The following is a 144179-nucleotide window of genomic DNA, read 5'->3' as shown; positions in this document are numbered from 1 at the left end:
CCTTGTGATGAAACACATCCAAAGGGCAGGCATACCCTATAAACAGAAAATTCCAGATGGTATAACAGAAGCATGGTTGGTTTCGGTGTAATTGTAAAGGAGACCATGCCAGAGATATTGTAAGCTCTTGTCCTCTGCTAACTGAGCAAAGAGGCACCTTTTAAAAATGGTGGTTCTTTTTCTAGAGCGGGGGGGGGGGAGCAACTGGCGTGAGGCAACTTCCTGTGATGAGAGCCACCAGCAGAGGGGAGATCTCGCCTGGGGCTTCCTGGCTCGCCACTCAACCCCTACAGTCTCCTCCATCTAGAGAGCTCACAAGCCTGGCCGTGGTCCCCTCTCTGAGCAGCAGCCAGATCTCCACTCCCTCAGTTCTCCAGTGCATGAGCATCTAGGCAAAGCAAGCCCAGCTTCACCAGGGGCCGTCCAGGCCATCTACTTCACCCAGGAAGAATGGCCGGGCTTTGTGGCAAGAGAGTGGAGGGCGTGAACTTCTGGTTCTATGGACGCGGCTGTGCATTCTCCCTCCACACTTTGCACCCCAAGCACAGGCCCCTAGAATCATCTGCATCATTCACACACATCACACACACTCTGAGTTGGCTGGAAACAGCTTCCCAGTCTCTTCAAGAGGTCTGAAACCCCTCCAACATCTATTGTTCAAATAATACAAGTGCAGCATATCATTGAAGGCAATCAGGGAAATGGTAATTAACACAGCAGGCCTGAAAACCGGAGGATTTTCTCTAGAGGGGCAGGATGGTGGGAGGGAAACAGGCTGTCTTGAAGAGCAACGCAGTATGGGAGAGAACTTTCTTTTTAAAACTGAAGATGCACTTTTTTGCCACTTTACTACTCCTCTTCCTAATTAGTAATTATGAATTCCTGCTTTTCTTTCCATGCATACTCTCTCTGCCCTTTGCCCACCCTCCCTTCTGCCAGATTGCTTTTGAAATCTACCTAAATCCAAACACCCTTTCCTTCCCTCTTTCACTCCCCTCATAAATGCAACATTTCAAGTGTTTCTGTGATTTTTTGGGTCACTTCCAAAATCTTTAATGTTTACAGGACTGGAAGGGCTCTGAAGTAGAGAGGAGGTAGGAATGAGTAGTGGTTAGAGAGTTAAACTAAGACTGGGGAGACTCGGGTTCAAATCCCCATTCAGCCCTGAAGCTCACTGGGTGACGTTTGCACAGTAACTTGTCTCTTAGCCTAACCTACCTAATAGGGTTGTTGTGAAGGTAAAAATAACCAGATACACTGCCCTGAGCTCTTTGGAGGACATTTATTTATATATGCATAAATAAAGTCCATAGAGCCTAAGTGCTGCGGCATGATATTCCATATCTGCATACCCCAACACGTTTGTTGAACCATCCCATGATAGCATATTTACTTTGGGTACATGTGTTTAGGGCTGAATTAAAAAGAAAGGTGCATTTTGCAAAAAAAAAAAAAAAAAAAAAGTCCCCCCCAGACATGGCCATTAAGAGTAATGGCAAGAAGCTTTGTCCTCACTCTGATATGGCTTTGTGAAGTTGTCATGTAATGAATGCTGATGGGCTTGCACAGTCATTGTTAAAGATTTTATGCTCAGTGCTTTTGAACAAGAGCTGGAAAGATGTCAAGGAAGCTTAGAGAAACTTTGTAGGAGGAACGTGTGTTAGCAAGGTGCAAAGTGATACTAAGGAAGAGGCCCTCGGAAATTATTTTCAGTCCTCTGGACTGAAAGCAGGAGTGGTTGTTTCCCTGAGAAACAGGGCTGAAGTGTCAATAACTGTGACCTATCTTAGAATCTGGACCCGAGCTTGAATCAGTCACAAGGTTAAAATGTATCTCCATCTTATGGTAAAGTAAGGCATCATGAGCAGAACCACTGAGGACTTCAGCAAAGTGATGTGGGGCCACCAGCACAGGAAGCAACCTTATACTGAGTCAGACCCTTCGTCCATCTAGCTCAATATTGTCTACCCTGACTGTCAGCAGCTTCTCCAAGGTTGCAGGCAGGCGTCTTTTCCAGCTCAACCTGGAGAGGCTGCTGCCAGGGATTGAACCTGGGACCTTCTGCATGCCAAGCAGAGGCTCTGCCACTGAGCTGCAGCCCCATCCCAAGGTAAACTCTCCCCACGCCCACCCATGACACCTCGTTCGTGGCTGGGCATCTCAGGATACAATAAACCACCTTTGCAGGAGGCACTTTCTGAAACCAATTCCCCCAGAAGGAACACTTGATGTCAGCTCCCTTTCCTGTCCCCCCACCGCCCCACTCCCTTTCCCAGTCCTTTTGTCTTCTTTGTCTCAAAGATGTGATCGGTGCGACTTTTTCTCGACTCAACCTGTGTTATTTTGGTCTCATTCCCTCTGAGATGCTGCTCACTACAAGGGCTTTTTTGTGTGTGTGACACCTTTTATGTTGAACAGCAGCTTCAGTCTGACAATCCTGATTAAGGTATCTTTCCTGGTTAGTGCTATTTAACATGTCTGAGGGAACAACTCTAAAGAGGCTGAGTTTGTCTCCCTTTTCGTTTTAGGCTATGCTCCAGGCCCACACATTTGGGCCACCGGGGCCACCTCAGGGGATTTGGGGCCATGTCTACCCCACGAGAGAAGGAAAATAAGCAAAAGCCTTGTTGCACTTAAACAGCTTTATCTATGTTCTCACCTTTATCCCCACACCAAAATAATGGGGGTAACACAGAGTCATTTTTGCTCAAGTCATATTTCCAACTGCCTCCCCATCATGACTGGTGCAGAAAGTACAACTCCCAGGAGGATATATAACATACAAATATGGACCCACAGCAAAACGTTGCAGTATATTCTTGATGTGCATGTGTTACCTGAACCTGTGCCTGAGCATGGTGAATGTTTTAGGCACCTTTCCCCCACTAAGGAACAGAAGGTGTTGTGACCATGTAGAGGGAATATCCTTCAAGGAGACATTTCATGCTCTTTTTAAAAAGTTCTCCTTCCCCAACCTCATCACCAAAAAGTTCAATTAAATTTTTTATAGCTTTGCCCAGCTGCTTGTCTGTTAACTGCACTCTGAGTCCTTGAACATTCTATCCCATATACTTACATGGAGACAGTTTCAGTGTTCCTTCTAACAGGGATTTCCAGGTGCTTTTGACTACAACTGCCATAATCCCCAGCTATAATGGCTTTTGCTTGGGGATTCTGGGAGTTGTAGTCAAAAACATATGGGCATCTTCATTAGATGGAGGGAACACTGGACAGTTTATTGAGGGGCTATCCCCTTGGGGTTTTTTCCCTTCAGATTTTTAGTAACAATGATGTATCTGCATGTCACCTCTGAAACATCTCTCTCTCACACAGGTGCTCTGGTTACCCATCCATAAGGACCATAATGTTTCCAGCTCTTTTGGAAATAAATACAAGATAGTCACATGGTACTTTATTTACACAGGTGCCAACATTATGAACTGAGAAATTACTCTTGGAAAACTGATCCCCTTCCCTTAGCTCTCACCAAGAAATCTCATAATTACTGAACCATTTCTGAATTGAGCCAAGGGGAGTTTGCCCATCATGAGTTACTGCAGAAAAGCAATAACTTGTGCAGTAGAAGGGTGCACAAATCATATTCTGCTACTGAATCATGCTTGCAGAATTGATTTGGGTGATTTATGTGCCATTTTGAGGCCCATTTTTCTGGGGAGAACTGGTCTACCAATTGGGGTCAGCAGGGAGACCAGCCCTCCGCTGCAGACTTCGCATCTCTGCACGCTACGGAGGACTTGTCTACCAGGTAGACGAGTCCTCCAAGATGGGCTGACGTGCTAAGTTTGGAGCCTAAGGCTGGTCTACCCGCCAACCCCAACTGGTACACCAGTTCTCCCCAGAAAAAAAGCACCATTTTGAGATCCATTCTTCCTGCTCTTCCCTGAAAAACAGGCGGGGTGATTCGCTTCAACCCTGAATTGGGTCCTTTATTTTATTTATTTATTTATTTATTTATTCATTCATTCATTCATTCATTCATTCTATTTCCATACCACCCTTCCAAAAATGGCTCAGGGCGGTTTACACAGAGAAATAATAAATAAATAAATGGATCCCTGTCCCTAAAGAGCTCACAATCTAAAAAGAAACACAAGATAGACACCAGCAACAGTCACTGGAGGGATACTGTGCTGGGGGTGGAGAGGGCCAGTTACTCTCCCCCTGCTAAATAAAGAGCATCACCACCTTAAAAGGTGCCTCTTTGCCAAGTTAGCAGGGGTTAGGGTCATTTTGAGGGTGATTTGATATCAAAACACCAACTCTCCCCATATTCAACCTGAATTGATTCAACATCGAATCGAATTGCACATGTCTAGTCTGCAGGCAGGATGGAAATGGACGTTTAGAGAGAAACAATATTTCAGAAACAACTTTTAAAGGGAAAACCTGACTTGCATTTCAATGTAAGTTTGAAATTATACAAAATCTCATTTTGGTTATATTCTTTTTTTCTCCCCATTGATTTTGTTTTGCTTAAAATACATAAAAAGAGGAGGACCAAGAGAATTATAGAGCACTCAGATTTTTGCCAGAAACTCAGATGTTTATGAGTTTCTTATTCCATGCACAAAGTGCATTGGCGTGATTCTCAGCTTAGTCAGATGCATAAATTCAGTGCCAAAATGAATGTGCAGGCGGTGTTTTGAGTTGAGACTGAGCATCACAAACTCAGAAGCTGCCAGCATTAAAGGAAACCCCGCTGATGTAAGTGCATCATTGCCACTACACTGTGAAAACCACTCAGGCAGGTGTGCTGTAACTGCAGGGGTGGGGAGCAGGCCTGATAGTGATCCAGCCAAGCTCTGTGAATTATTTAAGGAAAATTCCACTCACTCGAGGCACAGGTTGCTTCGGAACAGTTTGCCTCTCATGGAGGTACTTTGCTGTAGTTTCATCAGGGGAAATCTGATGCCGCGGGACATCCAGAGTGCAGCCTCTTAACCTCCTGACCCCCAAATGCACTGCAGAGTTGGTCTTACACTCCAGGATCGCTTAATGGTAGGCAACATTGTGCTTCTTTCCCTGGGTGATATTAAAGAGGTAGTTGCCCCAGGCAAGGCAGGTAGAGTAATTCCATTGGGCCAATTCCACTGGGCCAGGGTTTTCTTTTCTTTCCAACAAAAACCACCACAAGAGGCGAGTGAAATGCACCTCGTCTACCTCTTTCTAGCTGCCATGGTGAGAGAATTACAAGGTAGGTCACCAGGACTGGAGGAGGAGTCCTGGGAAGATCCCTCCTCCTCCCATGGGTGAAGCAGGACTTCTTGAACACTTCCCTCACTTGACGATCAGGCTGGCACTGTCCCACTCCAGTCCCACCCGCTGCTGGCGGTTCCTTGTGTTGCTTCTGAATCCCTGGAGATTTGGGAATTGACAGGGAAACAAAGGCACTGTGGGGAAGAAGCGATCTGAGCACCCTCCTGTGTATGCAAAGTTTGTATTTTGACCCCACAATCATGAGTGGAGGCTTCACTTTATATTTCCTACCACGGAAAATGGGAAACTCTTGCTGTGAATAAACCCCAACCCAAAAGCCAATTCTAAAGCTTTGCCTCATTTACACATTTGTACAAAAGCTTATTAGGTATCTTGAAACAAAGCAAGCATGTAAAATTTTAAAAAGAGAATAAACCTGCAGCAAACAAAGTACAATGCTTAATGATATAATGAGGCTTCATTAGCGCGCTGCTTACTCAGTGTGATTACAGATTCACAAAGATCCTCGTCACTCCACACATTTTCATCAAGTGACATTTATATTAAATTTGATATTATTTCTTTTATTTGTTCAGAACACGTAAACAAAAACCTCCCCCTTCTGCATTCTTTTGAGCACATTTGTCTCTAGGGCTGATATTTTTCTCTCAATCTCTCCTGGCAGGACTCCTGTGTCCTTGACAGGCAGATATTCAACAGATTAAACTTTCCTTTGCTGCATTTTCATATTGGCGAAAGCAGAGCTGGTCTTATGGTAGCAAGGATGAATTCTCCTCTTTGTTGAGTAGGGTCCGCCCTGCATTTGAATGGGAGACTACATGTGAGCACTCTAAGTTATTCGCCTCAGGGGATGGAGCCACTCTGGAAAGAGCATCTGCATGCCTGCATGCAGAAATTTCCAAGTTCCCTCCCTGGCAGCATCTCCAAGAGAGGTCTGAGAGAGATTCCTGCCTGCAACCTTGGAGGAGCTGCTGCCAGTCTGGGTAGACAGTACTGAGCTAGCTGGACCAATGGTCTGACTCAGTATATGGAAGCTTCCTATGTTCCTATGCTTGTTCTGTGCAAGAGTGACTCTAGAACAATTAGTTTGAGGGAGGGAAGACCAAGGGTGATGAAGACGATCATTGGGCAAGCAAGGATTTTGCTAGATATTTTTATTGTCATAGGAAGCAGGAGGTAGACACAGTACTGTAGGGAAAGCAAATCTCTATACTTGAGTCCAAATATATACACCCTGAATGGACCAGGACATGCATTTCTCTCTCTCTCTCTCTCTATATATAGTGGTTCGATGAACCTGTGTGTGTTCGATCTGGGGTTGGGCCAAACTGGGGTTTGGCATCAAACTGGCATCAAACCAGTTAGGATTTGAACCAGTTTGCACACCCCTACCCAAAATTTGTGGGCCTGGCTCATGGACTATTTAGTGCCCACTTCTCCCTCACCAGATTCTCAGCCAGGGATCAAACCATTGCCTTCCCCTTCAGTCCTGGGCAGGGCCGTTCCCATTCAGGGCTGTTCCACTTCAGTGTGACTGATGTAATTTATTCATCTGAGGCTGCCTCACGAGGTATTTGCTAGCTGTTAATTTCCGCCTGCCTCGTCACCATTCGCTTTGCAAGTTTCTACAAACATGAAACGAAAAGGAAGAGGAGTGTCAGGGAGGGTCGTTGTTACTGGGAATGAGCACCGAGGTCCCTGCGAATTATTTCTGCAAGCTCCACCGCAGCTTTGTGGAAACACAGGAAGTTGACTCTCCACCTCAAAGAGAAACTCGGCTCAATGCAGCTATGGAAAGCATTTGTTCCAAGTTGGAAAGAGTAGGAGGACCCTAATTTGGATTTCAGTCCACACACCAACTACTTGTTGCAACTCTTTTTGACCCTGTGCTCTTGCTCTCTGCAAGGTCATCCCTGCTGTGTCTCAATGCACTGGGGTCCTTGGAATTAAAGGAGTTCCTCCCCTGGTAGCAACAGACGAACATAATCTCTGTTTAGGTCTGCAAACTGAGCACACAGGTGATCAAGGCAGCAGTGGGCTCCATTGCAGAAATCAAGAGCTGGGTCCTCTGAGAATCGAAAGAGCTATCCCAGCATGCATTGTGCATTGTCGTATACTGGAGGGGTGGGGTATAAATGTTTTAAAGAAATACATAAATTAAATGAGTATACAGGCAGCCTTCATTACATCATCAGCTCTCCTCTGATTGGCCACAAAGGGTCAAGAGGTGAGCCCAGTCCTACTGAAGGCATTAGATGCAAAGGATTATTGAGTGAGCTTTGCAGAGTGGCACATTAATGATTCCATTGTCAACATGGCTGCTGCTTCTTGAGACCTGCCGCCAAAGGCAAATGCAGCCAGATGACCAGGACGCTGTGGAAGGAGTGCTCATGTTCCATCCTCCCCGGGTAAAGGGCTGGGTAGAAGGTCTGGGTTACCCAGATTTGAGCAAGGTGGGTTGAAGGGATTCCCGTGGGCTCACATGACCACAAATCCCTGGGTATACTGCCTTCTGCCCTCTTTTTCATGATCGTGAGAATAGGTTGTTCACACAATAATAGGCTCATTCACACTAGCATCCTAATCAACTTCAGGAGCTGTGTGTGCTCCCATTTTCTGATTGGGCAGCAATCATCTGCTAGCCTCCCGCTGGGTAAGAGCGCTTTGCTTCCTGCCTCATTCAGCAGCTGGGCAGGACAGAGCCCTCCATCCATATTTGGAGTCTGAAATATTACAGCCACGTATATTCAAATTCTGCTCGGAAGTTTCTCATTCAAAAATTGTAATAGCATAATTGGGGGTGAAAGATGGATTTTTAGTATTTCTGAACATTTGTTTCAGCTTTGGATATTGTGATGGGCCCAGAGGACAAGCAGTCATCTTTGCAGCGTGTAGGACTTGATCTAGTTACCATGCTGTAATGCAAAACTGAGGATGCTCATGGAATCAGCTGCTGTCAGATTTTAGGCCTGTTCACACAGTCATTTGAATCTAGGTTTAATGTGACTTACTGACACTAAAGCGATTGTGTGAACCCAGGCCAAGGCTAGAATCTCAGACCAGAAGCCCCCTTGGCCTGGGTTCACACAATCACTTCAGTGTCAGTAAGCCACATTAAATCTAGATTCAAATGACTGTGTGAACAGGCCTACTCTCTCAGATGCCGGGTTCTCTGCTATTGTACATGTTATTCAAACTATATTAGCCATTTGTTATTGTTTCAGTGGTGTCTTTCTGGAATATTGCAAACCAGCAGCATTCCTGCTTTCTTTTCTGCACTTTCCCCATTGAACATACATCTAAAGTGGATTAAAACATGAAAAGAAGCTCCCCATCCCAAGAGACACCTGAAATCATGTTTTTAAAATGTATTTTTGTTTGCACAATTTTGCCATTTCTTTTACAATAAAGATACACTTATTTGTATAATAGACTCTAAAAAAACTGAGAATGGTGTTTTTTAATGTATAAAATGTGGCTGGGAATGCCCTCCCCCTCCACCTAGTTTTCCCACAGGAGCACAGATTGTGGTGGATGGTTGCTTTTTAGAAAAATCACTGTTGTGAGGGCTTATGCACAAAATCCATTGCTGACATTCTGAAGTCTGGAATTCCTGCTGGAATTAAAATAGAACAGTCCTCAAGGGACATCAGAATGTCAGAATAATAATGGAGTAGAACTGAGGGAATCCACTCATCCTTAATCTAAGCCATCACCCTTGAGACAACGACCTCAATTGCTTTTGGGTGCTTCTGTTTGACACCCATCCGTGGCAGCGAGACTCGTGTGTGGGAGGACATGCTGGTGGATTGTGCCCAAATATTGTAAGAAATGGGCAGCCATTGGCAATGAAAAGTGCAATTCTTGCTTTCAGAATAATCTGTCTTCATTTGAGAACATCTAAACACCCACTTCTCTCTGTGTTGGCAAATGACATTTTAATTCCATCAAAAAATTGCAGAAGAATAAAGGGAAAGCTACACCGTCTGGAAAATGCAACTGAAGAAGCAACATCACTTCCCCCCTCCCCATAAACAGCAAACTTTGTTTTCTGATCACTTTCTTTCCAGTCGCTACTCCAGAATTCCAACATGATTCCTATAAAAAGCTGTGAAGACGACTTGGGATTAGTTATCGTGTAACATTCTGCAGGTGACAAAAGGAGCTTGTGAGAGGAGCTGGCTCCTGTTTTGACTCCCAATCACATATACAGGATATTCTATTCACCCCAGTAAATCTGTCTCCAAAGAAAGCCATTCATATTTACCGGGGAAAGCAGACAGAAAGGGGCTTCTTTTCAGATGGCGTCAAGAGGAGCTTGGTGGCCTTACATCTTGCAGTGGCTGTAATGGGAGCAATGGTGGTGTCCCGACTCCCGGCTCAAAGGAGAGGTGTGTTTGTTTCAGAGGTGGAGAGGTGGACTGTACAGCTAAGGTTGCCCTCCCAGACAACTGGTGGGGCAGAGCGGCTAAGAGGGTGAGCTGGCATCAAAGCTCACTTGGGCCAAAGGAAGTATTATCTGGATGCTAGGTCATCCGGGTATCCTGCCAGGCAGCATTGGAGCTGGTTGGTCCAAAAGGATCTGTGCCAAGCTGCCATCAGGTGACAAGATGGCTGCTTCCAGAGAATCCACCCAGCTCACGACCAGATGCAGAGTCAGAGAGCAAGGGAAGGTCAGTACACAGGACGTCATTGTAGCCAGCTAGAGTCAACCAAGTCCAATCAGCTGCTCCCCTGTGATTCTAGATCAGGAACACCATAGGGAAGAAGGTCAAGTTCTCAGTTAGAACATAAAAAAGCCCTGCTGGATCATGCCCAAGGTGGCCTCTCTAGTCCAGCATCCTGTTTCTCAGAGTGGCCAGCCACATGCCTTGGGGAAGCCCACGGGCAAGGCAGGCCCTCTCTCCTGCTGTTGCTCCCCTGCACCTGGGATTCAGAACAGGTTTCTGCCTGGAGTGAGAATGAACACTTCTGGTTCAAGACCCAATATAGGTGATGGCTTGGATCTTATATGGACTGGACACCTTGCAAATATAGCCAGTGTACTTCCCAGTGTTCTGAAGAGGTGGTGCATTGTTTTTTCCTTCCTAAACTGTGTTCTTGTGCCATCATCCTGGAGCGAAGTGCTGGACAGGCCACCTTGGGATGCTCCAGTTCAGCTGCAGGCAGGTGCTCACATGTGGTAGTCACCCATCCAAATGCAAAGCAGGCCAGACCCTGCTTAGTAAAGGGGACAAGTCCTGCTTGCTACCACAGTTTTCTCAAAGGGATGGCAAAGGAGACAAATGCAACAGCACCCTAGAAATAGCCAGTTTATTAAAGGGCAGCCTTGCACCATACATTTTGTCTTCTCTCATTTTATTGCATGGGCCAAGACAGGGTGGTGTTTCTGTCATTGCCAATGCCAGTAAAATCCATGATGATAATCTCAATGAAAAAGCAATTACTGGGCATAAGCTGGAGTGACATTTTGTCAAAAATGTCACTGGGAGGTTGAACTGGCAGGATTGGCACAGAACCCCTGGAGAAACTCTGGAAATGCCAAAGCCCTTGCAAGCAGTTCTTGGAGCTGATGATGGCATCTCCTGCATGCAAAAGATGAAGGCATCTTCAAGTAGACATTGACATGGCAGATGGCTCTGGGTCCTTTGGAAGTTTGCTGGAGTCCAGCTGCAGGAGCTTCTGGGTGCACCTGAGTCCATATGGACTTCGTGCCAACATGAATGGGAGTTTGTAAAGCTGCACCATTTTGAGAACTGTTTTCTCGTACAAAGTCAAAGAAAGAAGCAGTGAGATTTGGCTGTCTGTTTCTGGAAGGACCGTGAAGGCTTTTTAGAAATCTAAGGCCCAGTGGTATGATTGTTGATGATGGGATTGTGTTCTCAGAATCCTAAACTGGGTTGAGGAGGCTCAATTTGTGGATGTGTTCTTGCAAATATCAAGGGAGGAGGAGGAGGAGGAGGAGAGAGGACAGCTGAGTAGGATGATTTTGTCCACCCTCCACAAAATGCTGGAGACAGAATGCCTTCATCTCTTGCCTGTGGGCTTCCCAGGGGCATCCGGTGGGCCACTGTGGGAAAGAGCATGCTGGACTAGATAGACCTTGGGCCTGATCCAGCAGGGCTGTTCTTATGTGTGTTGGCCGTGCTGATTCTATCCACCTCCCATCTCCCACATGTTCACTCTCCCCATCTCCTACCTTGAGCTTTGCAAAAACCTGGCCGCTGATTGGGGTCATGGCTTTCCTCCAACCATTTTAGGGTCATGAGAATAGCCCCAGTGTCTGGCATCATGGTTATGCACTGAGAAAGGGCATTGTCGGGATGGCTACCTTCATCTCTTTCTCTAACCCTTCCTAACCAGGAAAAGAGGCACCTTACGTTTAGCAGGGTGAGAGCAACTGTTCCTCTCCAAGCCAGCATGGCATCCTTTCCAGTGGCTGTTGCTGGCATTTCTCGCATATTCATTGTTTTGTTGTGAACCCTTTGGGGACAAGGAACAAGCATCTCATTCCATCAGCTATGTATACAGCTTAGAGAATTGTTGTTGTAAAGCAGTATATACACAGACCCCAAACTGTTGAACTGAACCAGCTTGAAGTCAAACCAGTTGGGTTCTGAACTTGTTTGCACACCTCTAGGAACCACTAGGAAGTGGTGTGGCTCCCTTTCGCTCCCTCCACCCCTGGTTTCAGTTTCTGATAGTTGTGAGGATCAACATAAGCATGTCCACCACTCTGGGCTCCTGGAGGAAGAGCAAGATGTAAACGTAAACATAAACAAAAAATAAACTGGCAGGCCCATTGGGATTGCAAAACAGTATACTGATGTTGTACATAAAATAAAACAGTGCAAATATTCCTGCTGATGAGGTATGCTCTGGACCACCCTCCCATGGAGTCTCTGTCAATAGAAGCTGGACCACCACCCAGTGCCAGACTTAGAGGACAAGTCATGCTGTTTCTGGCAACCCTGTAAAAGAGCCCTCCGGCTTGTCCCCACCGGAGTGCATGGCATCCATTCCCTTTTAGGGGAGTTAGTACACTGGCACACTCTGGATCAGACAGAGGTTAAACCGGCTCCATGCCTCTGCTGTTTCCAGCCGATAAGACATCAGCTATCCTTCTCTCAAAAGGCCTGTCCTTCAATCTGCATAACTTCATCTGCATTTCCATTTCTTGGCCACACAGGAGTGTGAGGGGAAGTCGGGATCTAGCTTTTTGGTTGAGATTCCTCCCATCTAAGGTGATCTACCAGAACACACCAGAAAGCAAAGGACGACCAAAGTCAAAAGAGCTTTAAACATCGACTGAAATGTGAATCCGGAAAAACAACAACAGCCCCACCAAGATAACACGGATAACCCTTGGGGCAAAGCATCATAGAGGTCTCATTAGGAATGGACGCTTTGCATTTGTTTATTTGCATGCTGTCCATCTGTGCGCTCTTGGAATCTTATTCCCCTCAAGCCTTCTGCTTTGCTCTATTTGGTGTTGTTTGCTTTACTGGCTTCTGGCCTCCTCCTCGCTTCCCTTCGTTGAGAGCGAGCTGTTGCCGCTGTCTTGGCACCATGCCTGCCTGTATTATCACTGAAGAATGCTGCACAACTGCATCTCCAGGTTCCATAATTATCATGAAATAACCCATGTTATTTTAGCAGCGACAACATGGTAACTTCAAGGTAAATCTGTCAAAGGCAGCGGTAATTACACAGTAACTCATTTTAATGCATTTGCATTACAAGCGATAATGGCGCTGATAACTTGTCTCGCCAACCATATGTAGGCCCCGGGAATCTATATGGATCGCACACAGAACACAACACAGGCAAAGATACAGCCACTGCTTTTGTTAGGTGACCTGAGAAATGAGCTACACTCTTTTCGTTAGCAATGTAACAGTCAGTGATTTTACAAGCCAAGATTTGGGCTGCACAGAATGTTCATATGTTTAGTTTTCCGTGTTGAGAAGTACATATTCCATGGGGCATCCCCCACCATTGAACCATGTTGGAAAATGGAAGCACTTTTCAGTTTAGCATTCAAGTCATTTGGAGGGTTGTTAATAGAACTCTTAATAGCCCTATGGATGGTGTTTGAGACAGCTGGGGTACTCGCGGCCACCTGGGGAAACGGATGCTCCTTGTGGTGTTTGACAAGCTCTAGACCCCGAGAGATGGAAAAGAGGTACAGACACACACCCATTCATACAACCTTGCATACCCAGGTCAGAGGCTGTACCCAGGCATATATGGTCATGCGAACGGGGTGACAATGCAGCCAGATGGACTAATGGTCTGGCAGAGTATAAGGCAGCTTCCTATGTCCCTATGTAACTCCACAGCAGGGACGTAGCAAGGTTGGAGTGGGCCCAGAGACAAGATTTTAAAATGCCACCCCCCCAACTAAAGCTCAGCTCATGAAGTAAAGAAATCTTAAATGAGGCTGAATAGTGGAAAATGCAAGTCATTTAATGGTACTAGAGAAAGACCTGCTGTTCTGGGAGCTCCAGGTCTTAACACTCACATCAGTTTCGGAGGATGAATACAACTGAAGGGAGCCCGGGCGGGTGCGCGGCTGGGGGAGTCAGTCATGTGACTTGCCTCGGGGGGGGAGGCAGTGGGCCCCTAGACAACTGTCTCCCCTTGCCCTATTATAGTTACTCCCCTTCTCCAGGGCCCACCTATCACTCTTCAGTGGTTACCAATCTCTACCCCAAGTTTGGAAGGACAGCGCTGCAGCCTTTCTCCATCGAAGAGAAGGGAGCAGGTTTTGGAATGTGTGGCTGGGAGTATCCTCAGTGTCCTGGTATGTGAGATCTTGCTTGCTTGTTTCTCCCTTTAGGGGCTGTGCCTCCCGCCTCACATCCTCTCACAATGGGGATGGGCTCCATCTCCCACCCTCTTAGGTGAGTGGATGGAACCTTCTGAATGTGCTGTTGATATCAACAGAAGAGGCAACTCAAGGGGAAATACGCCAGCGTGCAAGTCGAATGCTGCTGAGAGCTGGCAGGACAGAGGCAGTAAATGATACATGGGATTAATAGAATGTTGATGAGAAATTTGAAGATGAGGTTCAGGGAATTAGCTAGAGAAGCAGGCTGATCTTTTATGACATAACTAATTACGCAGGCAATAAAAAGACATTACATTGATTAATTGCTTTGACTGCTTGGTGGGAGGGTTGGTGTGCCAAGCTGAACGTGGGGTTTGGTATGATGCAAGATAGGCACACTGGCCAGGCTAAAATGAAAAGTGAGACATGCTGTCCCTCCCTAGGAGACTTGAGGAGAATATGCCCCCCTCCAATATTGTATGAAATTTCCCAGGGGGGAGAATATGGGGCATTGGAATTCTGAGCCATTCTACTTAACTTTCAAGTATTCTCCAAAATTCTCATGACAGTCTTTTACCTCAGCACAGCTGCAGACTTTCCAGGAATGACATTTTCCCTCCCAGCAAGACCCTTGCTCAGGAGTAGCAAATAAAGTAAAAAACCATAGCAGCCACCACTGAGGGGGGACAGAAACAACAGAGTCTTCTGGGATCATTGCTTGCTTTTGATAAAAGGGCAAGAGAACCATTCCACAAGTGGCTGATATAATCTGTTTAATCTTATAGCCATGTCTCTGACTCTACACATGCTCAGGAACTGCGGACACACTTAGATAGATTCATACACACTGGATTGGGGTCCAACACTTAGCACATGCTCAGAGTGTACCGTACAAATAATTCAGTAAGAGGCCTCATGGAATGAAAGGAGAGACATGAGGGGGTGGGGGGGGGGGGGTGGTGGAAGATGTACAGAATACCATCCCTCAACGTCTTGACAAACATTTTCCAGAAAATGTTAAAAATCAGGTTAAATTTTTTAAAATGTGTTCCCACCCACCCCTGTGCTTGAAATGCATCAGGGAATGACTCAATAAAGAATCTATCAGTACTCACTGAGCATTGTTAGGAATCACCCCCCCACCACGCCACACTTTGGTCAGCCCTCCCAACAATTCCTCTGTCCAGTTAGATTGGATTGAATCCAACATTTTTTTGCCATGCACAGATCTATCTATCTATCTATCTATCTATCTATCTATCTATCTATCTATCTATCTATCTATCTATCTATCTACCTATCCTTTAACAACTCAATTAGCCCCCTGCCCACTTCCTGCTTCTATCTGAAGTCAAACTGTGGAAACAATCCCTTGGCAATCCCTTCTTCACTGCAAGCCTCCACCAGTGCCTTATTCCAGGCCAGGAAAGAAGGTGTTCTAGCCATCAACAGATTCACTTGGTCTGCAGTAAGTAGTTTTTTATCTGTGCTGCAGCAGAGGTGAAGAGATTAAACAAGCTAGTTTGCTCCCGACCAGATAAGATAGGAATCCAGCATTATCATTTTCTCTGATTACTATCTTGTGCAGGTAATTATACTTCTCCTTTGCACATAATTAAAGCAAAGGTTGATTTCCATTCATTCTTCACAGTGGTAAAATTATCAAGTTACTTCTCAACTAATTATTTTCTGTGGCATAGCAGTGTAGCAGATCCCTGTCACATCCCATTTAGCAAACACAAAATAACTCCGAATAAGACTTCTCACAGTCTGGAACTTTTATGATATTAATTTGTAAGGGGAAAAATCTTTAGATGCTTGCAAACCCAGTTGCAAATTAATTTCTGTGAAAGGCTCAAATTGGCATATTTTAAAATCTCATTCTCAATCATTTGTATTTTAAGCTTCCCTTATTTTTATTTAATTTATTCAAAGTTAGTTTAATTTGTTCATATCCACGACATGCTTGCATATATATGGTTTCAAGTCTTGAAACATCTCAGGACAAGCCAAGAGAAGCATATTATAAGAATGAATCCTCTCTTTGCTTCTGGTAGTTATGTTTAATGACTTATTGGGAGCTGAGGTCTCTCAGATCTCAGGTGAAAATAAATCAAAAGAAAATGTATTGAGTGTAATTTTCACAGTAGTTTTATGGTCATTGGACCAGGTGGCTCAAAGATCATAGCCCTTTTCAAATATCCAAAAAATAAATTAAAAGGATGGTGTAGTTGTGTACAGCACCCTGAAAGCATGTCCAGATGTTCTCCTCTGGTGCTGAAGGGCTGAGGTGCATCCTCCTCCAGGTGCTCTCCACACTTCCAGCATTGGTTGGAAGAGGCCAGCGCTGGAAGCATGATGGTGACAGTCTGGCATAGTGGTACTAGTGGTGGCTTGTGTCCAAGTGGGCTTCTACACTTTCTCCCCTGTGGTTGCCTTCCACGCCCAAGACCACTGCTGCTGCTGCTTCTGGCCTTCACAGCCTCATTCACAGCGTGGTATAATGAGGCTGTGAGGTGTGTCCGGCGGGGGCCCCCAGCAGCCTTAGCGGCTCCGACGTTCCCTCGGCAGTCAAGGCCAGAGAGAGCCCAGGTGGGACAGGTGACTGAGTGGAGTAGCCCAATGAGCGGCCAGCCGAGATGCTGCAAGACCAAGGAGCCAGGCTAGAGGGAAGGGCGGGGCAAGTGAGGGAGGGGGCAGCAGCAGACCGAGGCACAGCTGAGGGGGATAAAGGTGAGAGCAGCCTGATATGGCAGGGCGGAGGTCCAATCAGTGGGGGCGGGGGATGCATCCGTTGTCAGGAGCGATTGAAGGCAGGCTCGGCCAGTGATGAGGGGCAGTTGGAGGGCGAGTGGTAGAGGCCTCCGGTGAGAGGCTGCCACCGTGACCTCGAGGAGGACTCAAGTGAAGCAAACCCCCTCCCCTCAAAAACTCCTGAGGGAGATGAGAGGGAGAAGAACAACAAGAGAACGGCCGTGGAGAGACCAGGGTCATGACAACGTGGCTATATCACATGGTGGCTGACTTGTTGCCCTTTGCCAGCCATGGTGAATGGCATAGAGGGCAGTGGCCAGTGGGTGGGCCGGAGGCAGAGGCTGGTGAATGGCGGGGCCTGCAGTGGCTTCAACCCCTGAGGGGCCCCCGGTGGCCCCTGTTCTCCAGGGGTCCAGTCATCTTCTTGGAGCACAGCTGCTGAATTCAAGATCTGCCCCTGCAGCCTGGCCTGCCCATCATAGGAACGGCCGCCATCAGACGCCTCTCATTTGCCCCTTTGGACCGGTGCTCCAAGCACAGCAGCATGAGGCTTCTTGGTGGATCAGCACCAGGGTGGGGCTTGTCAATGAGCTCTGGGGATGCTGGACATGAGCACTTGCATGACTGAAGAGAGCCCAAATCTACAGCATATTTGCCTGGATACATTGTTCAGATCTACCCAGGGCCACTGAATGAAGCTGACTGGCCCTAGATACGTGGCAGGCAAAGGAGAGAACTTCTCCAAACCATGCATTATTCATTTGGGGAGTGCCATGCAATGCTCCAAGATGTGGGCATCATGACAGGCTTCGGTGTCTTTAAAAAGGATTTAGACAAATCCAGGTACGACAGACCCATCCATAGCCAAATGGAGCCTCCCTGTATCCCCCGCCTAGCGGGGTAAGGAAGCACCTTTTTATTATCTTAATTTTATTGACTACATTTATATCCCACTCTTCCTCCAAAGAGCTCAGAGTGGTGTACATGGTTATGTTTATCCACAGAACAACTCTGTGAGGTAGGTGAGGCTGAGAGAGAAGCAACTGGGCCAGAGACACCCGGCGAATTTCATGGCTGAAAGGTGATCTGAGCTTGGGTCTCCCCAGTCCTATTCCATCACTCTAACCACTGCACCTTTCAAAGTAGTGACTCTCTTCTCTTTAGCATGGATGGAGCAACTGCCACGTTCCAACCCAGCATAGTACAGGCAGTCTGGTAAGAACTGATATGGGGAATTATTCAGGTCCAGTTCTAGACCAGAGCCTGCAACTTTATAGGGCCTGGTGAAACCCCACTGGCTCCTTGAGTTACGTGACTAAAATGCACCACCTTCATTGGCCATTGTTGGCACCCAAGTGCAGTGCCATGAGTGCATAGTAGACCAGTGAGCAGAACAGGTCTATCAGCAATCAATCAATCAATCAATCAATCACAACAACAAAATTTCAAATCCTGCATAAGTGAATTTCAGTTAACACAAGCAAATCTTGACTTCTTTAGAAACCATCTGCCTGGATCAGCAAGAACACATACACCACTGACAGCAATACCATCAACCCTGAAAGCATATCGACCATAAAATCTACCGTCTTTAATCTGGACATAATTATTTGATTAGTTTATTGATTAATGCCTGGATTAATATATTGATTACCCCCACTTCATGCTGGGAATGCTACATTTTTCACCAACCACAATTTTAACCCCGTCCACATAGGTGAAGATCCTCAGAAGCCGACGGGAGCAACTCGGAACAGATGCCATTCAGTTTACATTTTAATTGAAGTCAAACTTTGCTTTGATTAGATCAGTTCTAAATGAACTAATCAAACTTGCCAAAACTAATCAAAGTTGAAGTTTGACTTTCAGTAAAATGCATTGTGAATTAATCCGTCAATGTTAATTGCAGTTCCCCAAAGGATGTGCTTCCCAGAATCCACTGATGGCCATGATTGCAGAGTGACATGTTGACGCTCAAGTCAGGCTCCCATCTCCCTGCTCACTTCAAGTCTAGGTTCAGAGTCTGGGCATTGTTGGGCACCTGCCAAGACCCAGCGCCGATCAGCAGAGCCCTGAGACTTCAGGATTCTAACCCCTTATGTGTACGTCCAGTCCTAGTTTTGTCTAGGTGTCTGGTCTACACACACACACACACACACACACACACACACACACACACACACACACTCAGTAGTTTCATTTCTGGCCTATAGACATTCAGATTGTAGGCTGGAGATCACTTTTTTAAAAAGTTGCCTCTGTGTGAAGAAATTTGTTTTCCTTGCAAGTAGAAAGCTAGTAGAGCAGGGAGTAGACTGTTTTACCCGGATGTATCAGGCTTTATTTATAACCTAGGAGGCTTCTCCCGATGCCCAGGCTGTGTTCCCTTTGGCGGGTCACCCTCCCTCCTTCAACAATGGCAAAATTGACAGTGGCTGCTGCTGGTTAATAGGGATGGAAGGGAACTGGACCCTTCGGTTACCCAACTGGCCAGTGCTTGCAGGGTATTTGCCTTCCTCCTAGCAAAATGTCTTGCCTCCAGTTGCTGTTCTGTTCTGTTCTTTCTCCCCACTTGCTTGTCACATCTTGTTCCTAAATGTTGGAGTATCAGGTAGGAATCATAGCAAAAGGAGGCAGCAGTGGTAACCCCCCCCCCATTCCCCTATCCTTCCCATGAAGAGCCCCTTCCAAGGGGTTTGACGTGGTGCAAGGGGCTGTACACTCGTGGGGCTGCCTTGCTGTCGTCCTCACCGCAGGCTGGGGACTTTAGGATGACCGGGCTCTGCAGTGGCCTTTGGTGGCATCCGCTGCACCAGAATCACCATGGGCAGACGGGCTGTCCGTTTGCTTGGGGCTTCTGCCCTCACAGTTGCCAGCTTCTCATCAGCCTGCGGGTCACTTGCCTTTCCTCCACCTGCCCTGATCCAGGCCCCACTGCAGGCACAATAAAATGCAAAGACATTATTGAAACAAAGATAAAAGCAGGAAGCCAGCAGGTAAAGTTGCCCTTGGCCACAGGAACAACAGAGGCTGCCTTATACGGAGTCAGACCGTGGGTCCATCTAGCTCAGTATTGTCCACACCGACTGGCAGGCAGTGGTTCTCGCAGGTTTCAGGCTCGGAGGTTTCACGCCCAGCCCTACCTGGAGATGCTGCTGCTGCCATGGATGAACCTGGGACCTTCTGCCTGCAAAGCAGATGCTCTGCCACTGAGCTTTGTTCCCACCCCATGAGGGGAATATCTTACAGCAGACAGCACTCATCTGTAGTCACCCATCCAAATGCAAATCAGGGAGGACCCTGCTTAGCAAGGGGATCATTCATGCTCCCTCCTGAAAGGCCAACTCTCCTTTTCAAGAGCCATGAGAGTCTTTTCCACAATAACCTGTGTCACATTTAAGGTATCACAGGACTCCTTTTTTATTCTTATCTGGTAGACCTTGGAATTCTGCATAGAAACGACCTATTCCTACATCCCTGATGCCGTTCATTCATTGCCTTTGGGCCTCACCTCATGCTTTTTCTCTCTCTCTGGGTGTGTGCAGTGAAATATATTCATCATGTCTGCTCTTTTAGAAGAACACTTTTTGTGTCTGATGCAGCGGACCCCAGCCAGGACCAAGAGTCACAATACCACGATGAGTCTTGTAAGCTGCCTCTTTTCTGGACTCGCACTTGTGTTCATATTTGCCATCCTGGATGATGGCTCAAAACTTCCATCCTATTTAAGGGGAAGCAGGGAAAGGCGGGGGGGACGGATTCTTCACTTTGTTTTAGAAAATAATCTCTTGGAAAATTAACTTCTCTCCAGTGTGTTTGGGACCTGGCATTACCAATTGCTTTTATTAATGCTTGAACTAATCTTTTCTTTGTGCACACCATGAGCCATCGCTGATGTGAATGACTCTGCTCTCAGGAAAACAATCGTGGGTGGAAGAGAAGTGAAAAAGCCAGGATGTGTGCATTTCACATCTGTGAGCAAATTCATCTTTTTTAATTTTGCTAAAAATAGATGATCTAAACAAATGCATGGATGGCGTTTCCCCACCCTCACCCCGCCAGCTTCCCTATAGGGTCGACGTTACTCTCAATGTACAGCTGCAAGAAAGACCTTCTGAGGGCAAGTCCAAAGCAGCAAAATCCCCGCCAGCAATGCAGCCCTGAGATACTACTGGTGCATGGGCTGAGTGCTCGGTGCGAATGCAAGTGGTCAGTGTTTAGCAGCCCCAAACAACAGCAGTCTTCAAGAGAAATCATCTCCAGCAAAGTTGCTGACAGCTTGCATGGAGCAAATATAACTTTCCCCCCTTCAATGTGACAATTGATAATTGCTGTGATAATCAGGAGAGATATTAGCCCTCTTCACCAGTTACCCTCTGCCTTCATTTTGAATGCAGGGAGGGAGAATGGGAATGTCCTGGTCTGCCCTGCCCCACCCCCCAGGGGAGCCCGCCCGCTGCCCAACCCCTCCCCTGGTGTCTCTGTGTTCATTTGCAAAGAGTTGTGGTGAATATGGGGAATTCGGATCCATGATTTCAATGCGGGGGTTCTAAATCCCAAGGAAGGACTCTCCCTGCATTGGACACCGCCCTCTGCAGATCAGCACTGAATGTGGGGGTGTCCAGAGACGATGGCCAGCTGGCACACGGAGAGGGTCCTCGCTATACGGCACGGCCTTGTCGGGCCTGGACAAGCATTGGGTTGTGGTTACACTATCATTAGCGTACAAGTCGACATGATGAGCAGCATGCCTGCCTCTTCTGACCCAGTCATGCCCAAATGTCGGCTGCCTCCGGACCGCTTGCTTCGCCACCACGCTGCCTCTACTGCCTGCTGGCTTGCTCCACACCCACCCCTCGCCAAATGGGGCCTTCCTGCTTTCGTTGGGCCGGGGAGCCTGCTGGAAATGGAAGGCCCCCATATGTGTCCTGGTGGAGACTCCTTTTCAGCAGGCTTCCAGGCCTGACAGAAGCAGGGCAGATCCAGGAGACCAGGCCAGGGGGCAGTGGGCAGTGGGCAGCAGGAGCCTCGCTGAGGTGTCACCATGGGTGAGTTGGGGAGCTGTGCCTCCAAGGGGAGCTGCAGCACCACAGTGGGTGGGGGGAGGCCACCTATGTGCCCTCTCTGACCTCACGACGCCACTGGCCCATACAATTCAATGGGCCTTCGGTCTAATTGGGCTGGACTTTCGATGAACCCAGCCGGGCTGTTCTTCCGGGTGGAAGTGAGCAGTGCATGGCTTAAAGTCAAAGCAGTTGGGTTTGGTACCAATACACAACAGGGCATGCTTGGCATTGACTTCCCGATGATGCTTGGCTGGATATTCTGAAAATCTAATCAGGTGTTTTAACTACAGAAGTTGGATGGCTCTGGAGATGGGTGAACAGTTGTCCTGGGGGGGGGGCTTTAGGAACTCACCTTGCGGCATGAAATGCCAATCTCCTGCAGCAGGATCGAGCCACCTGGTCTCGGTGCAGACAGCCACCTTCCTTCCAAGCGAAAGCTCTTCTCAACAAGTCCCCGCGCTTGATCCAAGCTGCTGCCGCCGGCTTTTGAAGCATTCTCTCATGGCAGGGGCGGGCTGCCTGGGAGAAGACAATGTGGAGGAGCTCATCCTGCTGTTCTTTGAGCCATTCATTTCTCGGCCCTCTCTTTAGATCAAGCGTCGAGGCGCACGGTGGTTTCAGACAAAGCGGAGGACTGGAGAAGGGGCACGCAAGGAACAGTGTGCAACTCCGGCTCTTTCCTCTCGCTCCCCACTAGTGACAAAAGGCAGCGACTCCTCTCCTCTGTCAGTGAGCAAAATGGCCGAGCTCGGCTGCTCCGAATAAAGGATTCGTGGGCCAGGAAGCAATTTCTGACAACCAGCCTGTCAGGCTCCACTTCTGATCAAGCACCTTGTTCTCCGAAAAGCAGATCTCCGCCCAGCTTTTTCCCACAGGTGATCAGATCCCCCCTCGTTTCTGTCTGCCTTTGTTCCATTGAGTCATTCTGCTCCTTATGGCGCTGCTGCTGCTGCTGCTGAGAGCAATGGGCCGAGGGAGGCGAGATGCCAAAGGCTGCCTTGCCCCAGGGCCCTGGTGAGGGACAGCCCACTTCCCAAACCAAACTGTGCAAGGGGCTGCAAGTGGGGCAGGGGACAGGGAGGGAGGTCCCCCCTCCTTCGTGTGCCTCTTGCAGGAGTGAAAGGAGAGGCAGAGCTCCTTGCAAAGCTGGCCAGGGTCAAATGGCTTCCCAAGAGCTGTCCTGGTGGCCCAACCATCTGCTGTCTGGGGTATCTACCTCACTTTGCCTCATGACGCTGCCCACTGGGCCAGGGAGCCTAGTGTTGTCTACACAGGGGGGTAGCGCTACCCCAGGCTTTCAGAAAGAGAGGGCCCTCGCCCAGCCCTGCTGAGAGATGCTGCTGCCTGCCGGGGACTGCACCTGGGAGCTACTGCATGCTGAGCAGAGGCTCTCCCTGGGAGTTACAGTTTTATTAGCTAAAAGAGGATGGATCTTGACAAGCATTGCTGTGATTTCCTTGAAAAAAACTTTTCCTAACAATTATTTAAGATGCTTCAAAGGACCTGGGGGAGAAGGAACGTGTCTCTCTCTTTGGTGTTGCAACTATGATCTCTCTCTCTTTTTTAAGTTTTTCAAAAGCTTGGCAAGGCACTCTTCAATCATGCCCAGGAAACCTCTGAACTCAGAGGTATGAACTCAGAGGCAGTTTGCTCTCTATTTTAATCACAAGACCATTTAGAAATCTTTCCTGCGCATTCACGAAAGCATGAACACTCCCTGTGCTCAGAAGGCCAAAAGCCACAGCTATTAGTGTGACATTCTGGTCTGCTTGCCTCCCCCCCTCCCTTTAACTACCTTTTAAAATGCAATTTGATATTAGTGTGGAGGGGCTTTTTGTTTTCTTTCGTGAAGCCTGGCCTGGCAGCCTTCGGAGTGCTTGATGCATCCTTCCTTCCAGTTATGAGATCCAGTGTGAACTTTCTAGCATGTCATAGCACTGAATAATAATAATAATAATAAACCAGGTTGGCGATGGTTGGGTGTTGCTTCCTTTTGGACCTGCTTTGCTTGAAATTAGCATCAATTAGCCTCTATTAGAACAAGGTGAACCCAGAATGGAAAGTTGCAGGGAGTAGGTCACAGAGGGATCACAGCTCAACAGGACAGTAGCAAGCAAGAAAGGGGCAAGGGGCACACACACACACACACACACACACACACACACACACACACACACACACACATATTACAGCTATGAGATTGGCTACATCTATTACTGGCTCACATCCACACTAAGCAGTCTTTTCAATATTCAATGGGAGTACTCATGAATACTTGAGTACTCCATCTCATATCTGTAATATTTAAATTTATGCACACACACACACACACACACACAATCTCTGTGTGGTACCTGAGCTGAAGGTTCATGACAGAAGCAGCAGAGGTCGTTCTCATGACCAGGCGGGACAGGTGGCGAGGGGGGGGGAGGGAAGGCTGCAGCAGCCCGCCTTCCCCACAGACACTCTCCGAGGACTGTCTGAGCACACAGACCACGTGCCCAGATGGTCCGCTGCCGCCCCAGGGAGCGTGGAAGCATGGCCTTCTGGACATGTCGCCCCAGCCCTGGAATTCCCACAATGCATTGTTTGAGTGTGCAGAGCACTGCGGGATTCCCCCTAGTCATGGGCGGACGCCCGTCAGTGTTTCAGCACCAGCTGTGGCGCTGGCAGGCAGCCAGGGAAATGTGGAGCCATCGTGAAGGGCGTGCTCTCTCCCTTGACCTGGTTTAGCAGGCGCGCTCCCTAGATGGGTTTGCTGCCAAGGTGCCTCCAGGAGCTGCGTGCCTCCCGGCTGTTCTCACGGGCAGCCACGCCCAGGCTGCGCTTCCTTAGCCTGGTCTAGCCTGCTCGTGATGACAGCTTTGCACACTTGTTTTTAAAAAGGTTGGGGAGCCCCGTTGGAGAGGATTAAGCATCACCTGCCATTCTGAAGCCCAGATCAGCGGCTTGCTAACACAATGCCATCGACTAGCAGCAAGAAGGAGAAGGCGTTTTTGGAAAAAGTGTCTTTAAAGTGGAGAGTGGGGGTGCCATGCATTCCTTGCTTATGGCAGACCTTTACACAAAATATGGGCGTCTGGATAGCTGAAAGGAGCCTTTGCTTGATCCAGTCCCATTGCTATATCAGTAATAGTTTTGGAGGAGCCTTCCCAAGTTGACGTTGCATAATAAATGCCCCTGCTCACATGGTGCTAGCTTGTCAGAAGGATAATATTTGTGTATTTGCAATACCACATTAAATAATTCATGCAAACAGTGTTCCTGCTGGCTGTCACTATATTAACACCCCATTCATTCCTAGCATTGTTCTGACAACCTATTAACATGGAGTTTGCCAGCAGGAGCCTAATCTATTGCTTCAAGTCCTCCTTGTTGCCTTCACAAATCTCTCCCTCTCACTACACAATATGGTCCATTGTACAGAAAAATGATTCAGCAAGGCAGCACATACATCACTCTAAAAATCACTCCATTGGTGGCATGGCTGGATGCAGTATGCCATTTCTACACTTCAACGTCCAGGGAAAGAAACAGGAACCTGCCAAGAGCCATGAAAGCAGCAATGGTGTAACGTGGAGGATGTGGATGCGGACAGATGTGGAGAAGCCACCTGAGAAAATTATCCAAGGTTTCTCCTTGAGAGGAACCCTGAAATTATCTTCCTATGTCAGTTTCTCCAATTTCTGTTCCCAACCTTGGGGGAGAGGAGTAGAAATCCCTGGTTCCCATGTCCAGGACATCTACTGTCTTTTGGTCTATGCCAGAAGTTCTCAAACTTGGGTCCTCAGATGTTGTTGGCTTACAGCTCCCATCATCGCACATCTTTTGCCATTGTGGATGATGGACATTCTAGTCAAATAACACCTGGGGACAGAAGCCCGCGACTCCTGATCCTAAGTTGAAGGCCCCTTGGTGGGCTTCCTGGTTGAGTGGACTTGCCGGCCTCACCAAACCGGCTCTGCCCAGAAGCGGCTGAACTGCAGTTCTTGTCATTCCAAGCCGGTTGCCATTGTGGCTGGGAAGGATGGGAGTTGTTGTGCAACATCATCTATTGCCACCAACTGGCAATGCAGGTGAGGTGAGGATAAATGGCACAAAAAGCTAGCAAAGATAATTGCCCAGGATTTGTAGTGCATGGAAATGCTGAGATTTAACCTGTGTTAATAGAAACCGTGCACATTTTTGTCAGGCTGATAGGACTTTCTGAATAATTGGGGTGCAGGGGATGAGTGAAAGAGGCTTCTTTGCACAATGGAGGCCTTCTTACGCTAGTGCCAGACAATAGGACTGTATTGTCCAATGCCTCTTCCAGTCTGGTGAATGGGGGAGTGGAAGGGGGAGCAGGGGACACTTGGGAGGGCCGGATGCAGGCTGGCTACCCTTGGAGCCATCCCTTGTTTACCTCTGAGAGCCCCGTTTGCGGAATCACCCAGTGGAGTCTTCAAGCCTTGCTACCCTTTGGAGTCATCTCTGAGTGGAATCAGCAGCAAAGGCTCAACGGCAGACATTCCAAAGCCTTGGCAGTCTGTGCTGCTCTCCCCACCCCAGGTCTCGCCGAGTTCAGAGTTGGAACCGGTGCTCCTTGGCATCCTTCTTCTGCCTTTCTGGCCGCTTTCCAATAGCCCAGCAGGTCGACTTGCATCCGCTGTGTCTCGTAAGAGCACCGCTAACCTTGATCAGCTTTAATATTCTTCCACTTGTTTCCAAACAAGTTGTTGCTATGAGGGATGCCACCTGGCCTGTTGTAAACCAGTGTGCCCTGCTTTGAAAAGCGAGCGAGCGAGAGAACTACCCAGCTGTTTTGTTTTCTAAGCTCTACCACAACACAAGGAAACAGGAAGCTTTGCATTAGCGACAGATACTGAGGATGTGTCTGTAGTGTCGTTCAGAGGAACAGGGCGGCAGGCAGGACAAGCAAAGGGCCCAACAGTCAGATGCATCCCGCCCCATCCGTGGAGATCGCCCCAAGCCCTGCGCTCTACCAGGCCCCAGGGCCGGGCTCAGTCGCTCCTGCACTCCCAGTCAGCCACCAGCTCAGTCTGTGCGAACTGGGTACTAAATGGGAGCCCTGCAGTGGAGAGGGGCGTAGGGGTGTGCTTTGGCAAAGCTGCTGGGATGCACCAAAAGAAGCTCCTCCCACCAAGGGGGTGGGCGCAGCTCAGCACTTCGGGGTGGGTGTGTGCATGGGGGGGGGAGGGCGCTAGAAGAGAAGCGGGCACATGGACCGACTTGAGGATGGGAAGGCGCGCTCGACAAATACGGGGTGCCTTGTGTGGGACCTTGATGAGGAACTGGAAGGGTCTGGCTCATGTGGTGCTGGGTCGTGCAGTTGCCCCACTCTCCTTGCTGGGATGAGGAGGGAGGTGACTGAACTCTGTAGTGCTGCCTGCACTACTGGAGGGCGGAGGGTGAGGAGTGGCAGCCAAGGAGGAGTGTGGCTCAGTGGGAGGGCCACTCACCCCCAGCCTCGCACCCGCTTGGGTGCAGCTCCTCTTGTTACATGATACACCTACAGTATGACCACTGTCCTGCATGTATACATCCCTGAAATCCGAGCTTCAGGAAGAGAGCTAGTGTGGGGTAATGGACTAGGACCGAGTTCAGGTCCCCATTCAGCCATGAAACACACTGCGTGACTTTTGGCCAGACAATCGTCTCTCGGCCTAACCTACCTCACAGGGTTGTTGTTGTGAGGATAAACATACGCCTGTACATCGCTGTCACTCCTAGGAGGAAGAGTGGGATACAAATGTAAAAATAAAACAGACAGACAGACAGCATTGGAGGCCCTTGTGTGTCTGCTGGAAAGCCCCACACTTTCCAGTGGCCATGTCCTTGGCCATGTTGCCCTCACCAGATATATTCAGAAGCTCACTGAGACAGAGAAGAATTAGTGATGAACTGAAGGATTAGGCCTTGTGCAGTGGCCATTGTGGAACCTGGGGTGGATTGTGGGTTGCATTCTCAAATCATCGTTGCATTCCAGGGAGTTTGGTTAACATCAGTTTGCCTTTTGAAAGAGGACCAAATGGAATGGAGGCACTCAGGAGGTTGCCTTCTGCTGAGCCACACCTTTGGCCCATCTTCTAGCTCACGGGTGTCTACACTGACTGGCCGCAGCTCTCCCTAGTTGCAGGCAGGCGTCTCTCCCGGCCCTACCTGGAGATGCTGCAGGGATTGAGCCAGGGACTGCCTACATGCAAAGCAGATGCTCTACCACTGAGCCACATCCCGGCGGCTCTCCCTACTGCCGCCAGCCTCATGACCCCATGCCTCGACTGCCCCAGCAATTCCACCGGTTTGCATCGAATCCTCAAAGGCATGCCCGAGGTTCCGCACAAGGGGCATTCGGAAGGTCAGTAGGGACTGCCTCGTGGGACCTCAATTTTCATGGGTGTCTCTCTGCAAGAGGCACACAGATTAAAGATGCAGAAGATCCAGAGGGATGTTTCTTCTGCATGGAGGCTGAGGGTGTTCAGTCCATGTGGTGGGTAGATATCATGGAAGATAGTGAGGGCTGCTCTAGCACAGGAGGAGGAGGAGGAGGAGGAGGAGGAGGAGGAGGAGGAGGAGGAGGGCCTTTGGATCTGCCTCTTTGCACAACGACAAGGGCCTCCCCCTCCTCCTCCGCCTTGTTATATTGGTGCACAGTCATTTCAGAAGGCCGGGAGTGCAAGGCTAACTGGAATCGGGGCCTCTCTTTCTGCCCTGTTTGCCTGAGCCTGCAGAGCTAGTGCTGGGACCAGAAGCAAAAGGCTGCTAATGAAAACCTGTATTGACTACTGAGCAGCTGTGCGATTGAAAGCCGTAAGTCATGACGCCCCTTCCATTCAGTGCCTAAATCATAACTGTCGCCAGCAGAGAAAGATGCAACTCTGACTCGTCCTCGCTCCCAGCATGCTGTTAGCCTCTTAATAATCTTAGGGCTCAGTCGGAGCCCCCCTGCTCAGTGTGTTACGCACATGCTCACTTCTGTTTTTCCTAGGCATTGATGGTATGAAGCAGGACATTAAAAACATCTCGGAGAGAGAGAGAGAGAGAGAGAGAGAGAGACTCTTTCTCTCTTGCATACTTCTCTGAAAAAAGTGAGCTATGGGGCCATAGCTCCGTGGAAGAGTGTCCCAGGTTCACTCCCTGGCGGCATCTAAATATGAATATAAGTATTCATTGTTGTGGTCATCATCTCCAGCTTGGGCTGGGAGAGACTCCTGCTTGATACCTTGGAGAGCTACTGCCATTGACTGTAGCCAATCCTGAGCTAGATGGGCCAAGGATCTGACTCAGGCAGCTTCCTATCTTCCTAACCACCATTAAAAAACCAAAAACAAAAACTGGCACTGCTCCAATGCCATTAACGCAGCCTGGCATTGCACACATTAAGCAGGTGAAGACGTTTGTGACAGAGAGAGAAATTGCCAGGGGGGACCTCCCTTGCCCAATGCACGGGTGCCAGCCTGCAGTGAAAGGCACTGAAACAGGACCAGTTGAAAAAGAGTCAACCCTTTACAGAAAGGTGACCGAATCCCTTCTACTACCTTTCTTCTTATTATTTTCCACAGCCCTTGCTCACACAATCAGAGGCAAAACAAAGACTGTGAAAGGAGGAAAGCAAGGACTTAAGGAGAGAAAAAAGAGAGTTTCTAAGCATGTTTCCCTCCCTCGTGGCATTTTGGTCCCAAGAGATCATCGATTCTTCCTTCGAGATGATCCACATGGATCTTTTAAACAGCCGCCTGGTTCTTGTGCCTGCCTCCCTCCCCCTCTCCTGCTTGCCTCCTCCCTGTCCTAATTTCCTTCCTTATTTCTTGGTAATTGTATTCAAAACTCTCTCTTTGTTCTTTGTTTGCTAACCTCCACTTCTGTTTTTTTCCCCCAGTCAGCTTATCTCTTCCTTAGTCCTTTTGATTAAAGTTCTCAATTCATTTAGTATCTTTCTGTTTCTCTGCAGTCTCTCTAAAGTAAGAGCTGTAATGCACTGCGGGAAATACGTGTATTTACTTCGCGGTGCTCACAGCCAAGGAAGCTTTCAAACGGACTTCTGAGCTGCATAATACACTGGGGGAGGGAGAAAACCGCCACTTTCGGAGGCCTGTGGAGCTCCGTTTTACTCATCCCCATTCTCTTCTGACAATGGCAACAGCTTCCCTTCCTTTGCCTTGTGAGAGCCTTTAGAACTCAGGTCTGCTTCTGCTGGGTCTCTTTTGTGGTAATCAGGGGAACCGTCAAGGCGCCTCACTTCAGGGTGGCCCCTTCTCAGGATGGGAAAGAGGGTCCTGGCCAGAACGGTGGCTTGCCCCGCGTGAGAAGCCTTTCTCCACCTCATGTCATATGAGGCTGGTTTCTTGCAGCTCAGCTGGAAATGGAGAGTTTCAGATTGGCTTGTAGTTCTGCTGTGACTTCACTCCATCAAGCAAACACGAAAATGCAACACAAAATGCATCAGAGGTTGTTGCTGAGCTGTTCGGCCTCAGGGAGGCAGAGAGAGGGAATTGGGTTCACTGTGAGCCTCCTTGCTGCCCTGCTCTTCCTCAACTCTAATCCCCCTGACCTCCTTTGGCCTGTTGGGAGTGGTGAGATGCCCTTGCCCTGCTCTGCTTCTCTTATTAAGGCCAGACAAGACCCCACCTCTTCTTGCTGCGCCTGGCCCTCCCTCCCTGCTTCCTCCCTGATTTCCGTCCCACCTTGCCCGGTTAAAATGTGTCTTCCCCGCTTGCTCTCCAGCTGTGCTGCTGCCTGCAGGCCTCTTGATGCCTTCTCCAGAGTCCAGGACTAGGAAGTATTCCTCTGCTCCTTCTCCTGTTGGCTGTCGCTATGGCCTCATCACACATTTCGTTCAACACATGTACAATCCGTGTATAGTGTCCACATATACAGATCTGTACATACGTACAGTTCTTCACAGATTAGGGCTGTTCACACAACCCTAAACAGGGCCAGAGGAGCACCCAGCTAGGGTAAGAGAGGCACTCCTGATCAGTGGGCGTGTGTTTGCAAAGATCAAGGTAGGAGGAGGAGAGGGCAACTGTGTGAGAGCCGGGAAGGACGGGTGCCTCCAACCCACACTCTGTCCCCGGCATTTGATCGAGGATGGCTGCCCTACTCACTGAAGCTGCCCTACTCAGCCCCAGCTCCCACATGATCATTCTCCCCTCCTCTGACCTCGTTGACTGTTGACTGGCTCTCCTGCCCTGACTGGGCATCCCTCCGACCCTGTTTGGGGTCTTGTCAACAGCCCTATTAGGCTTGAATTATCTACATTAGTGCAATTTCTATTTACACCTGGGACCTGTACCCAGGTTCCCTTTGAAAGTGAATGCATGTATAGTCACAAAGACAATGTGTACAGACAGGCGGCCCTTTCATGAGGCAAGGTGAGGCACCACCTCAGGTGGTGGGCTTTTGGGGTGCCAGCAGAGTGGCAGAATCCCCCCTAATTGCCAGTGGAGCAGCTCTTTGGGACTATCCTGAGCCTTCACGGAGGGTGAATTAATAAACAAAGCTTCCAATGCTGGTCACATGGGCAATCCTGGCCAGTCAGGGATCATTCTAACAATTGGAATTATCCCTTCACATCCTGCTTGTGTGACCCTACAAAGTCACCAAAAGGAGGGCCCCATGTCTCTATAGATTTGCTATGAGTCTTACTAGGGAATACAGAGATCTAATCCTGGAGTATGATGTCCTTCCAGCAATACCTGCAGAAGTCTTCTGTGGCAGTGCACTCAGTAGGCTCCTGTTTATGCAGCATTAATGAATTTATTTTGTCCAATATTTGTGTGTGAAGTAATATCCAGGCCAGGTATGGGCATCTGTGTTCCCCTTACGGGAGAAAGCCTTGCTATTTCATCTGTGCATTATTTTTCATTCCGCATCCCAAGATCCCCATGGCATATTTGTGCCCCTGAAGTCTGGCAGGGTTTGATGGTACAAGCTGGTAGATCTGAGATCCTAATTATGCAAAAATAAATATATAAATCAAAATCAAAATTAAAAGCAGAGAGAAGACGATGCAATGCTTACTTTCCATGAGGACTCAGTTTGTTCAGACATTGGGATATACAGGCTGATCTTAAACATGTTTACTTTTAAGTATGTGCCATGGATTTTTGTGGGTCTTATTTAAATGTTCAGAGGAGGGATGATTGAGGGAGCTTGCTTACCCTTCTTGCAGGTCCAGGCAAGCAAAGGCAACACACACCCGGCAGGTCATTGCAACTCCTCCCTCACTGTCCATGTGGCTTGGATCTCCAGAGGAACTCGCCCTGCTCCTGCCCTGACCTGTACACAGCCCAGTGAAGCTCCCACGCAATGCTCCCTTGTTCCTGCCTGTGAGTGTCCGGGCCTCTGTGAGTCTCCGAAGATTGCTGGCCAAGAATAAAGACAGAGCTGAGGCATCTGGCTCCACCCACTAAGCGGATCAATGCTTCTCTTTATTGGAAAGCTCCACCCACTCTGTGCCATGTATTAGAGACAGGGTCGTGGGCCAACAAATCAGCCAGAAGTTGCACACAATCTCACACAAAAGCCCCTCACACACCCACAAAAAGTAAGACACTACCCATAGTGAAAGGGAGCTGCCCACAAACTCAACATTGTTTTCCTTCATCAGTCACACCCCAGACTCCCTGGCTCCTCTGGTGTCCCGGGTCATCCCATGAAACTGAGCGTGAGGACATTTAGGACTGACAAAAGGAAGGGCGTAGACAAATTCATGGAGGACAGAGCTATCAGTGGCAACAAGTCTTGGTGGTTATAGGCTACCTCCAGGCTCAGAGGCAAGTTGACTCTGAATACCAGTTGCAAGGGAGCAACAGCGGGAGAGGGGGCCTGCCTTCACCATCTCCTGGTGGTGAGGCTTCTCAAGGAGGGGCCCCTGTGGGAAACAAGGTGCAGGGCTTGGGCCTGATCCAGCAGGGCTGCTCTTATGTTTGCCTCCTGTTCACTACTCTCTGGTCTCACATTCTCAGAATAGCCTTGAATCACTGCCCTCCGTAGTCAACAGAAGCACCAGGGGTTTTCATCAACCGCTATGGACCAGGGAAACAATACCTGCAAGAGTTAAAGCCGTGATTATGGACACTGACTCTAAAAGAACAGCCAAATCTTCCTCCTCACGGACTGGTGAGCTGCACTTCCTCGTCTTTCTCTCTTTGTCGGCTCCTGAATTATGATCCATTGTACTGCATATCACTCAGCAAATTCACAGGTGTAATAAAAAGAACTAGACCGTTTCCCTGAGCTGATGGAATGATGGAAGGGGAGAGTCCCCCCTCCCCCCCAATGAGAATACCAGCATGAAGTTTCCGCTCCTTCAGCCTTTCCAAGGCGGACTGCGCTGTCTTCCTCTTTTGTGTCTGTTTACATTGTGAACAGTGGCGGCCGTGACTTATTCATCATGTTTGCCGGTTGCAAAATCATTTTTAATCTTTCATATTCATATTGATCGGCTTGTTCACTAGGGTGGTGCACAGGGGCCTGGATGTACATATGCATATTCATTAGCATGTTACTAATTAAAAATGTGTTTCATTAAACTTGTTTTTAAAAGGAAGATAAGGGGGGGGGGTTTGAGCATGTTGAATAAGGTACCCCAAGGCTATGAAGCTACTTCCACAGTAGAGTTGTTCTAACTAGCATGGGCAGCGAGAGCGGGAAACAGAACTGTTGCTCCCTGCAAAGCTGGAAACAAGCTCCAAGTAAAGGAGCTTGCAGGTACTGTGTAGATTACTCACTATTGTGATCTATTGTAAGCTATTGTGAAGATTATTCACTATGATGATTCAAAGGGCTACACTCAGTCGTCCCCGTGGCTGCCTTTCAGTCACGAGGATTTTGTGTGTGCAGAAGATCTTTAGATGGAGTTTCATAAGCTCATAGAAATATATAGACTACCCTCCAGTGTGGTGTATCTTGGCTTAATATCTTGGGTTAAAGAATGATGCAGTCTGGGGACTACATCGGAACACAGGAAGCTGCCTTCTACTGAGTCAGACCCTGGTCCATCGAGCTCAGCATTGTCTACACTGACTGGCAGCAGCTCTCCAAAGTTTCAGGCAGGAGATGGTCTACTGAGTTAAGGCCCCTTCCCCGAAGGGGAATATCTTTCAATGCACATATGTAGTCACCCATCCAAACCCAAACCAAGGGGACAAGTCACACTCACTACCACAAGATAAGTTCTCCCCTCAAACTCAATGGTCATCTTTGCTGCTTGGCTGAGACCAGGCAAGACAACGGCAACCAGAAGGGCCATGAACCCTCAAGGGTCCCTTGGTTGCTCTTGGCCCAGAGCAATCAGCCAATGGCATCGAGGCTGAGCCAATAAGCAAAGGAGAGCAGAGAAGATAAATGTGGCCATCATGGTTGACCTTTCACTACCAATAATACTAACTGAACTCACATGGTTGCTGTTTGAGGTGTGTGAGAGTGCTGTTTGATAATGCAATGTTTAGAGCTCTTGCTAAAAAGAAAATAATTAACAATAACGGTGTAGAGAGCCATACTAGAATGGGAAACTAACTGCTATTTTTCATAAATGCCATTCTGGAAACAGTGAAGGATTTTCCTCCATGTGTTACAACTGAAGTCACATTTGGATGTTCTTAATGGCTTGTGGAATACTACTTCCCATTCAAGATTTGAGATTAAATTTTTATGACTTTTTCATCAAAGTTTAACCATATTTCTGGAATGGGTAATTTGTGTTTTCATTATTTCCATAGGCTATTTATTCTGTGCTTTGTACTTTGAAATATTAATGATTTGCTGTTTGTGTTTATTTTCCATCCCTTCTTTAATCCATCTGAATTTGTGCTCGTTTTAAAAGTTCTGTTAAAGTTATTTAATTATAGCCAGTCTTGCCTTATTAGGATAGAAATAATAAATCTGAAAAACCTTGACAGACCTTTATTTAGCTCTAATTTTACTCTGGGAAATGCTCCCACGATGTTGTGAAGGCATCTCTGACACTTTGCCATGTATCATAGATGAGAAATGACAGCCAACAATGTGCAGCATCTTTCCAGGCAATGAGCAGGGTGGCTAAATGTAGATCAGACCTCAATATTTTGCCGAGTGAGCTTTTAAGTGAATATGAGGGGTGCTTCTCAGGCATTCCCATATCAGAGGAATTTTGAAGGAGATCAAAACTGTTTCAATAAGACTAGCAACATTTGAGTGGGTGGTTGTGCATGCAAGAGCTCTCCGTCTGAATCTCCAGGTTATAAAAACCTATAATAACATCATCAGGAAATGGCACAGCCCCCGTAAATGCCTGCCTAGAGGCAATATTGGGCTGGATGAGGGATAACAGACTGAAGTTGAATCCAAACAAGATGGAGGTACTGTCTGTAGGGGGTCGGGATCCAAGAGATGGTTTAGAATTTTTTATACTAGGCAGTACATAAATTCTACTACTACTACTACTACTACTACTATTTCTTGTTTACACAGTCAGACAGGTTTTATTGACTGGTTTGTTTTATCCAGACATTGAGTCGTCCTTCCTCTTCCTCTTCCTAATAATAATAATAATAATAATAAAATAAATAAAATATCTCTAGTGCTGGGTGGAGAAAGACTGTCGCTTGAGACCCTGTAGAGCTGCTTGGGAATTCAAAAGTCAAAAGGTTTCAAAAGAGAAACGTCAGGCTTTCTTTTTTCAGATTCGACTTCTTCTAAAACAGTTTTAAATCTGACAGGTGATCTCATTATAATGGGGGTCGGACCCACTTCTACCAGATTTGGGGCTGGAGCAACGGCCTAGGCTGCTGTGCTGGAGTCCTGGGTGGCCTCCGTCTCTCTAGCTCAGCAGCAGTGAGCTGTCCATGGTCCTGTTCTCCCCTGGCCTGCACACCTGCCGAGCTTCACCAGCCAGTCTCCTTGCAAGTGATGAGTATGGCCTGTGTATTTATAGTTATTCAATCCATTGGATAAAGGCAAAGTTGTGCCATCGAGTCGGTGTCGAGTCCTGGCGCCCACAGAGCCCTGTGGTTTTCTTTGGTAGAACACAGGAGGGGTTGACCATTGCCTTCTCCCGGCATGCAGTATAAGATGATGCCTTTCAGCATCTTCCTGTATCTCTGCTGCCGGATATAGGTGTTTACCATAGTCCATTGAATAGTGGTAGCCAAATAATTAATTTTAGGGGTTGTTAATTTGAATTAATTCTAATTTCATTATATTCTCAGTTGACAGACCAGGTTTCACATGGGTTGTAAAAAGATTCTCTCCCCCACTCACACTAGGGCGGTTGCTTCTTTGTCAGAGAACTGTCCTCTGATTTAATATAGTGGACCAAGTCAATTACCTTTGATTTTTGTTGGTTTGGGAGAAGACCAAATTTGGCTGATTAGGAGAGGCAGCTTAAAACTGGAGGAAGAGGCTCTTTTGCCAGATGGCTTATGAGACTTAGCATATTTTTTTTCTGAGGCGGAGGGAGGTTCCTTGCCCTCCATCCAGGTAATACAGCCCAAATTAGTTTATTTTGGAACTGTGTACATAGTAAAAGTATACAGTAAGGACAATTCTATTTCTTTTGTGTTTACTTCTTCTCTCTGCCTTGCAAGGAACCTGTTTGTTCGTTAATAATTGAGACATATGTGAGTAACTGATCGATTGTGTGTGTGTGTGTGTGTGTGTGTGTGTTGTTCAAGGAGGGAAATAGCTCTCTTAGGTCTTTGTTTTACCATTTTGCCTCTTTATTCTTTGATCCAATGAATACTTCCAGCATGCCATATTAAGCATGTTATAAACTGCAGACCTTGGGACTTTTCTACCATGCCCAAATTTCTCCCCACACCCACCCTCTTTTCTGTTTTGCTTAATATCCAGTTTGAAGAATTCTGCGACTACTGCGACTTATATATTGCTTTTCAACAAAAAGTTCACAAAGCAGGTTACATGGATAATAAGGAGAAGACTCAAAAGCTTGAATTCTCTAGAATCTCATAGCACTTTGTGGTATGTTTGTTGACACTAATATAGGCATCACCCCATTTTGGCTTCTGGGTGTTTGACTTCAGTGACAAAGCTCTTATCTTGGGGAGACATTGCCCTGATGGGAAACTGACGTGGTTTTAACTCAGGCCTGCAAGGTGTGGAGATCTACCCAGCCAAATGCAGCATACTAGTCAGGCATGGTTTCCAACCAGGGGCTTGATTCCCCCCTCCCCATTTCTTCAGTCCCAGCAGGAAGCAAAAATGAGAGCTATTAAGCCTATGGCAGGCTCCCATATTTCACTGATCAGCTTTGTTCTGCTTCTGTTGTGTAGGCTTTCTCTAACTATTCCAAAGTGACCCTGACCTGAATCTTAAGTCCAGATTATTCCTAATCAAGGTATATAGTTGCATTTGAAGGGTGGTGCGCTATATTCCATGACCGTGCTCCAGAGCATGCTTCAGCCTTTGTCAGAGGATATAAAATATAGAAGTGTGATCCAGCCAAAGCGAAGCATTTTAAAGTCCAGTGGATTTCAGTTGAAAAGTTAAGCACATACTCAGCTCTGCAATTGAAATAAATGAGGCTCAAAAGTGCCTAACTTTAGCTGAATTGTATTTTATATCGAAGCAGACGACTTTCTTCTGGTGGTTTTGGCTCCTGTTCTTCTCTTCCTATAGAAAGCTTGGCATGAAAAATAGTATCAGCCAACATTAGATCTAGAAGGGACCTTGGAGGCCTTTTAGTCCATCCTAGTACTCAGTGCAGGATGAAAGCACTACAAAATCACACAGAGCGATGGCTTCCCAGCCTCTTTCCAGCTAAGGAGAGCCCCCCATTGCGTGGGGCAGACTGTTCCACTCTCTAGCCGCACTTGGAGTTGGGAAATTCTTCCTAATGCCTAGCCTGAATCTGCTCCCTTGCCATTTCCCCCAGGAGCTATAGAGAAGAAGTCCACATTTGCTTCTTTGTGACCGCCAGTCAGATATTTGAAGATCTTGGCCTTCTCTTCTAGGTAAACAGACCCAGTTCCTTGAGCTGTTCTTCACAAGACTTGGTTTCCAGCTCATGAGGAGCTCCAAATGGTTACCCATCCAGACCTATCCCTGCTTTGCTGCTAGCCATTCTCTGGATTCATGGGGTGCTCCTCCCTGCCTCAAATTCAGTTTAGAGATTCAGACACGATGACATTAAGATGGATGACCCAGTCAGTTCTACCCATGCAACAGGGGTGACTCCAAGAGGCAAAAACCCCCCAAATGCTCCCAGCTCCCCCTTTTGCTCCCTCATCCACCAGACTGGAACTTTATAGCAAAGTGTCAGACAATACGGTAATAGCGTATTATGGTCCTGTGGCCTGAATTAATTATTTTAAAAGGCCTCCATTGTTTAAAGAAGCTTCACTCACTCACTCCTCTACCCCAGGGAGACAGGGGACTCCTCCAGCCTCCCAGAAACAGACCAGCCCCTTTGCATTGTGTGAGACCATGTGCTCAGGGGGATGTAGGGTCAGCTCTAGTTCTCCCCCCGCCCCAGTCTTTCCTGTCACATGGTCTTGGATAGGACCGGAAAATGAGTCTGGGAAGCAAGTTGGAAGGTTTGGCCTAATCCCCAAAGACACCATTTCTAAGAGAAATCTGGCCCATCTTCTGAATAAATTTTAAAATGTCAAGCAACCTCCATTAACAAGGTAAATAAACTAACAACGCCAATTACTTTACCTCTATAAGTATTGGATGTATTGAAAAATCCTCACTCCCCCAATCCTGTCCTCTGCCACCCCTTTTCTTCTGCAGACTAGTTGTTCTAGAGTCACCCCTGCTATGCAACTCTCCCCGCTCCCCCAATTGTGGTTTGGATCTGGGAGACACAGAGTTTACTCTATTAACCCCTTGAGTGTCAAATCAGTTTGGGGACGTAGAGGCATTTGTACTCTCCACCTCTTGATCCCGCCCCCTCCCGAACACTAAAGCACGCTAAAGTTGTAGTAAAAATGCCATTTTGATAGATGATGGATGTGCACTGAACAAATGCAGGGCAGAAATGGGGTTATAAAAGGAAAATATAATTTCCTGGGCTCGTATTCTCTTGGCTTCCTTGCCTCTCTCTCTAGAGTTATATAAGCTACCCAGCTTGTAGAAGACTAACTGATGCCTGCATTAATTTTTATTATTTATACAAATAGGCTTCTGTACAAGGAAGGGGAAAAACATAAATGCCACTGGCAGTGGACAGGATCATATTAAATGGTGTAGGAATAGTAAGGTGTCCTGCTTAGGTCCTAGAACATAAGAAATTTGATTACTCTTATAATTATCCCAGCTTGTAAGATTGCTACATGCATTGATGGCAGTGATAAAATTACTCAGCCCTTTTCAAAATCCAGCAAGTGTGTTTGTCGCGGTGACCTTCTCTCTCAGTGACTTCTTCGATGGACTGCAATGAAAGAGTGCTCTGCGTTTGCTTTTATTGGCCTTAAATTTACAGCCTTTTAGTCTCAGTGAATGAATACCTGATCCTGAATTATGGGGGTGGTGATGGGAAAAGGGAGAGAGAGAGATGAAAGAGAGAGGAGAAAGATGGATCCGTCCAAACCAGACCTAAATCAAAGCGTGTTTTTACAGTTTGCCACTATGGTTCTTAGTTTAGCAAGAACATAGCACTCAGATGGAAGACTGTGGTTCACTCACTTCAGAATGAGGATATGGAACTTTCAAGACATGTTGGTAGTCTTATGGAGATTGAACATGCTCAGGTTGAAACACACATACACCCCTTCCCAGGTTAAAAATATCTGAGGCCATTTCCCAAATGCGCCTAGCTCTGTCCAGACGTTATGGAGACTTCTGCAGAGCAGTGGTGTCATCACAAATCCAGAAGTGTAGGTGCTCTCTGTGACAGTCCCCATAGCCATGCCCACTCCAACAGCCACACCCCCATGGCCTCATATCCCATTTAGACAGATGGAATAATTCAGGGGGTTTCTGTTACAAGAAGTCAAGGATCGTGTGCCAATCCCACAGAGCTTGAACCTCATGTGGTGGTTCACCCAGAAGGACAGTCTGGATAGTCAACCACAGAGGGTGGAGGAAACAGTAGACAGAAGAATGGTAATAAAACCCATTGTAGTCTGATATAGTGAGGCTCTACACACTATCCTTGTGTAGAGCCTGGGAGGGTTCTGTGGGAGAGCAGGCTTAGCTCGCTCTCCCAGCAGACGAGCAGCTGCTTGTTGCTGGACAGCCGGATCGGCCGTCCACATGACTACCAGTTCCGTCATGGAGCCGGTAGGGGCTGCAGGGATTGAAGGCCGCCCAGCCTCTGGAGGTCCCAGGATGCCCCGTGCGAGTGCAGGGCCTCCTGGTGGAGGTCTCCTCATGAGTCGCCATGGCGCGGAGCTGCACCATGGCAACGCGTGACTGGGAAAACGGAGGTAGCGGAGCACTCACTCTGCGAACCCCATTCAAGGGGAGGGCTTCTTTGGCAGGCTAGCTGCCAGAGAACCACCGGGCTCGCCCACAAGCCTGGTGGTTCTCCCATTGTGAGAATCGCCTCCGTATTTGAGAGAATGCCTTCTCCATTAAGAGCCCCGCTGCCTATGGAGATCAGCCAGGGAGGCCTGTTTGCAGTCACCATTGGCTCGTCTTGTGGCTCTCGGAAACAGGCCTTCTGCATTGCTGCCTTGAAGCGTTGTCTGTGCTCCCTTGGTCTGTGCAACAAGCTCTTTCTGTATATGTGTGCCCCCCCCCCGAACCACAAATCTGCCATCTTAAGAAAGAAACTGGAGCAACCTGTAGCCAGACATCTCAACTCAGGCAACCATCGTCTCACTGATATGGAAGTATTTCTTATTTAGTAGTGTACACCTCATGAGATGTTGGACACATGAGAATATATATATTCTCGAATATATATATTCTCGAATATATATATTCTCGAATATATATATTCTCGAATATATATATATATATATATATATATATATATATATGTATGTATGTATTATCCTTGAAGATCAATCCATGAGGTGTGGGCGTCTTGAGTCATATATATATATATATATATATATATATATATATATATATATATATGACTCAAGATCCTCACACCTCATGGATTGATCTTCGAGGATAATACATAATTGTCAACATCTGTCTGTCATTCCTTTCTTGTCATTTGCTCAGGAACTCTGCAAATATAGCCTTCTAAACTGCCACCTTGTGAGCTGTATGTGCTCACACAACCTTTTGTTTCAATCCATCTGTTGCTGATGAAGGCATATGCTGAAATGTTCAACTAAAATTTGGTTTCATCTATTTCTATTGTCAGTCATATTTTTGTACAACGCACACCATCAATAGAGGCATAGAAATGGGGGACAACAGGAAGGGCAAACTATTCAACTGGGGGGTGCATGCCCCCGCACCCTCTGGCAACATGACTAGCACCCAAAACAGTCAGAATGTCTTTATAAATCTCCCACTGTTGGAGGTCAGGTGGGTCATGGCTAGAGATATGGGAGGAGAGCTGGTCTGGTGGTAGCAAGCATGAGCTGTCCCCTTCGCTAAGCAGGGTCCATCCTGATTGCATATGAATGGGAGACTTGATGTGTGAGCACTGGAAGATATTCCCCACAGGGGATGGAGCCAACTCTGGAAAGAGCAGAAGGTTCCAAGTTCCTTCCTCCCTGGCAGCATCTCCAAGAGAAGGTTATGAGGTAGACTCCTGCCTGCCACCTTGGAGAAGCCGCTGCCAGTCTGTGTAGACAATCCTGAGCTAGATGGACCAAGGGTCTGACTCAGTATATGGCAGCGTCCTGTGTTCCTAAGGCCTTTACTGTGCTGGCACACTGGCTGTGGAATTCTTTCTCCAATTCTGGAATTAATTTTAGAATTTTTCCTGGTTACACTGGAATTTGGGAATAATAGAATGCATGGCAAAAGAGAGCCGAGAAATGCTAGACGAGTGGAGCATGGGAAATTCACGTGTCCCTCTGTGTGTAGTGCTTTCAGGGGCTCTTGGAGTGGGGTCAGCCTGTCCCGTGTTGCTGCCTTTCCAGTCTGCTGGCCCAGAAAGGGTTACCCTTTGCATCTGTGCCAGCACAAGCCTCTTTGCATGCCCTCTCTGCTCTGCATATCTATAGGACCAGGGTGTAAGTGATTTTGGCATTCCTGGAACAGAGTGTTCATCTGCTTAACCTTCCACTTTCTGAAAAGAGCTCCCACGGCCAACAGCCATCCCACCGCCGGCTGTTAACTGTCAGATCATATCAGAGAAATGGGATTAAATTTGGTCAGAAGATGCCCAAGGAAGGCCTGCAAATCAATGGAAGAAACATGCGAATAGTGCAGAATAGTGCTTCCAAGCACTGAGAAAAGAAGTGATTCTATGTTGTCTTCAGCCTGTACCCATCTTGCAGATTGGATTTATCTATTTTTGCAAAGCTGCACTCATGCTGGCAGGTGATAATACAGTCAACACACAGAGAGACCTCTCTGTCTGTAACAAGGGCTCAGCCAAAACTACTTATCCCATTTCATGTTCTTTTTTGTGAGTGTCAGAAAGGGTCTCCCATTCCCAGTGATTTTTCGCCCTTGTTTGAAACACACTTGTGTTGTTTTGATGCTGTTCTTCTCAGGACTGCTTTTCCTTCTTCTCTGTCCTCACATCCATCAGCAAATTCTGCCCACACGGCTGTGTCTTCCTGTTGCCTGTTGCTTTGCTGATCACATGAAGTATTGCTAAGGTGATACTTGGGAGCAAAATGGGATGGTGGGGTAAAATCTCCCCCCCCCCAACCACAACAGTGCCACCAATTCACTCCTTCTGTGGCTGATTGCAAACTTCAGCATCCAGAGGGCAACACATACAAGGCTTGCTCACACAATCATTTGAATCTAGGTTGAATGTGGGTTACCAGCATGGACATGATTGTGTTAACCCATGGCAAGGTGGCTTATGACCCGAAATTCCTGCCTTGGCATGGATCTATACAACCACACATTAAACCTAGATTCAAATGACTGTGTGAAACAGGTCTACTGTCATGCAAAGCTGCCACACCTTGGCCTGGTTCACACAGTCATTTGAATCTAAGTTTAATGTGAGTTACAGACATTGGCCTGATGATTGTGTGTGATGGCTCCTGTATCCGTTGCCATCATTGATCTTCAATAGCACTTCATCTGCTTTTGAACTACAACTCCCATCACTTCCACCCACAATTTATTGCTCAGTACTGCCCAGGAGTGACTAAGGACGGCTTAATTTCAACAGGACTACTTAGGAGGAATTTAGTCTGGCTCTCAGCCAGCATTTTGCAGAATGTTGCAGACTTTTTTGTTTTTGTTTAAATGGAACTCTAGCTGGGGATCCCAATCCATCTCATATTGCCAAGCCGGAGGGGTGTGCACAAAACCGGGTTGCCTGGTTCAGTTTGCGTCTGGACCAGACTCGAACTGGATTGGGCATGTTTGGTTTTGCCACCTCCCATACCCACCTGGTCTGGTCTGGTCTGGGGGGATCTCTCTCTCTCTCTCTCTCTCTCTCTCTCTCTCTCTCGCTCTCGCTCTCGCTCACCCCCTCTGGGGAGCTTCTCCAAGGCCATGGGGGGAGGTCCTCCGGAGGGTCCTGTTGACCTCCGTTAATGCCCAAATCACCTGGTTTGGGTGGTCTTCGGACCATGCAGATGCCCATTGGGCATGCCCGGCAGCTTCCAAAATGGCCACCGCCACAAGGGTAAGGCCTGGGATGGGCTAAAGACTGCCTGAATCAGGCAATTTGGGCATTAACAGAGGCTAGTGGGGAGGAGGTGGAATCTCTGGAGATCCCCCCATGGACTCAGAGAAGCCCCCTGGAGGGTGTGAGTAAATTTAAATTTTGTTTGGGGAAAACTTAACCCACCCCACCCTACCCCACCCCAAATTGGCCGGGGGTTTGGTTTGATATTGAAACAAAACAAGGGGTGGGGTTTGGTCGGACCGAACCAGCTCAGTGTCAAACAGGTTTGGAAATGAACCTGTTTGCAGATCCCTACCAAGCCGTGCTGTCCTTACATGAGCCATCTCTGAAGACATTTAAAACCCCACTGAACAGGAGATGCTGATTTGCTTCTCTGATGTTTCCTGGACTGGACTTAATACAATTGTCTCTAATGTGGCCTTTTCTGAGCCTTCATTAGCAGAATGCCAAGTACATTCTAAAACCTACCATGATTACCGTGCTTTACTATGTCTGAAGACAGAGACGCCACCTTCACGCTATTGTCTCGACCACCCTGGCATTCACAGCAATAGCCCCCTGGATTTCAAAAATCCTAGTTGGGCCCTGTGGAGTCGGTTTGGGGGTGGGACGTTTCCAGTCCTTGGAGCTGATGATGAAGTTTGGTGAAAAGGCACCCTCAGCCTTACCCTGAGGAGGCCTGCAAACTGCAGCTTGTAGGCTACAGCCTCACTCCCTCCTGTCTCCATTCTAACTACAGGATGCTATAAGCTAGAACACTTAGTCAGGGGGAGCAGTTGACCTTCTGCGGTAAAGTGCAGAGTTGGCGGTTTAGGAAGAGTATGAGGAAGCTCCAGGAGAGAGAGAGAATGCTTAATGCTCACATAAACCTTCCAGCGTTGGGATGCCCAGCCAACTTATTCTTTTAATTGACATTTTAATGTCTTTTAAGCACAGCAGAATGGTTGATTCAAAAGGCTTCCCCTCACCCCACACAACAATAAGAAAAAACAAACAAAGAAGAGATGCACGAAAGAAAGAAGGGGGAAAGGTGACCTGAAGGGCAAAATAGACGTGATGTGTGTGGGGGTGGCGGGGTGGGGGGCATAGGGCAGTGGAAGAGCATTTCCAGGTAGGGCTGGGGAAAGCGCTTGCCTGAAACCTTGGTGAACTGCTGCCAGTCAGTGCAGACAATGCTGAGGAAGACGTACCAAGCATCTGACTCAGAAGAAGGCAGCTCCTGTGTTCCCATGTCTAAATCACTCCATACTTAAAGTTACTTTAAAAGTTACTTTTAAAGGTCTGTTTAAGGCAAGCTCCTTTTTGAATAGAAAAACAGTGCTAGAATGGTTTTCAGTAGCTTGGGAAGGGAACCCTCAGGTTCAAGTGAGTTTGGGGGCTCAGGTTTGATGAAACTGGGGTCTCTCCCAACACAACCTGGAGATGCTGCCAGGGATTGAACTTCAGGTCTTCTGCATGCAAAGCAGATGTTCTTCCACTGAGCTACAGCCCCATCCCCTCAGAGGAAAATCTTGGAGCACACATGTAGTTTCCCATCCAAATGCAAACCAAGGCAGACATGGCTTAGCAAAGGGGGAAATTCTTGCTCACTTTCACAAGACCAGCTCTCCTTCCCAGTGTTCATGCAGAGACAAGCAAATATTCAGCTAAAATGTGATGATCTTCTCATTCACACAGGTGACTTCTCATAGTCACCTTTTTTCTACTCTACGAAGCCCCACACATCATACCCTTACCTTCTGGAAGGTTCTTGTAGAGCCTTGATCATTTGGGCTGCCCTCTTCTGAGCTTTTTCCAGTTCTGTGATATCCTTTTTGAGATATGGTGACCAGTGTGAAGGAAGATTATATAGGAAGCATCCTGCCCTCCTCTTCTTGACATCCCAGAGTGCCCGGCTGATCAGAATAACCTTTGTTAACTCCAAAGCATTCATCAGTAGCACGGGAAATCTCTGAACATCTCTTTCAGAGCATTCTTGGGTGGGAAAGCATGCATAACACTGTTTGTTTGTTTGTTTGTTTGTTTGTTTTAAATGGAGGCATTTTGCTTTAAAACAATGTTTGGCTCAGTTTATATATAATCAGCGATATAGGAAGGTGCTGAAAGGCATAATCTCATACTGCGCAGGAGAAGGCAATGGTCAACCCCTCCTGGATTCTACCAAAGGCAACCACAGGAAGGCTCTGTGGGCGCCAGGAGTCGACACCGACTCGACGGCACAACCTTTCCTTTCCTTTAACTCTGTCAAAATGTTTTAGCGCCCCTGATCACCTGAGAACACAGGAGCATCATTTGACATATTTTTGAGACGTATTCTTGGTGGTGGTTGTTTTCTCCCTGCCCCCCCCATCCTTTTGGTCTTTTTGTGATTACTTATTTATGGCATTGGGACAAGAGACGAAATGCATTTTTAGTTAGTTCTAGAGGTGTTTAAAAAATAAAATAAAAATCATCCACTGCTCTACTGCATGACTCTTCTTTTCTGGTGAGTTTCCTGCATAACTTATGAGACGCCTAGAGGATTGCCAAAAAGGTCCAAAAGCTCATGCACATTTTCTCCTTCATACATGATTTATTTGCAAGTATCATCAGGTTCATTAGCAACCTGGTTCAGAACCCAAGGAAGGCAAGAGAGGAGAAACTAACTCACTTCAGTGTCTGCAGAGACAAATGAGGAACATTTTTTCTCTGCAGTATAGTGCACTGGCCCTTGAACCCTTGAGGAGCCTTCGTGGGGAACATAAGAAGAGCCTTGCTGGATCAGGCCCGTGGCCCATTTAGTCCAGCAGCCTGTTTCCCACAGTGGCCCACCAGTGGCATCCAGGATGTCCCCAAGCAGGAGATGAAGGCATAAGCTATGCTCTTTCTCCTGCCATTGCTCCTCTGCAACTGACACTCAGAAGCATCCTGCTTTTGAGCCTGGAGGTAACCTACAGTCTTTAGGACAGTATCCCTGTCCTCCATGAATTGGTCTAAGCCCAGCTTAAAGCCATCCAAGCTGGTGGCCATCACCACATCCTGTGGCAGAGAATTCCACAGATTAAGTATGTGCCATGTGAAAAAGTATTTATTTACTTACTTACTAACTTACTTATTACATTTTTATACCATCCAAAGACTCTGGGTGTTGCACAACAAGTAAAAAACAAAACAAAACACCATTTAAAACAAACTGCTTAAGAATATAAAAACAAATTTAAAACAATTCAGAACTATTTTAAACCAATTAAAATATTTAATAACAATTTAAAAGCATTGGAAGGCCTGACCAAACAAGTAAGTTTTGGGGGCTCTCTTTAGTTATGCACTTATTTATTTGTGAAGGCCAACAACGAGCCCACACTACAGAAATCTGCCGGGAGTGCATTCCATAAACCCGGAGTAGCTTCAGCTTCATGTTGCCACCAGACGTACTGGTAACTGGAGATAGACCTCTTCAGATGACCTCAATGTGTGATGGGGATCAGACAGAAGAAGGTGCCCTCTAAGGCACTTCCTTTTGTTGGTCCTAAATTTCCTGGCCTTCAGTTTCATGGGATGGTCCCGGGTTCCAGTGCTGTGAGAGATGGAGAAAAATTATCTCCATCCACTCCTCCCACACCATGCATAATTTTATAAACCTCTACCATGTCTCCCCATAGTCACCTTTTTTCTATACTAAGAAGCCCCAGATATCATAGCCTTACCTTCTAAGGAAGGTGTTGTAGGGCCTTGACCATTTGGGTTGCCCTCTTCTGCACTTTCCCCAGTTATATAATATCCTTTTTGAGATATAGTGACCAGCTTGAAGGAAGATTATATAGGACCTAAATGAAGTCTCTGTTATCCCAGATTCTCAGTTCTTTACATTATACATTCGTATTCCTATTCGTCGTCGTCTTCGTATTTGCGGGCATCCTGACTAATGAGGCATGGGCACTCCTAACACCAGCACCATGCAGCATTAGCCCTTGCCTTAGCTGCCACACTTTCTGAAGCCTGGGTGCTCATTTACCAGAGTGCCAATACTTTTAGGAGCACACTGGGCAAAGCACGGCACTGTGAGGATATTCCTCTTCGGCTAAAGCTTCACACAGGCACAGTAAAACATTACTCAAAGAGCTGCACTCAGGGTCAATGGGAGCAGGAACATAGGAACATCGGAAGCTGCCATATACCGAGACAGACCTTTGGTCCATCTGGCTCAGTATTGTCTATGTCACAGACTGGCAGCAGCTTCTCCATGGCTGCAGGCAGGAGTCTCTCTCCGCCCTCTCCTGGAGAAGCTGCCAGGGAGGGAACTTGGGACCTTCTGCTCTTACAGAGCTCACACTTCTATTCTCCCATTCAAATGCAACCAGGGCAGACCCTGCTTAGCTAAGGGGACAAGTTATCCTTGCTACCATAAGACCAGCTTCCCTCTCCTCTCCTCAGCCACTGGCCCCCAGGTCTTCATGTGAAGAACGCTGATTTAGACTCTCCCCTGGTCATCTGCGCACCTGATCTAGGTGCCATCACCCTCCTTTCTGGCTATCTGTCTTTTCAGGCAATGCCACCTTCTCCCACTGTGTGCTTTACGGTGCAGGGCTACAGTCTCCCTCCCTCCCTGAGGTCTGAAATCATATATACTTTTAAAAGAGGCACTAAAATGCAGCCAGAAGAGAAGCACAAACAGACACACAGGCACACACACATTTCGTTCAGAAAGCAAACAGCTCCCAAAGAGAATTTTATGTAGTTCTTGCTGCATCCACTGTGAAATATACACACAGGGATCAACAGGCATAATTTAAGAAAGCTCTCAGGCTGGTGCTGAAATGGAGGGTTTAGTCAAGTTTCTGTACAAGGGGGTGACATTTGCTCTGCAGAAGCAAAGCATTCCCTGATGGGGTTTTAAACTGGTTTACCTGCCGCAGCCGCTCCCAAGGAACGCTGGGGACTGTGTTTTTGTGGGAGGGCAGAGACTTCGCTGCTGGCAAGCACTCACTCACCTCCTTGCAGAACTGGTTTTCCAGAATGGTTCCAGCCTAAATTGGGGGATTAGAACTGGGGCAGGACTCTTCCAGGGGCGGAGCCACCATTGTGTGAACGGGTTCAAAGAACCTGGGCCGCCAATGAAAAAGGCCACCGAAGCCCACACAGGGGCATGGATCAGGCTCTGGAAGAGCCCTGAGCAAACACTCCTCTGCCCACATCCAGGCTCCAGAGAGCCCCAAGCGAGCTTTCCCCCATCCATGTCAGGCAGCGCGGAGCTTTCTCTGCAAGCAGCTCTAGAACATGCCTGCACGGCATCAGGTCTGGGACCTGGATCCAGCCCGTGGGGCCCACAGGTGGGACTATCCTGTCACAGCAGCAGGAGCTCTAAGAGTCCTTGGCTTGCAGTGCAGTCAGCTGCTCGAGACCAGATCCGCCCACCCTGGGCTGGAGCCCACTCACGCCATTCCTCTTTCCCCCTGATTCCAACTCTCTGTCCCCTCACTTTCATAACATTAATTTTAATGTAATAATTAATGTGCTGAAAAGTGACCTTGCCCCCGCCCCCCCCACACACCATACAAATGGCCATGCTGCATGTACGATGGAGAAAGGGCCAGAAGAGCCTGAAAACAGGCCCAAATGGTGCTTAGAAGGCCAGGGGAGGCTGTCTGGCTGGGGGAGGGGGAGGGAAATGGGGTTCAGCTCAACCTTGAGCCGAACTGGTTTGATGGTGAACTGGCTTGACCTCGAGCTGGTTTGCACCTCCCTATTATAAACCTCTATCATGTCTCCACTTAGTCGCCTTTTTTCTAAACGAAAAAGCCCCAGCTGTTCTTGCCTTGCCTTGCCCTGCCTTGCCGGGAAGGTGCTCCAGGCCACTTGGCTGTCCTCTTCTTCATCTTCAGTTTCCCAACCCCGCAACACTGTTGCCTGTACCAGAGATTCCCAGATGTTGTTGACGGCAACTCCCAGCATTGGTGCCGTGGCCTTGGGCTGGGGATTTGGGGGATGGGCATCAGATTGACATCTCAGGATCCCTCTTGCAGCAACAGTTCCCCCACCAGGTTCCCACTCAGATCTTAAGCTGTCTTGAACTGCATTTCCACACATGGTGGTGGAACAGGCAAAGGAACACCTTTGGGGGCAATCTGGAGTGGCAGAAGCTCGTGGAAGGAGCAAGTATTAAGAGGCCCTTGGCTGTTCTTCTGTTCAAGCCAGCAGCCCCCTTCACCTGCTTTTCATAAAAAGGTGTCCCTCCTCTCCTACGTAATGTCTGCTTTGGCCCTGAGAATAATTGCCTCCTAGCTCAAAAACAAGGTTCCTTTCAATGGTAGGTGGTGCTTTAGTTTCCTCAAACAACCGCAATTTCTCAGGCTCTTCCCACAGTTAGCGTCTGCTGCTGCTCGGAGCATTAAATGGGCTTCCATACTGTGTTCATTATGATAAGGACATTGTAAATGAAGTGATAGCTTATAGTAACAAATAGCACCTGACATCCAGCGCTATCTATCCATCCTGTAATGTGAAACAGATGCTGAAGTCCACACCCCTGATGAGTTCATTAGCGCAAGAGAGAGGAGAGAAACACACACACAACTTCCAAGTGTTTGGAACATAATAGGGCTAGAATGGAGATATTTATTTGCATGCCGCCTAGCCACGGAGAAGTTAATGATGCCAAACCAGCTGATAAATGTGGGGCAGTCATGTCATAATTGACCTACAAGGGGATCAGGTGGCCAGCAGATGGTCAGCCGACCCCCCAGCAGCTTTATGTGACCCCAAAGAAGCATCCTGTGGGTGTGGTCAGGGGGACATGGGGGAAATTCTTATACTGGGGTGACTCTAGAACAACTAGTTTAGGGGGGAAAGGGCATAAGGGCAAAGGGCAAAGGTGTGGCTGAAAACCCCCCCGGGCTGACTTGGAGTCAGTTCGAGGGTTCTAAAGTGTGTGTGTTTGTGTGTACACACACACACACACACACACACACACACACACACACACACACTCATACATATATACAAATATATATAAGCAAATGGCCAGGGTCCATTCACACTGGCCTCCAAAATGTGTCTGGAACAGCTCCAAAATGTGACAAAACGTCCCTTTGAAGAGCAGGGGAAGGCCGGCAGGGGGAGGGGGAGATGGCAGAGACCATCCCCCTGGGGCTGTTGTAGCATTCCTGGACCCGGTGGTGAGTCCTAATTTTTTCTGCATTTTTTTTTACCCCTTAAAACCCTTAAAACTGGCTTGAATTCGAATTCGAGTCAGGGGTCTCTTCGGGGGGCACAAAATCAAATATGCCTGGTCCAGTTTGGACTTAACCTGTTTGGACTTAACCTGAACCAGGCAAAGCGGTTTTGTGAACGGCCCTATATAAGGCAGCATCCTGTGTTCCTATGCCATAGTGGGGATGGGATCCTAGCTCAGGCAAATATATTTGTTCAGAGAGAGAGAGAGAGAGAGAGAGAGAGAGAGAGAGAGAGAGAGAGAGAGAGAGAGAGAGAGAGGCTGCCAGGACCCAGTGGAAAAATGGGAAGGAAGGACCTAGGATTATATGAAATAGGGGGAAAGCCTCACACTGTATCTAGAGGCAGAGGGATTTTGTAGGATTTATAGAACGCAGGCACAGAAGCAAGGAAACTTGAGAGGAACTGGCACTCATACCAAAGTAGTCAGTGTGCCTCTGTACTGAATTTCACATACTGATCTGTAAAAGAAAATAACGACGACACAGCTCTTTGGCTTTAGGTATCTATCTATAAACAGATAGACAGAAACAATTCTTTTTTGCTTCGCTTCAGTTCAGTTGAAGCTTATCCCACTAAGCTTTAAGTGCATCTGATCACCCATTCTTTTCTGAGCTATCTTTTCTTCTTGTATTTTTTCTATTTCCTTCTTCTCTTTGCTCATCTACCACCAGCCTTATTTTTTAAGTTAAGGTATCCACCTCGGTCTCTCACCTACCTGCATTTTCTTTAGCAGCTCCTTTTCATCAGAATCACACATACACACTCACAAACACAGACAACTGCCATGAACAAAGTCAGACCCTCCGTCCTCTATCTCAGTATTATCTGCTCTCACCTCCTTGCCCAGATCTTCAAGGGGTGTGCACAAAAGCAGTTTGCCTGGTTTGGTTCAAGTCTGAACCGATCTCAAACAAAACTGGGCATGTTCGCCCCCTCCCCCCGAACAGACCTCCCAGCTTGGCTCAAATGTGTGCTGGTTTGGGGGTTCTGATGTAAAAAACCTTTAAGCAGCACTTACTGCCTCCGGCGGCACTGCGGTGGCTTCAGGGGGTTGTGTCCGGCAGTTCTCCCTCCCCACCGGCCTCCCCTTGGTCTCAAAATGGCTGGATTCAGGCCATTTTGGGCCTGTTCTGGACCTCTCTGTGCTGTTGGTGACCATTTTGGAGGCCACCATGCATGCATACTGGCCATCTGTGTGATTGGGGTGACCAGACCATCTGTGTGACTGGAGCCCAGAGCAGTTCAATGGCCAATAATAATAATAATAATAATAATAATAATAATAATAATAAATAAACAAGATGCTTCCCTGTGCCCAAAGGGCTCACAATCTTTCAAAATAAAATATAATAAAATAAATAAGGTAGACACCAGCCACAGCCACAGAAGGCCTGCTGTGCAGGGGGTGGGCAGAGACCGTCTCTCCCCCCCTGCTAAACATGAGAAAGTCACCGAGCAGGGGCAGAGGGAGGCCAGCGATGGCCCACGCCCAGCCCACTGCCATGGCTCCTAGCCACGCCCCCTGCGCCTGACATCAGACACTAAGCCCCACCCACTGCATCTGATGTCAGACGCAGGGAATGTAGCTTTGCTTGCAAATGGGGCCATGCGGCCCCACTTGCAGGCAAAATCTCCAGCCAGTGCTGTGTTCGCAACATGGCTGGAGTGGCTATCTCCGCGCAGCCCCGTTTGTGAGCAAAGCTACTCCTCCAGTGTCTGACATCAGATGCAGGTGGCATGGCTGGGGTGCGAGGCACAGCCCCTAGGGTGGGGGTTGTGGCCCAGGTTCTTCGAACCCATTTGCTCAACGGCGGCTCAGCCCCCGTCACTACTTTAAAAGATGACCCTTGGCTCAGTTAGCAGGGAGTAACAAACTGTCCTGCTGTATCCTTTCATATTGTCAAGTGATGGAGGTGGTGTAGACAGAACAAGAAAAGAAAAGAAAATGGAACATTCAGGCCTATCCTCTCCCAAGAGTGCATTGAAGAAATACAAACCCAATTGCCGGCAGACTTTAAGAGTCTGGGCTGGCTGTCAGAAATGCGAGTGAAATCCAGAGCTGCCTCTCTGCTCCTTGGCCAACTCCTCATAGAGCCATCTAAGCCCCATGAAATGTCTTTCCATAAAACGGAACACAAAACCACCTGGGCCAGGCAAAGGATCTTTGAACTGGAGAGAAGCACCATCGGCATGAAGTGAAAAGGACAATCGCGTTTTATTATACGCCCTGACAAAGGAGCATCGGGAAGGACTGAACATCCCAAACATGGGTTTGGACAAGTGTGAATTTGATTTCTCTGCTCTAAAGTTCATTGGCACTGTATAAAAATAACTTGAGAGCCATTGTCAGAGACGGCTTTGAGTGCCAACCCAGGCGTTTCCAATGATCCCAGCAAAAATCTCATCTCGCTCTGCTTTTTAAGTTGTTTAGTTCTGATTCAGCAGTCTAAAAGTGTGTTTAAACACGGCAGGTAACCATTTCCCCTGGAACAAACAGAAAAGAAATCAGGTTATAGTGAGGGCACCCAGCAGGATTCAGCGACAGTCTTCTCAGTGTCAATGAAAACTGATTTCCGTAAGAAAGACACTCAGTGAGAAGAGAACAGATTCTGGGAAACATGTTCTGCATACATGAGAGAGAAAAGAGGTAGCAAGGAGGATACTCTGAGATAATTATGTGGCGAGAAGAAACCCCACAAGCAAGGGGTAGAGCAGCACCGTGACTTTATCTTGTGGTATCAGGAATAATTCAGAAAATAAACTTGCCACTTGTCTTTTATTTTCACCACTGTTAAAATGAGTGGAAGCCACAGAAGAGCATTAGGGAGTCAGCACGGTATAATGGTTAGAGTGCTATGCATATTTGCATATTTCTTCATATTTGCATATTATGCATATTACTGCTATGCATATTTGCATACATATACCTGTCATAGTCTTATATTCTTGTGAGTTCAGTTGTTGCTCGTGCCCTCAAGAACCCACGTGTTAAGAATACTGTGAGTGTCACAGTATGTGTGTAAGGGAAAGATGCTTAACTTGCAGTCAGCGGTAGGAGTGGGGAGTGTGCTGGCATGGGGGGGGGCCCTCTAAAGACCTTTAGGTCTAGGCTAAAGCCACAGAAGAGCATTAGAGAGTTAGCATGGTGTAAGGGTTAGAGTGCTGGACTAGGGCCAGGCAGGGAGGCCTGAGTTCAAATCCCCATTCAGCCATGAAACCTGCTGGCTGTCTGGACCAGTCAGTTATCTCTCAGCCTAATCCACTCACGGGGTTGCTGTAAGGACAGACATCACCATGTACCCCACTCTGGGCTCCCTGGAGGAAGCCCACACCCATCCTGCGGCTGCTTCATTGGTTACTGGTTGGCTTCTGGGCTGGATTCCAGGTGCTGGTCTTGACCTTTAAAGATTTACACGGTGAGAGACAGAGAGCCATTTGGCTCCTCTGGAATAGTCTCAGATATTTCTCCATGGGAGGAACCCAGCTGACATGCATTTGTCACTGCTGCCTCAGCATCATGGCAGAGTAGGGGGAGGGCAGGTATTGGACTCTGAATTTCATTTAAAACAAAACAAAACACCAGTCATTGATGGACTTCATTAGCAAATTCCTCCTCTGCCCCTTCGCATGTCAGGGTGCCAATTCTACTATGGCCTCCCACTTACATATTAACACAACTCTGCTAAACTCAAGGTACCATTTATTTCTCAGGAGGAGTCCATTATTACTGCTAAGGAAATGACCAAGAAAATCCTGGAGTAGTTTATGCCTCGAAGGAAGAAACATATTGGCAGAAACAACAAAAATAATTTGCCTAAAACATCAGGGAGAAAAAGGAATGCAGCTCTTGACTGTTTGCACAGCTCTGCTTGAAAGAGCAGATTAGGAAATGTTGATGCTCGCAGGAAACCTTCAGGGAGGCCCGAGTGTTAATCATGGGGGAATGGTTAATTCTTTGCAGACAGACAGACAGCAGCAACAGCCCAAAGACAACAGCACTCAAAACAATAAAAATATGATGGCGTCTCTTGAATGAATTTGTCTTGGTGCCACATTTTGTGTATTTTAACTTGCTTTGTGGGCAATTGTTTGTGGGAAAGTGGCTTATGAAGTTATCAGATTGAAATGTTAACAAGTTGAAGCTACAGACCTGACTTGTTGGCCCCAAATCTACTCTCCCCCAACGTGTTGCCTCTTACTCATGAGTGTTAGCCTTCTAAGACCATATATTTGGACAGAGCTAGCCTGACATGGGGAGGGAAGTGGGGAGGCAACATCTATGGAGGTCTGACAAGCTCTGACAGCAGTGCAGAAGGCGGCATTTGGAACCCGGCCATCTGGGTGCTAGTGGCTGGCCTACTGAGAGAAATTTATCCAAGTCATCCCATTGAAGTTAAATAGCAAAATACACCCTGAAATCTCAAAACCAAGCACACCGATTAGCCAAAATGTCTTCAATGAGTACTCTGCAAAATGCAACCCAATAATTTCCACACACTAGCAAGTTACAGCAACATAACTTGACACCTTGTGAATATGTCTTTAAAAAGCACTGCATCCCCAGATTGCTGCAAAATCTCCAGATCGGGGGAACCCCCCCCCCAAAAAAACCAATAGCTTGTTTTTTAAAAAAATAAATCCTGTCCCTTTTAAGCAAAGAAATAGCATTAAAGGCGTAAACTGAACGTCTCATTCTTCTCCCACCTCGTGTTTATGCATGAATCTTCCAAGGAGAGTGTCAAAGTAAGATAAATACAGATGTAACCTCAGAAGAACAGACAAATGATACTGTGGTTTTTCCCCCATTCCCCCTTGCTTTGCTTTACATTATTGTTAATATTCAGGATCAAACTGCCAGTATCAAAAGCTCCACAGAAAGTGCTTTTCACAATGAACTGTTCAGGTTGTAGAATAGAACAGTTTGCAGCGTTACAATCCTCTTTTGTGGAACTCAGCCTGGTGTTTATACTGATTTGTAGCTGGGAAATAAAACTGTTTATATCTAAATCAATATACATTACAGGTTCTTAATAATTAGTGAAGGAATAAATGGTGAGTAGACTGTTTTAGGGATTTATAAAGGCAATTGCAAATGTCTGATCCATTTCACAGAGTAAGTTTTCCACTGTCACAATATTTAAGTTTTTAATGGACTCTTATTCAAGTCAAACCATGAGCATTGTCTGGGTCAGTGATGTACAAACAAGGCAACAAAGCCTCAGTGCAGTTCTTCACACAAACACAGGGACACAGGAAGCTGCCTTCTACTGAATCAGAGCATCTCGATCACGATGGCTTATGTACCAACTGGCAGTGGTTTCTCCCGGGTTGCAGGCAGGAGTCTTGCTGCCTTGCTACCACAAGGCCAGATCTCCTCTCTCTAGACCAGCTCTCCCGGTCTAGAGAGATCTCCTAGTCTAGAGATATTTGGGACTCCAAGATTGTTTTCAGGACTTGAGAATGTTGGGTCCCAATAATAAGTTGGGTGGAGCTGGACACAGTTGGGCTGACTTCAATTTTGGCACTGTAATGAAGTTGCAGACATGATTACTAGAGAGAGAGGGTGGAGAGAGGGAAATGGTCATACTAGAGAAAATTGCTCCCTTGGAATCCGAATAATGTTTTGCTCTTGGAGTCAAGGAGAGGAAGTGATTATTAAATGCATTCCAGAGGAGAAGCATTGAGACTAGCACTCTGAACTCCCACAAGACTCTGGTTAAGACCTCTGGTTAGAAGCGATCTGATTAGATAGACACCAATAATAACAGAAAAAAGAAACTTCAGCATTTTGGATGGAACTATGCCCTCCTTTCCATTTTCTTGTTGTGTTTGACTTCATTCCTCCTATGATCATTTGTCTGGTTTTCTGCAGCAATTGTTTCGAAATCTTCATTTTTAAGAAGCTGCCGTATACTGAGTCAGACCCTTGGTCCATCTAGTTCAGTATTGTCTACCCAGACTGGCAGCAGCTTCTCCAAGGTTGCAGGCAGGAGTCTCTCTCAGCCCTTGGAGATGCTGCCAGGAGGGAACTTGGAACCTTCTGCACGCAAGCATGCAAATGCTCTTCCCAGAGTGGCCCCATCCCCTAAGGGGAATATCTTACAGTGCTCATATATAGTCTCCCATTCAAATGCAAACCAGAGCAGACCCTACTATGTAAAGAAGACAGTTCATGTTTGCTACCACAAGACCAGCTCTCCTCCCATACAAATAGGAAGCTGCCTTCTACTGAGTTAGACCACTGGTCCATCTAGCTCAGTACTGTCTACCCAGACTGGCAGTGGGTTCTCCAAGGTTGAAGGCAGGAGTCTCTTGTGGTCCTATCTAGAGATGCCAGGGATGGAACTTCCCTGCATTCTGCATTCAAGCATGCTGGTACTCTTCCCAAAGCAGCCCCATCACCTGAGGGGAATATCTTGCAGTGCTCACACATGTTGTCTCCCACCCAAATACAAACCAAGGTGGACCCTGCTCAGCAAAGGGGACAACTCATGCTTGCTATCACGGGACCAGCTCTCCTCCCTTTCTCTCTACTGGCTCTCTCAGCATAATGAGAACCAAATGGTTTGGGGGCTCTCCAGACTGGAGGCTTTGATGAAATTAATCCACAGAACTCCTTGGAAGATCAGCTTTCCTAGCTATTCTTAGAGAGCCTGTACAGTCCTTTGCCGAGTTCAGTTCTGGAATGCCTGCCCTAGGGAGACCCTTCTGGCTCCATCTTTGCACATCTTTTGGTGAATGGTGAAAACTGGCATTTGGATATGTTGCCTCCTGATGGCTGATGTGCCTTTTACCTGTTGAATCTCTCTCCTTGTATAGCCTTTTTAAATCTTGCTTTAATATTGTTGCTACATTGTAAGCCACTTTGGGGAGACACTGACTGCCAATAGGTTTCCGGGCAAAATACAAAGTGCTGGTTATAACTTATAAAGCCCTACACGGCTTAGGCCCTGGGTATTTAAGAGAACAACTTCTTCATTATGAGCCCCACCACCCATTGAGGTTATCTGGAGAGGTCTGTCTCCAGTTGCCGCCAGCTCGGCTGGTGGCCACACGGGGTTGGGCCTTCTCGGTTGCTGCCCCGAGACTGTGGAATGCACTCCCTACTGAGATACGATCCCCCCCATCTCTGACAGTTTTTAAAAAGCATTTGAAAACCCAGCTCTTCACCCAAGCTTTTCCAGCTTTTTAAAATGTTTGGGTTTTAATCTGTGGTTGATTTTTAAATTGATAAATTGTTTTAAGTTTTGTATATGTTTTTAACTTGTTTTATGCTATTGTTAACCACCCAGAGACAAAAGTTTGGGGCGGTGTACAAATTAGATAGATAGATATGTGTGTGTGAAGCCACTGAGGTGTTGCCCAGTTCTGACTCCTAGTCTAACTGATCCTTCTTCTTCTCTTCAAACACCTTAATCATGGAAGGAAAGGTGTTCCAACACTCATCACCCCCCCCCCCGTTTTCTGGGTCTCCCTGTTGAGGCTGTACCTTCCCAGGACTCCCAGCCTCCACTCAGAATCCTCCTTTCTCCTTGGTGTTAGCAGCCCCCTCAAGTGAGAAGAGCTCAGTTCAGTCACCCAAGCTTCACAATCCCTCCTGCCACCCGGCACCATTTTGCCATGGCTTACTGTTGTCTGTTGCCACTTAGCTCTGTGGCTTTCCAGCTTCTGCCTCTCGATGCTCTTCCTGGGATCTTGAGAAGGGAGGGCCCCATTGGCATGACTGTGGGAAATGCGATCCCCATCAACACATATGTGTTGGTGCATGTGTGTCTAGATATACATACACACACATAGAGGAAACAGAAACTCCAGCGAGGTCCTCGGTCCATTTCACTCCGGACTGCCTACTCTGACTGGCAGTGGCGCTCCAAGGTTTCAGGGAGGAGATCCTGCCCCACCTGGAAATCCAGCTGGTATCGAACTGGAGGCTTTCTACATGCAAAGCAGATGCTCTACCACTGAGCTACAGCCCCATCCCAGACAATTCCTATAAATATTTTAAAGCATTAAATGAACGTGGACTGATGTAGGACATTGAAGAAACAATTTTTACATGTGTTTATGCTGGCCTTGGGCCAAAATAAACAATACTACTACTACTACATGTGTTGCCTTTTGCCGTAGAATTATACGGAAACAATAAGGCTTTTCTCCCAGGTTAGGGCATCCCAGCCTGGGTTCGGCTGCTCGTGTGCAGCGCTGGGATTGGGGACGATCTTGGCACTGCTGCCTCACCTCACCTTACTTTGAGCCCTGGCCTTTAGTCAGGGTTAAGGGTGTGAGTGTGTCCTTCAGCCTGGCACCGGGTGCGTGGGCTGGAGGAACGTCGCCCAAGCCTACACCAAGCCAGGCGGTGAGAGCGCCGGGGCCAGGGAGGACCCCTCAATGCACCAGGCTCCTGGAGGACTTTCTCCTCCAGCTCCCTGCTCTGCCAATTGCCATGGCGCCGCTCTGCAAGCAGCAGAGGCTGGATGGGGAAGGAGACTGCGAGCCGGCCTCCCCAGCAGCGCTCTGCCCTGCCAGCAACAAGGGCCGTGTGCATGGCCTTAATGCCTTTTCTTGCTGCACTGCAGGGACAGAGAGCGATGGCGGGTGGGATGGTGCATAGGAAGGACTTGGACACACGTACACTTTCCCAAAGAGATCTGGAATCCATCATTTTACACTTAATTGACAGCTAGTTCAAGCCAAGTGCTCTCTGATCCAGTTACATTTGTAATTTTTGGACAGCTTTATTGGCATATGACCGGTGAACACCAGCCGGCCATAATGAGAAGCATGTGTCCTGGAATGGAGTCCAGTTTGCCATTCACTCTCCACCACTTGCACACCACTCTATGAGTTCACCAGGGATGAAACAGCTGGATCAGGCATGCCGCGTCCACAGCTCTGAACTGAAGACACTGAACACAACTGGACTTTGCATAGGAAATGAATGGAGGGAAAATAGACTGAATGCAGATGCCCAAACCACTGCAGAAGACATAGATTTTGAAAGGTGATGGAATGCTCTTTGCTAGTCCAAATATAATGGATGGGTATTAATATTAATATTAATATTAATATAGATGGAGATGATGATGATAGAGGAGAAGAAGAAGAAGAAGAAGAAGAAGAAGAAGAAGAAGGAGAATTTTAAAAGTTCCCGAAGTAGTTTACGCAGAAAATAAATAAGGGAGGGGGCAGGCTGGCTGGGACTGAGATCATCTGATGGCTTGCCTAAGGCGGTGCTGGCCATAGGGGTGGGAAAGCTGGTGTGTGTGTGTGTGCCCAGAGTGCCCACCTGAAGGGGGCGCAGAGCTGAGCTTGGGGGCTCACTGTTTGTTGAGTGCTCTGTTTGCAGTGAGCGAGGGGGAGAAACACAGATAAACTGATCATGGGAGGGGCCACAGGCAATCAAGGGTATGTTTGATTACCTCAGGGCTGGCCAGAGGTTGCTCATGAGTTCATGGTGGAGGTGCAATTTGAACAGGGATGTTTCCTGCTCCTGCTCCTAGCCCTTGTGCTCTAGGGCTGTGCCCTTTTTTCTCCTCCTAGGTGCGGGGAACACACAACGGGGAAATGGGACCATGCCTCTTGACAGTATGGTGGGAGGCAATGGCTGTACTGCCCATGCCTAACGCTTGGTGCTCAGAGGACATAGACATGGCCCTGGTCTCCTCTCACAATGTCCTTGAATGCAGGGAGGGGGAAACGTACCTTCCTCATGTCATTTCTCTATTCTCACTCCTACTTCAATAACAAGACATTTCCTAATAATGTACTATTAATAATCGTTATTGAAGTCGCAGTGATTTTTAAATAAATTAATAACTTTTCAGACGGTTAAAAAAAATGAAACTTACATCACGTTTTTAAACCAACCAACCAACAAACCCAGCATGGAATTGCTTCATCTTCCAGCATATTAAAACATTTCCTGTGCTCTGCCTTATAGTATATAAACACCCACTATTTACTGACTTGCTGACTACTATTATCTGTATACTGCTTTTCAATGAAAAAGTTCTCAAAGTGGTTTAGATAGAAAAAGAATAGGAATAAGAATATGGTTCTCTGTCCCCCAAAACACTCGGATTCTAAAAATAAATGTTCCGATCCAAACTCCTCCATCCTTGAAAGGAATAAACACAAAACAGCACAAAATTAAGAAAAACTCCAGTCATAGAATCATCCACCACCACTTCCCACAAAAATATCCATACTTGCAGTCCATGCAAATGGCTGGACTATAAATATGTAGCCTGTGGCCACTGGGCTCCGACTGTCACGTGGAGGCCGTTTGCCCATCAGATGATGCCAGCATGGGAATTGTCATCGCATGGCAAGATGTTTCTGTGCAGTAACAACAGCCTGGGGGATCTTATACATGGCATGGAAGGTGTGGCCAGGACAGAGTTGGGAGGAGAGCTGGTCTTGTGGTAGCAGACGTGAATTGTTCCCATTGCTAAGCAGAGTCTACCTTAGTTTGCATTTGGATGGGAGACTACATGTTAACGCTGTAAGATATTCCCTTTAGGAGATGGGGCTGTAGCTCAGTAGAAGGGCAACAGAAGGTCCTGGGTTCACTCCTGGGTGTCTCCAAGCAGGGCTGGAAGAGACTCCTGCCTGTAACCTTGGAGAAGCCGCTGCTAGTCAGTGTAGACAATACTGAGCTAGGTGGACCGAGGGTCTGACTCAGTATAAGGCAGCTTCTGATGTTCCGATGTACTGGAATGCAGAAACCTTGGACCTTTTGCTGCTATCAGGGCCTGTTCTGCTCCAACATAATATAAACACAGGACCAAGTCTGTGTGATCCATCAATAAGAGCCATAAATGTTTATACACAACCTGGCAAGTTCAGAAATTGGATATGGATTTCTACATATTTAAATCCCTTTCAAGTCTGTGCAAAAGCTGGTTGAAAAGGGCAGAGCGAAAATGTCACGGGAATGAAAAGCACATGAGACTTTCCTCTTCAGAGTTACATTTCCTTTTAAAACATTTTGTTATTACATTTCAAGATGTAGGCCTGGGTTCTTACAGCCATCTCTATAGGCGCCTGCTGTTCAGTACATTTTGCTTCTTGAATGCCGAAGTATGAACAGGTCCACTACCTGATGTGAACTTTTGCAGTGGAGATGAACCTTGTTCTCTTTCCACTTGAGTTGTGGCAACTTCTCTTTCTCTTCGATCTTATGTCTATTTCTGAAAGAGCTGGAAATGTCATGATTCTTATAGAGCACCAGTGGGTGAGAGGGAGGTACCATCAGACTTGTAGTGACCCACAGATATGTTGGTTTCACAACCATCTGGAGGGGAAACCCCAAAGGAACACAGCAATACAGAATAATGGGACATAATGCCATACTATCATGTCACTCCATTCCCACCATTTCTGCATTTGCACTAGCGCATACTTGAACAACTGCATGAGGAGAGCTATGCCCGTAGAGAGCATAAATGGTTCCCTTTGCTAAGCAGGCATTGCCCTGGATTATATTTGGATGGGTGACTGCCTGTGAGCCCTGTCTGCTGCAAGATATTTCCCTTAGGGGATGGGGCCATAGCTCAGTGGCAGAGGAACGACTTGCACGCAGGAGGTCCCAGATTCACTCCCTGGCAGCGTCTCCAGGTAGGGCCGGGAGAGACTCCTGCTTGAAACCCTTGGAGAGCTGCTGCCAATCTGTGTAGACAGTAATGAGTGAGATGGACCAGTGGTCTGACTCTGTATAAGGCAGCTTCCTATGTTCCTAAGTGCCTATATTATTTTACAAGGCACACATAACAATGCACAGGATGTGAGCCAATGTTCACTTGGCTCCCTGACCAGCAATTGTACAAGAACTGTCGATGGGGAAAATATTTACTTTTCAACAAACAATGTCTTCCTTTTTTAAACCAGTGCTTTTTGCTGCTCTGAAACCATCCACTTTCTTCTTTTCTGTTCAAAGGTGTGCTGTGAAGTCTGCATGGGCGTGACTCGGCTCTTCTTTCAGACACGTTAGACACATTGCGGCTCATCCGGAGGGAAAAAAGCTAGTTTCCACCAGGCGGGGAAGAGCAGATAATCAATAGCAAGCCATACAGTTCCCCAGATTGGGGGTGGGGGGGAACCAATTCAGTACAATAGCACATTGCAAAAGAAAGCCGAGTGGTGATTGTCTGCTTGTCGAGAGCAAAAGGGTGGTGCCCTCAGCAGTGAGAAAATAATGCCAAGAAAGAAAAAGGCAGGCCTTGAAGCACCCGAGAGCAGTGCATTTCAAAACACCCGGATTCTCATCCTTTTAAGAAAGACTGTTTGCTTTCGACAATATACAAAGGCATCGTAACTACTGTGGGCAGAAGGAGGAGGCTTGTCCACACAAGCATCATCAGGGTAAGGCAAGTGTCCTGGCCTCACTCGTTTGCGGGCTGGGCATGCTTCTGTTTTGTGATCCTGTGTGATGGGGGAAGCCAGGTAGGGGGCAGAAGTGATCGTCGGAGAGCGAGCAGCTGGGTCCAAAGGTGCTGCCCTAGCCAGCTCTCAGAGAAAATGCCATCCATTGCAGCTCCTCTCTCCTAAACAAGCACTTCCTGCCTCTCCTACCTGGCTTTTCTCCTTGCACACAATCACACAACAGAGGTGCACACAGTTCCCAGACTTGTCCTACCCTAATAATAATAATCTTGTGGATGAGTCTACCCAATTGCAATATGGGGAAAAGTGTGCATGGATACTTCCACAACATCTCAGACCTGGTATCAAGTAGGGCTGTGCACACTGGAAAGCATGTAGGTCTTCTCTCCATTAGACAGTCTCCTCACAGGAGTGTGACTATAACTGAACCAGGTGGGGCACACATCCCTGGGTCCCTGAGAGAGGGGAGGCTGCTGGCTGAGCGACAGCTTGATCTGTGTTCTCTCTCTCTCTCTCCTGCCTGCTGGCTCCTGATGGGTGGACTCATCTTGGCTTCAAGTGAAAATGTGTGCTGGTGCATGTGTGAAAGTAGCTGTGTGCATGAGGAGTTTGTGATATTACTTGCCTGGGGGCTAAGAGAGTGCCAACAATGTTTTTCACCCCCCCCACCAAATCCTGTTCTTCGGCAGCATAGACAAGCGGGAAGAAGAAGAAGAAGAAGAAGAAGAAGAAGAAGAAGAAGAAGAAGAAGAAGAAGAAGAAGAAGAAGAAGAAGAAAGAAGTAAGGGGCTGACTGCACAAAGTGGAATCTGAAACCTGTTCGGAGATTTGGCTGATCTGAAGTAGCCCCCATTAGGCTCACTCAGGAAGTTAAGAGGGAGAGGCGAAGAGAATTTTGGAGCTTTTGTGGACAGGAGCTGAGAAGTTGGCCCCTGCCCACAAAAACGGTGGCTGCCATGTTTTTCCCAGAAGCCCTCTCAGAAGGAGACGACGTTACGATGCAGCATTGTTCTTGGTATATTCCAGGGGGAAATCCTTGGCAGCCAAGAAGCGTTCCACACAATAACACCACCATGCCAAAATAATTAAAGGGAAAAGGGACAGCCCCCCTGCCACCAACTTGGATCAAGTCACTGCTGAAACTTTCTCAGAATTTCTTTCAACTGCCTCTAAATCACCCTCGGTTGTGCCCCCCCTGAATTTTGCCCCAAAATCTTCAGTGAGAATTCTTAGTTCAGCACTACCAGAAAACCAAAGTTCTGGAGCTAGATTCTAACCGAGGGAGGATATTAAAGCAAGCATCTCTAAGGTACAACTCATCCGTGGTTTGCTGGGAGAAGGGATTCCATGGAAATCTAAAGCCGAACCATCACTGAGCCCCAAAGAATAGATGCAAATGTGGGAGCTTGAGGCATCCTAGGGAGAAAAAAGAATAAAAAGAACCAGAGCTTCTGAAAGGGCTGAGGATTTCTGTCTTCCTTTTCAAATGCACACAGTTGGATGTAGGACTGGAGACTGGAGTTTACTCTCAGTCATCGCTCAGAGCCTGTGTGACACTTTGGATGGCCTTAGCATATGCTGCTTGACACACAGCAGTCTCCCAAGATGAGCTGCGGATGCTGTAGAGGCCTGGTGCAGAGGAGGCTGGGTGGCCACAATAAACCCCAGAATTACCATTGACCATTTGTTCAGCAGTAGAGATGATCCACGTGTCTGTGGAACACACAGCTGCTTGCCCATTCATGAAAGATTCAAATGTTGTCTGCATTCCAGATCTCTCAAGATCTCCTGAAGTAACTTTGGGTGGTTGAATTGACTAAGTTAATTTAATGATTGATTCATTGTGTTTTGCAAACTGACTGTCAGACTAATTCATATAATATCAGAGACGGAGGGGGAAATCTACAAGCGTATGGTAGGTTGATTAACGTACTCTTTAAAAAAGAATGACAACCGAAATATTCAGCCGCGCGCTGGTGAATCCTAATGAAGTGAAATACTTATGGGTGATGCTGTCCATATGGACTCACTTTAGAATTAAGCACTGTGTGCTCAGTGAAAAATATCTGCTTAGAACAGGGGTGTCCAACTAGCCGACAAGTCCCAGGCTTGACTATTGCAATGAACTCTACGTGGGGCTGCCTTTGTAAGTAGTTCAGAAACTTCAGTTGGTTCAAAATGCGGCAGCCAGGTTGGTCTCTGGGGCATTTTATTATTATGCCTGTCTTGATTACACTGGCTGCTGATATGTTTCCGGGCAAAAGAGAAAGTGCTTGTTATTACCTTTAAAGCCCTGAATGGCTTAGGTCCAGGTTACCCGAGAGAGTGCCTTCTTCTGCATGATCCCCACCGCACATTAAGGCCATCTGAGGAGGTCCGTCTCCAGTTGCCACCAAGACGTCTGGTGGCGACTCAGAGGCGGGCCTTCTCGGTAGTTGCTCCTGGGCTGTGGAAGGCACTCCCGGCAGAAATCCTGTTTGGCCTGGCCTTCCCAGGTTTTTAAATGGTTGTAAACTGTTTTAAATGTTTGCCCTGGTTTTCCAGGGTTTTTAACGGTTTGAATGTTTAATTGGCTCGATTCTGTTTTTAGAGTTTTGATTTTAATTGATAACTGGTTTTAATTGTTTTTACTTTGTTGTAAACTGCCCGGAGCCATTTTTGGAAGGGTGGTATATAAATCGAATAAATAAACTGGAGGGCCACAGCTCGACACTCCTGACCTTGGGGCTTAAACAAGACACAGGAATGTGCTCTCACCAGTGACGTCTCCATGAAGAACCTCAGGTTTCTAGACCTTATGACTGCTTGCTTGCAAATGATCCTGTCCCAAATGTTGGATGACATCCAGAGCAATGTACCCAAGATGCAACAGGATGAGGCAATTCTCACAATCAGTGGAAAGCGGGCTAAGGGAGCTGAGCGTGCTTTCCATGGACCGTGGGAGCCACCGGGCTTGCAGGCAAGCCCGGTTTCCCCAAAGTGGGTAACCCACTTAAATACCCCTCCCCACTAACCTGGGTTTTCCGATCATGTATTGCTGCAGTGTGGCTCCACGCCACAGCAACACATGAGGAGACCCCCGTTGGGAGGCTGCAAGCAGCCTCCCAGGCTCAAGGGTCTCCCCAGCATAGCCCACGCACTCGCACGGGGCATTCTGGAGCTTCTGGGGCCATGTGACCCCCAATCCCTACAGCCCCCCAGGCTCCATGATGGAGCGGGCAGTCGTGTGGGCAGCCTTTATCGTCTGCAGGGAGAGCGGGCTAAGCCCACTCTCCTCACAGAATCTCCTCTGGCAGGTCTCACTGATTGTGAGACTCGCCTCGATGCCTGGCTTGGTATAAAGGAGCTTCCTATGTCCCAAACTGGCCCAAAGACAAACCTCTTGGGAGCAGACACTGTTATGATGCCTGAAAGGGTGCCACCTCACACCCACTTCCCATCCTGGATTAAAAAAAACCTCCTTGCATCATTTACTGACCCTCCAAATGTGAGAGGAGGAGGAGAGCTGGCCTTGTGGTAGCAAGTATTATTATTATTATTATTATTATTATTATTATTTAGAAATTAGAATTACGCTTGTAGGATTAAGGCTGTGGTGCAGATGCAGGGTATGCTCCTTGCCACTCAGTGTTAAATTCCTGATGAAGGGCATGAAATGGGGAGGGATAACTCTCTGCAAGGTAGGGGTCTTTAATGTGGCGGGCAATCCCCCCAGCACAGTTGCTGCTTGACCCCCATTTGAGGGCTGTGCAAACCTCCAGACACAGAATGGCAGTAGCACTGCAAGAATGACTGACTGTAGTCATTAGCTGTCCACACACCCCACAATCTCTAAACACTGTTTAGCTGAAGTATTGCCGTGATTGTGATAGATCACCTTCAATGCATCACAATTACAGCAATAAGCATCCTGAGAAGTAGTATTTGCTAAGGAGTACCTTTGACAATGCTTTTTATCTAAACAGATCTTACTGTGTCTTCAGTGTTCACCACCAGCACGTTCTCTGCTCTCAAAGAGTGGAAACTACACTCTTAAAGCCAACAGAATAGACTAGAAATAACAAGGTACCTCCCTTGACTTCTGGGCCCCGGGGGGCTCCCTTTCGTTATGGCCAATGGGAAATGTGTGGTGGGTGGCAAGAGAGAAGGGTGGGGAAAGAATGAATCCCACCATGCCTGGATCTTAGCTTCTGAAAGGAAGGGGTTAACTGTCATCCATCTGCCTCCTCCCCTGCACTTCTATCTGCAAGATATATTGACCACAATTGTAGAGTGTGAGCCCTTTTGGGACAAGGAACCATCTTACTTATTTATTATTTACTTTTCTGTGCAAACTACTTTGAGAACTTCTGTTGAAAAGCAGTATATAAATATTCATAGTAGTAGGGGTACTGAGTGAGGGTAAAGACTACTCTGAGAAAGGGAGAGAAGAGGAAATGAGGGTATCTGACACCAGATGGCTTGCGAGGAAAATGGAAGTGAAAAGAGAGTGAAAAGGAGGAAAGAAGCTGTCATTAGTCTGCTGAGAGTTATGAAAAGGGCGGGGTGGATTTCAGGCAGGTGAGCCTGTGTCCACACCACAGTGAGGCCTTCACTGTGATTAGAGAAGGCCTACAAATCTGCCAGACTGGCATCTTAATCCAGAGGGTCCCAAATGCATAGCAAGCACCAGGTTTCAAGGCTGGATTTGTGCATGGAATGGGCTGCAGATTGGTACATGAGGGGAAAGATGCACACAGGCAGACTCTTGGCCAGGAGTCCCAGGAGAGTCTTGGGTAGAGTGTCTGCCAGCAAGCCACATCTGGGGACTCCAGGTTGGAAGCTGGGGCAATGAATGGTCCCACAGAAGAGTTCTGGGGAGCACATGGAGAGCACAGAGACCAGCACTCAGCAGGGAGTTTCCACATCAGTACTGGGCATAGTGTCCACCAGTCTTCTCTGTAGGAGGCATTCCCAGATGTTGTTGACTACAACTCCCATAATCCCCAGCCGAAGGCCATTGCAGCTCTGGATACTGGGAGTTATAGTCAACAGTAGTTACCGTTGATTGACTGTACTGCCAACAATATTGAGCTAGATGAACCTAAGGCAGCTTTCTATGGTCTTATGGATAAAAATAGAACAGAATAGAATATGGATGAAAATTACCCAGAGCAGTTTCAAAGCTCATTACCCAAACCTTTGAGGGAGGCCCTACATTTCAGGTATAATGGGCATGGATTTCTAAAACACAGTGGGAAGTTTCCACATAAATGAGAGTCTACTTACTAGAAGTTTGTTTTCTTTTAGTTCCAGCATATCTTTGGATTTTCAAAGTTACATTTTCTTCTTTCAAAAACATCTACAGTTTGGTCCTTGAAACTATTACGGTGAGTTACTGAGCTAGCTGCCGAAACTGTTTTGCTATGATACACGCATTACCTAAAAGAAAGATGATCTATGAATCATGGGAGTTTTTACCTAAAATATCCTCCACGGGCATCTTGCAAACACCTCTGGAACTGTGAATCACAGAAAGTGTCTGCCTGAGTTTTTAAAATCTGTGGTACCTCTTGGACCTCTTCGTTTATACAACTAAATAAAAAAAAATGGAGCACTAAACAATTTCTAGGAAATACAGGATCATAGCCAAAAATTCTAGCTCTTGGTGCCAGCTAGGATGCCCACAATTTTCTCCCAAGTGCTCACAGAGCTGCGAAGAAGTGAGCATCATAAAAAAATACTGGCCTATCAGGTTGGCAGAAGAGTAGTCCTGAGAGCTAACCAGATTGCTAACTAAGGGGTCATCTTGACAGAATGGAAAGCTGGTAGATGAGCCCCCTCACAACCTGTTCGCATTCCTCTGATTGCTACCCTCTTGTTTGTTTATTGGATTTTCTTTTCAATATGAACCAAGCCTATTCCTCCAGCCTTAGGGCATATAACAACATTTGGAAACATGGAGTCACTAGTAAATTATAAGGTTCAGGAGGCTTTTCTTTTGAGAAAAAAACCACTGAATTTTGGGGTTCTTTTTTCTTCTGATGAGAAATGCTTGACAAGTTCTATAAAGCCCCACATTCATTGCATTACAGTAACTGTCCAATGCTCTTGTATCTCCCCTGCCTACCTTTTCTGTCAGCTGTATGTTGTATCCTCAGGCTCTGTGTTGTTTCCCTTGCACCCTGCCGATCCTTCCTTTTCTCAGCTTCTTGTGTACTCTGATTTTCCTCTCACATATCTCCAGCAGATATTCTTCCCTGATTATAAGCTGTGTAAAGAAAATCTTTCAATACTTATCCCTGGTTCATAATGGGTTAAGTGGCAGTCCTCCCCACAACTGCAGTCACCTCTTCCTTTCCCCACTCTCTCTTATATATATATATATATATATATATATATATATATATATATATATATATATATATATCCCTACACACACACACACACACACACACACACACACACACACACACACACATCCCCCCCCCACACACAAATGTGTGAGTGGGAAATGGGATAACATTGGGACTTGCATTATGTTCATGAATGCTGGGTACCAGAATCCCAAGTGCCAGGACCCCTATAGTTTCCCAGGGTTCCTGAGTCATTACTAGGGATCCCAAACTTCTGAGAAATGATATTTCCCAGTAATATGGTCTCTTTGGCATGAGCAATCTGGTGGCAGCATTCTGTACCAATTGAAGCTTCTGGACTATGTACAAATGCAGCCCCACATAGAGTGCATTGTAGTAGTCAAGCCTGGAGGTGACCAGCATGTGCACCACTATCTTAAGGTCACTTACTTCCAGGAAAGGGTATAGTTGGTGAACCAGTCAAAGCTGATAGGAAGCACTCCTGGCCACCGCCTCCGCCTGAGGGATCATAGGGAGGGTTGTGTCCAGAAGTACTCCCAAACTGTTCCTTCCAGGGGAGTGTAACCCCATTCAGAACTGGCAGATCTACCCCAGTTTGCCGCTGTGTCCAAAGGGGGCCCTCCTGTTGCAACCACACAAGGCACTTCCATTAACACAAGATAGTGGGAATGGGAGCCTAAAGTTTGCTTTCCAGTCCAACGTATCGTACATCTCTTCCTTCATCGACTCCGTCCTTGAGTTCCTATCCCTTTGTTTCCTTGCCTCCCCCCATTTATCTTTCCCATTTTCCCTGGGCCCACACATGTGACCAGAGCACTTCCACCCCTCACATTTGGGAATTTAGCTTCCATCTCTGCTAACTGCCACATGTGCCAGCATGGCTGCATTTGCACATAACGGGGGAACTGGAGTTCCAGGGCCCAGAGGTTTCCCTACCATTATGTCTAAATGTGTGCAACTCCAATCCTGTTCCTTCTGCGACCTGAGGTTTTGCTCTGGAGACTCCAATTTGGACCCTTGGTTTATAGTTAATTTTGCTACTCAAAACCAGGGTTCCATTGCATTCACAGTTAGGGTTCTGAAAGCAGGGAGGAAGTCCTACGCTGCTGCAGTCACTCAGCCCCTCCTCCTAGGTGCTCATGGTCGCAGTGTTGTCTGTTTGGGGGCGCACCATAACTGTGATGGCCGGCACTTCCCCTTCACACAAATGGTGCGGTGTGAGTGACTGTGGCAGGGCGGGGCTTCCTCCCTGCTTTCAGATGCCTAGCTGTGAGCACTACTGCACTCAATTACATCTGCATGGAGATAGGGTCAGCCTCCATTTCAGGCAAGTGAGACTGTCACATGATCAGAGGCTTGTGCTTTGAGCCTGGGAAAGTGGGGACCATCCACAGCACTCCTGCATTTTTGATTAGCCAGAATTGGCAGCCCAACAAGAAAGGGTCTGGGGACAACCACAAGTTCCAATGGACCAACTGACCCCACCCTAACGCAATCAAAACAACTCCTAGCCCCTGACTGAACTGGCATTCTCACTGCCTCATCAGCATTGTGCTCATCCCTGGTACTGCTGATCCACCATCCTGTCTCTGCTGAATCTTAATAACAAGTTACTCCCCACTTTTAGGATACTTGCAAATCCTGTATTCAAACACTCCTTGCTTTTTTCTTTTCTTTTAATCCTTTCAGCGGGCCCAAATCAACCTTGGCCCCACTGTGTTCCTAGGTGTGGGCTTATGGGAGGACACCAGTGTTCCCTGTAATATCTGGTAGCTCAGAGGCAGAGCCTCTGCTTGGCATGCAGAAGGCCCCAGGTTCAATCCCTGGCAGCATCTCCAGGTAGGGCTGGCAAAGGCTTCTGTCTGAAACCTTGGAGAGCTGTTGCCCATCAGAGTAGACAATACTGAGCTAGATGGCCTGTCTTGGTATAAGGCAGCTTCCCATTTACCTAAACACTTGAGTTTTCAAACACTGAAAGTGATCGAAACTTCACGTTTTTCATGGGGTTGCAAGACCAAGCGCTGGTGTAGAGGGTGGTGGGACAAAACCCACTTCCTTCCAAGTCTCCATGACTGTCTTTCCCAGCATGAGATGAGGCTTTCTTTCTTTCTTTCTTTCTTTCTTTCTTTCTTTCTTTCTTTCTTTCTTTCTTTCTTTCTTTCTTTTTATGGTGAGCTGAAAGCAACTCAGGGATCACACTGAGCTGAGACTGTTTTGCAGTTTGTACAACTTTTTGTGTGTGTCAACATGCAAGTTTAAGGCTGGTTTGAAGCTGGATGGTTGTTTTCCTAAAGTCCTGAAGCCTACATGGTTGATTTGCAGTGACTGGTTCTAACCAAGAGACTCATTCTGGAAGCCTTAGGGAAGATGCAGTCGGGGAATAAGCCAAGAGAGAGTCCTTTTTCTTTATGCTGCACTTACTTCTGTTGGAAAGTAATAAATAAAAGAGCACAAACACAGAATGAACTCAAAGGACATGAAATATGAATATCAGTTTCTGACTCCATTCGCATCTTCACCTACAGTGTTCCCCCCCCCTTTCTTCTTCTGCTTAAAAAAAACAAAACTCTGGCAACAAGTTTTTTTTTTTTAAGACCTATGAATATTTCCTTCTCTCCCCCATGCCAGGTTTCAAATGCTATTATTATGGAAAGTGGAAAATGGCTGTTGACGCTCTAAACAAAACCCCAAGATATCCAAAACTCCCTCTGCAGTATCTCAGTTGGCAAAGAAGGGTCTTGCTTCTATTATAGCAGGATAAATAATTAAAAAAAATAATTAAAAATGTTAATAATTAACAATCCCAGTGCACCAGGTCCATCTCACAGAATGCTCTTCCAGCATCAGAAACAAAGCCTCCTTGTCTTTCACAGCACTGCCCCTGTCGGGAAAGCAAACGAAATCCCAATGCAAAGGAGATGTTTTCACAGTATCTAATGGGTAAACAGCAAAGGAAAGCCTCATAAACAAGCGGAAAGATATGCAGAAGAACAGTAAACATTAACAAGAGATTCATCACTCAAAAATGACAAGGAAGAAATGGGACCTGAATCCAGTGGACTCAGTTTGCCTTTTAGGGTGGATGGAGAAAACTATAACAAATATTTACCCTGGATTACTGTACTGTTAGGCAAGGCCTTCCACCTGAGAATGTATTCCTTTTCATATTTATTATTATGTATTTATTATTTTTTACATTTATATCCCGCTCTTCCTCCAAGGAGCCCAGAGCAGTGTACTACATACTTGAGTTTCTCTTTCACAGCAACCCTGTGAAGTAGGTTAGGCTGAGAGAGACGTGACTGGCCCAGAGTCACCCAGCTAGTTTCATGGCTGAATGGGGATTTGAACTCGGGTCTCCCCGGTCCTGGTCCAGCACTCTAACCACTACACCATGCTGGCTCTTTTCTTGGGGTCGGGTGGGGCAGGGCGGGTGGGGGAACCAAAAGCAGTTTTTAGTCCTAACTTTGAATTGCCTGGGTGCTCCCCCAAAGCATGTCCAGGAGCATCTTTTCCTGTCAGGGTGCATGTGAATTGTCATTTCGGCAGGGAGCCATAGAAAACAGAATTCCCTTGCATCTTGGAAGCTAAGGATACTTTCAAGCATACTTCTTCTCCATTATTAGATTTCTGCAGCTGGAATTAATTGCAGCCATACAGTTATTTAGGCAGCAGGGGTGCATTCATGGATAGCTCCAGGGCAGGAACCTCAATCTGTTCTCTGACCTTGATGATAACCAAATAATCAAACCTCTCTCCCTCCCTCCATTGTCTTTCTTGGTTACATTGAACATGATGGGAAGTTGGTAGTTTGGGACAGAATGCCAGAAACTGCCTTGTGTACAGACGGAAAGGTAGACCGTTGCCTTTTACTACAACAGAAACTTAGGTTGCTAGTTCATCTACTTGTTGGATTCCCACACAGAAATACTGATCTGCAGAGCCAAGGTCAGTGTTTTTAGCCCAGGAAAACTTTCACTTCCTTTGGGTCTTTGCTATATTTTTATCCACTGAACATGCCAAAGATATTCAGAAACTTTACGTGGCATTGCATGTGTCCATGTGGCTGAGAACTTTAGATCTTTCACCCGGGGATTCAGGGCAACCTCTCAGCAGCTGCAGAACCGAAGCATTTTCCACTCGCATGGCAGACCATCACAAGTAAATATATTTTCTTTAAATAAAAAACCCTCCTATAAATGCTCACTGTAGATAATCTCAATGGCCTTTTCTTTCTGCATTTGCAGAGATTTCCTTGGTGTTCAGTGAACCCGGAAAAAGGGAACAAGCCTTTAACTGGGGAGTTTTCAAAACCTCAGCCCATCTAAGGAAGACATTCCAATTTATTTCCTTCTTATTTCTAACAAAATAAAATAATTTTTTTATTTAAAATGCAATTGTAAACACAAAACACAGAAGTTAATTGATGGTGAAGTTATAAAGTGATGAGAGAAACTATTATTCTTATATAATGATAAATAATCATCATCATCCTAACAACAACTTTCTTTATTATAATAAATTGTCCTCTGGGCAGCTTACAGAGCAGGAAATGATAAAATTAGAAAAATATACAATTAAAAACACATTAAAACAAATGAATCAAAAAATGCCAACAAACACAATAAAAGTGACAAAAACATTTTAAATCATTTTCAAAAGCATCTAAAAAGCCTAAGTGAACAACAACAAAAAAGTGTTATCTCTATTTCCCAAAGAGCTGGAAATGTCAGGGTGTATAACTGAAGGGAGGGGAGACAAGCAGATTCAGAGTAACCTGCAGATATGCTGGTTTTATGAACATCTGAAGGGAAAAAACTTAAGGGGGCAAATGGAGCAGAATGTTCATAGACTCAGGTGGGTGGAGCTAATGGAACAGTGGCGAGGAGGGGAAAAGGAGGGCTTGGAGAGAAAGAGCAGGGAATTTCTCAGCTTGAAGAATACTCCCTCCAGACAGGCACAACTCACAGCCCCTTCCCCTTCTGAGGGGAAAAGGTGCCTAAAACTTTCACCACCCTCAGGCACTGGCTCAAATAACACATGCACACCAGAGGTATACTGTAACATTTCATTACTGGCCCATATTTGCATGCTTGGGTATTTAATCAGATATCTTGCTCTAAGAAAATCAATACAAGAATGCTTGACCATCTCAAACTGCTTGCTATACTGTCTACCCTCTTTTATGGGGATAGTGGAAGCCCAGTTATCTCTGCTCAGTACAAGAATGCTCAAGAATGCTCTGCTCACCTCCACTGTTTCTTGACCGTCAATATTTCTCCTGCTATGAGAAAGTCCCATATAAGGACAACACTAATTCTTCACTAATCCAGCTGAGATACCCAAATGAGATTGACTGGATTATCTTGCATTATTAGCCCAAAGAGGCTCCCAAAGCAGATCTATCTATCTATCTATCTATCTATCTATCTATCTATCTATCTATCTATCTATCTGCATGTATAACTGATGAGACATGCTGGGACAGATGAGAACGAGACATCTCTGCAGTGCCAAACAAAAGATTTTGCACACTGGAGCACAGATTTCGAACAAGGTCCTTCCTGAGAGTTCTGTGAATGGTTTTCATGTATGTGTTTTGAAGTGAGGAGACATGGGCACCTGGACTGATGCTGTACGAAAGACTGCAGACATAAGGAAGCCCTCCTCCTCCCCCCACTTCTTGAAAATATGGCAAGCAGCACAAGGACAGGAGACTGTGAAAAAACCTTCCTTCCTTCCTTCCTTCCTTCCTTCCTAACCCCACGCCATGTGCAAAGCTCACAAGGGTTGGATGGGAAGGGGCCTGGAGCCAGCGAGAAGCGGGCACCTCCCTTCAGATGCCATATGACCTTGGGCCTCCCTTGGTCCACATGCTCTTGCTGAACTCGAGTACAATTTCTTACACAGGGCTATTTAAGCTGCAGCAGGTAAAATGCATTTTTAAAGTTAAACCCATGGACCTTGAGATGGGGTAGGATATCAGTATCCAGGGTACACTCACCCAGCCCCAGAAGAGATGCCACAAACCCCTGCAGCCACTCATATCAGGGCAGGAAGACAAGCGGGCCGAGAGAACACAAGGAGAGTCCTGCTCCTTAGGGGAGGGGTGCATCTGAGGGGAGGGGTGCAGAGAAGAACCAGTTCACACCAACACTCCACTGCTTCTTTTCATAAGAAGAGCCTTGCTTTCCCAGGCCCAAGGAAGCCCATCCAGTCCAGCATCCTGTTTCGCACAGTGGCCCACCAGATGCCACTGGAAGCCTACAGGCAGGAGCTGAGGGCAGGCCCCCTCTCCTGCGGTTGCTCCACTGTGAGTGGGATTCTGAAGCAAGAGCTATAGCCAGCAGACGGACAGCTGTGGATAGACCTGTCCTCCATGAATTTGTCCAGGCCCCTTTCAAAGCCAATAAGAGCCTTCCCTGCCAACATCCTCAGGCCGCATCAGGCTGGGGCACACTCGTCCACTGAGTGGTGGGGAGGCAGGGCTGGTAAGAGTCAGTGCTGCATCAGCATGGGACAAAGGGACAGGCCACCGAGCAGATGTCCCCTATGGAAATGGCAGGTGGTGGGGCGAATGCCAGGGAGGTGGGGATGGAAGGAGTGGAAGCAGGGCTTGAAGCATCGCAACAACCGCACTGGAATCCTTAAGTGGGGAGGTCGTGCCTGTGATGCAGGGCTCTTCATCAGGGAATTCCAGGTCCTCCGGGGCAAGTCTGTGCTTAAATGCAGAGCGTGGCCTAGAGGAGGAGATGAGTGAGGGGACCCCCTTCCCAGACAACTGAGGCATCAGAAAGGAACCGTGGACCCTGACAACCGGCACAAATAATAAGTTACAGGGACCCAGACACTTGCATTTTGGAACAAGGTCTGAGTCACTCCATGGCATAGGAAAACGTTAAAGGAACTGCATGTTACATCACAATCATTTACAATGCATGCACAGCCTTACTGAGAGCTGGAGAAATAAACCAACAAACACTCCCAATGTGCAAAACCTGATGCCTGCCCCCGCCCCTCCTGCTTTGATATTTATGACTAAATCTACATATATCTCGAAATGACAATACCAGTGAGCCTTGGCGACCAGAGGAAGTGTATCTAGCATGTTGTCTTTGAGGAAATGCAAATTGAGCGTTGCAAGCAAATAGGCACACTCACACAGCATAAGAAAATAAAAATAAAACAGCGGCCTCAAGGAGAAGGCCAAGATGGGAACACGAGAGAAATTCTCTAGGCTCTGTGCTGGGCTTGCATCTGCAAGCAGGCTGCAATTAGAGATGCTACCGACCCTCTTAACGGGATGAACGTGCCTTCCCTGTGTGCATTCTCCAGTGACAAAGGCGAGGCATGTAAACTGGCAACCCGGGTCACAGAGGCAGCCATTTGTATTCTGGGAGCACCCTCTGTGGGATGTGGCTCCCCTTACATAGGAAGCTGCCTTCTACCACGTCAGACCACTGAGCCATCTCACTCAGTATGGTCCACACTGTCTGGCTGCACCTTTCAGGCAGGAGTCTCCGCCAGCCCTACCTGGAGATGCCAGGAATTCAACCTGAGACCTTTTGCATGCAAAGCAGATGGTCTTCCATTGGTAAGTAAGATGAAAAGAGGAGCCTTTCTACCTTGGAGTGTGCTTGTGTGTCAGCATTTCCCTTTTGCCACAGCTCCTGGCAGCCAGCCGCCATGTTTGTAATAGAGAGCGGTGGCTATAGGGGCTGCTACCTCTGTGCCACTCTGCACAGTACTCTCTATGATCCTTTCCCTGCAATGACTTGAATAGGGCTGGACCCACCTCCTGCCCCTTCATGGCCAATCAGAGGCCAGCTGCTGACATCATAGGGTTTCCCATCTCCTGGCAGTGCGATACATGCCAGGAAGGTTCTCCCAATCCTGGGAGGACACTCTCTGTTTCAAGCTCGCCGCTGCCATGCTTGCCTGGAACCAGGTTTGCAAAGCTATGCAGAAGCTCTGCCCATCTGTGGGGAACAGGGTAAGTGCTCTTCCCCCCTCAAACAACCCTCAGATGTGAACGAGCTCATAGTGTCCCATCCAAATGAAAACCAAGGTGGAACCTGCTTAGTGAAGGGGACAATTCATGCTTGCTGCCACAAGACCAGCACTTTCTCTCTCTCTCTCCCCTAGTCTGAGCAGGGGGCACGGGTTGGATTAGAGGACCTCCAAGGCTCCTTCCATCTCTAATCTTCTATAGCTCTATACTTGGGTAATAGCTGTTATGGTTCCCGAGGCTGACGGACAAGCCCAGGGACAAGCAGGAGCCCTTGGGGCCAGGTTCTGCTCCCAACCAAGCCCATGGTCCAGCTCCTCTACCCAGCCTTGCCTGCTCTGATCTGCAGAGACTCTCTGGGCCCTGAGGCAGTGGTCTTTCTCCACAACTGTGACCTGAGACCCATTGTAGGGGAGATGCCCAGGACTGAACCTGGGACTTTGTGTCTACCTTCCCCCTCTGAGCTCTAGCCCCCTTTCAATCAATAGGAAGAGTAGCAATCATTCCCTGCGACTTATCGAGACACCCTGGGGCGTAGCAAGGCTGAAGTGGGCCTTGGGACACGGAGTGGAGATGGGCCCCTGCTGTCTTCCCTCCCACCATGACTTTGCGGCAAAGGAACTAGATGCACATGGTGAAAAACCAAACATTCCTGGCTCTTGCTCCTGTGCAAATAATGTCACACCTCCTTCCACTTGGAACAGGAGCCAGCAGCTTACCAGTTAGGAAGGTGGAAGGCGAGAGCAGTGGGCTGTTTCCCAGCCAGCAGGCACCCCTCCCTCATGGGTGTGGGGACATTCCTCCCCATTCAGTTATAGCTATGCCCCTGGAGGTGCTCTTACCCCCTGGCCTTCCGCCCCCCCCCCCAACATCTCTAGTCTGTCCTGGTGGTGTGGTTTGTACCCTCAAGAACCTATGTGTTGAAAAATGATGTGGAGAGGCCTCCAAAGACCTTTAGGTCCAGGCTCCAAAATTACTTAGGTGCACCTCTGTATGCCCCTGCATGTGTCTTGTTCAGAGCCTCTTTCTCAGACCAATGAGGGAAGATTTAAACAAACCCATGCATTAATTTTAGAAAGAAAGTCCAGAGAATTGGTTGCAGCTGGCAACACCATCTCTCGCAAGAGAGAGTGGAGGTGAAAAGGTGAGCTAAGCATATGGCTGTGTGTATTGCTGCTCTGCAGAACTGCAATGCGTACATGACTCCCATTTGTGCTTCATGCACATTTAGAAGGTCAACAGGCTCCACTGCTAATAATAATTTATTTATTACATGTTTATACCACCCCATCCAAAAGCTCTGGGCTATGCACAACAAGTAAAATACGAGGGGGGCGGGGAGGGAACACCATTTAAAACAAACAGATCAAAGCAATATAAAAACACATTTAAAACAGTTTAGAACCATTTTAAACCAGTTAAAATACTTAGAAACAATGTAAAAACCTTGGAAGACCAGGCCAAACCAGTAAGTCTTTAGGGCTCTCTTGAAGGCTAACCATGAGCCCAAACTATGGATTTCTCCTGGGAGGGCATTCCACAGACCAGGAGCCGCTGCAGAGAAGACCTGACTCCAAGTCGCCACCAGTCGTGCCGGTGGTATCTGGAGACAGACCCCTCCAGGTGACCTGGTTTGGCCAAAATAACACATTGCGCTCCTTTGAGGTGGTATGGCCCCAGACGTAGAAGTACCACATATGGAATATAGCTTTGATGACTCAGTTAACATGCACTTCAATAATTTTTCCAGGTGTCACAACCCACAGGCATCCCCCAGCCATCCACTCTGGATGAAATAACAGGTGAGGAGGAAGACAGAATCCAGGATTACTTAGAGGGCCCAGGACCCTCGGGGACCCCCAGAGACCCCACACCCCAAGATATCACCCGTCTGCCTCCAGACTCTGATTCAGAGGGTTTCACAAGTGAACCTGAAGTATCCTAGCTCCACCAGTAACAGCAGCTCTGGCCCCTTTAACTCTCCAAGCCTTGCCACTGGGGGCGGAGTTACCCCCTTCAAACCTGGCTGCCCTGAAGAATGACCTGCAGTCTGCTCCAGGTCTTTGTGGGAGCAGGAGCTGTTCTTGGGTCTGCACATTGAGCTTTGAAAGTGTGGGGGTGGGGGCAGGAAGGAGGGAAGGCTGTTAACAGTGTTGACATTTTGCAAAGGTCATCGGTTCTGAAGAGATGCTCCAGTCGCTACATGACGGGGCATTTTGCTGCCCTCCTGGCACCCTAGTTACCACTTGAGGTACCTGTCCCACCTTGCCTCAAGTAAGGAATGCCTCAAGGGGTGATCATTCCAATGGAATAACCCCCCACCCACCCCGCCCTGCCTGGATCTGCTGTTCAAGAGAAAATCGGCCAGGCTGTTAGAGCAGCTGCATGGAGATCCCACTTGGCACATTAATTTGCATTTGTTAGAAGGGGGGAAACTGGGTTAGGGAAGAAAGATGCCCTGAGAAACTCACAGCATCATTGAGATACACAGGAATAGATATCAATAAAATATGATTGTTGGTTTTTGCACTCCCGCCTCCAATCCTTGCTTTCTGTCTGTCCATGGGAAAAAAAATTACATATTGGAGCTGAATCCAGATGAAGCAATGTTTGGTACTGACCTAGGGTGTTTTGCAAGGGGGTAGCCGTTAATTGATGCTAAAGTATCACTTAACATCAATGATTTGCCTGCCAGTGAAAATGCTAAACTCAATCACCATGTTTGGGTCAGTGTTTTTTTTTTTTTTAATTCAAAATCAAAACTGCTGCTCTCCTCCTGAAATCTGATTCAAGAAATCCCATGAGAAAATGATTACCAGTATAATTATGGATTATTTGCAACCATGCTTTAAGCTGTCATTGAGGCTGGATTCTACACCTTCCCTGTTTCCTAGGAAATATACATCTTTGCATTCTAGTGCATGAGGCAGAGGGAGAGGGCCAGCGGAAAAGGGAAGAACAACTTAATCGGAGAACAACTTAAAGAAGCTGGAGACTGGGTGAAAACTCCATCACCCATGTGCTTCTGCTGTTCACAAGTGACGCCTGAGTTCTGGACATTGATCACTGAGATACATTGTAAAGGAACTTCTATTGTGACCAAAGAAAAAGAACTCTTATGAAGCCAAAACATGTATTGGACTGGCAACTGCAGCCGTTATAAAGAGAGAGTCCCTAAGGGCCACCTTTTCATCAGATTTAGAACTGCTGTGCATTGTGGGAAGATCAGCAGTGGTGAGGAAGACGGGAAAGGTTTTCCAATAACGTGCCTGAATGATAGCCTTCAGGTGCAGACATTCAAAGCAGAGAGCAAAGGACTGTCCAATTGATCAGGCCCATCAACTTCCGCAGGTTAACGGAGGTGCACTGGCAATCTCTCTTCTGTAGTTTGAATCATACTAGGGTGAAGAAAAGGTTTCTCCACCTGTCTCTTGGTCTTTCCAGAATGCCTTATCTTGTTGGGATGTGACTACATCTATAAATATGTATATACCATTTCCCAACACAATTCTAAAAGAGGTTTACACAGAAAAATAATACATAAATAAGATGGTTCCCTGTACCCAAAGGGCTCATAGTCACAATCCATAAAGAAGCATAAGGTAGAAACCACAGCAAGAATCACTGGAGGGATGCTGTGCTTGGGTTGGATAGGGAGATTTGATCCCCACCAGAGTTGCCAGAACCTAAGGGGTATACTCGTGGGTCAAATGGGCCGTAATAGCAATAGCAATAGCACTTACATTTATATACCACTCTATAGCTGGAGCTCTCTAAGCGGTTTACAATGATTTAGCATATTGCCCCACACATTCTGGGTACTCATTTTACCGACCTTGGAAGGATGGAAGGCTGAGTCAACCTTGAGCCCCTGGTCAGGATCAAACTTGTAACCTTCTGGTTACAGGGCAGCAGTTTTACCACTGCGCCACCAGGGGCTCCTTTTAAAAAGCCAAATCTGGCCACCTAGATCCCCACCCCCTGCTAAATATAAGTGAGTAACAATTTTAAAAGGTGCCTCTTTGCTCTGTTAGCAGGGGATGTGCACCTCTCATTACACATGTCACTGCTGATAGTCATGAAGCCCGAGTCTGATACGGAGGAGTCCCCAGATGAAGAGATCATGACCCCTGAGCCTGACTGATCGTGACAACTCACAGGACAAGGCAGGGTTCAAGGGGCCCTCGCCTCCACCAGCGAAAATGGAAGCACCTGCTGACCCCCTCAACAGGCCCTTGCCTGTGTCTTCTGAGTCGGAGGATGAAGCAGAAGCGCTCCAAATCCCGACCAGCAGCCCCCTGGTTGGTCCCAAAGAGCAGCTCCAATGGCATGAGTGAGGCACTCCTTGCCACTCTGCTGATGCCCCAGTCACTGGCCACCTGAAGTGACTCCTCACTTTGCCTCATGAAAGGTCCGCCCTTGCTCAGGTTTGTGCTCACTAAATACTACAATTCTGACTCCTGCACTGCTCTCTGCTTTGCATTTCTTCATTTCTCCAAAGCTGAAAGAGCAGAGAAAACAGCTGATTTGCATATTTGGGGGCCTTCCAGCTTCTGGGGGGTGGGCAGCAAAGAAATCCTACTGAATGCACAAATCTGTTAATTGCACTTTATTTAACTGACATTTCTGCAAGCCTGTCAGGGGACCCAGGCTGTGTGTAAAGGCAGGTGAGAAGGTTTAGTATTAATTTAGGTTTTAAGGGCCCACTTTTCACTCCCATTCACACCCATGGCAAGGAGAAATAAAGCAGTGGATGGCGCCAACTTCCACCAGCATCAACAGAAGCGGGATTTCTCCCTCAATCTGTTCCTTTGCAGCGTACAATTGAAACCAGTTTGCATTCTTCCTCCCAGAAATAATAGACCTACACCTGTGCTATGTTTAGCTCAAAACGAAGACGTGTTTGGGTAATGGTAACATTCTCCTTTGCCCTCTGAACCTGTCTTATATTATACGGTATTGTAATAGCCCTGGGAAAGGAGTATATGAGCAATGCATGCACACACTGGCAGGAGAAGGAAAACAAACCATTTTAAAAAAAAAATGTTTTTGGTGTTAACACTGCCCTTTGCTGTGAGCAGGGAATTGAACCAGTGAGTTTATTTGTTCAGTCCTTTTCCAGGTTTAGGCACTGACTATAGCTTGCCCTGTGCATTTTCACTTCAGGTCAGCAGTAGTTCCCTGCATTATGAAACCAGTTTAAACTATTTAATATCCAGAAATAGTGCATTGTTGACTTGATTTGGAGGCAGCAACCATTAGAAAGCTAGTATCTCCAGCTTTTGGGAGACATCCTGCTCTGCCTTGAGGCTGCTGTAGCCTCGGAAGCAGCCCTGATTGTGTTCAGAAGGAGAGGTGGTGCATGCCAGGCTACTGAGAGATTAGTGATTGGCCCAGAGTTGTTTCCACATTTCGTAATTCTAAACTCTGATTGGTGACAAAATTGAAACCATCTGTCAAATAGTTGTGACTATTTGCAGACATCAGCTAGGTGAAAAGAAACACCAGCCCTCCAAATTTGATGCAGTTCTGCAGTTCTGTTGGAAAATGGCTTGTGTACATCAGTTTAAGCAACAACTCCTATAAAGAGGGTTTTTAAGTGTTGGCTACCTTTTTTCACCACAGATAGCATACCTTTTACAATTTTTAATGTCTCTCTAACTGCCTCCAAAAATCCAGGTCCTTTCTGGAGTAGTACCTTTTGCTTGTTTGAAAAACATCAATCTAGTATCTTGGCTTCCTCACTTTGGCTGGCGGGATGTCACCTACCCAAGTTGCTCTTGCAGTTATCTCATTCAAGCACAGAGAACTATTTGACCATCAGTTCCCGCCAGTGGACCACTTGGGGCTATTAACCAGCAATTTTCCTGAAAGGGAATCATTGACCAGTAGCTGAAAATAAATGTGCGAGACACACACACACACACACACACACACACACACACACACACACACACAGAGGCACTGCTTTGTGTAAACCACCATCCTGTTATATTTAAAAGGTATTCGGGAGGATCCAGACCAAGTTAAGCCTAAACACCACTGAAATAAATGAAGCAAGCTACTTCCAATTAACTGAAGTCCTATTAATTTAAGGTAACTTAGTCCAGATCTTGCTCATTGAAAGGATTGTGAATGCGGACACAGTATACAATACAATGGAATAATTCAAAACAGAATGTGTTCAATATTGGCAGCTCCAGACTTGTCAGTAACAGCTAGTGATTATTCACATTGATAGACACATGTTAACAGCACAAAAGGGATTTGTAAATAACAATTGTGACCGCCTAAAGAACTCTTGAAAACACTCAAAAGACTGACAAACTCTTTGTGCTTTGTAGAACTGCAATCTCTCTCTCTCAAAACAAAAAACTGAAAGAAGACTACAGCTAGCCATTCTGGTAGCCTGTTTTGAGATGGTCTTCTTCCTCGGGTTCTTCAAATGCAGTCTGTAGCTGTGAATGGCTTCAAAGTCAAGTTACAAATTGTTCTTTTCTGCTATAGACATTTCCATTTCTTTTACATAAAGATGCAATCGCCCAACTACTAGAGCCTGTCTTGTGGTAGCAAGCATGAAAGGCCCCCTCTGCTAAGCAGGGTCCAACATGGTTTGCATTTGGAGAGGTGACTCCACGTGAGTGCTGTCTGCTGTAAGATATTCCCCTTAGGGGATGGGGCCAGAGGTAGAGCATCTCGACCATCAGTGGCCGAGCATCTGCTTGGCATGCAAAATATACATGCCAGGTGCAGTCCCTGGCTGGGAGAGGAGACTCCTGGAACCTTGGGAAACTGCTGCTAGTCACTGTAGGCAATACTGATCTCAATGGAGCAATGGTTTGACTTGTTATGAGGCAGCTTATGTCCCCATTTAGCAACTTCTGGAGCTATATCACCTTACTGAGACTGGTAAGCAGACTCATACGGTCTGTCCATAGCCTGGTCAACTTTCTGGGCCAAGTAAAATTGGCAGGTGTGCATGTACTTTGACAGCACCATCCGAAAGACCATGCGCAACATGGCCCCAGGGACCCCTGCTACCTGATGTCCACTCTGAGACCATTATTGTCCCCTGCTAACTGAGCAGAGAGGCACCTTTTAGAGTGGCGATGGAGCTCTTGATGGAGCAGGGGCAGAGCAACTGGCCCTCTCCATCCCCAGCACAGCAGCCCTCCAGGGGCTGTTGCTGGGGTCTACCCTGTGTTTCTTTTTTCAATTGTGAGCCCTCAAGGGACAGGGGGCCATTTTATTTATCTATTCATAGCTATGTAAACCGCTTTGGGAACTTTTGTTGAAAAGCAGTATATAAATATTTGTTGTATTTGTATTGCAAAAACGATACTGAGATAAGAAGTGGTTGAAGCGGTCTTGGCTGAAGTGATATTTGAACCAGAGACTTCTCAATCTGCTCACACTCCTAAGAATCACATGGTTTGCTTCCTATTGCAAAATGAGGCAAGCTCTTTTCAGATGCATAGCCCTTGAAGCTAACCTAGGAAAAACCATGATCATAAGTGGATAATAAGCAGTGTACCAGGTTGGACTCACAACAGAATGTTGCAGTATATACCTGGTATGTATCTGTTACCTGAGCCTGCCTGAGCACAGAGGACATTTTAGGCACCTTTTCTCCTCAGAAAAAGAAGGGACTGTGATTATCTCGAGGGAGTTTCTTGAAGCTGAGAAATCCCCCCCTCCTTTTGTTCAAGCCCTCCTTCACCCCTCTCCTCACCAATGAATTCCATTAGCTTCACCTACCTGGTTGTCTCACTGCTCTCTGAGTCCATGAACATTCCGCTCCAGTGGGTTACATTGGGGCAGTTGGGAAGTGGGTGGGGTCTCTGCCCCTTAGGTTTTTCCGCTCTTCAGATTTTTGTGAGACAGACATGCCTGCAGGTATGCCTGAGTTTGCCATCACCTCCCTCTCACCCACACATGCTCCAGTTATGCGTCCATAAGGATAATAAAATTCCCTGCTCTTTTGGAAATAGATATAAGACAAACCAATCTCACATGGCACACAGTCTTACATTAAAACCTGGATCCATGTAACTTGCCTTTGAGAAATCTGAAAGTCTTGAAAAATCCCCATCTTATTGTAGGTAAGGTAAAAGTGTGCCGTCAAGTCAATTTCGACTCCTGGCACCCACAGAGCACTGTGGTTGTCTTTGGTGAAATACAGGAGGGGTTGACCATGGCCTCCTCCCACACTGTCTGAGATGATGCCTTTCAGCATCTTCCTACATCGCTGCTGCCCGACAGAGGTGTTTCCAGCAGGGATTTGAACTGGCAGCCTTCTGTTTGTTAGTCAAGCATTACCCCGCTGTACCACTTAAGGTGACCTGTAGATAAGGTAGCAAATGAAAATAAATCTACAATAAGGGAGCAAATGCAAAGTCATCTAAAAGCTTTGTTTCTCTCTAGTTTGCTTGCTGATGCAGTGGAATCTGCCTGGGAACAAAACAGAACAGTGCTCCAGTTGCCTGAGAACAGGGATGGCTCCAGACTTCTCCAACATTTGAGATGCTCAAAGCGTCTCCTGAGGGTCTCCTCACAAGATTTCTTCCAAACACCACGCACTCAAGAGGTCTGGACAGGAACCAACGAGACATTTTAACCAAAGCCAAATGCCGAGACTTTTCATGTCCTTTTGGCTTGCAAAGATCGCTGCCCCCATAACATGGGTTTCCTGTTTACTCTTCTCTCTTTTTAAAAATGCAGCATTCCTTTCTCATGCACAAATTGAAATTAAGGATGAGTTTCTCCCCCTACCCCGCCCCACAACCCCACTAGATTCTGAACAAAGAGGGTGGGAACTTCCTGTGTTTGTATCTTGGGATAGATGAAATGGAGAAAAATTGGAGATCTACTCATATGCTTACAAAGAGTGGAAACAGATGGTGGATAGGATTGTTATGGGTGTGCAGGATACAGGCTACGATAGTCATGACTAAGCCCCAGTGACATTAATTGAACTTCTGTGGGACTCAATTATTTCAATTATATTTATCTGGATTCCTGTTATGATTGTTGCTGTTGGAATAGACATACCATTGCATTCATAAAACTTTAATTAAAAGCATTAATTTAAATGTCTCTTCCACCATACACTTAATTAGGCCGCTCAGAATAAAACCAGTACAATATATATTTTAAAACCCCAATTAGTAGTGTAGTGTAAAGGTCAGAGACTGAACAAGTGCCTAGTTGAAGGATCTGGCTCTCTCCAGCCCCCCCCCAGCATCCCTCCAGTGGCCATTGCTGGCATCTTCCTCACAGTTCGTTTCAGATGGAGATCCCTTTGACACAGGGAACCATCTTTTCCTTGTTATTCACTTGCTGTGCAAACTGCCTTGAAAACCTTTTTCTTTTTTCTTTTTGCTGAAAAGTAGTAGTATATAAGTAGTAGTTTTAGTGTTAGTAGTAGGGTCCTCCCTCTGCCCTCTCCTTAAGAGGAGAGGAGAGCTGGTCTTATGGTAGCAAGCGTGGCTTGTCCCCTTAGCTAAGCAGTGTCTGCCCTGGTTGCATTTTGAATGGGAGACTAGAAGTGTGAGCACTGGAAGAGATGCCCCTCAGGGGATGGAGCTGCTCTGGGAAGAGCAGAAGGTTCGAAGTTCCCTCCCTGGCAGCATCTCCAAGAGAGGGCTGAGAGAGATTCCTGCCTGCAGCCTTGGAGAAGCCGCTGCCTGTCTGTGAAGACAATACTGAGCTAGATGGACCAAGGGTCTGACTCAGTCTAGGGCAGCTTCCTATGCCCCTATGCTGTAATTGATTGCCGACTTCTGCCAGTAGCTCGGAGGGTCAGTCAGGGTGCCGGGATGCATCGCTCCACATCGCCCCACCCCCGAGAACCCCCATAACTTGTGTGGCACTTTATGGGGATCCCCCTCCCCTCCCTGAAGCCAGCCAGGAACCCCACAATCTGCCAGCCGCAGTCAATCAGTCAGGCGACGTTAGGAAAGCACTAGCTCTCCTGCATTGTGTAACTGGTCTGCGCTGGAAATACTTTGTAGATAACTGGTAGGGTATTCCTTCATTCACTCGCTCTCCTGACCCTGCTTAAGAGGATGGCCCCGGAGGCTGGTTTATTTTTAATGCATGTATTTATTTATACTTGATTTCTAAAACGCTCTTCCCAATATGGCTCCTGGCCATTTACAGGGTTTGCTCCTGAGGTGAAGGTACACATGCACAGGCAAGACCAGGCTGGGCTTCCTTAGCCTGGTTTTGCCTGCCCGTGTGAATAGCTTCTTAAATGTGTGTGTACATGCACACACGAACACACCCAATCTCTATGTAGTCCCAGAGCTGAAGGTTTGCAACAGAGACGGGGCACATTCATTGGGGAAATGGTTGGGACCTACTGCATGCTGCCTCCACCTTCTCTGCAATAGTCTGCCTCACACTGATTTGAAGCAAGGAAGTCTCTCTTCCTTTAGCGATCGTAACCCCACCACCTGAGTGGTGTCCTGTAACATGTACACAATGGCAGCACCACCTTTGGCAATCGTGGATTCCATAACAAACTGCCTATCAATAAAAACACAAAATGGCTTCTACTTTTATTTATTTAAAAAAACCCAGAACCACCCATTTCACTAAAATAAATAAATAAATAAATAAACGCACTTGAATCTATCTAATCAATTTCTCATGAAATGCAGCCTGCTGAAAACCAAGGCAGAGGGATATGCAGCCTGGTTAAAAACAAGACAAGGAAGACAGATTTGCAGGGTCAGGCGATGCATTGTGTAACTGGCCTGCGCTGTAAATACTTTGTAAATAATTTGTAGGATATTCATATATCCCTATGCACAATTTGTAAGAGGCTTATAAATATCTTATTAGGCTTCCATAAATCACTGCAATTCCATTCCTTAAAACAGCCATGCCATTTCCTTTCGTGCTAAACATAGCCTTTGGCCAAGGCGATGCCCTCCTCTGCAAGGGATTCTGGGATTCTAGGAAGCCTGTAGAACATCATGGGCCGCCCTCAAGGGAACAGTGATTTCCAGGAGAACTAGTTTTCTCTCTCCCTTCCTTTAATAAACAGGTGTATTCTCTCCAGGCCAGTTCCTACATTTGTCAGGATCAAACCCTGCAAATGGCTAGCAACAGCATTTGGTATCCACTTCCAAACACCTTCCTCAAAAGATAGATTGGACACAACTTGTGGAAAGTTAAAACAGAGGATCATGGGGGTGGTGTGTGTGTGTGTGTTTGGAGAGAGAGAGTGAAAGGAGGGAAGGAGAGAAAGAGAGGCCATACATGTAATATCTGGATCCCAGAAGGATGCTCTTAATACAAAAGAATAGTATATATTTCTTGTTGATTAACTAAACCCTGTGAACAACCAGGAGCCATTTAAGTGAACACAAACTGACTTGTCAATCACTGCACTGGAGATGCCATCAGATGCAGTGAAATGGGAAGCAAGAGAAAACTGTTGGATCCACGCACTAGGACAGCAGCCCCAGGAGGCAAAGACAGCACTTGACATCTCAGCAGGAGTCACTCCGATGGTCATCCTGCCCATCCCACCCCCCGCAATTTTTCTCAGCCATCATAATTTTTTTTAAACAAGTATTTAGATTTATTTTAAAACCAATTAAACACAGCCAAATTCATGGATAAACAAATGCACCTTCAAGGCTCTTCTGAAGGCAGTCAAGGAAGTAAACCCCACATCTTGGCCAGGAGTGTCTTCCAAAGCACAGGAGTTTGGCCCAACTCTAAGTAACCACCAGCCAAGCTGGCACCATCTGTAGACTGACCTCTTCAGCTGCTGAACCTCATAAGCAGTGGGGTCTCTACAGAAAGAGAGACTGAAGCCATTCAGGGCTTTAGAACTGAGTGCCAGCACCTTGTATTCTGCCTGGAAACCTATTGGCAGTTAGTGTGACATTTTAAAAATCAGTGTCTTCCAGTTGTTCCTGAGAATCGGGTACTAATTGAAATTTCCAGTCTACATACAAAGGCAGCCCTACGGATAGCACATTAGGGATGTGCAGAACTGGTTCACGATCAAACTGGACTGCCACGAACTGGGCCAGTTCAAGCAGTTCGATCATGAACCACTCTGAACTGGTTCAAGCTGGTTTATCTAACTGACCAGCCCAGCCAATTGGTTCAACTGAATCGGTCTACATATTCACAGTATGGGACCAAACTGGGACCAAACTGCATCATCACGCACACCCCTAGAGCACATTGCAGTAGTCCAGGATCTGCTGGAAAATGGAAACCGTTCTCCCCGCTCTATCACAAGGCTTCTCTCATCCTGAGGCCTTCCAGGCTTGCCTCTTAAAGAAAGAAAGGCACTGTGCCCCTTGCTTCACATTCTAGTAGGCAATGACACAAGCTCAGCCTGCTGTGTGTCTCATCAACAGCCACAGGACTGAATACATAGGCTGTGCCCTGAGTTATGTATCCTTGCTCCCAGGAGCTTGCTGGACTCTACCACCTCTTGCCTGGGTGGGTACCAGAATATTTTAATTCAGAAATTGGTGACCCTAAGATAACAGCAGATAATGAAATATGCTTACCAAATATGTAGAAGATGACATTGCTTGGAGCGACAGCAAAATACTGCAAACATTTCACAGGAGAAGTTGGAGAACTGAGCTGGAAGCCATTAGGTGAAATGTGGTAACAGCAACAATAGACTGCATAGAAGTGGAGAGAAAATGCACTTATTATTGACACTTGCAATGGCCATTTAATGGATGTTTCTCTTTTATCTCAATGAGCCAACATGGAAAAAAATATGGAACAAAGTGACTGTGATGACAGCCTTTTCATTTCTATTGTAATACCCAATTGATTGGACATGTGGACAGGCCTCATGAAATGTTTTAAGCCTGTTCTGTTTTGCCTTTAGGCTATTATGGGAACGAGGTTGATGGCTGGCAAATTGTATTTGTTTTTCTCTGTGTGTTTATTGTCCCTGCATTCTCCCATCTCCATCCTGATTATTGAATGACTTTTCCCGTCTTGAAATTGCTAAATAAAGTCTCCAATGGCAATCGATAGGCTTACATTTTTAAACACACTCTGAAAACTTAATTGTTCCGAAAGATCTCCCAGAGCCCTGCTCTCCCTCCCTCCCTCCCTCCTTCCCTCTTGTTTATATCTCTGTTCTCTTGAGTCCTCCTAATGCTCACTTTAGATTGGAGGCAGGCATGATGAATAATCCAAGTACCGATCTGGAACCATCAGATCACAAGCTTCTGTGGCATCACTGCCAGTTCCTGGCCTCATCATCAGAGATCTACCCAATCTAAAGCCTGGATATCTTTCCGAGGCAACGCAAGGGATCCTCTGGATGATTCTTTACTGCAGTGTTTTTCATTGTAAGGCCGTGGAGGCAGCAGAGGCGCCCATTAACCCAAAGTGCAGCCCCCTGACTAACTGTTTCTTGGGCCTGTGTGAAGTTTTGGCTGAGACAGAATATTCTGCACACACACACAGTCCCTCTTTGGCACCATGCGGAGATGAATACGGAAACGGCGAATATTTATATACCGCTTTTCAACCAAAGTTCAAAAGCAGTTTACATAGATATATAAAAAATAAACAAGATGGCTCCCTGTCCCCAAAGGGCTCAACCATCTAAAAAAGAAACATAAGCTAGACACCAGCGGCAGCCATGGGAGGGAGGCTGTGCTGGGGTTGGATAGGGCCAGTTGCTCTCCCCCTGCTCAGTAAAAGAGAATCACCACTTGAGAAAGGTGCCTCTTGGCGCAGTTAGAAGGGATGATGCTAACCATTCTCACCGTGCAAATGGCCATTCCCACGGTGCAGTGCTGCACTTTGCCAGCACCGGAAAGCGGCTCCTTTAGGGGAATTGGACCCCGCTTGGGGCCCTCCACCATCTTGCAAGGTGTCCACGGAGTGCTGGGAAGTGTAGACCTCTTAGAGCGCCATCTCATCTCTCTCTTAAAAGGGCCCTCCCAGCACGGAGAAAGTTGCAGCACCATGCCGAGTTCAGCACAGTGGGAATGGCCATTTGCATTCCCTCTTTTGAGGTTTCCCAAAGTAGGTTTTTTGCCCTTACTTGAAAAGTAGCAAAGATCACAGCTTTAGTCGCTAGGAATGAGCAAATTAAAGGCTTGCTAAATTATTCTTCTAATGAAGAGATTAATTTTTGCACTATGCACTCATTTATATTGTTGTGTCCTATTTCATTGTATTCCCTCCCCCTCAATGCAACAAAGTTTGTACATATGTTTACAGATTTGCCTTCAGAGTAGATAAGCATACAATAAATTAGCTTCTTCATCTCCATTATGTCCCATGTTCTTTTGGGACAGTGTGGAAGAAGAGATTAAATTTTAATATATTTGATGCTTTTGCATTCCTTGTTGATTTTTGAATGTTCTACTGCCCTGGTTCTTTGGAGCTAGGAGCAGTTAAAAAAACACCTTCTAAATTAATAATATATCAAACACCCTGAAGAATGTTGTCCATTCATGGTCAGCTCTGGAAGATCTGTGGTGAACTGCTGAAGACTGCAAATCTGGGATGCGGAAACTGGAGTTCACCATCTGTGCTTTGTTCACTTATTTTGACAATTATAGTTCTTGTCAATTATTTACAAGAGCACTTACTTACTGCTCCAGTAATGCTCTGGAGGAAATTCTGTACAGAATAATGAAGTCTTAAGCATTGTGGGACTTCCTCAGGTTTTAAATGTTTGCCGAGAAGCCAGGGGCGTGAGACAGCCAATATTCCAGGCAAGTTAAGGTGAAAGGAACCAGAGTGGAGTGAAGAATTCTGCCATGGTATTGGCTCTTATGGCTACACAATGGAGCTCTTTCAAGCAAAGATGTTCTTCCTATGTTCCTGGAGCTTAGGAACATAGGAAGTTGCTTTATAATGAGTCAGATCCTTGTTCCATCTAGCCCAGACTGGCAGCAACTCTTCAAGGGTTCAGGCAGGAGGCTTTTCCAGCCTAAATGGAGATGCTGCCAGGGAGTGAACCTGGGAAAGCCTGCATGCAAAGCAGGAGATCTTCCACTGAGCTATGACTCCATCCCCAGATCCTGCTGGATATTCATAGAGTCTGAAAGGCAAAGGACTAACAGTCAATTCAATCCAAATTCTTGCCCAATAGGCAAGACCACCTATACAACAACAACAACAACATTTATATACCACTTTTCAACAACAGTTTCAAAGCGGCTTACATAGATAAATAACAAATAAATAAGATGGCCAATCCACAATTCAGGCATGATCGCAAGCAGAGAGAACGCACATGTCCGCAAATCAAATTTCCAATGGTCAAGTCCACCACAAGGTTTTCAAGATCATGATTTACTTCTGCTTCACTACAATTAGGGTTGCTGGGAGTTCAGACAAGGAGTGGATGTACAGTGACTTCAGTATGGTAATCTGTTAATGAAACTGACCTGGGGTGATTGGTGAACACCCCTAAATTTGCATCCAGGCTTGAGAGGGGAAATTAGCTCAGAGAGGACATTTCCACGTGATATTATATTTGTGCAAAGTTGTGGACCCAGGAAGTGACTGGACTGAGGCATGATTTAAGGTTCAAAATCAAAAGAAAGCTTTTATTGGAGGGAGGGATATAGTGGAAGCATGACCCAGGCCACGTAGAGGCCCATTGTGCAGGCGTGGTGGCCTCCAAAATGGCCACTGCACTGGGGGGGGGAGCCCCGAATGGGCCGAAGAACAGCTGAACAGGCCATATTTGGAAGGGTGGAAGGCTGGCTGGGGGAGGGGGAACCGCCACAGACTCCCACCACCACCTTGGAGAATGCATCCCTGGAGGGGGAAAGTTAAATTTTTTTTTTTAAAACCCAAACATCCATGAACCCCCAGAATGGGCTGGGGGTGGGGTTCAGTCTGGGGTTGAGCCCAACTGAGGGTGGTTCATCTTGACCCTGAGCCTTCAGACTCAACTTCGAACTGGTTCGGTACCAAACCTGTTCTTCACACTTCCCTAGTGGGGAGGCCAGACACTGTTGTGGCAAAACCCCAACAGTGCCGCCATGAGTGGGGAGGACACCTGTATGTGAACACACACCTGATTGCTATGACCCTGAGCCAGGCCATTTCTTCCCAGGTAATGACAACCTTATAACTCTCTCCTTGCCCACTTGCCCACAGACCATGCCCTGAGCTCTAGCAGCAGATCTCAGAGCGGCAGAACACATATCCTAGGATAACCCCAGGCCCAGGCACATCACTGTACTGGCTTGTACATGATGCTGGTTTCTTAGAGACGGGAAGGCAGCAATGTAATATGCTTCCAACCACTACATGATACCTGGCATCTCGAGAGAGAGAAAATGAAATGCGGAATATTTTATTGCTTTCAAAAGTTCCTTGGCTGTCTGATTGGCATTTGTTGCTGCTTGAACATAAGGTGGGAAATAGAACAACTCCTACAGATCCCTCATCTGTTTCACATTCTGTAACACTTTAGGTGGGAAGGCATTATTGTTCCAAAAACTGGCAAAGGAGAATACACTGCACATGCAAATCCGAAGCAATCCATTTCAAGCAACACATCAGAATATTTCCAATTTATGTGCCAATAGAGACGGTAAACTGACAAGAAACAGAGATGAAAGTTCTTTAAACATTTCAGCTTTTTGGAGAAGCAAACATTTCCGTCTGCAGATTTGTTTTTTGTCAAGTTGCAGCTGGAGAGAATCCTAAATGGCTCCCATGAAGACTTTAAAAACTCCCATTTTGCTTACCCAGTAAATATTCTACAGAGAACATCACACTGCTTCGATCCCACTGGCATTTCCAACTGCCAATCTCCAAAAGCCCATTTTAGCTCAGATACGGCTTCAAATTCCCACCAAAGGCTTGGAATTCAGGATGCCGTGCAGTGAAGGATCCCCCTGAAGGTTTTTACATACATAAATCAAATGATAGTTCAGCCCCTTGGTCATTAATAGTAACACTTAGTAATTTATATAACTCTTGAAAGTGTTTCGCTTGGTAATCCTTACTAGGGGCATGAAAAAATGTTTCTTATCCGTATTTAGTTTTTGTGTCTAAAGATTGTGTTTGTGTCTGTGTGCATTTGAGCAATTGCATTTGTGTCATCAAAACATTCCATAATTTCCAAGCGTTGATTTATCTGTTCATTCCCTTTGGTTCAATGGGCTGATCACCTCCATCACTCCTAACTTGTGGTTTCCCAGCCTATCCACATAAAATGTTCAGGTATTTGAGGTCCTCTCAAAGGGTTCATGCCTGCCAAATTTCCTGGTTCTAAGAGGAGTTATTCAGAGAACAGTTAATGCTTTTCAATACCAGTTACAGGGGAGTAACAGCAGGAGAAAGGGCATGCGCTCAACTCCTGCCTGCAGGCTTCCAGTGGCATCTGGTGGGCCACTGTGTGAAACAGGAGGCTGGACTGGATGGGCCTCCTTGGGCCTGATCCAGCAGGGCTGTTCTTAGGTTCTTATGACTAATCTGAATATTCACATAGAAGCAGTTCCACTGGAATTCAAGGGTGCTAAGGGGATTTGAGTGGGGAGCCCACTCTCCCCGCAGACAATCCAGGCTTCAGCCCTGGGTGGCCGAATTTCGTCACCCATACAACTCCCAGCTCTGTCATGGAGCTGGCGGGGGCAGTGGGGATCGGGGGCTGCATGGCCCTCGGAAGTTCCAGGATGCCCTGCACAAGCGTACGGGGCATCCTGGAGAGATCCCCAGGGCCGGGAGTCTTGTTTTAGCCTCCCAGTGGGGGTCTCCTTGTGTGTTGCTGTGGCACGTAGCTGCACTGCGGCAACACACAATTGAAAAGACGGGGTTAGCGGAGCGTTTGCTCCACTAACCTTGTCTAAGGGAGGGCTAGTTAAGCGGGTTACCCACTCTGAGGACACTGGGGTCGCCTGCGAGCCCAATGGTTCTCACGATCACCAAAAATCAGGCTAGGCTCCTTTAGCCTGCTTTTTGGCGATTGTGAGAATCGCCTCACTATGTTACTAGTCTCAATGGCCACTAGTCTTGATGGCCATAGGCCACCTCCAGGCTAAGAGGCAGGATGCCTCTGGATACCACTTTCAGGGGAACAACAGCAAGAGAGAGGGCATGCCCTCACCTCTTGCTTGTGAGAGTCTCAGAGTCCACTGTGGAAAACAGAATGCTGGACTGGATAGATTTACCCCCAAGTCCCTGCGGGTTATTGGGGAGTAACTCACACACAATTCGGGTTTTTCACTGCACATTGGAGTGTAGCCTGATTTATATACAGGGTTAAAAAATCCACTTTTTGGTATTGTTTTTTGGGGACAGCTTCGAGTTCACAGTAAAGCCTCTCAGCAAACTTGCAGTAAAGCCTGTGAGTCCCAGGTGAAAAACTGCATTTTCTCAGTGGAAAAAAAAAAAGATTGTCATTCAGTGCTGCAGAAATTCACAGCAGCACAACCTACAGGAAAGAAGGCTGGATCCCCCACAGCTGATGATGAATGACTATGCTATAAACTGATTGTCTGTAAAAGACCTATGAAAATTTTCAGGATGAGTTGCTTCGTGATCTGGATATGTGTTGAACCATTCAAAATGTGGGTTATGTTTAATGAGTTTTCCTGTTTTCCCTCAGCAGTGGAAACGGGTGGGTTTGAATTGAAATATGGCTGTATCTTTGCAGGTTTTTGTCTTTTCTTTGCTTCCCTGCTATGACAAGGCAGTCCTACAAGGTGAAATGTACAGAGAGTTCCATCTAACCAATGTCGGAAGGTGCTGATTAGTTGAAAGAGGTGAAATTGTGGCTCCTGTTTGGAGAGAAGGATTCCTAGTTTCCAACTGTTATTTCCTCACTTTCATTGCACCCTAATTTCATCTGCTTGGCTGATGGGCTGATGGACTTCTGGCTTGCCCAGTTCCAAAACCCATGGATGGGTGAGAGCAATTTCTGCACTGAACACTGCATATTATAAATCCTGTGCATCATTCATCTACACCCATCTTTTGTTGCAGCTGAACCCATTTCTCCATTTTCCATTTGCTCCATTTTCTGCCCATGGCGTACACATTTCTTTCCTAACTGACAATATTTTTCCATTGCAATTTGAGAACCAAGGCTGAAAGTTGAAGTGAACATGGAGATATATTAATGGGGGTGGGGATTAAAATTGCCATGAAAATCTGATCACAAGACTTCTAAGTGAGAGTCAGCAACAACCATTTGAAATGCATATGCCTGGACTGTGTATCAATCAGACTTTTATATTACAATTACCGATACGATGAATATTTATATACCACTTTTCAACAAAAATTCCAAAGCAGTTTACAAATATAAATATAAATATAAATATAAATATAAATATAAATATATAGAGATAGAGATAGAGATAGAGATAGAGATATAATGGCTCTGTGTCCCCAAAGGGCTCACAATCTAAAAAAGAAACCTACGATAGACACCAGTAACAGCCACCAGAGGGAAGCTGTGCTGGGGATGGAGAGGGCTCTCTCCCTGCAAAGTAAAGAGAATGACCACTTTTAAAAGGTGCTCCTTTTGTTCAGTTAGCAGGGGGTTAGGGTATATTGTTCACCTCCTTTATGGCGTTCTCACAGCGCAAGTGGAACAATTGATTTGTCCTGTCTTTCAGAAAACCTGGAATATCCATATCCGATTTCAAAGGCGTTGGAACACTGCAGCTTTTGGGAGGACTTCAAGGCGAACTGAGTGAGTGCCAGTGTTGACTTGTGATTGAAGAGGATCAGAAATGCCAAGGGTGGGGGGAGGAGATACACATCCCTTGTTTTTTTCATAGCTTATCACTCTGATTTCATGAATTTCCATCCACATTTTCAAAAAGCATCCAAAGACACAGACTGCTTCACTGAGGGTTTGCTGTACACTGACATTTTGAAAGTGTGCTTGCTTTTAAAGGGAGGGCATGAAAGACAGAGCATTAATATCAAATCCCAATTATGTTCAACGCCAAAACGAAAGGACGCGAGATAAGAGCATTGCCTATCTGAAAGGAACCTGATGGGTGCTTATACATTTTTAAATAATGTTTACTTCTACAACGCAGCAATTGCTTTGGAAAATTACCTTCTTGCAAACACAGAATTCTATCTATTTTCAACATTATGAGGGAGCCAGCTGCTTTCATGTAGCCGTGTCTTTTTGATATGTTGTGATTTTTCAAAAATATAGGAAAAAATATATTTTCTATCGTGAAAAAAAGTCAGACAAACACATTTTTACCATTACTGCTAAGAACATCCACATCAAAACAGGTATTATTTGCTCCCATCAGTTCTTTGAATTGTCGAAGAGTGAGAAGGTAGTGGCATTTATATCTACATAGCTATATGTTTATCAGTGTAACTATGCGTGGGCCTCACTATTCCATGCTTGTGAGCTGAAGGTTGTTAGGGGATTGCCAGATCCATCTCATGAACGCGGATGAGGATTGTTAGGGTACTTCCATCCCAGGTAGAAAGCTGACGTTTGGGTACTGAGTGATCCAAGACACCTGGGGTGTTAGAGATGGCTGGAAATAGGGCACTTTGACATGTCTTGCTCAAAATTTGTGAAGTGTCTTCACAACCATAGTCAGCACTGAACCAGGGAGTACGCCCCAGCACAGCGGCAATGCCATGGGAGGGCAAAATGTTCTCCTCCCCTCATTTGACTGTACTTCCTTCAACACATATTTTCTCCCCCCCTCCCAAATGTGTATTTCCTCCCCCTCACTGCAAGCATTTAAATGAGACAAACTGTCCTCACATTGAGGGAGGATTGGTTTTCAGGGGTATGCCTACATCAGCTTCTGAGCTATCTCGAGCCTTATTCAGACATTGTGGGTGCCTTCACATGTAATGGTGGCATGAAGTGGGCGTTCCTGAGGGAGCACGGAGACCCATGTGTGCCACCTTTAAGGGTGGGGCTGTAGCTCAGTGGGAAAGGCTCTGCTTTGCAAACAGAAGACCCCAGATTCAATCCTTGGTTGCATCTCCAGGTAGGACTGGGAAAGACGCCTCCTGCTTGAAACCCTGGGGAGCTGCTGCCAGTCTGTGTAGACAATACTGAGCTAGGTGAACCAAGGTTTGGAGTCAGTATAAGTCAGTATGACACTGGTAACCACTCGCTTAGATTATTGCAATGCATTGTACGTGAGGCTGCCTTTTACGTGAGACTGTCTGGAAACTGCCGTTGGTACAAAATAGGGCTGCAAGGTTAACTGGTAAGGGGCCCAGTTGATCATATCACGCCAGAACTTCTTCAGCTGCACTGGCTCCCAGTCCGTTTCCGGGCTCAATTCCAAGTGCTGGTTTTAACCTTGGAAGCCCTAAATGGCTTGGAACCGGGTTACCTGAGAGAGCGCCTTGCCCCATATGTTCCAAAGTGGACCTTAAGATCTTCTTCGGAGGCCCTTCTCCGGGTGCCCCTGCCAAACGAGGTGAAGTTAGTGGCTACTAGGGACAGGGCCTTTTCGGTGGTGGCACCCCATTTATGGAACAGCCTCCCCTGTGAGGTCTGCCTGGCACCATCACTTTGTTCTTTTAGATGCCAGGTAAAGACCTTTCTGTTCACTCAGGCCTTTTAAATTTGATTTATAAAGCTGACTTTAAAAAGTTTTGTAATTGTTTTGTACTGTATTTTATATTTTTGGCTGGGTGGGTTGTGATTTCATGAGGCTGTTCTCACGAGCCACCTAGCCCAGGCTAGGGCAGTCTCGCCTGGGCAGAGGTGCTCCTGTGGATCTCAGCGGTCCCACCCAGCCTAGCCCTACTGCTTAGCCCGGCTCTTAGCTGAGGTTAAGGGAGCAAGCACTCCCTTAACCCAGGAGTGAAAATGAATCCCAGCCTTTGTTCACCTGTGGATAGTGATCTTCCCCCAGCAGTGCGAATCGTGTGGGCATGCGATTTGTATGCCAAAGATGCACAGATTGATCATCCGGGGTAAGGTGGGCTAAACCCCACCTCCCTCCTGCCCCGTACTGCAGGATCAGTCTTTTTGCCATCCCATAATTCTCAGATGGTTCCACCACCTGCTGTGTAGCAGCCCTGATAAACTCAATCCAAGAGAAGCTGCCTAGTCCATCCGTTGAACAACACTCAGACCTCATGTCCTTCTCCCAAGATCACTGAGCCACCATTTGTATAGAGCTGGTCAAGTGACCTAAAGCTGTGCTTTAAGAATACCCAAACATTTTGATTTAAAAGCAATTCAAATATCTAAGCAAAAGAAAGATTGAAAGGAGAAAATAATTCTACAGTTTCCAAAACATACCGACACATTCATTATGCATGAGGGTTTGGGAGGGTGGGGGTGATAGCGGAGGGAATTTCAAAATCTCCTGAGGAAACAGAGCACAGTCGACATGAACACGAAGTTAATCAGAGGAAAATGTGTCAACATTTGTTAATGCTCGCAGATTCTCACAGATTGGAGCGCCTAGATGCTCACAGGTGAGAAGTTATTTGAATCTAATTAAGGCTCCACTTGTGCAAATGCAGGTGCTTTAAACTTCCTGATTAATCTGATTTGTCTTCTGTGGGACTAGAAACACCTCGTGGATCATCCAAGCTGAGTTTCTTTCAGATAAGGAAGTCCCAGAGCCTGATGATATTCGTGTGTGTGTGTGTGTGTGTGTGTGTGTGTGTGTGTGTGTGTGTGTGTACCGGCCTCCAAGGAGCCGATCCCCTGCCAGTGGCCAGGTATGGGTATGCTTCCTAAGGGGAGGCAAGCACACATACAAAACTAGCAGCTGCTGCCTCTGTTGCTTGTAAAAAGGGAGACGTTGGCATTGGGCACCCTCCCTCAGGCCCAAGGAGGTGTTTGGCTGCCTCTATTCGTGGAGGGGAGAGCTGGTCTTGAGGCAGTGAGCATGAATTGTGCTCAGCAGGGTCTGCTCTGGTGAGCATTTGAAAGAGTGACTTCATGTGAGCGCTGTAAGATTTTCCCCATCGGGGATGGGGCCATAGCTCTGTGGAAGAGCATCTGCATATTTGCATGACAGAAGGTCACAGGTTCATTCCCTGGTGGCAGCATCTCCAGGTAAGGTGGGGAGAGATTCCTGCCTGAAACTTTGGAGAGCCACTGCCATTCAATGTAAACAACACTGAGCTAGGTAGACCAGAGGTATAATGCAGTTCCCTATGTACCTATGCAAAGGTCAAGTGTGCCGCCAAGTCAGTGTTGACTCCTGGCGCCCACAGAGCCCTGTGGTTTTCTTTGGTCTAATACAGTAGGGCTTTGCCATTGCCTCCTCCCGCGCAGTCTGAGATGATGCCTTTCAGCATCTTCCTAGATCGCTGCTGCCCAATATAGGAGTTTCCCATAATCTGGGAAACATAACAAGCGGGGTTTCGAACCAGCAACCTCTGGCTTGCTAATCAAGTCATTTCCCCACTGTGCCATTAGGTACCGATGTAGTGCTCATTAAATTTGGACAAGTGTAAAGATGGAATTTCAGACAATGTGCTGCTAACCGTCTCTTTGGTGCCGTTCTCCCTGAGGAGGGGAATTTGCATCTGTCCTGTAGTGTGTCATGGCTTCACATGATGGAATCCATGTCTATGCAAACAAACAAACAAAAATCCTTTCATATAAGAAAAGTCATTAGCAAGTCACAAAGACGGGTAGGCTAAGACCTAGAACCTCTATGGAGGAATGATGTCCGTGGAGGACCGCTCCATCTGTTGATGACCTCTGTGTGCACAGCAGGGCTTCGTTCACCATGTAACTGTGCAACCCCATGGAACAGAGAGCCAGCTCTAGAGACTCCATCCGTTCCTTGCCTCCTTCGTTTTAAAAAGAGCCTGTCTCTTTTCTGCAGCTTTCTTCATGCTGCTAATTGCCTTGTTCGACATTGCCCTGACTATACACCCCCTGGGAAGCCAAAGACCGCTTAGCTATTTGTTCACACATGAAAAGAGGCTTTGTGAAATCGCCAGTAGGGCTATGGTCTAGTTTTCAGACATCTGATGAATGAGGCTAACTTGTTAATAAACCAGCCAATTAAGAATGGCCTGTGTGTGTGTGTGTGTGTGTGTGTGTGTGTGTGTATATAGAACTGGGCAACTCTGAATGGCAGAGCTTCTGGGTCTGGAGGAGAGAAGGGTTCACACATGTATCTACACCACCTGATACTTTACATTCTGTCTGGAGATGGCAGGAATTGAACCTGGGATCTTCAGCATGCAAAGCGGATGGTCTTCCTCTGAGCTCCGGACCTTCCTCTGATGTCCTTGGGCATTGACTCACTTCACACAAGGTGACGCCCAACCCAATGTGCCTGTGTACAAGAAGTGTGCATCTCAGGGCACACCCCAGAATCCTCTACAAACAGGGGTGGGGGAGATTCTGTGGGGAGTCTGCAGAGGTCCCTTGCCAAGCAAGTTGATGAGGAATGAGTTCCCTGAAAGTAGAAATTGGGGCGGTGGGGGGGGGATGCACTAGGACAGGGTTTCTTAACCCTGGGCCCCCAGATGTTGTTGGACTACAACCCATCATCCCCAGACATGGCCTTTGTGGCTGAGGATGATGGGAGTTGTAGTCCAACAACATTGGGGGGGGGGGGAGGTTAAGAAACCCTGCACTAGGATGTTTCCATTGCAGTGAGTGCCCATCAAGATGACGATCATGAGAGCATCAGCCGGAGTCTGCCAAGCATTCAGGGACGGTCTGAGAGGTCCATCTTCCGGCACAAGGTCAGCACAAGGCACAATGAGGACATGTCATCCAGCTCTGGAAGGAATGCCCAACTCTATTATGCACCTAGAAGAGTGAAACCTCCCAGAATTCTGTGTCTGATTTGGTGGCTTTTTTCTGTTTTACTAGTGACTTGAGGGGGAAGGAAACCTCGAGGAGAAAGCAACTGCCGGTGTGTGCTGATAGACTTTATTTTGTAGGGAAATAATTGAATAGGAACCGTGCCACCCAAAGTTGTTAAGATTCTCTAACTCTGGCACAGCAAACAGCGCCTCGGTGTACACAGGGTCATAGTTTCTGTACGTGTCCTGCCTTTCAGCTCGCAGATGCATCCATCACAATGGCTGCAAAACTCTCCAAGGATTGCTGGAGGCCTGCAGCTCTTCCGAATTCTGCACCATCTGTAAACTTGCTCATTCTGCTTTGATTACTGGGGGGCTGTGGATACGTCTGCAGTGCTCATTATTAAACTTCGCTTTAATATGGCAACAGGTGTCATGGAACTCCTACTGTGCAAACAGGGAGGGAAATGGCTTGTCATCTATTGGTATTCATAAAAGCTAAAGTGAATATGGTCACTACATATTATAGACAGGCTTTAAAAAAACTGGTTCTTGTTTGCCTGTGTGTTAGCTCCGCTCATAAGCCAGGAGATGAACTGCACTGATGTCACAGAATGTCCACAAACATTCTAACATCCTTAAAGGAACCACAAGGAACAGCACAGCCTCCAAATCACGTTGAAGGCTTGTTTGTCTGTTTGTTTTCACATTTATATCCTGCTTGTCCTGTAAGAATCCCAGAGCAGTGTACATGGTTATGCTTATCGTCACAACAGCTACTTTGAAGTAGGCTAGGCTGATAGAGAAGTGACTGGCCCAGCGTCACCCAGTGAGTTTCATGGATTTGGATTTGAACTTGGGTCTCCCCTGTGTGTGTGTGTATGCAGTTTCAAAAGAACATTTGTGTAGCAACCCTTGCTAACTTGGCAAAGAGGCACCTTTTAATGTGGTGATTTTCTTTATTTAGCAGGGGGAGAGTAACTGGCCCTCTCCACCCCCAGCACAGTACTTCCAGTGACTGTTGCTGGCATCTATCTTATGTTTCTTTTAGATTGTGAGCCCTTTGGGGACAGGGATCCATCTTCTTTATTTATTATTTCTCTGTGTAAACTGCCCTGAGCCATTTTTGGAAAGGGTGGTATAGAAATCAAATTAATATCAACAACAACAACAACAACAACAATTCAAAAGTTCAAGTCATATAGGAGTATTGTATGTTGTAAACAGTGATTGATAACACAGATCAAAACAGAGAGAATAGTCCAGGGTCCTCCAGCACACCCACTTCTCTCCCCACTGCCAAAGATGCTTCTGACAGACCACCACTGCTGTCCAGAGAGTCCTTGCCTCTAAACCTCTTCTGCAATGGTGCTGTCAAACCTGCCCCCCCCATTCATAACACTGGGATTGCACCTCAAAGTTTCTTCTGACCAATATTTTGGTTAAGCTCCCCCCCCATTTTTAAGAGAGTCAAACAGGGTTCAACAGAGCCTTCGTAGAAACATAGGATGTTGCCTTATGCCGAGTCAGACCCTTGACCCATCCAACTCAGTACTGTTGGCACTGACTGGAAGCAGCTTCTCTAAGGATTCAGGGAGGAGTCTCTCCCAGCCCTACCTGGAGATGCTGCTGCCAGGGAGTGAACCGGGGACCTTCTGTAGGCACTTCCCTTTCTCTGCAGCTCCCCGCAGCTGGCTGCCATGTTTGTCACAGAGTGCTGCCGCTAGAGGGGCCAAGCCGAGGAAAGCTGCTGGTGCACTGAGGGCTGTCTCTCTTCTTTTAGCATAATGCATTCTAGGATACCTGTCGCAGTCCTTGGAGGACCCAGCTGCCCTTCTCCATAATGGAGACTGTGGCTGTAGTGATCGTTGGGGTGGCGTGTTTGCAGCAGAGCCAAATGGAGAGCCTGCTCATTGGAGCCCTTCCCTCTGCTGAACCACCCCCAGATGACCATGTGGAAGACCTTACTGTATCCCTTTGTCACAAAGCTGAAAATCCCATGCTCCAGTTCAGACTAGAAACCAAAGATCTTTTCTGAAAAACCTCACCAAAAAGTGTAAGGACCACTTAAAAAGCAGATAGAAAGTGTTTTTCTTTAATCATACGCACTGACGAGAAATGCATTTAGAACTGTCTATTGATCTAGAATGGAATCATTACTGATGGTTGAGAAGACACAAACAAAAGCGAGCTTTGAGAAGCGTGTTCTGCTCATTCTTAACAATCCAAGCTGGCATAACTGACAAAAATTACCAGCTTCCTTATTAATCAGTAAATGACAACATAATTAGTTGGCTATTGAGTGGCCCACCTTTGGGATCAATACCTTTGGTCTGCATGAGAAGAAACAGCTATATGTTTACACACCTTAATGGTTCTGAAGGGCATCTGTGAATCATAATTCCCTGTAAACAAAGCATTGTCAAATGAAGGCAGAAAAACAGGCTGCCACGATACACAATGTTTGGTTTTATAATGCTTTACAGGCACAAAGACTAGAGGGTTCCTAGAAGCATCTAATTTTTGTAATGAAGTGTGATGATGTATCACATGTTTGGTATGTGACCAAGTATCAAGAAAGATACACGATGGCCCATCCATCCTGGAAAGGAGGACACTTTGCATGAATCCTCAGAAGAAAAATATGTCCCATTTTATCCAGATATGATCAGGCAAAGTACCACTTCTACTGCGACTACTGTTTACATAACACTTTTCAACAAAAAAGTTCTCAAAGTGGTTTACATAGAAAGAACATAACAAAGCTGCCTTGTACTGAGTCAGACCATTGGACTGTCTAGCTCAGTACTGTCTACCCAGGCTGGCAGTGGCTCTCTGAGGTTTCAGGCAGGAGTCTCTCTCAGCCCTACCTGGAGATGCTGCCAGGGATGGAACCTGGGACCTTCGGCATGCAAACCAGGTGCTCTTCCACTGAGATTCAGCCCCCTCTTCTAAGAGGAGTATCTTATGGAAGAAACAGGGCCCACATTGAGCCACACACCCCCAAATGCAAACCACCACACTAAGGTGGCTTGGGGCCTGAGGAGAATCTGAGATCTCTGCCTTGATGTGGGCTCACATAATCATGCTAGATTCGAATGATTGCGTGAATGAAGCCGCTATATCACTAAAGAGAAGAAACAACTTGCTTGTATCCTTCCTGTTTACCAGATGGATACAAATCGAATGCCTCCCCTCTTGTGTGGACCCTTCTCTCCCTTTCCCCTTTTTTAAAGACAGGGAGAGGAAGGCATCTGGCAGCTCTGCTGGTAGCCCAACAATCTACCACCGGAGGCAAGCACCTCACCTTGACTCATGAAAGGGGCTGCCCTGTTGCCTACTGCCTTCCCCTTGCCAGGAACCAGAAACAAAATCTTACTCTGTGGCAACTGTGTTAGCAAATCTACTCTCTCCCTTTCTTTCCACCACCTTTCCTACCTTGAAAGAATTTGAGGATGCCGCCACCTGGAAGTACAGCCACCTAATGGCACAGCGGGAAATGACTTGACTAGCAAGCCAGAGGTTGCTGGTTTGAATCCCTGAACACCTATATTGGGCAGCAGCGATACAGGAAGATGCTGAAAGGCATCATCTCCTCCTGCGCAGGAGGCGGCCATGGTCAACCCCTCCTGTATTCTACCAAAGAAAACGATTCGACGGCACACTTTACCTTTACGTGGTTTGCTTCCAGCATATTCTGGGAGATCTATAAAAGTAAACCAAGGCCCTGTGTCATACTCTGATAACTAACTTCAGCTAATCGCTGCCTCTGCCCAAACCAATTTATGATCTCCATTAATCAATGTAGGAAGAGTCTGTGAAGCAACCAAAAAGGAGAACCATTAACGTTTGTTGCTTTTGGGGGGCGGTGTTTTAGGGATCATTTTTGTTGGGATTAATTTCCTCTTCAAGATTTTTATAAGTTTTTTATCTGGTGGCAGGATGTTTGGCAGGCAACACAGATGAAATATTTTATGTGCCAGTTTCCACTGTCATATATTAGAGGCATTAAGGTGTCTGTAATGGTGCCAAATTACAGGGAAGCAAAGAATGGTAATATTTTCATATTTACTCAGAGTTGGGCTTCAAGGGTGAAAATAAAAGGATTAGGAATATTCTTTTCCCCCACGCATAAAAGATAGATATTGACCTTAAGAAGAATCCAGTGTGCTTATTGATTCTGTTGATGGCTCCATTCATTAAATTCCTCAAAGATGCTGTGTGTTTCTGGCTGCAGAATCCTCATGTGCCATTAAACATTATGGAACATGCCAGTTTGCCATGATTCAATGTAAAATAATGGGCTCAACGCAAGGATGCGGGCAGAAAGGTGCATCAAGGGCAAGGAGACGAGGTTAAAATAAAGTCAAAACATTTGGCGTGGATTATCCATTGCTGAGGAGGAGGAATGTGTGATTGCTTGTTGCTGCTGCCTGCCTCTGTGCCCAGCTCACAGCTGCACATCTCCCCCAATTCTCACAATGACCAACTGGGAGCATACACAGTCCCTACTCCTCCTCCTCCTACTACTACAAGAAGAAATATTTATATACTTTCAACAAAAGTTTCCAAAGCGGTTTGCACAGAGAAATAATAGATAGATAGATAGACAGATAGATAGATAAGATGGTTCCCTGTCTCCAAAGGGGTCACAGTCTAAAAAGAAACATAAGTTAGACACCAGCAACAGCCACTGGAGGGATGCTGTTTTGGGGACAGATAGGTCCAGTTGCTCTCCCCCTGTGAAATAAAGAGAATCACCACTTTAAAAAGTTACCGCTTTGTCCAGTTAGCAGGGCAAAGGTAGGGGAAATAGGTAGGAGGCTTCTCCTACCCTAGCAATCATCGTGAGAACAGCCATACTATTATTGAACACTCAAGCAATGTGTGTACAGCGCACACAGGTACAGAGCGGTACTCAGATACGTTTAAACACAATTGCCGACATACCGTGCAACACTCCACCTGTCCTGGCCCTCTGTTGTGCAACTCCATTTGCACAATTCTCCGATATTGTCAAAGAGTCTGTTTGGTTTCTGCTCATCTGTGGAGACCAGGGTAGCAGCTCAAACAATCCCCATATGAAGCTGTGCAGTGCCCCACAGCCATGTGTGTACAAACATCTGCACACTTGTACAGCACTGTGTCTGAACAGGGCACCTGTTGACTTCTTGTTCACTGCTTTCTTTCAAAAGCTGGATTCTTTTCTCATGGTAATTGCAAAAGATCTTGGCTGAAGTCAAGAAGTTAATATCAGCAGAAAGGCTGTGTAAGAAATGAGGGGAATTAGGCCTGATGTTTCTGACAGAAAGATTTGGGGGAAGTTGTAATTGAGAGTGAAATGATTAAAAGTGATTAAATACTGGAACCCAACATTTGGTGGTGTAAAATGACTTCAGCTCGAATGAAACTTCATTACTTTCACTGTTTGAGGATAATGGACTTTTGCTTGCAATTTTTTTTTTGGTCTTGAAAAGCTGCAAGATATTAAAATGGGTTTGATTCAGTAGGCAAGCAGCGGAACAAGAAAACAGCAGGTCAGCTTTGCACAATGGCATCCAAATAACTCAGGAGAATCATTGCAAGTGCAACAAGAACCAAAATAGCATCTTAATTGCCATGTAAACTCCACTAATAATAATTCTTTCCTGAAACCCATGCTAGAGGCTCTTGCCAAAAAAATTGTGTCAACTTTTACAGATTTTGCAGTGTCATCACAGGAAAAGCTGCCATATGTGAAGCAATTATAAATTAATTTAACTTTTTGTAGACCAGAGTCATGTGTTACAGGGTTTTTGTTTGTTTGCTTCTTAATGTTTTTAAAAAATGAAGTTGTCAGATCTTCCATCTTGCAATTTGTGGGTTGCCTCTGCCTCATGTTCTTCTCTTCCTGTTTTTAGAGAATTTTACATACAGAATTTTTCTGTATTTACATTGGGATTTTTCTGGATTGGGACGACTGTGGCACAGGGTAGTGGCTTGTGGACTAGCCTACTTTCCTTGCTATTTATTCCTGCTGAAAATCCTCCTCCTGACATTACTATTTGCCTTGATTGGCAAACCACAGGATTCCAACACACTCTTAAGGTAACCTCTAATTCGGCCTTTAGTCTGCATGTTAGTGCAGAACCCAGCAGACAGCTTTGTCATTCATTTAGTTAATGGAAATGTGCCCATTTGTTACCTTGCTTGTAAGTGTGAATCCCAGTGAACATAGGAAGCTGCCATATACTGATTCAGACCATTGGTCCACCTAGCTCAGTACTGAGCTCAGAACTATGCAAGGAGCCCCATTCAAAGCTTGTGCTTCAGTTGTTTTTTTTCTTCATTTCCAGCCGTCCTCCATGTGATGAGAAAAAAATCTGTAGTGAGAAGAGTTCTGGGGAGGTGAGCAGGGAAGGCTGCACTAAGAAATATTTCTGCCTTCCCTGGGAAGCTACAGCCATGATTTTATTTCCATACTGTGCTTTAGTGTTTAATTTATTTTTCTAATGGCAGTATAATTCGCATTGACACCTCTTCATTTCCACATCATCACAAGCTCTCCAAAGGCTTGCGCTCACATCTCTCTGCCATAATCACAGTGGCATCAAACTGGCATCCTAATGGATTCTCTGTGGATTTGTATCTTTATATTATTTCCCCTCCTTAATCTCATGTCGTAATAGCACCATAACTGGGTCCCAACAGACTTCTGCAGAAATCATTATGAAACAGTTAACATCACCGACAAGCCAGATTAAGCTGAAAGAGAAGCCAGAAGTATTCTAAAAAGAATATATTCTAAAAAGTAATTACTGGATATGCTTTTTTTTTTGTTTGTTTTAAAAAAATTCTCTCTCTCTCTCTCTCTCTCTCTCTCATCCTTTTTCCCTTTAAAAAAGATAGAAAAGAAGAAGAAATTCTACCTGGCAGCTTGCAAAAATAAAATAAAATACGTTTTTAAAAAATCAGTCTCTCTCTCCCTCCCTCCCTCTCTCTCTGAAGAAGAAATATACGGTTGCAAAAAAATGTTAAAGACATCTGAAACCAAAACATGCCAGTCGATATCTGGAAAATAATTTAAGAGGAGAGCAAAATGGCAGAAGGTAGGAGTGGATTTAGAAACATAAAAACAAACTTGAAAAGCCAATGCTAGATGTGAGCATATTTTCAAGCAAATGCTATAGGAGGCATGCATGCATTATCAATAGGATAATTTTACAAATTAGCAGTGATATAATACTTTTATATCCAAAGATCATTACGTACTTTAATTACTAGAGCTGTGCAAGGATGAAATTATCAAATATGGAGAACATTGTATCAGGCAGGGTCAATATGAGCCATTTTGCATCAACACCAATACAATTACAATGTTCTTGACAAGGGGCTGTGTTGAGCTGGATCCAGTTATTGTTCCAATTACAGCTCTCGTCATGTTGTGTTTAGGGACTGGGTGTGAAACCAAGTTCTCCCCTTTTATATCCTCACAACAATCCTGTGTGGTGCTTAGACTTGTAAAAGAATATTTTCCAATGCATTCAATAGAATGGGCAGAAATATTCTCTGAAATATTCTCTCCTAGTCTAAATGAGGCAGGAGAAGATTCTTCTCCAAGTCTAGTGGTGATCTACATTGAGACAGAGACGCATGTGCCCCAAGTGGCATTTTGGAATGTGCAGGGACTCAAAGCTGGGCCTTTTCGATCGAGTCCAACTCTGTCTCTTGCCACTACCCTCTTTGGATAAGGTAGGCTCGCTGCGTGACCCCCCCATCCCAGATGAGAGGCTGAAGCGGAGGACCAAAGGTCGCCATGAATTCAGGACTGAGATGAGATATGAGCCAGGCAGTTGTCATTTCAATGCAGCAGTGCTCATGCCAGTGTCTATTTTGACAGTGAAGAGCTAGATAGGGGGGAAGAGCTGGGTTTTGGGAGCGAGCACGAATTGTCCCCTTTGCTAAGCAGGGTTGGCCTTGGTTTGCATTTGGATGGCTCTAAGCACTGCTTGCTGTCAGCTTTCCCCCTCTGGGGATGGGGCTGTTGCTCAGTGGCAGAGCCTCTGCTTCGCCTGCAGAAGCTCCCAGGTTCAGTCCCTGGCGGCATCTCCAAGACAGGGCTGAGAGAGACTCCTGCCTGCAACCTTGGAGAAGCCACTGCCAGCCTGGGTAGGCAATCCTGAGCTAGATGGACCAAGGGTTTGACTCAGTATACGACAGCTTCCTCTTTTCCTAACTATATCTGTCACCAATACAAACTGGTGGATCCTAAGAGAGAAAGGATAACCACAGAAAATGTCTTCCCCTTGCTGTGTCCTCCTGTCTCCATGGTGCTACTGACACATTACTCCAGCTGTTGCTGAACTACAACTACGGTCCATTGTGGCTGGGGATGATGGGAGTTGAAGTGCATTGCCAAGGCTGAAGTGCCAAGGCTGCCTCCCCCTGTTCTACATACCTCTGAAACTTGTCCTCTCAAATGCAATTCCTGAATGGGATCCTTCCAAGGTTCTAATAAACTCTCCAGCTCTCAGAAAGAAGGGGGAAACCACTGCCCAGCCATGGGGGCTTTTAGCCAGAGGGCTGCAGAGCCGATTGGAGGCCTCTTCAGGGGCTATGATCTCCATTATGTGCTTCCAGCTATTCAGTGACCCATGCTAGGAAAATCAGCAAAGTCTGTATTTCCCCAGCCAATGCAACTTTAAGCAGTCAAGGTTAGCGGCTTTTGCTGCAGTCTGAAAGTGGTGTAGGCTCCCTCAAATGTAGAGTACAGATGGAAAGTGCACGACTGGACCCTGCCCTGGTCCCTTGCTAGCTGAGCAAAGAGGCTCCTTTCAAAGTGGTGATATTTAGCTGGGGGAGAGCAACTGGCCCTCTCCAACCCCAGCACAGCAACCCTCCAGTGGCTGTTGCTGGCGTCTATCTTGTGTTTCATTTTAGATTGTGAGCCTTTAGGGACAGGGAATCATCTTACTAGTTAATTGTTTTTCTATGTAAATCACTTTGCAAACTTTTGATGAAAAGCGGTATATAAATAGTAGTAGTAGTATTGTATGTGCATGAATAACTGTATGTGCATACAGAGTGCCTAGACTGTACATATGCTAAGAACATAAGAACAGCCCTGCTAGATCAGGCCCAAAGAGGCCCATCTAGTCCAGCATCCTGATTCACACAGTGGCCCACCAGATGCCGCTGGAAGCCCACAGGCAGGAGTTGAAAGGGGCATACCCTCTCTCCTGCTGCTGTTACTCCCCTGCAACTGGGACTCAGAGGCATCCTGCCTTGGAGGCTGGAGGTGGCCTTTAGCCCTCCAACTAGTAGCCATTGATAGACCTCTCCTCCATGAAGTTATCCAAACCCTTCTTAAAGCCATCCCAGTTGTTGGCTGTCACCACATCTTGTGGCAGAGAATTCCACAAGTGGATTATGTGTTATGTGAAAAAGTACTTCCGTTTGCTGGTCCTAGATTTCCCGGCAATCAATTCCATGGGATGACCCCCTGGTTCTAGTGTTATGTGAGAGGGAGAAGAATTTCTCTCTATCCACTTTCTCCACACAATGCATGATTTTATAGACCTCTATCATGTCTCCCCACAGTCGTCTTTTTTCTAAACTAAATATACCATGTGAAAAGGGCTAATGTATGCTTAACTCGTGGAATGCTCTGCCTGTAGCCAGGCTCACTTTTAAAATGAATGCATGTACTGGCATTCACACAGAAGTGCACACATGTGTACAGACACCTGAACATACATACAGCACAATGTCTGAACTGGGCTACAGATTAACAGCCAGATGGCTTATTTTCTAGAAAGAGAATTTGCTGTATGAGTTGTGGCCACCTCATAATAACTCTCCCCAGCCCAGATCCACATCAGTGGCAGCCACCTGTGGAATTCTGCCATATTTTATGTGCTTGTTCCGGGTGGGAACCTGCAATGAGGATACCAATCGCGGTGAGGAAAGGAGCCTATCAACCAGTACTCATTATGAGCATTTGTGGCAGTATGGGAAATTGCAGATAGTCAGACTATTGGTCTATCTTCACAGTATCCTCTTCACAGACTGGCAGCAGCTTTTCCAGGATTGCAGGCAGGAATCTCTCTCAACCCTATCTTGGAGATACTGCCAGAGAGGGAACTTGGAACCTTCTGCCCTTCCCAGAGAGGCTCCATCCCCTGAGGGGAATATCTTACAGGGCTCATCACACTTCTAGTCTCCCATTCAAATGCAACCAGGGTGGACCCTGCTTAGCTAAGCAGACAAGTCATGCTTGCTACCACAAGACCAGCTCTCACCGCCACAATTGTGGTGATTATTACTGGAGAACAGCAGCACACAGTAGAACTCTTTAATAATTCAACTATTCATTGCTAACAACTCTTTGGAAGAGCCCCGAGGTTAAGAACTTAGACTGGAGTTGAGGGAACAAGCCTAACCTATCTGTGATCAGACTCAGACTCAGTGTTTCTAGTCCACATTGGTCTAGGAGTGCTCAGACCATCATATAAGCCCAACCATCAGGAGTGGCCCTTCCCTGAGGCATGGTGTGTCAGTCACTGCAGGTGGCAGATTTTTGGGACAAGAGCAGGGAGGCAAGGTAACCCCCTGCTGTTGCAATTGGAGCAGCTCTTTGGGACCAATCTGACCCGTGCAACCTTTCGAAAGGGTGCCTCTCCTCACCCTCCTTGCAAAGCTTGCACGAAGCACAAGGAGGGAAGAAGAGACTGATGACAACCTTCCCTCCTCCCTGCCCCCTAGACACTTACAAAGCTTACAAGCATCGGTTTTGAAAGGGGGCTGGCTCCACTAAGGGCATGGGGCCAACCACTTATACAGGCCTCTGCTGAAAATCCAAAACTGTCTCTCTAGTTCACTCACACAGCTTTCACATTCTGAGGCTTTCTGGGCTTGCTTCTTAAAGAGGCAGTGCACAACAGTTACTGGTCTGAAAAACAGCTGCGTCACTCAGACCTGGGGAAGGTAGGGTTGGCTATTTGCATTATGCTCTGGAACACACACACACCCTGCCCCACCCCCCCGGAAATAGCCCACCCTAAACTAATCCTGGAAGCAAACTAACCAACAGGATTCCAACTGAATGAATAAAACTGGCTAATGGGAATTGGAAATATTACAAGATGCAGATCTGAAGATCCCAGAGGCAGAAATTGCAAGTGAATCAGCAAACCATAAACGACCCTGCAAATATTTCTTATAATTTAAGCATTTATCTGTGGCTCCCACAAATGCCTCTTAAGCATTCCTCCTAAATTCTCTCATGGAAGAATTGTGGGCTTGGGAATACATTTTAAGAAAATATAGTAACATGAGCCTAAACAGCCATAATTTTTTTTTTTTTTTAAAAATACATTTGTGAGTAAAGTGCAATACGAAAGGGAGTTTTATGATCTGAAACACCAAGACTTGTTAGCTTTTTATGCTTCCAGGATGTCATAATATTTTATGTACTATTAGGATACATGGCTGCACTAGGCTGCACAACACAACCCACTTGCTCCAGAGTAATCCTATTGCCTTCTGCAGAACTACTCCACAGAATGTGGCTCCTGATTGCCACCCCAGAGCAAACATTTCCTTTTCTTCCTCTCTCTCTCTCTTTGCATTTCTTCCGCAATGTTTATTAAAGGAGATAAAAATGTGTGACAGGCTCTCATCTTCTCCACCTCCAAAAGGCATTCTCTTAACAACAGAAAACTGTAAGTAGTTCCTTATGCCGACTGCAGCACTTTTGCAGAATGGCAAATATTCATTAGTATGCACTGATATGCAGAAGATCTTACTGACAATTCCCTGGATGCTCCCTCTTTCATAAACAGATTGTTGATGGTTACTGCATAATCCATCTGAGCATCGCAATAAAAAGGGAAATATCACAAAAGTGTTCACTGGGCAGTGCCGAAATGGAGTGCCAACAATTGCTTAAGAGAGCCAGAGACAATCAAATGCATTTCTCTGACACGAGGCAATTTTCCTATTTCTTACCACTCCTGCTCAGCTGGACACCTCATGGGTTGAGTTGGCCTGCCTGCTTCCCCTCCCCCTCCACCCTTTAAGAGTTAATTAATGGGCAGATTGACCACCAAAGGAAATTAAACAACTCTGGTAAGCATCCCCCAGTTCTGACCAGTAATTGAGTTCACCGCAAGGTGTGAGGACTCTATTTAATTAGAGCTCAGGGATGAGAAAGGAAGGAGCAGAGGAGAGCTGAGAAGAGACATCAGCAGAGTAACTGGGATGTTTAAAGGAGGGCATGGCTGAGGCATCAAGGCCAGTCGCCCCTTAGTCTGAGTCGAAACATTGAGATCAGCTTAGATGTCCCTGGTTGCATGAAGCAAGATGTCCCTTTCATGAAGCAACGTGAGGCTGCCATTTCGGGGGGCTGATTACAAGATGTCCCACACGGTCACCACTGAGCAGCAATTTGGTTCCTATCTGGCATGTGCAGGCTTTGCAAGGAGCACCTCTTGTTACACACCTCGCAGCGTCTGCAAGGTGCCCGAGGAGAGAAGCAGAGGCTGCTGGCAACAACAACCCCCAGAGGTGCAGGGAGGTAACTGGGGAGCCTGGACCGAATGGCATCATTTTCGTGCAGACCACTTGGATATGCACATTTAGAAATGACATAAGCACCTGCAGAACAAACGAAATGTTTATAGCAAGCAAGGTCTCAGAGGAAGAGGATTCTCATGGATTGACAGAGAAGGCAGAGGCATTCTCCATCGTTCTTGCCCGTGTTTAAATAGCAGTGGCCAACACAGATGCACTTCCCTGGTGATGGGAACTTAGCGAAGGGCTTTGACTAAGCAAAATTAGTTCAAACAGATACAAACCGTTCAAAGTCATTATAAACAACGACTATTTATCCAAACTAGAAATACATAAATGGCACAGAACTCTAACCCACAGATACCAAATTTTGCATGAACAACCCTGCCACTAGCATCACCGCAGTTTCCCCCAAACAATTTCTTACGGCTCTGTAATGGGCAACGGAGTGCATTAGAAAATCTCAGAAATACATAACCAACCCCGTGAGACACCTTTCTGAACCAAATGTTGAAAACCCCTTCCTCTGCAACCATATTTTATTTCTTTATTCCATTTCTATACCGCCCTTCCAAAAATGGCTCAGGGCGGTTGACGCCATACATCCGGCATGAAAAAGTTGCTGTTTTGGGGGGTTGTTAGTTGCTGTGAGACTGCTCCCCCTACTGTTTATGATCCGAATGCGACCTGCCCTTACGGAACAGCTAGTCTGAAAAGCACCCTGAGCAGCTATAGCCCAAAGACAGATTTACCCCCTCGGCAGGAAGTGGAGTCAGATTTCAAGAGTTGGGCTGTGGGTATAATTCTGCCTTTGGCTCCCACCGGCAGAGCGCATGTGCACATGTGTGCAAGTGTGCCTGAGCACACACAGGAAGGCTGCTTGTGTGAAGTGCTGGGATCAAGGCCAATCCTGGCACTGCCCTGCCAGGTAGCCTGGGCTTTTACCCAGGTAAAAGGGTGTGAGCCTGGCTTCTAGGTCATGCGTCTGCTCGAGTGGATGCAGAGGTGGGTGCCTGGAGTGCCAGGCTTGGTGGGGGGGATCCCCCAGTGCAGCCTACTCCTCCTCACACAGTGCACTGAGAGATCTCTGAAGGCCGGGCTGCCTTGTTCACCTGGACTCCAGCATGCCACACCGCCAGGGCAGCATGCAATCTGCACCTCCCACAAAAGAAGGAAGATTATCTGAGCGGGGGGGGGGGAGAAGGTTTGACCCTGCCTCCCCCTGCCCCAAGTAAAGGTCATGTGGACCAGCTTATTGACTAATCTGGGTCTGATTTGTGCTGGTGGTGCCCCTGAGAACTATCCCGAGCGACTTAGAGACGAGGGAAATCAGATATTTCTCTAAGATCTGAGTCATACTTGAAAGACAATTCAAGATAACCTAGCTCCTGTATCAGATCATTGTAGTGCTTGATAGCTGTCTTCTTTTGCTCTGGTCACTTTACAACCTCCCCGCAGAATCCTGAGGTTACAATGTACAGAACAACATTGGTTCTGCTGATAATAATGCTCCCCCCGCCATTTTCTTGAAACAATTAATACATCAGCCCAGTGGTGCTACTCCTGTACTTCCTACATAGCTTAACAAGCTAAGATAATGAGTCAGAATTCTGCTCCTCTTGGGTGTCTCAAGAAATAATAAGGTAACATTCCCAATATATAATGAGATCAGAGCTAATAAGGTCAAGGGTTGCCTTCCTCCCTCTGCAGCTTGATTTGTCCGTTGCCAAATTCTCTTCTAGCTTGAAAGTGAGAAGTACAGTCGAATTAATGCTGCATTAAGCAACAGGGAACGTATGGCTCAATGCTGGAGTTAGAAAGCTGTGTGAAAAATGGCTTTAAAGGATTTCACACTGTGATGAAATCTTCTTGTTCTGGCAGTGCATTCAGCTTAACAAACTTGACCTTCTACGGGCTGTCTCTGATGTGGCGCCTAGTCATCAGAGCGTTGCTTTGGTCTAAAGCCGGAAGTTCGACTCTGTGTCCAAGAAGTTTGCAGACGTCTTCTATGCCTTGTGATAATCCTCTGTAGAAATGGCGCAGAAGTTTGTAATTACCTGATTTGGAATATAAATCAGTCCTGTTTGTAATCCTTGGCTGTATTATGAATCAAGTGTCATTTCCCTCAGAAGCCAGCCATATGCTTCTGGATGATCTCAATGATGGCAGAAGGTGATGGCAATCCCCCACTGTGTTCCCCAAGCATCTGGTATGTAGGGACACACTGCTCTTGAACATGGAGGCTTCACTTTGTTAGCATGATGACAGCCCTTAATGGACTGCTCCTCTGTGAATTATGTATTTATGTATTTATTAATTTTTTATACCCCACTCTTCCTCCAAGGAGCCCAGAGTGGCACACATAGTTCTGTTTATCCTCACAACAACCCTGTAGGGTAGGTTAGGCTGAGAGACAAATGGCTGGGCAAGAGTCACCCAGCAAGCTCCATGGCTAAATAGGGATTTTACTTGGGTCTTCCCTGGCCCTTTCCCAACACTCTAACCACTAGGTTAGTGTCTAGTGCTACATCGTGGGCTAGCAAATTCTATAAATGGATTTTCCTAATTCCCATTCTGCCATTGCAACGAGGGGAGAACCTACTTAATTCTGGAGCATAGTATGAGGTAGGCAACAGAGCCCTCCATCAGCAGCCAATTGGATGAAGACCAAAAAACACAGCTCTCAAACCTAGGCAGAGCACAGTTTTAAGTGTGTGAATGACCTCCTGGTCTTGTGGTAGCAAGCATGAATTGTCCCTTTTGCTAAGCAGGGAAGCAGGTTCTCCCTTGTCTTGCAGTCGGATGGGAGATTGCAGAAGAGTGGAGTAAGATATTCCCGTTAGAGGACAAGGCAGTAGCTCAGTGGTAGAGCATCTGCTTGCATGCAGAAGATCCCAGGTTCAATCCCTGGCAGCATCTCCAGGTAGGGCTGGGATCATCTCCTGCCTGTAACCTTGGAGAGCTGCTGCCAGCCAGGGTAGACCAGGGGGTCCCCAACTTGTGGTACTCCAGATGCTGGGGCACTCTAACTCCCACCATCTCCATCGACAACCTATTGTGGCTGGGGGTGATGGGAGCTGTAGTTCAGCAACGTTGGGACTACCATAGATTGGGAACCTCTGCTGTAGACTGTACTAAGCTAGGTGGGTCATGGGTCTGACTCGGTATAAGGCTGCTTCTGATGTTCCATTGTACCCAGACTCTGAATGAAGAAGAAGAATCAGACCTGAGGCTAAGCAGAGCTACCAATAGCTCATTTTCCATTTTCTCTTCGTTTCGGGATAAACTGACGTTACCAATTTTTTTACTGCATTTTAATGGTTGATCTACGGATGTTTGTAAAAACCAAAGGTCAATTCAATAGCTCAAAATAGTCTCAGCAGCCTTGGCGGTAAATGAACAAGGATTTAAAGAAAGGTGAAAATGGAGTTGATAAGGTCATAAAGTTGAACAGCTGACTACATTTAATTGACCTATATTCCTCCAAAGGCCATAAACTTTGTCATACTTTATAAATGCCACAAAAGCTTTCCAATATTTATAGGGAATCTGAATATACAAAGGCAGGGGAAAAGATTTTGAAGTGGATGAAAAAGAGACATACGTTGTGTGTAGTCTTGTAATCTATAGCAGAACATTGGAAGTTTTTTTTTTAAATGTTACAACAATTTATTAAAAAACATATGTCCATAAATTAGCATCCAGAGTAAAACAATGCACGATAAAAACAGAAATATTAACAACCACAACCACAGCAAGAATAATGGTGGTGGTGCCCATACAGTTGTACAACTGTGCTCTTGCTCAGCTGCAAAAATTGTACAATGACACATTTACACAACAGCAATCCCATTGAGCTATATGTGGGCCAGTAAGAATAATAAAAAATTGATGTACTCTCACTCCCCCAACTTACTACAGCTCTTCACTCACATCATGACATCACCTCCTTTAATAATGAGGTGGAGCATTTCATGTATGAGAAAGAACCAAGGAAGAAGATGGCGTGGCAGAGAAAGATATGGGGGATGTCCATGTGCCAGCTTTCCTCAGGAATCATCGTGCTTTTGTGAGTGACAGGCTGCTGAATCATTTGGCCTTAAGAGGACACATGATTTTTTTTTAAACAACAACAAGAATTGCATTGCTGGTCCAGAACAAGGACCATCTAATCCAGCAACAGCCGGCTGCCTCTGGGTACTCACATGATGTCATCAACGTTAAGCATTCCTGGCAGATTTCCGTCAGTCTCCTGTTGCAAACCCTCAAGATGGGAGTTTCCACAAACTGCCCTAGACAATTTATTCCATTGCTGAATTGCATCAGGATGAACCTAAATCTGCCTTCCTGAGATTTTAGTTCCTTGCTTATCAGTCTGTGTTCACTGGATTAGGGTGAATAATTGTTCACCCCTCTTCTTCGGGGGATCCAATTTAATATTTGAAAACTTCCAACCCCAAAGAGGTAAACTGGTGGTCTGGTGGCTGATTCCATCAGCAAAGAGGCTCTATCTGGCTTTGGTCGCCTTATTGACTGTTGTGGGGTGGAAATGTAATAAACAAAAGATGTGGACGGAGTGGGGAGAGACTCCATTGATCAAATATTGGTTTGATAAAATTTGGGACATGCTAATTTTGGACAAAATCTCTTCGCAAATAAAAAAAAATCACATAAACCCCCAATCGGAGGATAACTTTTGCATACCTTTCTTGAACTATATCGACAAGTCTAAAACAACACACATTCAACCATAATGTTTGCCATCCATTCTCATGTATTAAGAAGCCAAACAAAAAGACTCTCATATACAAAGGTAACATACATCATCTGACAGAACTGATAGTAATGACTCTTTGACAACTGTATTATTTTGTATTTTGAACAAAACAAAAAGTATTTAAAAAGAATAAAAATACAAAGTTTGCCCATAGTTCTGTTCTCCTCCAGAAGGAAAAACCTTTCAAACTGCATGGAATAGCAATATTCTATCCTTATGAAGCCTGACCATGTCTAATCATGGTCAATATCAGGGATGTTGCAGCTCCCACCCCCAATAAGCATTTGAAGAGTTTCCCCCTCTTGTTTTATTGAAGGTTCCCCCACCCAGCCTTCCAACCCCTCCCTTCAACACTCAAAACATATTTTTCTCCCCAAATATAACAAAAAGGGAAAGATCAGGTTTGGGGTAATATGATCACCACCATATATTGAAAGGCTGACTGTCCAAATGGCAAGAGCTCTTAGCTGTCAGTGTCCTCAAAACAGCTCTAAATCATATGTATTTTCATACCCTGCATTCTTGTTTACAATGGCCTGGATATGAAGGCACCTAAGATATAGGCAGCATGCAGAAGAAAAGAAGCGGAAAAAGCTCAGCTCTCTATGCCTTCCCTCGATAAAATTAAATTAGTCATTTTCATATCTATAATTAGTTGTAGTTTCTGGGTCTTGGTGCCCTAAGCTATTAACATTCAGGTTTAATAAAATCAAATGCAAATTGAAACTCAAATTTCTCTTTTAAAACACACACTGATGCTAGGAGACTGATAGTAATGCCTTATCAAGAATATCACACGATGAGTGAGGAAAGTAATGATCTTACTCTCTACATCTTGTTTATCCTTCCTGCGTCCATCCGCATGCCTTGCCTCCTTTGGTTTTTACAAGAAGTAAATATATAATTCTTCATATTCTTCGGTTATTTGTTGTTCCTTAACGAACTGAGTGAATCACGCTTGTCCCCACCTGAGAGCACTTCTAAATGTAGCCTGGTCTTTACTTGCCAGAGAAGGAGATACTATGACATTGGATGCTCACTCAGGAATATCTGGGTTTTTCCTCCTTTTAAATTTTTTCCATGATCATCCCGCCTGAGGAGGATCTCTGTGTAACCCAAGAGCTTGCCTACTGACCTAGCTTCATCCCACTAAGCGGTCTTATTTTGCTGACCTAGTCTCTTTTGAGACCTCGGTTTGGAAATTCTCCTGTGCGTAGCTGCAGCTCCACTTTGCTTTTGACCAATCCGCCATATTCACTTGTTTTATTGGTTTCTATCTTTCTGCTTAATTACATTGGATCTCAACTGTGCTGTTGCCTACAGTTCCCTGCATATTTGAAACCACACTAAGACGCTGAGCTGAGCTGTTTGCAATTAATATTCAACCATCCTCAGAGCCTTCCAGGACTTCCTCCTCACAGTCATTCTCTCAACAATACAAACGACGTATTTGAAATGACTCTGTGATCGCCAGATCCTACGCACCCGTCTTTATTAATTATATGTGTCTCGTTCACCAGATGGGTTCCCCAAACAGCCTCTGACCATGGAGACTGTTCAACAAATTGTGTTGGAGAGCGATCCTGCACTATCTACAAAAACAGTTTCTTTAAAATCGCGTAGTAATCACAATTCCAGCCTCAGTAATTAAAACCCTCCATGATCAAAGTCCTGGCCTTCTCTTCTTATCAGAATAGCATTTTGCTGCTCTGCTTTCTACAGCGGCCCTGGAGGAGGGTTGTCAGAGCTTGGCTAGCTGCATTGTCCCTTATCTCTGAAGCTTTCTGATGTATCAGCCAAAAATATTTACTCCCTTCTCGCTCTGAAGGTGCAATATCATCCTACAACACATAGCGCGCAGGTGCAGTGCATCCTACAACATACCGAGCACAGCCCTTCAGTATGCTTTGCGGCTGTGATTTTTATACCCTCCGTCATTTCCTTCCTCGACCTTGTCTGTGTTAATCTAATAATATTCATACTCTTCTCTGAAAATCTCAACTCCCAATTCGGCCGCCTGATTATGTATGCTCCGAGCATTTTTGCAGTGTGCTTTAGAAGAAATTGTTTTCTCTTTTATCAGCTCCTCACTTTGCCTTCTCAGTAACTCTGGAAAAATAAGCCAGACACACATCCATTAAGGTCCACAAAAACATACTACCATTTTATTTTGGAGGGATGTCCCCCTCCCCGATTCGTATTTCATGTTTGCATGCAGATATCAGGATCATGGAAATGTAAGAGACAGAATGTGCTTCACCGGCTGGTATAAATTCAACATCTGCCCTGAGGCAGGATACACTGTGACCTTAGGCTTCTGGGGTCCCCAGGGATGTGCAAAACCTTTCTCTGTTTCTGCCTTCCTGCACACTGGCATAGCATGCTGGAATACTTAACTACAGATATGCAGTTTTTGCAGTGCAGACTTCAGTCATTGCTGCACATCTCTCTCTGAAAGAGTTGGAAATGTTTCTTTTTAGATTGTGAGCCCTTTGGGGACAGGGAGCCATCTTCTTTATTTATTGTTTCTTTATATACATACTTTGGAAACTTTTGTTGAAAAGTAGTATATAAATATTTGTTGTTGTTGTTGTTGAATGGCAGGATTGCCTTTTTCCTTTGTATCCTTCCCAGGCCTTAAGGGCAACGTATGAGCCCTGACTATGAGGGATAGACAATGTGGCTAATTCTCACACCTGCCAACATCATTAGCCCATCATGGGAGGGGGAATGCTGGAGGGAGGAGGGAGGTAATCATGACATTACCACTTGAACTTAAGGATGCAGACATTATTAGAGCAGTGTGGGATGGAGGCAAAAGACAAGGCCATTGCTATAACGGAAGAGCTGACCATAAGCCGAGTGCATGTTGTCAATGTCTACTTCCTCTTTAAGAGGCAAGCCCAGAAGGCCTCAGGATGAGAAGGCCATGTGAGGGAACACCTTCCATTTTTGCAGCAAATGTCTAAGTGAACGGTTGGGAACTGTATAGTCTTCTCAGGGGGCTGAACGGTCCTAGGTCAATCTATTCTACATATTCAACAGTGCCATCATGGAAAACCAGCTGCTGGGTTTGCTAGAGATTGTCCAGAAGGATGCTGACACAGTTCCTTCCTAGAAGCCTAACTGTTGGACAGAGCATGGTGAGGAGAGGCTGACCAGAGATCCTCTGCACATGGGCCAGAGCCAGTGTTCCCTGGAACAGAGATCCACAGACATTGTGGACTGCAGTTCCCATCACTCCCACTGATGATGGCCACTGCAGCTGAGGCTGCTGGGAGGCCTGGTCAACATCTGGGAATCCTTGTCACAACCCAGCCTCGGGGTGGGGTGGGGTGTTCAATAGTGCTACAGCCACCAGGCTGGGTGCTTGGCTCCACCCCTTTACTTCTGGTCTCCACCTATCACTAAACGGCTCCTTGGAAGCTGGCCTGCCATGTTGCAGCTTGGAGTCTAAAGTGGATCCTGGTTCTTGACCAGTCGAAGACCGTTGGATTCGACGGACAGAATTGAGAGGCAACCCCTCCCTGCCCCTCCCACTAGTCATAGTTGTGGGGCAGCATGCTAACCGATGGAGCTTGCCTATAATTCATGGGATTGATTTTGCTTTTCATCTCTATCAAGATACATGAATCACACTACAGAGAAATAAGATATATAGCTTGAGAGCTACCAGGCTCCTTTAATCTCTTCTTCTTCTCTGTTGCTTGGAGGAGGAGCTGTGGCTCAGAGGCTGAGCACCTGCTTTGCATGCAGAAGGTCTCAGGTTCAATCCCTGGCACCTCCAGGTAGGGATACCACTACTATGAATATTTATATTTATATACCTCTCTCCAACCAAAGTTCTCAAAGCAGTTTGCATAGAAAAAGGAATAATACACAAATAAGATGGTCCCTTGTCCCCAAAGGGCTCACAATCTAAAAAGAAACATAAGGCAGATACCAGCAACGTTCACTGGAGGGTTGATGTGCTGGGGTTGGATAGGGCCAGTTGCTCTCCCCTTGCTAGAGAATCACCACTTTAAAAGGTGTCTCTTTGCTCATTTAGCCAGGGATAGAAAATATTCTGTCTGGAACCCTGGAATGTTGCTGCCATTAAGTGTGGACAACATTGCATTAGATGATCCATGATCTGACTCAGTGGAAGGCAGCCCTAAGGATGGGGCCCCAGTGAAGGGGCCACAGCTCACTGGTGGAGCATCTGCTTGTAGAAGGTCCTGGATTCCAGCCTGGGATTCCTTTCCTGCCTGAAACCATGGAGAGCCATTGCCAGTCAAAGCAGGTAATGCTGAGCAAGATGGACCAATGGTCTGACTCAGGAGGAGAAGGCAGCTTCCTATGGAGCATCCTATGTTCCATCCACATGTGCACCTATTGCAGAGCATCATTAAGGGTTCTTCCTCTCCACTGCATGAGTTTTAATTTAGGAGTAAGCAAACTTGCAGACAAAAATGAGGGTTTCCACTCAAGAAACTTAACTAGGGCTTTAATGCATCAAATCATAATTTTGTACCATTTTAGCTGGCACATTATAGATTAATACTCACTTGCTTCAGAATCCTGGGAGCACAAACTGGAAATCACAGGTTTCTTGGGCTGACTCCAAAAACAAACACACAAAACAAAAACAAAACCAAAAACTCCTCTACGCTGAGCTGCTTATTACGGAGGGGGCATACCTCTTATCTTGTGCCAAGACAAATTCCAAAAGGCAGTGTGTACATGTGTGAAAGAGGCATTCACATCATCTCATCAGGAGGGGAGCTGTACGGTGTGTGAAAGTTACATTTCTTGTCACCAGGATGTCTGGCCATCTTTCTGTAGACCTTTCAAAATGCCTCAACACAGAGGTTCTGGCAAAGGGAAGATAAGATGCTGGCAAAGACGAGATAACAAAACTGCTGGCTGTGTGCTCCAGTGTGCTTTCTTTTGAGAAATTAATGGCTTAGCAAACTTTCAGTCAAGGGCCTATGCACAATTAATGACCAACATCCCACTCCTTCCCATAATAAATCCGTTATATATTTTTAAAAAGGAACTCAGTAAAGGTAAACTACTCTTTGCTGAACGGAACATACTGCATAAATCCAGTCCAAACCCAATTTGTTTCTGGGGCCAGTCCAAAGGGTAGGTTCTGACCTCTAAAGCCCCAACCAGTCTGGAGCCAACCAGGGCAACCCTTTCCTGAGGCCAGGCAAATCAGTCTCCTCAGGTGGCAGGTCACTGGGGCACCAGTAAGGCCGCAAGAGGCCCCTGCCCTGCCATCGCCACCAGGGCAGTCCTTTGGGATGGATCTGACCCTTGAGAACTTCACAAGAAGCACCTCACCACACACTCCTTGCAAAGCTTGCATGAAACAAGCTCTGACCCCTGCTAACTGGGCAAAGAGGCACCTTTTAACGTGGCGATTCTCTTCACTGAGCGGAGGGGCGGTAACTGGCCCTCTCCACCCCCAGCACAGGACCTCCAGTGACTGTTGCTGGTGTCTATCGTACGTTTCTTTTTAGATTGTGAGCCCTTTGGGAACAGGGAGCCATCTTATTTATTTGTTATTTCTCTGTGTAAACCGCCCTGAGCCATTTTTGGAAGGGCGGTATAGAAACCGAATAAATAAATAGTAAATAAAATAAATAATAAGGAGAAAAGATGGAGGAGAGTTGATCTTATGGTGGCAGGCATGAACTGTCCTCTTTGCTCTGCCCGTTCTTGCATTTGGATGGGTGACTACGTGTGGGCGCTGTCTGCTGTAAGACAGTCCTCTGAGGGGATGGGGCTGTACCTCAGTGGAAGAACATCTCTACGCTGGTATGCAGAAGGTCCTAGCTCACTCTCTGGCAGCATCTCCGGGCAGGGCTGAGAGAAACCCCTGCCTGCAACCTTGGAGAAGCCGCTGCCAGTCTGGGAAGACAGTACTGAGCTAAATGGATCAATAGTCTGACTCGGCATAAGGCAGCTTCCTATGCTCCACCTTTGGAATAACCTCCTAGAAGGCTCCGTCAACCTCCCTCTTTGGTTAGTTTTAACAAGAACTTGAAAACTTTTCTTTTAAAAAAGAAGATGCTTCAAACAAAAACACAAACAAACAAACAGGCAGTAACCGGGTCAATAGTTTTACTTACTTTTAATCAGGACTTTTTTTTAAATCGTATTTTCTATTTAAATCTGTTGTCTTCTTTGGCATGTTTCATGCATAGTGGTTAGAGTGTTGGACTAGGACCGGGAAGACCCGAGTTCAAATTCCCGATCAGCCATGAAGCTCACTGGGGGACTCTGGCCCGGCCACTTCTCTCTCAGACTAACCTACCTCACAGGGTTGTTGTAAGGATAACCATGTACACTGCTCTGGGCTCCTTGGAGGAAGAGTGGGATCGAAATGTAAAATGAATGAATGAAGGAATAAGTAAATTGTAGTTGACCGTGTTTTATCGCTTTATTGTGTTTTATTGCAAACCGCCCTGAGCAGCAGTAAGCTAGATGGGTGGGGTTAAAAGACTAAATAAAGAAATAAAAATAAGGCCGGACCCCCGCCCTCCACCAGAGCACCTAGCTGCTGCTCTCAGGGCTTGTGAACCAGCATCACCCCAAATACTGATGTCGCTCTGTCACACCTCTGATTCTGAAGTTGTTACCCGCTTTGAAACCAGTGACGCATCCTCCAGAGCTCACTCTGTGAATGAAGTGGCTTCTTGAGTACTGGCAACACAGTAGAAAACTTTTTTAAAATCTCCATTGACATGCTAGAGATTCAATTTCTTTGTCCCTTTCTGCTCATCATGTCAGAGTGTTCTTCAAAGTGTATAAGAGTTCCTAAGAATGTCTGAGTACTTTTCCACATTCCCAGACCCCCGCCCCCAAGTGACATTTTAATTATCTGAGGTTTGTTTCAAGTGGGTGGATGAATAAGAGCCATTTTGCTACCTTTGAGAGGAAAACCACCAAGCTGTAGTCTCTGGGTTCTGGCATGAAGTAGGGTGGGTGGGTGGTAGAAATGCTGAGTCATTGTTTGCACCATTTATTTCTAAAAAGAAAAGAATTCTGCAACTCTAACATTCACACGTCACACATTTGACACGTATGCAGAAAACCTGACCGTGTATGCAACAAATATGTCCCTATGTCAATCTACCTACCCTACACCTACACGCTCCTGCCAAGTGACCAGTTACACTCTTACTGCATACCTATGTCCTCATCCCAAGGGACTCCGTGAGAAGGAGGGGGGGAAAGTGCCACACCTAGTGCCAATCCGGTACAACCCCCCAAATTCCTCCTTGGCCCCGCTGGTGACTCACTATCCCTCACTGAGTACAGGGTGGGCGGGTGGGGGCCATGCTGTAGAGTGACTGGCCAGAATGGAGGCAGGGCGATGCTGTACCTGGCCTACCCCCTACCCTGATTGGCCGATCCTGGCTATGTGCAGGTGGAGGCAAGATAAGGGCACTGTGCCGACGTCACGTGCTGGGGGTGGGGTGGGGGGAACCCACCCCCCACCCCCCACCTCGTTGCACTGGTGCAGTGGCAGGGATCGGCATTTTGGTTGCCCTTTTCTGCACTTTTCTAGCTACACAATCTTATTCTTAAGGTAAGGATCGAAAGTGGTTTTCTAAGTCTCCATTTATTTGCTCTAATTTAAGCTTCTGTGTACCAGGAATGCACACGGTTTGGATTCTTCGTCCCCCCACCCCACCCAAGGATTTCTCCTCCAGCATGAGGCCCCTTTCAACCAGCCCCATAGTCAAGTCAGAGACAGATCCTCTGAGGGCCCTGGGGGTGCTTTTCAGGGGCCACGTGCTGGAAATCAGGAGGCATGAGGAAACAGGGCAAACCCCCTCCCCAGGCCTGAAGGTTCTTCACGGGGGTTTGCTCTTCCCGCCCCCGCCCTGGTTTCCAGTAAGCAGAACCTGAAAATCATCCCAGAGCTGAGTGCCATTAATTGGACGAGCAGTATGAGTGTCCACTTTGGGCACCCGAAAGGTTGCCGACCCTGTCTTAAGGTGCAGAACTGTACACAGTATTCCAAGGGAGGTTGCACCATAGATTTGATGCATTCTCCCCGTTTTCTTGTTTTAGCATTTATTTTATTCTTTATGTATTATTTTATTATTATGGTATTTTGCATTATTGAGGTTTTATTCATTATTTGTTTATTGGTTGCTATTGTGTTATTATTCTCCCCATTTTATTATTCGACATGCATTTTAAATTTAGAAGTGAGGCATACGCAGAATGAATCAACCAACCAACCAACCAACCAACCAACAACTTGCAACGACTGTGTGAGTCCAGCTGTGTCTTCCCTTTCTGGTCTCTCCACCGTCCTATCGGCTGGGTCTTCACCTCACAACCCTCCGCTCTCCAGCCATGCCAGCAAATGTCTTGTTGCTTCTTGCTGTATCGAAGCTCTGTTCCGGTTCCTGCGCCTCTCCTATCCTGCCAGGATTTAGATTCCCTTAAAATTCCATCCCAGGCAGCGCTCCACATTTCCAAAGACTCCGATTAACTCTGTTATGCAAAGCTGATATTTACAAGAGCTGTCAACATAAGTAGCTAAGTGCGTTTTTCATTTCCAACACTAAAATGTTATGATATGGACATGAACTCTGGAGAGGGTTTGGGGGGTTGTTTTCTTAACAGCCTCACATTGTAGGAACCGGTAGCATCCTTCTTCTGGGAACAAACTAATTAGTAACAGTAAGAGTGGCTAGAAGCATACCTACGAGCTGTTTTTATGCCTGTCAATATTAAAGAAGGCGATGGCTTCAAACCCTTAATATAGGCAGCTTTGAGGGATTTAAGGCCTCTGTCTCCCTTCTTCCCCCCTGCAGAAAAGCTCTTCTGCTAATTAAGCAGGCCAAGAGACAGAAAATCAGTAAGAAAAGGCTTCACTAGGAACTTATATCTATTGTGAAATGTTGTTACCGTATTGCTAGTCACCTTCAGCTCTGGCAGAGGAGCCTAGCCTTACTGCATAAAACCAAAGGTCCACCTTCCCTCAGTGGCCAGCTGCCTGCTTTTGGGAAGTCCACAAGTAGGCAAGAACCTGCCTCCCCGCTTGCTGCTTCCCAGCCACTAGTATTCTCATGTGCTGAACCATTTTGCTGGTCTGGCTTCCTTCCCTGGCAGCATCTCCAAGATAGGGCTGAGAGAGATTCCTGCCTGCAACCTTGGAGAAGCCGCTGCCAGTCTGGGTTGACAGTACTGAACTAGAGGGACCAAGGGTCTGACTCCGTATATGGCAGCTTCCTAAGTCCTATGTTCTTATGTTTCCTGTCATGCTAAAGAAAATGTGACAGTGTTCATGGTAAACCACTGCTGTACATGGAGGCTCCATATAGTCGGCATTGTCAAAAGCCATTGGTAGACTTCTTCCTCCATGAATTTGCCTCCTCTCTCTTTCTAAGCTAGTATCCATCTGCACATCCTTTGCAGCCAGTTCCATACGTTAACTCTTTGCTGTGAGAAGACATCTTTTCTTCCGTCTGTCCTGAATCTCATTATTGGTTGACTGCAAGCTCTTCTATAATGAAGGAGAACCCCCGCTTCCTTCCCTGTGGTCTCTTCCAAGGACAAATTTGCTCATTCACCAAAGACATGGCAATTAGAGCCGCTTGGTTTTGTAATATCCAGATGTCTTCAAACTGCCTGACATTTTTTTCCGGAGTTGTTTGGTTAAAAGTAGAGGGGTTGTGTCAATCCTAGAAACCAAGGTGAGCTGGGGGCCGATTCTGTGCTTGACAAGTGGGCTGGGTTTCAGGATAGCTGTGAGCAGAGACGTGTGGAAGCTCTTGAGACATCCTCCTGGCCTGATCCAAATGCATCTAGTTCCCTTGGAAATATCCCTCAGCTGAGTACAAACGCCAACATTTGCTTTGCATGGGGGAAGTCTGGGGGCAGCTAAGTGGGGCAGGGCAGCCTGTCGATGAAGCAAGGCACGGCAGTGGGCTCAGGAGCAGATGCGAAGGGGGTGGAGCAGGGCCCGGGAAGGTGGTGGGCCCCAGCCACCACAGGGACCACCCTGCCACCCAGCGTTTAAAATCCATAAAAACAGATTAAAATCACAGTAGATAAAAATGCACATCAAAATTTAAATTTCAGTTAAAAGCCTGGGAAAACGGGTAATAAGCGAAACATCACTTTCACTAATTTCATCTTGTCAATATTTTGAAAGGCATGTTAACTAAATAACAAACAAGGGAAGATTGTTTCAGTTCTAAGGTCCTGCTATGTATCACGTCAGGCCATTGGTCCCTGGTCTACTTCTGGAGCTTCCGGGCGTACAGCCCACCACATGGGCTCATTTTGCAATGGCTCCAGGAGACAGCTGAGTGGTGGAGTCCATCTTTGGCCTGCCGATGGCCCCAAGTTCTCTCTTGCTTCTCCAGCTAAAGGATCAGGTCAGCGGGACTAGAAAGGACCCTTGTCTGAGATCCTGAGCAGCGGCCACTACAAATACGATGGATATTTATATGCCGCTTTCCAACAAAAGTCCCCAAAGCACTTTACAAAGATGTAAATAAGATGGTTCCTTGTCCCAACAAGGCTCACAAATGGGAAAAGAAACATAAGAGAGACCCTAGCAACGGCCACTGGAGGGATTCTGTGCTGGGGCTGGATAAGGTCAGTGGCTCTCCCCTTGCTCAATACAGAGAACCACCACTTTAAAAGGGTGCCTCTTCTGTTCAGTTAGCAGTGGCTAGATGGACCCCCCTGGTCTGACTCAATCTAAGGCTGCTTCCTCTATTGGAACTGCCCTAGAAATTCCTACAGGAATACAGCATTCCTGGGCAGAACCAAAAGTTCCACCTGAAATCTCTTCAAACAAAGGTTCTCACACTTGAGTCCCTAGATATAGCTGGACTACAACTCCCACCACCCACTTTTGGACACTGTGGCAGGGGATGATGGGATTTGTAGTCCAACTACATCTGAGGCCTCTCATGGGCAATGCTGCGCCTTGGTTTATTTCTGTTCTCCCCATGGTTGATGACCTCCCCATGGCTTTTGTCACAGCTGCGTTCTAAGGGTCACAGTGAGATTTGTCACCCCTCAGGCTGTGACACCATCTATTTAAATCATTCCCAAGTGCCTCCCTCCCTTGAGGTCCAACTTTTACAACTGAATCAAAGCCAAAAGGTGTTATATAACTTGCTATGTGCACATAAGATCTGGCATGGGATATTGTGGCAAGTGCTTACAGTTTTTCTTTCAGATTAAACACCCCCTCCCCTTCATCTTTTTGTCACTAACAACTGGGGACATGGCGAGGGAGCAAACTAACACAGTCCTGGCTCTATAATTAGGGCTTGAGTCCTAAAGTTTGATGACATTCTCAGAGATGCTTTTCTTTGACTGCTTTCAAGAATGTCATCTTCAGAGGGTTAGTTACTAGGAAATTAGACTGCATTCAAATATAATAAGCAGAATGCGCAATCTACAGAACAAAAGATCATAACCCTTATGATAACTATGTTTGATTTTATAGGCTGCCAAATCAAGAGCATTTTAAAACTGGCCTCTTGCGAAAGTGCATAAACAAAACATTATATTCCAGGAGATAATTTTTCATTGATTCTCCTTGAGCAAAATGAAATGCTCAGCTAAAAGGATGATGGAAAAGTAATTTAAGCTAGAAAATAATATATAGGTTGCTCCCATATATTTATTTTTAAAATGGCCTCAATGTATTATTGGAATTGCTGCAGACTAGCCTTTTGTTTTAACTGTATTACAAGGAAGATGCGTATTGATGTTTTCCCATTTCCTCTACAGTCAGAACATTGTAGGCCTTCTTGATCGGGACCATGACACATCTGCGTTTTGTGTGGTGGTTAGCCAACTGCTAGCACTAGAAATATTAAATTAGGGAACCCTACACACTAACCAACACTTCTGAAGTGAAACTTCAGAATCTTCACTTTGCTATCTTCACTCTGGATAATTTTTCATGCCATTTTACTATGGGTTGATGCACACAACTGCCAGAAAATCAGAGGAACATAGGAAACTGCCCGGCACAGAGTCAGACCACTGGTCTTTCTAGTTCAGCATTGTCTGCACTGACCGGCAGCAGCAGAATTGCAAACGGGTCTTTGGTAGTCCTACATCCTGGAAATGCTAGAGATGGAAACTGGGGACTTCTGCATGCAGAGCAGATGTTCTGCCACTGAGTTACAGCTCCATCCTTAAGTAGAGTAACAGAGGAAGCTGCCTTATATGAAAGTCAAGCAATGGGTCCATCTTGCTCAGGATTGCCCAACGTTCTCCTGAGATGCTCTGCTAAAAAACAAACACACACCTGAGATCAACATAAGCTGCAATCTTTAAAACTCCGGTAGCAACTGGCTGTGAGTGCTCAGATTCCAGCAGACAAAGATGAAATAAAAATCAGGTATTTCTTAAACAGAACATCTTCAAGAACCTAAAAATATTCCAGTCATATACACATGTATATATTCCTTCTGATTACGCTCAAAAGATAGAACTTTTGTTTCCATGTTGGGATTGTTGTTTGCTTGTTGGTTTATGTTTAAAAGAGTGAACAGTTCTTCATTTTAAAAATAACAGTCCTGTTTTGAAAATAAAAAGAGTCAGTAGTTCTTCTTTCACTCTGTTCTCTCTGTACATGTCTGATGTCCATCAATAAGATTCTGCCATTTAGAATCAGTCAGGGTTTTTCCTTTCCTTTGGCTTTGTAGTAATAGGCTATGGTCGTATGTTTTCCCCCACCCCTCGCTGTTTGTATTTCCAGGATAAAAACGACATGCTATAATGAGCCTCTTGTAGCAACTGGTTCCTCTGCTAAGGTGTTCAGGGATCTTTAATCAGGTGTTATAGCAACGGAGGCAGAGCTCGGGGCAGAACATCGACTTTGCCCTCCCCCTTCAATGCCATCTTCAGGCAGGGCTGGGAGTCACTCCTGCTTGTAACCCTGGAGCTGAGCTAGATAAGCCCTGAGCAGCTTAGGCCCTGGGTATTTCAGAGAATGTCTTCTTCACCGTGAGCCCCACCGCCTGCTAAGATCATCTGGAGAGGTTTGCCTGCAGCTGCCGCCAACTCATCGGGCAGCTACTCGGGAACGGGCCTTCTCCGTTGCTGCCCCTGCACTTTGGAATGTGCTGAGATAAGAAGCACCTCCACCAAAGCCATCTGCCCAAGGGGGCCTTTGGTGTGTGACTGAGGTCTGGGGGGAAGTTGTGTTTAAGGTCCTCCAAGCTTAGTTCTCGTTTGGGTTTTTATGTTTTGCTTTTGTTTTAGCGGTTTGTGCCAGGCAGGTTACAGGGATGTGTTTGGGCTGGCTTGTTAAGGATGGAACGGGGGGGTGTTCGAAGAGGTTGGGGCAGCTATTTCCGTAGTGGTGGGGAATAGAGGGTCGGGCGTTGGCAGGCCAGCATGCCGTTACAGGGGAAGGGAGTCCTGTAACTTAATTACTGTTTCCTTCCGGCTGCCCTGTCAGCTCTCAGGCCTCGGGGAGTAGTTCCAGCTCCCCACTGAACCTAACCATGCTCCTCTGTAATGCCAGGTCAGTTCAAAATAAGATCAAAATCATCCATGATTTGATTGTGGAAGAAGGAGCTGACCTGGTTGGGAGAAGCTAGTGGCCCTCACTGTGACACATTCAATGAGTTCTTTGCAGATAAAATATTTTGCATTGGGGGCGATCTGGAATCCAATATTTCTGCAGGTCCAGTTAGTGGGCGTGTCTGGCAATCCGCCCTGCGTGATTAGATTAGATCAGTTTCAGTCTGTGATTCCGGAGGATGTGGACAAGTTGCTTGGAGCAGTATGGCCTACCACCTGTTCTTTGGATCCTTGCCCAACATGGCTGATTTTGTCTTGCAGGGAGGTTGTTGGAGCTGGCCTGGTTGATATCATTCATACCTCACTGAGGGAGGGCAGGATAGCATCTTGTCTGAAGGAGGTGGTGGTTAGACCCCTTCTTAAGAAGCCCACTTTGGATGATTGAAAGGGTGATGGCTGACCAGCTCCAAACAGTCTTTGAAGAAACTGAAGAAGCTGTCTTGAATTACATGCACTTTCCCTGAGAAATTTTCCACTCTTTTTGTTCAATCCCCACTCTCTTCATCACAAACACCAATTAGCACCACCCAACTGTTTGTTAACTGCACTCTGCCCATGAACATTCCATTCCCCTTGACTAACATTGAGCTTTTTGGCACCTCTAGGGTTCCCCCCGCCCTTCCATCCTCCCCGCTTCAGTGTCCCTTTGAACACTGCAAATCTGCAGGTCACCCTGAGTCTGCCAGAACCTCCCACGCATCTGCAGATGCTCTGGTTCCCCATCTACAATAATCTTAACATTTCCAGGTCTTTCAGAAATAGGTATAAGATTGGAAGTAAGTAAGAGATGAGGCATCACAGAGGTGATTTTCACTTTCCATTTAGGTAATTTAAGTGATTAAATCATAGGCTTCCACAAAGAAAAGCAAGAAGGATAGAGATATATATGCAAAGGACCATGAAAAGGTGCATTAGTTAAAAACAGTGTTTGGGCCAATCAGCTATAAATTATAGTCTAGCATGACATAAGTCACTAGTACTTTGTTAATAGACTAACCAGTTTGCATTTAACTGTCATATCAAGACACACTAGCAAACCCTCTGGCAAAGCCAATGGTTATTACGCCAACTAATTAAAAGCTAAGTTAAAAGGTAACTTGCTGAGCAGTCTATTCATAACATGCAAATTCTTGCCAGAGAAACAATAGACAGAAATGAGGCTTGATGGTTCATTTCTTCACTGACGGAAATGAAAGGATTGTGTGCCTTTCTGCGTTCTACTGGAAGTGACTTTTTGATTGGCATAATGAGCAGAACAGGAAACAGATGGGTCTCTTCTGAAGTTATACAGGGTCCCTAGTGGACTGGATAAAATGCTGACAGATAACAAAAGAACCCCATACTTGTTATTCACTGTAGATTAAAACTTAAACATCAACAGAGCGAGCCAATGGAAACCCCCCCCCCCTCAGTTTAGCATTGTAAATTACAATTAAATGATAACAAAAGAACTGGAAGAGTGTGTGTGTGTGTGTGTGTGACAACAGAAATCATGAGATGAATCAGAAATGCTTTTTTCACCTTGGAAAAAAGGAAAGCGTCTTCAACCAAATTGTATGCACACACATACTGGGAAATCTTGCCAGTCTTATCAAAACTTTTGCTTGAAATTCCACAGATATTTGGCTTCAGCAGGCACTTTCACATAGACTTTGAAATTCACTTCAAGCAAACTTTGGTGCCTGTTTACAATTTGTTACGGGGCTGCTAACAATTAAAGTTGTTTTATTATTATTATTATTATTATTATTATTATTATTATTATTATTATTAATTTTATTTTTATTATTGGCTTTATGTAGCTGCTTTACGATGCTGCTTTATCTAGTGCAGTAATGGCTACTTTGATTTCCTAGACTTGGAAAAGAATATTTGTCAATGCATTAATTCTATTTTAAGAGGATATTTTATAGAATTATTCTATCCATTTTGAGTGCATTGGCGAATATTCGTTTCCAAGTCCATGCACCACAGTTCAACGAAACGAAATCCAAAGCCAATTTCATTCCGTCTCCAGAAGAAAGATCTAAGAATGTTCAAGGGAAGAAAAATAGTTCCTCTCGAAGTGAGTTTTCCCATGTGGATTCTACACATCTCCAGGACTGGCCCTGACAGGGCCAGATTATCCTGAAGGTGCCATGAGGCAGCTTCCTCCGGTGCAGATTAACCAATTGCCTGCTGCTTCTGCCATCTCCATTCCTCCTCCTGCTTGTTGGATTTGAAAAGGAAAGGGATAGCATAGAAGAGGATGTGGAGGTCTGGGGAGTGGTAGGGAAATGCCCTACTCCAGTGTTCTCCTCTCCCCACTTCCACACCATGGAAGAGGAAAGTGGTAGCAGGCATTCTCAACATTGGGTCCTCAGAGGTTCTTGGCCGCTAGGTAGGGGGGGCTGCAGTTGGTGCCCGGCTTCATGTGCCCCCCAAATTGTGGGCCACCCCAGCGGATGAACTGTCACACAACTTGAACATCAAAGCCAAGTTTCGGGGTTCTCTCAGGGAGAAACATCAGAGAATGTTCAAGAGTAGCCAAAGGCATTTCCATGAGACAAGGGAAATGGTGGTAAATATATAAAATGTTCACACACTTTCTCTGAACTTAGTTGGAGCTATCGTTGAGGTATTTTCATGCTTTGTATCTTCCTCATGACACTTCTTCCAGCTATGGTGCACTGCCAACAATTGTATGTGTTCCTTAGTATTATTGAAAAAAGTGATGCTTTTGTTTAAGGAGATTGGCATTTTTTCTCTCCAGCTGTGAAACTTGTAAAGACTAGATTCTGGCTGCTAGAAATTGGAAATATAAATCTAGCTTTGCTTCTGATGATTCAAGTGAGACCATCATACTCTGTCACTTTACAGGTGGTTCAAAGTTACTTTAACTATATAATACTTTGTAAAGAATCACCCACTTCCTTCCTGTGATATATACATAAATCCCCCAATAAGTCCTAGAATGATATGAGGAGAGTTCTGCTCATTTACTATGCTAATCTATGGTAATCATTTTTTAAAAATCATAAGTACTTACATGGAGTCATTGCCTTAATATCTGACACACTAAGAAAAAAAATTATCAATGTCAAAGAAACACAAATTCCCTTATGAATACTCATTAGGAAGTTCCATGATGCCCCTTGTATGGATGGCATGGCACCATGTCTACAGGAAGCTCTTGAGTTAAGACTCTCTGAATTAAGATGAATCATGGCACTTAAGATGTTTACATATTGCCACCTCGTTTCAACTTTAGAAAAGTGTTTCATATTTACAGCACTTGCTGTGGAAGGAGTGACTCCACTAGACCAAAGGATCTCAACTTGTGGTCTATGGACCACTGGTGGTCCACAAGGGTGGGAAAAATAAGAAAAGAGGTGGAAAAATAAGGATAATTTTATTATTTCTTGTTTACACAGTCAGATAGATAGGTGTTATTGACTGGTTGGTTTTATCCAGATATCGAGTCCTTCCCAAGGACCTGGGATGGCTGAATTTTATTATCAATATTGTTGTTATTATTATAGATATTGTCACAAAATATAGGCTGTTCCCAGTACAGGTGTTTTTTGTAGTTGGCTAATGCTGATTTCTGTGGTCCCTATGGTGTTGAGGATTCAAGATGTTTTGGAATTGCACCTAGGGTGCCAATTACTACTAGGATTATTTTGGTCTTCTTCTGCCACAACCTTTCAATTTCAATTTGTAGATCTTTGTATTTTGTTATTTTTTTCTATTTCTTTTTCTTCTAATCTGCTATCACCTGGTATTGCTATGCTGACTATTTTGACTTGTTTTTCTTTCTTCTCAACTACAGTTATATCTGGTGTAATGTGTGGCAGATGTTTGTCTGTTTGTAGTCTATTATTATTATTATTATTATTATTATTATTATTAACAACAACTTATGTACCTCTTATGTATCATATTTGATGTTACATTATTATTCACAGTGTAATTTGCTGTGCTTGTGAGTGAGCATAATAAATGAGAAAAAAGCTGGGTTTTTAAAATACCTATTAATTAATTAATTAATTTATTATTTATTTAATTTCTATACTGCCCTTCCAAAAATGGCTCAGGGGTGAATCAACAATACTGCTTTTAACAAGACACAGGCTACCTGGCTCTCCAGTTCCCACTTGAACCACTCAGTCAATATGCATTGTAACACAACTATGCAGCTACTCGGTCAATATGCACTGAAGCAAACCTTCGCCAACATTTCCACAAACAAGACAACGATTCAGGCAATACGCATTGTGGCATACTTGCGCCATCTCTTCTGCAAGAAAAAGAAATTGCTCAGTCTGCAAAATGCATTCAGCTACTCAACTACTCTGTCAATAAGCATTGTAGTCCCACCTTTTCTGCCCAAAAGAAAACGACTTGTGCAATATGCATCATAGCACTCTTGCACCATCATTTCCGGAAGAAAAAAAACGACTCGGTCAATATGCATCGCTCAGTATGCATTGTAGCACAACTGCTCAACTACTCGATCAATACACATGGTAGCACCATCTTTTCCACAAAAAGAGAAAACACCTCAGTCAATATGCATCGTAGCACAACTGCTTGGTCACCACACACCGTATCGCACAAGCACCATGTTCTCTGCCATCAAAATCTATGGGCCAAGTCAAACAGATCTGCAGCAGATTCCAAGACATGCCGTCTGCTGTGTAAACTTGAGTCTGTGCATTAAGGATGCCTTGGAATCAAATCCCTGCCTAGCTCTGCTCAAACTACTTTGGGAAAATTCAGATCAAATCTGTCCACCGCAGTTAGCTTTTATGACAGCGCCGTTACAGAGAAATAAACAGTGTCATTGGTGAAGGGAAAGTCAAGCTGTTTTCGAATTGGCTAAGCAGCAACTGATGTCCTGAAGGATTAGAGTGTGTTATGACCCTGGCCCTGCCAATCTGTTTAGCTACTGACGCTTCACCATATGGGGTCACAGGGAGGTGATTTCTCGCGTAATGCCAAATGACCTAGAAAAGCCCGTAGCCTTTCCATTGTGGGCACTTGCTAACATGGGACTGAACTGGATGCAGATGGAGGAGGAGGCTTCAATGTATATATTTGGAAGGACTGTCATTAAATGACTTTCTTTTCCTCTCTGATCCACACACAGCTGCGGAGAGCACAGAGGAAGGAGAAAAGCCCCCCTGGGCTGTTGTGTCACACACATAAGAAGATTCTTTTTAATTGAACTCAGTGAGGGATGCAGGCAAAAGTGGCAGCCTCCTCCTCCAGACCCTTCGCAAATGTCTCACTTCTTGGTGATTGCAGTGGATTTGACGGGATATGCTCAAAGGGCTTGTTTTGGCCAAGTGGACGGAGCCAGAGTGGGTGGATGGACATTTGGACCCAGCTTGGATAAAGACACTTAAGAGGAAAATCTGTCAAGGGGTCCATGTCAGATGAGAAACTGAACCGAGATGAAAACAGCCAAAGAGTCCTCAAAGATGAAGAAATTTAGTGTGGCATAAGCTTTTGTGGCCTAGAGCCCATGATTTCAGAGGGCGATGCTTACTTGTGAGCAGGGTTGTGTGCATTAGACATGTCTGATCAATGATTTAATCAGATGCTCGCGACAAATTAGGGCTCGAGGGTGTAATTTGCAAGTGTCACATGTGCCGTTACAACACACACCTATGCATTTTCCTTGCCTGTGGGCACCCACTTTGTTGCCTTGAGCCACACTCCATGGCACTGGGAAGCCTGCGTAGAGTGGGAGGAAATCCTCCCAACTGGGAACTTGACAGCACTGTTGCAGAAGAAGGTTAGATTCCTTGGGGAAGACTCTGTGGGGAGTAGCAGTGGAGAGAGGGCGAAGCTTCTTTGGCAGCGGGAGGAGGAGAAGTGCGCCCACTGGATCAGGGTTTGGGTTCTTCTCGAGGAGACTGGATTACTCACTTGACTTGTTTGATTATCAGCAGGCACGTAGGGAGGCCAGTGGCAGCCCCTGTTCCACCCGCTGCCACCGGCCGCCCAAGCCACACCCCCTGCATCTGACGTCAGACACAGGGGGCGGGGTTTTGCTCACAAACGGGGCTGCACGCCCTGTATCCGAGCTAATTCCTGGCCAGTGCACTGTTCGCAGCATGGCCCGGAGTGGCTCTCAATAACCTTTAAGCAGGGAGAGCTGCTCCTGGCCGTGTTGTGAACGCGGTGCTGGGCAGGAATTTGCTAGGAAACGGAGCACGTGGCCCCATTTGCGAGCAAAACCCCGCCCCCTGTGCCTGACATGTGACTCAGGGGGTGTGGCTAAGGTGCAAGGTGTGGCTCCGGAGGGGCACAGCCTGGGTTCTTTGAACCCGTTCGGGCAACGGTAACCTAACCCCGGTTATCAGTCACTTTTTACATTATCTAACATAATACAACTTTTGCCTGACTTGAATTTTTCAGCTGCACAAATGTTCTTTTAAAACATTATGTTACAGCTGCACATTGTATGTCTGCTGGAGTGAAATTTTCACCATGAAAAAGAGAATAACTATTATTATTGTTGTTGTTAATATTTTTTGGATTACCAGCATCATTTTCAAATGTTGCTTTTGGAATCTGATCTTGAGGAAGAGGCTTTAAAAAGGGATCTTAAAATCAAGATGGATGTCAATGAAGGTCAACAACCCCCCAAGTCAATAGTATATGTTTACACTTTGGACATGATCCAGACAAAAATAATCAGTTTCTATAATACAAATACGATGAATACAACAAAGATTTATAGACTGCTTTCCAACCAAAGTCCCAAACAGTGGGACCTTCTCAGGGTCCTGGATACTCAGCAGCCCTGACACCATGCCTCCAGCCAGAAAAAAGGACTTTCAAAAAATCCAGCATGAGGAAGAGCTCTGTGTAACCTAAAAGTTTGCATACGAAAGTATGACTTTTTAAATAAAAAAGTATAGTTTTATTGTCTATGTGAATTTAATCTAGAATTGTATCTGTGCAGACATGAGGAATTCAAAGAACATTTAAGTAACAAATCATAGATGTTTGCAGGCAAAAATAAAGCAACCATTCTGCTTGGAAATATTGGACTCCGAGTGGCTATAAATACCTAGTTGGCACAAAGATCAGAGAGATGAGATGGAAGAAGTTACTTTCAAGGTTAGTCGTTTTTATAGACATTTAAGCTCAGCAATAAGATTAAAGGTCCCCCCCCTTCAGTGGAAATAGAACTCATGTTAAACAGAAATGGAAATCATGAGATAAATTAGTTCCTTCCTTCCTTGTAAAAAAGGAAGAGATGAGAAATTGTATCATTCACCTTACAGGAGGCTTCCCTAGTGACTATAGAGGGGTCAAGATTCAGTGATAAAGTACCTTTTATAAAGTACATAAGGAGGGGCCATAGCCCAGTGGTCGAGGGTATCCTCTTTGCATGCAGAAGGTCCCAGGTTCCATCCCTGGCAGCATCTCCAGGTAGGGCTGGGAGAGGTTCCTGCTGCCAGTCAGTGTGGATAATACTGACCTGGATGGACCAATAGACCAAGTGTATGGCAGCTTCCTATGTTCCTATGTTCCTACATGCATAGCACGTGGAAGTCTCAGTCCCTGTGACCCCAGAGAACTCCTCTCAGATAGCCCCAGACCAAAGGGCAGATTTCATAATAAGACAATTCCATATGTTTACAACTACAGTTGTGTCTGAAGAAACTGCTTATATGCCATGAGCAGTGTACTTACTCACTGAAAGAGTATCGTAAGCAAAGAGAAAGAAAGAAAAAACAACCTAGATCTCTGCCCTCCAAGGATGTACAATCTACCCTCCACCACGGAGAAAGAGAGTGAGGAGAGGCATTCCCAGCACAGCCTGTTAGGGTGAAGTCAGCCCCAAAGAGCTGCTGGTGCTCCAGTCATAGGAACATAGGGAGCTGCCATAGACTGAGTCAGACCATAGGTCCATCAGGCTCAGTATTGTCCACACAGACTGGGAGTGGCTTCTCCAAGGCTGCAGGCAGGAATCTCTTTCAGCCCAATCTGGAGATGCCAGGGAGGGAATTGAAACCTTCTGCACTTCCCAGAGTGGCTCCATCCCCTGAGAGGAATATCTTACACTGCTCACACTTCTAGTCTCCCATTCATATGCAACCAGGGCAGACCCTGCTTAGCTAGGGAGACAAGTCATGCTTGCTACCACCAGAATAGCTCTCTTCTCATCTGCCACCTGCTGCCACCTTTTCACCTCGCCTCATGGAAGGGCCGCCCCAAATGTGCTCAAATGCAATTAAGTATACTTTGAACCAGTCAAAGCATGTTAGAGAGTTGATTTTTTTAAAAAAACTGCTGGATTGTTTTGGTGGCAGTTGCACAAAGTGTCATTCTAGAGATCCTTCAATTAGCGCCCAAAATGATAGAAGCAATGCCGAGGGGTATGTGCTAAAAGACGCGGAGAGGGCAACAGCAATGTGTTTCCAATGCCTGGTGGTGAGAGCAGAGTCAAACAAGGCAGCGGATATGATTTGATTTTATGGACAATTAAGGGCGAGTGTGCAGTGTGGGATGCCTGCGAAAAAAGGAACCCAGCCCACTATTAACAGTAATGGGTGCTTCGATTCCATTGCGCCCGGCAGGGGACTGATGAAGTAACCTAATTAAGGGCCAGGTGCCAGAGGAAATTGCAGCTAAGTGGGGAAATACAATTCCGGCTGGAGAAGGTTCAATGCAAGGCTGGAGGCGTATCAGGAACCCTGCCAGATCAGCCATGCACATGAACCTTGGGGGTATACGGGGGGGGATCCAGTTAATTGCTGATGGGAGCATTCATGTGGGGATGATTAGGAAATGAATCCATTCATCTGGGCACAATCCTTTGGAGGGGGAACATCCTTTGCTGAAACCCAACTGAAACAAAAAGAAATCACACAGCCTTCTGGCTAATAATGCCACGGGGGCCCAGACTGGAGATGTTATCATTGTTTTGTGATCCCTAATTGGCTGCCACCCCCATACGAGCAGTGTGATGAAGTTGCATAAAGAGCTAATATGGTTCTAGGCTGCAGGAATCAAACCAAAGGAACACAGAGAGCTGCCTTAGTCAGACACTTGGTCCAGCTAGCGCAGGAGGATTGTCTGCACGACTGATGTATCAGTATTGAGATACATGCATTGGCCCATCAGAAATCTATGGCAATATTATTGTAAGTCAAAATGTGATGGAACTTTCAGATGTGGTAGACCTTTCTTAGAGTTTATGTTGGGCCCTTCTTAGGGTTTGATGCCACCACCATGTTATGCAGAACTGTCATTGTTTCTGAGAAGCAGCAATTCCTGAAGAGGCATTCATCTGAAGCAGGGATATCAAAACAGCTATGTTCTTCCTCTCCCCCTGCTTCAGGGTTTTCCATTTATGGCACATCACAAGATTCAATGAGAAGCAAGTTTTGTGACATCAGCAACAGAAAAAAGCAGTTTGGAAACAGCCCATCATCCGATCCCTGCATGAAGTTTGATACAACCTGATATGATATGTAAAATATCATATCAGGCAGTGCCTATATTTGCAATTTTGCATCAAAACTAGTACAAAAAATTTCATGGTTAGGGACTGTATTGAATCAGATTCCATGGTTGTTCCCCTTGGATGCACAGCCCTAGTAAACATATATACCCACACTCATTTTAAAGGATTGATGTGGCTTTACTGAGCTGCCACTTCTTGCAGGATTAATTCGCGGATTCGTGCCTTGTCTCATTCATCAGAATAGAAGTGGATCAGACCATATTTGTGATCTGCAACACCATTTTAGGAGTGGAGAGTAGCTGAGTAATAGCAGAGCTATAGACCCACATCACAGAGAGAACCAGCCAAGTTTTGTTATTTGCAGAACTATAAATCATATAAATGAAACATTGCGAAGAGGAGACCTTTCCCACTTTCCCCCCTCCATCGTCCTACTTTATCACTTTCTCAGGGCAGATTATGGATTCCACAGAGGGCTTCTATAATAGCACACAGTCAACACTAAGAAACCAGTATTAACCTGCACCTCTCTCTTACTTAGTTTCCCCACGCATATGTCACATTTTAGCCATTCTAGGTGCTGTTCCCCTCTAGTCAAACTTGAAAGGAGTTCCAAGTTCTGCTCAGCTGTCATAGCACGACTTCTAAGATGATGTTGTGGATCACAAATACGTGAGGATCTGCACTGGAAGAGAGCCAGGTTGTTCATCAATAATCTGGAGTTTGGGGTGAGCAGTAAGCTGGCCATGTTTGCTGATGACACCCAATCATTCAGGGTGCTAAAAACAACAAAGGATTGTGAAGAGCTCCAAAGGTATCTCTCCTACCTGACTCAATGGGCTTTAAAATGGCCAATGCAGCTGAGGGTAAGGAAGTGTTGAGTGTAAGGAAGTTAGCACATTGGGGCTAAATATTCACACTTCACGGATGGGTCTAAGCTGGTAGTGACTGATCAGGAAGAGGATCTTGGAGAGTGGGAGGATTTCCCCCTGCCTGCAAGCCATGTGCCACGCGGCAGGAGTGTGGTCGCTGCTCTCTTTAGAGCAGCTGCCATGCTTTGCACAGCCACTCGTCCCCTCTGGCTCACTGCTGGGAATGTCGGTGGGTTGAGGGGGCGAAGCCTTTTAACTTGGTGGCGATTCTGCACATGATTGCCTGCCGAGGTTAAATGAACCAGCAGTGTAAGATGGGCTAGCAGGGGTGGAAGCACTGGGATCGGGAGCCATCTTCGCACTCCGCATGGCTGGGTCCGGCACTCCACATGGCCTAGCCTGGGTTTTGCTGCTCATGTGAATAGCCGTATAGTACTCCGAATCTAAGTTTAATGTGTGTGACTGACATTAGCGTGGTTGTGTGAATCCATGCCAGGGAGCATAAGGCCTGAGATTAATCTGAGATTCCCACTTTGGCATGGGCTCACACAATCATGCTAATGTTGGTAACCCACATTAAACCTAGACGCAAACAATTGTGTGAAGCAAGCCCTTGAGTTTTGCATCTGAGCAGAAACCTCCCAATTTGGCTTGAGTTTCTAT

At 46.2% G+C, this 144179-nt stretch overlaps 1 long non-coding RNA gene and 1 other non-coding gene across 2 annotated transcripts; both read right to left on the bottom strand.

The window, feature by feature from the left end:
• Nucleotides 1-2029: 2029 nt before the first annotated feature.
• On the bottom strand, nt 2030-2100 carry TRNAA-GGC (transfer RNA alanine (anticodon GGC)). The gene has a single exon. It is a non-coding gene; the product is annotated as a tRNA-Ala (tRNA).
• Nucleotides 2101-52990: 50890 nt separating this feature from the next.
• Nucleotides 52991-121416, bottom strand: LOC128335671 (uncharacterized). Its single transcript, XR_008311674.1, has 5 exons — nt 120420-121416; nt 90079-90198; nt 71474-71948; nt 69279-69419; nt 52991-53269 (listed from the first exon to the last, which is right to left on the bottom strand). It is a non-coding gene; the product is annotated as an uncharacterized LOC128335671 (long non-coding RNA).
• Between the last annotated feature and the right edge of the window lie 22763 nt (nt 121417-144179).

This window comes from Hemicordylus capensis, chromosome 11 (genome assembly GCF_027244095.1).
Source record: "Hemicordylus capensis ecotype Gifberg chromosome 11, rHemCap1.1.pri, whole genome shotgun sequence".
Lineage (NCBI taxonomy): Eukaryota > Metazoa > Chordata > Lepidosauria > Squamata > Cordylidae > Hemicordylus > Hemicordylus capensis.
Note: the sequence above shows the minus strand (reverse complement) of the source record. Positions and strands in the feature narration are given on the sequence as shown.